The sequence below is a fragment of the Malus domestica genome, chromosome 11 (assembly GCF_042453785.1).
Source record: "Malus domestica chromosome 11, GDT2T_hap1".
In the NCBI taxonomy this organism is placed as follows: domain Eukaryota; kingdom Viridiplantae; phylum Streptophyta; class Magnoliopsida; order Rosales; family Rosaceae; genus Malus; species Malus domestica.
The window spans coordinates 28,457,846-28,598,500 of record NC_091671.1 but is presented as its reverse complement, the minus strand read 5'-3'; the positions used below and the strand labels follow the sequence as shown (position 1 = coordinate 28,598,500).

Here is a 140,655-nt window from a genome sequence, read left to right as displayed (position 1 = left end):
TTGGGACTCCAAATACAATTTCACCATATCGTTATGGTGGTAACATTTTGTACTGCTTTCTTTCAGTACGCAGCGTATCTTGCAGAGGAGCAGAGATTAAGTGTAACTGATGCAGTCATGAATACCTTGAGCAAAGCAGGTTTTGATAATAAGACAGCGCTAAATGTCAAGATTCAGTCCACTAATAGTTCTGTTCTGATGAAGTTCAAGGAGAAAACCAGTTACGAACTTGTTTACAAAATTGAAGAGAATATTGGTGATACCCTTAGTTCAACTATTGAGGACATCAAGAAGTTTGCGGACTCTGTGGTCATCAACAAGGCCTCTATCTTTCCCGAAAGCGAGGCATTTATCACTGGAGTAACAGATGTTGTATCAAAACTACAAGCCGCTAAGCTTCCGGTTTATGTTGAACTTTTCAGCAATGAGTTTGTAACTCAAGCATGGGACTTCTTCTCAGATCCAACAGTGGAGATCAATTTATTTGTCTCAGGGGCCAATGTTGATGGCGTTATCACAGACTTTCCCAAAACGGCCGCGAGATACAAAAGTAAGTGTGTACGTCTATACATCTTTTTCAGGTCTGAATGATGTTAGATGCATCAGCGCTTTGTAGATTATAATCAGAATGCAAGTCCGTTTTTCTTTTAGCTACTAAGATTACCGGACATACTTTAGCGACTAATATTTGGTGCTTGATTGTTGCAGAGAACCCGTGTTTACGTCAAAAGGAAATACCCAGCTACATGAGTCCTATTCCGCCAGCCAGTCTGGTACAAGTCATTACCCCTTCATATTTGCCACCTGCTGAGGCTCCAAATCCAGTCCTGACGGAGAGTGATGTGATTGAGCCACCCTTGCCTTCCGTTACAGCGGTGGCTCCCGCGCCAACCGGTGGATCTACAGTGGGAGTTTCACCTCGACCTTCCGGTCAGCCTAAGATTGCCGCATGCTTCTTCCTCTCGTATCTGGCTATGGCGATTGCCGCTCTATTCCTGTTCTGAAACCGTGAGGCATGAGTTGATCATATATTGTAATTTACACATCTTATTGCTCTTGCTTTAGAGCATTTTGCTGAATGAATATACCGGGGCTAATCATTATTTTATTTTTAACTTGATTACGGAATAGCTGTGCATTCAGGCTTTTGATGTTGTAGGAAATTAAAATTCTCATTCTTCTCCTCGTAAGTTTATGCCGTATTTTTTCCGTATTTCGTGGATGTATTTGTACTCGTGAATCTTGATTCTATTCCAAATATCAATAAACTGGACATCCTTTGTTTCTTAAACCGGATTGAAATTATCGGCAGATTTTTATTGAGACCTGTTGTATGCACCCTATCCTCATTGATTGTACATATTTCAATCGTTGAGAGAAATAGGTAAAATACTCTAAACTGAAAGCATATATATAATTTTGGTCCAGATACACCATTGATTGAATCAGCATTTTATATTATGTAATTAGATAAAATTACATTTGTTAAAGTAATTAGTAGTCACACAAAAGGGAGAATTGCAATATTTGATAGGCTAAAAGAACAAATTGGATGCCAGCAGAATTACTCACGTAAAAAAAGAAAGAAACAAAATCAAATAAGGAATATGTTTATAATTAAAATCAGTATTGTATCTCAGCAAATCAATCTCAAAAAAGAAAAATAAAATTACAAAACCAATCTCCATGGGAAAAGAAGAAAAAAATCATAAAGCTATATCATATTCAATAAAACTTGGCAAATAAGAAAGAATGGTAATTAAAACAAAATCAATCCATAAGATTATGGTGGCACCATTCCATTTCTAGCTACACAACCAGCCTATAAAAACACATAAACCCTAACAACATTGTAAGCATAAAATCGAAATTGAAGAAGATCCACGACCAACAAACATAAATAACAAAATAAAAATGGGCTCCAGCTTGGTTGCCCAATTTGTTTTTTTAGTGGTTTTACTAGGATCCATTACCAAAGTTCATGCTGATGATGGCGCTACATCAATGAGTCACGTACACTTCTTCAGAGTTCAACTTAACCGTCAGAAAATGATTTTTAACGTGAAGAAATACGGAGGCGTTGCTGATGGCAAAACGGATAACAGCAAGGTGATCTTAAGTTGATTCAAAATTAAGATTATGTTGAAGTTGTAAACAATGTTTAGTTAAATTAAGTTTACCTGTTGGATTTGTTTTTTAATCTGTTTTATTTATTTCTAGGCTTTCATTGATGCATGGACTCAAGCCTGTCAAAACAATGGAGGTGGTGTGGTTTTATTCCCAGCAGGGAAATACTTGGTGAAGCCAGTGGTTTTCACAGGTGGATGCAAGGGGCCAATGGTGGTGCAGATAAAGGGAACCCTACTGGCTCCCGTGGAGGTGAAATCTTCGATTGATATTAACCATTGGATTACCTTCCAATACGTTGACAACTTGGTAATCAATGGTGGTGGTTCGTTGGATGGACAAGGTCCCTCTGCTTGGCCTTATAACAACTGCATGAACGATCCACATTGCAAGCGACTTCCTACCGTAAGTTCCATTGCTTGGTTTGTTAAATATATAATATTATGAACTAGCATGACAACAGGTCAAGTCTTGCCTCATGCTGCTTGGCCATTTTTTCTCGATCTAATCCAAAAATGCTAGAAATATTATGTTTTTTTTTTTTAAAGAAAACTATAGCAATGATCGTTCAATTTTAACTCAGTTAGAGCAATGATCCGTAAACTAAAAATTCATGATCATTGGTCCCTTAACTCATCAAAATATGCAATTATGGTTCTTTTCGTCAACACCGTCAAAATTCTGTTAAAATGACTCATGTTGGAATGACCATTGCTACAATTGGATTAAAGTTGAGGGATCATTGCTACAATTAGGTTAAAGTTGAGGGACCATTGCTACAATTTTTTTCACTTGGTTTTTCACATTTGCCCCTTAATTCAACCTCATATGCATGACACATGACTTATTTTGATGGGGATTCTAACGGAGTTTACGAAAAGGCCATGAATTTTTAGTTAAAAGATCATTACTCCAATTGGGTTAAAGGTAAGAGACCATTGCTACATTTTTATTTTTTTTAATATGATCCGCCTGGCATTATTCTTAGAAGGATTTGGATCCTCTCCTGAGCTTAAGGAGAGGATCCTCCTGACCAACATATATGGGTCGTTGGATGAAAATCCAACGGTTATAATTATTATAACTTTAAAGGGACCTCATGTTTGTAGCCGTTGAATTTTCATCCAACGGTCCATATATGTTGGTCAGGAGGATCCTCTCCATTAGCTCAGGAGAGGATCCAAATCCTTCTTAGAAGAGTCGCGCTTTTATTAAAGATATGGTTGACAAAAGTGATTCTTAAAAAAATCAATCATTACTAAGATATTGTAAATAAAAGTAGTCAAAAGCAAGATGCTTTGCCCCTTGCTTGAATAATAGATGATTGTTTTCTTAATTATTACCCACCATTTACAGTTTGACATATGCGTAATGTTTTTTAATTAGTAATTTGTGCGACTAATTTGTAGGTAATGAGATAACTCCTTAAACAAGAAATGAGCAAAGCAATATTCGTTAGAAAAAAGAGGTTTTTATTTTATTTTTAATACAACGATAATAATGAAAAATGATTAATGTCAGCTTCATAATAGATCGACAATAAATTAGTATCGAACTTGTTATTTGTGAGAAATTCAAATCTAATGTTTCTTACTTGCATGTGTGATTGATATGCTGATCTTCTTATTATACATCAGTCTTTTTGAATGGATGAGTTCTGTATAATATTGTTTGAATGGTACTATGTTGGATGTGCGGATATTGCTGATTTTTAATGTTTATGTTTCCTTTTCATTTTTTTATGTCAGACCTTGAGATTGGATTTCGTCACAAATTCAAAGATCCATGACATAACATCGATCAATAGCAAGAATGTCCACATCAACCTTTTTGCGAGCCATGACATAACGATTCAAAACATCACCATATCAGCTCCCGGTGACAGCCCTAACACCGACGGAATCCACATTGGCACATCACACCACATCGAAATCTTGGATTCAGTGATCGCCACCGGGGACGATTGCATATCCTTCAGTTCCGGATCAAACAACATAAAAATCAGCGGCGTTCACTGCGGTCCGGGCCACGGAATTAGCATCGGAAGCCTTGGCAAGGGTGCTGGTGACGATGTGTCATTCGTGGACATAAGAAACTGCACCTTCGTTGGTACTACAAATGGAGTGAGAGTCAAGACATGGGCTCCCTCCCAACCAGGCACTGTTTCACATCTTACCGTTGAGTACGTTCGAGTCGATAAGGTCGATAACCCCATCATCATCGATCAACAATATTGTCCTTCACGTAGTTGCAGTACAACGGTACGTAATAATAACAACATTTTTTTTTACGGGAAATAATAAATACAAAGGGTTTAGGGGCATTTGCATTTTTATTCTTTCATAAGATGATTTTCTTGACTAAGCCCAAGTGTTCGATCATATTTTGATTTTGGCCATTTGATTAGTTACGTTTATTATGATTATACATGTTGATACTTACATGAAAATGTCCCTATAACGAAATATCAAAATCAAAATCTACTATGGCACGAGGTTAATAATTAAGTGATGTTGTTTGGGCACATAAAGTTGATACTCTTGCTAGCCACTTTCTAATACAAGTGTGATTCACATCCAATGAAAATCTAATTATTTTAATTAATCGGAGTACCACCATCTAAAGATGTATATTAATTGATAACAAAATTAAAGATGTGCATCGTATATATGATATTATCCTTGTTAATATGTATTATATATATATATATATATTATTACTAAGGGAAAAGAGAATGATTCGAAACTATTACAATAGTTTAAAGGAAGGAGGAGTTTCGAACCGAGACGCATGGGTGGAAACCCAACACTCTATCCACTTAGATATTAGACCAACATGCTTATTAATACGTATGATTATCTAGGTCTTATGTAGAACTTTGATTATAATTGGGTCAGTCGATTTTATTGTGTGCAGGAATCCTCGAGGGTACAGATTCAAGATGTTAAGTTCAGTAATATATGGGGTAGTTCAACCACACAGAGTGCTATTACATTGAAATGTAGCCAAACTAACCCCTGCCAGAAGATTGAGATGAGGGACATCAACCTACGTTACAACGGTCCTGAAGGATCAGCTCACTCGGCATGCACAAACGCAGATGTTGTAACTTATGGCCAACAACAACCACTTCCTTGCACAGAAAAGATAGAGCTATTATACCCCTCAATATTTGATTAATTAATTGAAAATAGTGTCCACCGTATAACTGCTCTTTATTCAACTCTTTGAATCATATATATCATAGTGTTTTTTTTCTTTCTACCCCCAATCATTCCCTAATAAAACTGTTGTAGTTCAGTGTTAACGATATCAATTTATATCATTATCGTTGGATGAGTTAAATAAACTTCATAGAGGTTCAACCGATTTTTTTTTTTGGAAAAGAATCAATTTAAATTATTATGAGTCAATTTAAATCATGATGGTGATGGTGAACGTCGAGAAGGAAAGAGAGAAAGGGAAATTTTTCTTTCTTTCCTCACTTTCTTTGACTCAGTTTTATTCCATCTTTATCCCCATTTTTCATAGGTTGCCCCTCGCGTAATGCTTTTGTATGAATGATGTCAGTAAACAAAGTTTTTCTAGTTATATTACTCATTAATGACTTGAAATGTGATCTTAATCAAGATTTCTGTTCACATGATAAATGCAGTCCAACCATATATGATTAGGTAATTGAACAGTAGTTAGAAAGATATCATGATTATATATATTTTTATTGATATTGGTCACGTTATTTAAGCTTGAGTACGATTTTCACACATTTTTATGAATCTGTATTTCGTGAGTAAAATATAGAATATAAAATATTTTCACGATAGTTATCACATTTCACCAATTATTTTTCCATAAAATAATTTTCACATTTTGAACTATTTTCGCACTTTTGACAATCAATTTACTTTTCGGATGTTTCCATTAGCTAAAGAACTTACCTTTGTTTACCAAAAAAAGAACTTACCTTTTGGATGAAATTGGTTGGAAAGAAGCATATGTAGCCTTCCTTTCGGCAAGATATATAACATTGTTTTCAACGTCATGTTCTTGTCTAACATGACAAATTAAATTAGAAAAGTTAAGAAAAAAATGGGTGATTAACTCAATCGTCCTGGACGCAACTCATAAGCTCCGGCAGTCCCTCTCAATCCAAAATTATAAAGAGTGTATCATAAGTATACGAATTATTACATCTACCTATTCGGATTGAAGTTTTTGGCTATCCATTTATGTTTCATTTTGAGTGTTCGTGAGCTTAGTGTCTAAGGCACGTGGCTTGCTGTAAGAAAGTAATGAATTTGAGTTATTATAGCTTGATCCCATCAATTAGATTTCGGTCATTTTTCACTGACGATTACTTTAATTTATGGTTGGTGACCTTCAACTGTGTCTTGTGGCGACTCACCCAATTTCTATAGTGACATTAGCATGTTGAATGAAGCATTCATTAGCATTTAAAGAGGTGAGATATTCTTGAGTCTGATTGTCTGCGTGGCATACGCGCTTCGAAGAGGGACGAGTTCGAGCTCTTGGATGGTTGTGGATTGGGCTTTGAAGTTAGTGAGTTAGTGTTGTGGGACTTTATGTAAATAAAAATAGATTAATCTCGTAACATACTTTATTTTTATTTACAGCCAAAACAATACGATCATCCTTGCAACTATACGATCTCTTAAAGCTAACAATGTATCCTCAAATTCAATGAAAGAACAGAATCATCTCGTAGGAAGGTTCTTTAATGGAAAGACAAAATATATGGCCATGGTTTTCTTGGAAACCAACATCAAAGATTTGTTCCCAGAAATTGCGTATCCCCCACAACATATTCAACTATACAAGGCATGCATAAGCATGACCCAGGGATCCCATAAGCCATTAGTCTTTTCTTTCTTTTTCCCCCAAAACCTAAAATAGTGGCATTGACATTTGACCATATGATGAGGCGTGGCACTCATGTAAAACAGCGAAGGTTCCCCAAACCTCAATACTTAGCCCCCCAACATCACCACAACGTCAGACTGAGGTCATACAGATATAGAGGCGTATCATAAAGTGCCTGGAGCTCAAGCAAACTTGTGCCATGTTGGTCTTATTGGCCGCCAATAACAATTCACTTTGACCTTCCAAAAATACACCACCCTCTCTCTCTCTCTCTCTCTCTCTCTCTCTCATTACTACTATATATAGAGCTGCAAATATCTTTCATTTGTCCTCACATTATTTTGCAGCAGTTTTCAAATTCCAAGCCAAATATGCCTGAGAAGGAAGTTTCAAGTGTCCTGAAAAAACCGCGTGCTGTGGTGAGGAAGTTCTTGGCTAGGCCTCAGCATGAAGGAGTTGGAGCCATTGTTAGAAGGAGCATAGGGAGGTAAGTGATCACTGTGTTCTAAAGCCAGATTGTAGATTTTCTGCCTGTTTTTCATAGATTATTGAATGAAAGATATATTGAAGGATTTCAGATGTCTGAATTAATGGGGTGTTGTGTTCTTTGCAGGTTTGAGCTGAAATACTTTGATCCTTTCCTTGTTTTGGATGAGTTCTCAGGTGGGTATCTCTGTTAATTTTTCCATGTTTATTTATTGATTGTAGGTCTATACATCTTCCCTTGTAAGTCAGAAGTCTTATGTTCGATTTTCATGAAAGAAAATTTCTCATCCCCAATATCGTTTTGTAAAAGAAACTGTTAATTATTTTCTAATATTGCTGTTGCAATTGCAGTTACTGCTCCTGCTGGTTTTCCGGATCATCCACACAGAGGTTTTGAGACAGTGACCTACATGTTGCAGGTATAGAAACCATTATTTATATCATTTTATTCGCTGGAAAGGTGTATCATTTACATTCCAGCTAACCCATTTCTTATTTATTCCAAAACCTTTTTCTTTTTTGTAATTAAAATCTGAATTACCTTAATCGGTGAAATAGCTAGCTGTTATTTTGACTAATGGGATTCATGAGTGAACTTAATTAATTACCTTAGTTGAACGCAATTGCTGTTTTTGGGGTGATTAGGGGGCTGTGACGCATGAAGATTTTGAAGGGCACAAGGGGACAATAGGAGCCGGTGACTTACAGTGGATGACCGCCGGAAGAGGCATCCTTCACTCGGAAATGCCTGCCGCCCAGGGAACCCAAAAGGGTTTACAGTTGTGGATAAACCTATCCTCCAAGCATAAAATGTACGTATACATTACCTATACCTACCTAATTATTAATTCATTCAGACACATCCACCATATGCTAACACACTAGTAGCTGCATGACATTTGCATGATGTCATCTGGGGATCATACATTATAAGCCTTATAATCATTATATGTGGAAAGTGACCCTTTTTATTTCCAGACAGTCTAACAATATAATGATGATTGTGTAACAATTGAATCTATAAATACTTTTTAAGTTCATTTGTGTAAAATAAGATTAGTTACAAATTGACAACGTAAATATAATTTGACAATATAAGTCTCGTCAAAGAACACTACATACGCATGGATATAGGATTGATGGTGACAAGGTTCCAACTATTTAAATAAGCAAGAGATATTTTATTATGCTCGAAACACGGACACATAAGACATAAGTCATTATACAAGTGGAGTGATACTTAAAAAATAAATAAATAATTCCTCCACATGTATAATAATCTAGGTGTAATGCTAGGGAGATCAAATTTCTAAACCAAATAATGTAGATGGTTAATGACTAGATTATTAATTAAATATTGATTAACATGTTTATTTCATATTAGTGACACATTATTTGATTTGTAAATTTAATTTTCTTAGCATTATCCATAAATTAATAACATATAGTATACTTCTCTGTTTTGAATACATTGAAAATTTTCTCTTCATAAGCATGTGCAATCATCATATGTTGGTCATCATAGGATATTATCCTTTTCTAAAAGTGCTTTTGATTGCTGCGCACATTTTGTGTATTTTTGTGCATACCAACCTAAAATATCTTAGATGCTGTGAAACTATGGGCCTTTTTACTCATATTCCATGGTGCTTTCGGAAATTTGGATAAGATTTGACATATAGAGAAAGACTTTTATAGTGGTTGGCTAGCTTTTTTTGTCCCCAGAATTTTTAGTTTTTACTCAAACCAAACGTGGCAGAAAGTCCTTTTCAAATTACAATCAATTAGCATATATCCTTTGCAATTAGTTAGCTTTAAGGGAGTTGCTACGTGCATTCTATTATTTTTTATTACGTTGTAGATTAGTAAGTAGATTAGTAAGTTAGTCGGTAAATGAAGTCCAAATAACATTATCATTGTTTGATCGTGACGTAATTTGTGCAAATTAACACAGGATTGATCCAAAGTATCAAGAACTGCTGAGCAAGGACATTGCAGAGGCTTCAAAAGATGGGATCAAAGTTAGAGTAATAGCAGGAGAAGCCTTGGGAACAAAGTCACCAATTTACACAAGGACCCCAACCATGTACTTAGACTTCACACTGAAACAAGGAGCTCACTTGCAACAACCAATACCAACATCATGGAATGCGTTTGTCTATGTGTTGGAGGGGGAGGGAATTTTTGGCAGTTCAAAATCTTTGCCTGTGACAGCCCACCACCTTCTTCTTCTTGGGATATCTGGGGATGGCTTGGAGACATGGAACAAGTCTTCCAAAACCCTAAGATTTATCTTGGTTGGAGGTGAGCCTTTGGGGGAGCCTATAACGCAATTTGGCCCCTTTGTGATGAACACTCAGGAAGAGATTGACCAGACTATTGATGATTTTGAAAATTGTGTCAACGGATTTGAGAAGGCTAGACATTGGAGATCTGGAGATTTACTTGATTAGCCTTGATTAGCCTTGATTTTTAGTTACTGTATTATTTAAGAATTTATATGTTGTTGTTTTTTCCTTTAAATGGAAGTAATAAGTAGTTGATAAATTAGATCAAATTCTGGGCCACAAAAGACTTCTAAGACACACGAAATATGAATTTAAGTCCTCCTCGTCAAATTTTAAGAAGAGAGATTTCAAGAAATGACAAATCTATTCACTCTGTCAATAACCAAGCCGGATATAGTGTATCATAAGATTCTACAGGATCAAACCTATGAGACTTAAGGAATGATGGAGGGGAATAAAAAAAGAAAGGGAAAAGGAAAGGGAAAAATAATTAAAAAAATGAAGTAAATAAAAATGAAGCAGAAGAGCCCATATTGATTATATTAAAAAACAAAATTTGGATTTTTCAGTCACAAAAGGAAAACAAACTGGAAACAATATTATTTCTGGTGCCATTATTCCTACTTCTGCAGCTATAGGTTTGCAGTTTCTTTAGATAAGTTATGCTATAGAAAAAAAAGATGATTCTTGAGTTTTTTATCTCTTGCAAAGTATTCATTCTTCAATTCCTTTTTTCAAAATACTTCAATTGGTACAAGCAAGAAATAGGCCAATTCAATAGCTTTTTGCTCAATCTCTCATGGAGTAAAATTCACATCAGTACGAGTCTTGTCAACAGTACAATTAAGCCCTCTTGGTCAAATTTTAAACATCTAAAAAGTCCACGTAAAATCTACTAGAAAGGGTGCGATCCAAGTAACCAAGCAAGTACTTATGTTCACAAGTGATGATATTACATGGTCAAATTTTCTACCAATCCTCTTAGAGATTCTTCGCAAAAAATTAAAAAAAAAACTAATGAAAATGACTTCAAATTTTTACATTTTAATAAATAAAAAAATCACTTACTAACTTTATTTAATAATAAAGACAGAAAAATAAAAATAAAACTCTAAAAAACCCAACTTGCACTGGGCGTCCCCCAAACCCCCCCCCCCCAAAAAAAAGCGTCCCCCAGACCCCCCCCCCAAACAAAAAAAAACTGTGAACACGGAAAATTCCTGAAACGAAAGAGACAAGAACGAACGTGCACAAACAAATATTATGTATTTGATGATTTTGGGTTACAATCTCTTTATCTTTTGATCCTCTGATTCGATCTCCGTAAGGTGTGTATTTGTGGATGTGCGATTGATCCAAAGGGCCGTTGGGCTTGATCTAAGGATGAACGTTCTTCAAGGGCCGTGGACTTGATCTTGAAGGTGGATTTGAGCGGATCTTCAAAGGGGCTTTTGGGCTTGATCTTTGAAGAACAGTGATGAACGGATCTCGAAGGGCTTTTGGGCTTGATCTTGAAGAACAGTGATGAACGGATCTTCAAGGGCTTTTGGGCTTGATCTTGAAGAACGGTTGGATGTGTGGATTTGTCGACGTTGTTGATCCAAAGGGCCGTTGGGGCTTGATCTTAGATGAAGGGATGATGAACGATGGTGCTTTCTTCAAGGGCCGTCGGGGCTTGATCTTGAATTGGTGGATGATTGTTGATCCAAAGGGCCGTTGGGGCTTGATCTTGGAAGAACGATGAACGAAGAACGAAGAACGCTTTCTTCAAGGGCCGTCGGGGCTTGATCTTGAAGGTGGATGATTGTTGGTCCAAGGGCCGTCGAGGCTTGATCTTGGAAGAACGATGAACGAAGAACGAATAACACTTGCTTGATTCTTCGGGAACCTGGATGCTTGAGAGCTTCGGAGTTTCAGAGCTTCAGAGCTTCAAGGTGTAATATGAATTTCTTCCTAAATGAATGAAATGGGCTTGTATTTATAGAATTTTCCAATGCCTAATTTTGAATATAATATCCCAGATGAAATAAGTCGTTTCTGCCAGGTGTTGACACGTGTCCTATTTGATGACTTTTCCAACTCATTTCAATTTTCGTTGAGTCACACGCTACGTGTAAAATTTATGTAATACATGAGCGTTGACACTTTGATTTATCGGTCAACATTTATTTACGAAATTTCGATGTTTACAAATGCCCCCACTTCAAGGCACGTCGTATACATGTGCTTGTCACGTGTAGGAGATGCGTTTTGAAGTCCCTTATTGTAGATGTCGATCCAAGGGCCATTCAAGGCTTGATCTTGAATTGGGCTGGAGATTTCTTCAAGGGCCGTTGAGGCTTGTTCTTGAACTTTTGTTTGAAATTTCTTCAAGGGCTGTCGAGGCTTGATCTTGAAGGTTGAAATTGGACCACAAGGAGCTTCATGTGGTAGATGATCTTTGGCTTTGGTAGTGGGTGAATCGACACGTATTTTGTTGCGCTTTGTTGACTTTCCACAGCTTTGATCTTGAACTGGGTTGAAGGATTTTCTAGATTCCTCCAATTGTTGATTTTCCACAGCTTATTCTTGAACTAGGTTTTGATTCAAGGGTGGTAGACACTTAATCTTGAATCGGACTTGTGATTTCTTCCAGGGCCGTCGAGGCTTGATTTTGAATTTGGCTGGAAGCTTCTTCAAGGGCCGTTGAGGCTTGATTCTTGAAGGCTGACTCGAACACACGGCAAGCAGGCACGAGGTGAAGGTGACGTCTTGTTGCTTTGTTCAATCTTTCTAATTCACACCTGAGTGGTTTGGTCAACGGTATGATCTTCGAGATTGATGGGCTCCTCTTCCAATTGGTGACTTGGTCTTTAAGGATTTGATTCAAGGGTGGTGAATCGGCACGTGCAGCCCACAACGCCTAGTAAGTCGACCCAAGAATTTGAGGGTCAAAACGAGTTCACCGTCCTCGGGCAGATGCGGCATCTTCTCGAGTTCTTCATCTCAGACTCTTTCTGCTGAGTTGACTGTGCATGCTGCATTCTTCTCTGCTTGTTTCTTTAGGCAGATGTGGCAGCTTCTCGAGTTCCTCAGTTCGGACTCCTTCTGTTGAGTTGATCGTGCAGACCGCATTCTTCTCTGCTTGTTCCTTTTGCACCTTGTCTCCACATGCTGCAAGGTATCATTTTCACTTGCCTTATCTGTCCTCCAAGCAGATGTGGCAGCTTCTTTGAAAGTACAGCAGCAGTGGAAGGCGAGTACTCGAGAGCAGTGCTAAGTAGGCGATCAGGGAAGGGTTCCAAGCAGTCGGTTCCTTACCCGAGTTTGAGTGGAAGTTCCGGCATATTGTTTTCTTTATCCTTGTCTTTGTAGGTAGGAACAAGGACAAAGGAAAGGACAGGGAGAGTGCATGATATGAGATACTCTTGCTTTCTACCCTGGTGATATGAGATACTTTTGCTTTGGAGTCATTAGCTTGCAGAGGTACTCCAAGGAATAAGGAACACTGAATGACTCGAGAGGTTTCGTTGGGAAAACATTTTTTGAGATGAAGAAAGGCTCTGTATGTCTGCCTTGCTATGGAGGGTGAAGATGGACAGTTATAGGAAGTTCTTTAACACCTGTAGATGTACTATTCTTTCACTCGTGTCGGCAACCGTTGGATGATTGAACAGTATACTTCACGTGCTTTCTCCTTCACCAAAAATCTTCGACAAATTGCCCGTGATTTTTGCCAAGCTGAGTGTGCATGTGACAGGTGTTGACGCGGCTGAAAAAGGCTGGCGCCTCTTCGATAACTGGGATCGGCGCTTCGACAAATTACCCGTGATTTCCGCAAAGCTGAGTTTGCGTGTGATGGGTGCTGACGTGGCTGAAAAAGACTGGCGCCTCTTCGATATCTGGGATCGGCGCTTCGACAAATTGCCCGTGATTTTCGCAAAGCTGAGTTTGCGTGTGACGGGTGCCGACGCGTCTGGAAAAGCAAGATGCTTCTCCGATTTCTGAGCTTGCCTCTTCGATTTTTTGAATGGCCTCTTCGAATTCTGAGCTCACCTCTTCGATCTCTGAAATCCCGTCGAGTGCTGATTTTTTATAGAGGCATGCAGTTCGTTTCAAAGCACACTTGAATTTTCGCTTGTGAAAACTCCCCTCTTGTACTTCTAAGATCTTGATTTGTCCGATCTCTTCTTCCTTCAACACTTTGAAAATGTCTGGACCCTCCGACCGTCGTTTTGACTTGAATCTTGGTGAAGAGGCAGTCCCGCCTTCTCCAGACAACATATGGCGCCCAACCTTCATATCCCCCACTGGTCCTCTTACCGTTGGGGATTCGGTGATGAAGAATGATATGACCGCTGCGGTGGTGGCTCGGAACCTTGTCACTCCCAAAGATAACAGACTACTTTCCAGGCGGTCTGATGAGTTGGCTGTTAAGGAGTCTCTGGCCCTTAGTGTGCAGTGTACGGGTTCTGTGTCCAACATGGCCCAACGCCTATTTGCTCGAACCCGTCAAGTTGAATCGTTGGCGGCTGAAGTGATGAGTCTCAAACAGGAGATTAGGGGGCTCAAGCATGAGAATAAACAGCTGCACAAGCTTGCACACAACTATGCCACCAACATGAAAAGGAAAATTGACCAGATGCAGGAATCTGATGGTCAGATTTTACTTGATCATCGGAGGTTTGTGGGTTTGTTCCAGCAGCATTTGCCTTCGTCTTCTGGGGCTCTGCCGACTGCTGAGGCTTCAAACAGTCAACCTCCGGCGCCTCCTCTTCCTGGAGCTCCGCCGAGTTGTGAGGCGCCACCTGATCATCCTTGAAGATCCCCTCTTGTAAATTTGATTTGATTTGATTTGATTTTTTTTTTTAAGGTATGTATAATGCAAATTTATGCAAAATTTCCAGAAAAATAAATAAAATGGACTTTATTTCTCTCAATGCAATTTTTTTTTATTTTTATTTTTCCTATATATATATTATGTACACATATATATATATATATCTATATATATTATTTCTTTTTCTTTTGGCGCTGTACAACCATCCCTTTTTTTTTTTTTTTTTTCTCTCTTTTTCTTTTGTCACATGGTGCCAGACGCACCAAAGATCTCCTTTTTATTTTTTTTTATTATTTTTTATTTTTTATTTTTTTTTTATTATTATTTTTATTATTATTATATATATATATATATTGCCTTTAATTATGGTGCCAGATGCACCATTCGCCTTTTTTCACGTGGTGCCAGATGCACCACCACCCTTTTTTTTTTTTTTTTTTTTGCTGTATAAATTTGGGTGATGGGTAGAGGAACTTCTGCAGGGAGCGGAGCTCGAAGACGGACGGAGAGCTGGAGTTTAAGGAAGCGCTTCTCGGCCGGCTAGTCGTTTGACAGCGGTCTTTGAAGTTGTTGGCAGCTACGAGGCAAGAGACGGAGGAAGTCTTTGGGTGTGGGTTGTCAAACTTTGGTTTTGTCAATCTCATTCAAAGAAGGCAGCCATGGCGGAGGTGCAGATGCAGTGGATGATCTTCAACAACCATGTAGCGTTTGGCCTTGATGATGAAGATGGAGAAGGATCAGGGTGACCTTGATGTCAGATCCAGCTAGGACCCGGAGCACAGTCGGGTTGGGGTCGAGCTTGAAACCGGGCACGGAGCACGATGGCGGAGATGAGAGACCAAGGTTCGGCCGCTTTCACTGCAAATCACCGGGTGCTTCACGGACCTCCAGCTTCGCCGTTTTGATCAGCATTATCTAGCCTTGAAACAAGAGAATTCACAATATCATTAGCAACATCAGCAGGGATATTGTTGTCAGCGGCAACTGTGGAAATTGCCTGAGACTGGTTGTTGGTAGCATTCGTGGGGTCTGTTGCATTTCCTGCGAGCAACTGATGCAATGCTTGCTCCAGTGTTGCCCCATCACCAGCAGTCTGAAAAGCTTCAATCACTCTTGATCTTTCAAACCCCATGCCTGTATGGAAGAATTAACTTCTGGATTTGTCAAATCATCCAATGCCTTCTCAGCATCATTCTCGTTTCTTCTAAGTGATTCAGCAGCAAGCTCCTTGTCGAAACCAATGGAGACCGATTGGTTCAATTTCTTGATATCCACAGCTTTCTTCAATGGTGTTGTCCCATACTTCTTTTGCTCCGTAATTTCATTTCCTTGCTGAATATCTTCTTCCCGTTTTTTGGGCTCTCTTTGCCTTCTGCTCAACAAGAAAATCAACAGCACTAGATACATCTTGATTGCTCATCCGCAATGCCCTTTTAGAATCTCTTTCTTTCCCAATATTCTTCAAAGCTGTATCCACACGACGGAGAAACTTTGGGACACCCTTCCAAATTGTTTCATGGAAATAGCTCATCCCTGCTCTAATCTCATCTTGTGGAGTGGGAGCTGTTCTTCGGATCTCATCCGTACGAAATGCAGCTCGGATCTCTCTCTGAAGTGCCTCATCAATCTCCTGCTGTTGGTGGTTGCCCTTCCCGCTCTGCAACAGCTGCTTGAGTCCACATGACATGTCGTCCACATCCCCGGCTATCCACCTCAGCAGAGACTGGTCGTGGGCCGGAGACGCTGCCGTTTCGGAGAGCATAGTCTCCCAATCCTCCAACTTGACCTTCTCATCATCTGAACTGCAAATCGCATGGGAAGAAACAGTAACAGAATTACATGAATTTCCCGAATGCGAGTCCACTGCCTCGGAAATCCCAGAGCCCTGAGACGACGCAGGCCCACCAGAATTCTCCGAACACTCATTCGATGACGCCGGACAATTCAGAAACCTGGAGACGTCCAGACCCCCCCTTATCATCGCCGGAAACCATAATCGCGGAGCTACCCGATTCCGGAGATCCCGAATTCGACTCGGCCGCGCCGGGATCTAAGTCGTCGGGAAGGAGGAAGTCCTTGGTCACCGACGGCATGTAGAGCTTGTCCAAGTCGTCGAAAGTGAGCTCGAAGTCGCAATTGTCATCGGGACCAAACCCGAAGCCAAGATCGGACATGAATTCATCGGAGGTGACGGCGGCGGAGGCCATGCAGTTGTCCGATGAGAAGAATTCAGGGTCGAGAGGAGGGATTGGGAGAGACTCCATCTCGGATTTGAATTTGAAATCGATGTGATCCGGATGGTTAGCCGAATCGGGGCCGGAGTGCGGTTCCGCCGGAAGCACCATGTTAGGGTTTCAGAGAGGTTTGTCTGAGAATTTAGAGAGAGATGGAGAGATCGGTCCTGGGTATGATACTGAATTTGGACAATAGGCTTGGGCCTGGTCACTGCCACTTGGGTTTGGATGTCCTCCTTTTGGTGGGCTGGCTGCTGATGCCTTGTTGCTGCTGGAGCTTGGTGTTGGGCCGAGACATATATATATATATGTTTCCTCTTTTTTTTTTTTTTTTTCTTCTAAATACATAATAACATATTTTTTTTTTGTTTTTTTTTTTGTTTTCTCTTTTTTTTTCTTTCTTTTTTTTTTCTAAATACATAATAACATATGTACTCAATTTGTTTTTCGAAGAAACTGTAATTTAATTTTGTACAAAGAAAATTGCAAATTTTCTTAACAAAATAAATTTGTAATGAAATTGACCTTCTTTAATAAAACATTTATTCTTTTGATTTTGATGTGACTGAACTCGAAAAATTGAACATTCGAGCTGCCTACGTACCCCTCCAAAGAAGAGATCAAGTCGTAACGTAGTTCAAATACATTTTTTTTTCTTGGCATTTTCTTTTGGTGCCGTTTGCAGTTTCAACTCGTGCAGACAAGGAGTGTTGGTGTCATTTGCAGTTTCAACTCGTGCAGACAAGGAGCATTTGGTGCCGTGTTGCAGTTTCAGCTCGCGCAGGCAATGAGCCTTGTGTCTTGCAGTTTAGGCTCTTGCAGACAAGGAGCCTTGTGTCTTGCAGTTTAGGCTCTTGCAGACAAGGAGCTTTGGTTGGTTCGTCAAGCGATCTGAGAGAGTCGTTCCTCGCAATCTTCATAGCAAGGAGCCTTGACTGAGTAGTTGAAGAAGTCTTCTGGGAAGATGTCACGCATTGTGATCGGGATGGATGATCTTCGTGTCAAAGTTTCATTATCTCCAATACTTTCACATTGTTCTAGAGGTGAACATGAGCTGTTTTGCCCCCTTTCCCATTGGTGAGCTGTTTTGCCCCCTTTCCCATTGGTGAGCTTGTGGAGAAGACATATGCTTCTTGTGCAATTTCTTCGGAGTGACATAAGTCCATCCTTCAACTTCACTCGGCTTGACTGGCATGTTTTTGGAGCATGCCCCCAGCGATTGAGGTGAAAATTTTGAGTTGACAGAGCTGGAAGTGACGTCTTTTTCCAGGGTTTCGTCTTCTTTGTCTTCTTGGGCCTTCTCTTCAGTGCGATCCTCTTGGGTTTGTTGCCGTGAAGATTGGCCGGTGTAGATGATGGTGCGCCTCCTTACCTTTAGTGGTCCTTTTGTGTCGACTTCTAAAGTTGCTTGGCGCTTCATCCTTGAAGGAATCAAGCTTTGAACATCGTCTTTTCCTGCTAGACTGTCGAGCTTCTCTCCCTTTGGCGTTGTCTTCCTGTTTCTAGAAGGCTTCTTAGTTTCTTCACGTCTGTCCAAAGCCGACCGTTGCGGAGGAGATCTAGCTGTGCCGCTTTGTTTCTTGGGTTTTGATAACCTTTCAAAGACTGATCTTTACGGTGTTGGCGTCTCAAGCCTTTTGAAGACGGAATTTTGGTCTCGACCACTGATGCGATCAAGTGCTGCAATTCTAGGTTTTGAATAATTCAACCTTTCGAAGACTGAAGTTCGAGGGGCGGGTTTAGGCTCATCTTTTGGCCTTGTGGCTTGTGGTATTGGCTTCCTCGTTTTTTTGTAGGTCACCGATGTCCACCCTTTCTTATCACCAGTATATGCATCTTGGTTGCTTGCCCCCGGTGATGGTTGTGTAGGAGGTGCCATGTGACTTGAACATTGACGGGAATTGTCATGCATGCTTCGGAGATGCACAGGATCGAGTGATTCAAACACGATAGTAGTAGTGTGTGCCACAGCTGTGTCTTCGAGGTCAAGCTCGATTTCCCCTTGTTGTGCTAGCTTCAGGATGAGATCTTTCAGTACGAAGCATTTTTTCGTTGGATGACTGATGAAGCGGTGGAACTTACAGTATCTTGGGTTGTCGGTACGATTCATCTCTTCCGGCCGTCTGCACTCAGGCAAACTGATCACCTTCTTGTTCAACAGGTCTTCTAACATGGCAACCAAATCAGAGTCGGGGAATGGATAAGTTTTCTCCTCAAGCTCCTTCAAAGTGCGTCTACGCATCTCTTGATCACGAAAAGCTTCGGTTTGAATCGCCTTGCCTCGTGTGGAGATTTTGACGGGAGCTGTGTTGACCGTCATCGCTTCCTTGGTGGGTTTCCATGCGGCCTTTTCCACCTTTGTCCCAAGAACTTTGTCATTCTTGTAGTCGGCGATCAGTTCTTTCTTCCCATGATGGGCGATGCTCAACTCCATGTCATGGGCGCGAGTAGCCAATTCCTCGAAGGTCCGCGGTTTAATGCCTTGAAGGATGTATTGCAAACCCCATTGCATGCCTTGGATGCACATCTCGATTGAAGAGGTTTCCGAGAGCCTATCTTTACAGTCGAGGCTCAGAGTGCGCCATCTGTTGATGTAGTCAATGACTGGCTCGTCTTTCCACTGCTTTGTGCTCGTTAGCTCTAGCATGCTCACAGTGCGGCGGGTGCTGTAGAAGCGGTTGAGGAATTCCCGCTCTAATTGCTCCCAGCTGTTGATGGACTCGGGCTCTAGGTCCGTGTACCACTCAAAGGCATTTCCTTTCAGCGAGCGCACAAACTGCTTGGCGAGGTAGTCTCCATCTGTCCCCGCGTTGTTGCAAGTTTCGACGAAATGTGCAACGTGCTGCTTTGGGTTTCCTTTTCCATCAAACTGCATGAACTTTGGTGGTTGATAACCCCTTGGCATCCTTAGGGCATCAATCTTCTTGGAATAGGGCTTCGAGTAGAACAAGGAGGTATGTGAGCTCCCTTCGTACTGTGCCTTGATGGTGTTGGTGATCATCTCCTGCAGCTGCTGGATAGAAAGAGATCCCATGAGTGCTGCCGCTTGGTCTGGCTCCGGCTTCCCATCGATTTTCTTCACCGGGGGTTCTTCGTCTCCGCCAGCTCCTCCCTTTAGTGGATCATCATCTGGGTCGGGTTTATCGCCGTCCTGCGCCTCCAGTCGGTTGACTAGTGCTGCAATTTGCAAGTCTTTTTCTTCCACAGTTCGGGTTAGCCTTGCGATTGCTTCATTCATTTGAGCCAACTGCTCATCGATTGAAGTTGCTCCAATGGTCATGACTTGCATGGCTGAACTGTCGCTTGAATCGGCATCGGAGAGCATGGATTCGGAGTATTTCCTTCGGCTTTCCCCCCTTGGTGCCCTTAGTGAGGCTAAGGTGATCAAAGGCTCGTGCCTTGGGTGCTTTTGTTCCCTTGGCAGAGTTGATGCAGAGGTGAAAGAGGCAGCAGAAGTAGCTCTTGCCATGCTTCGAGTCGTGATGCCCAAAGTGACACCAGTTGCGATAAGGACGCTCTTGTTCTTTGTGCCAGTTGCGGGAACAGTTTGAGCCTTCCTTGAAGCCATTAATTTTGGAAGTGTGCTCGAATTTCTTGAATGGAGAAAGAGATGAGAGGTAGAGATTATCCCACCGGGCGTGCCAATTTGTGAACACGGAAATTTCCTGAAACGAAAGAGACAAGAACGAACGTGCACAAACAAATATTATGTATTTGATGATTTTGGGTTACAATCTCTTTATCTTTTGATCCTCTGATTCGATCTCCGTAAGGTGTGTATTTGTGGATGTGCGATTGATCCAAAGGGCCGTTGGGCTTGATCTAAGGATGAACGTTCTTCAAGGGCCGTGGACTTGATCTTGAAGGTGGATTTGAGCGGATCTTCAAAGGGGCTTTTGGGCTTGATCTTTGAAGAACAGTGATGAACGGATCTCGAAGGGCTTTTGGGCTTGATCTTGAAGAACAGTGATGAACGGATCTTCAAGGGCTTTTGGGCTTGATCTTGAAGAACGGTTGGATGTGTGGATTTGTCGACGTTGTTGATCCAAAGGGCCGTTGGGGCTTGATCTTAGATGAACGGATGATGAACGATGGTGCTTTCTTCAAGGGCCGTCGGGGCTTGATCTTGAATTGGTGGATGATTGTTGATCCAAAGGGCCGTTGGGGCTTGATCTTGGAAGAACGATGAACGAAGAACGAAGAACGCTTTCTTCAAGGGCCGTCGGGGCTTGATCTTGAAGGTGGATGATTGTTGGTCCAAGGGCCATCGAGGCTTGATCTTGGAAGAACGATAAACGAAGAACGAATAACACTTTCTTGATTCTTCGGGAACCTGGATGCTTGAGAGCTTCGGAGTTTCAGAGCTTCAGAGCTTCAAGGTGTAATATGAATTTCTTCCTAAATGAATGAAATGGGCTTGTATTTATAGAATTTTCCAATGCCTAATTTTGAATATAATATCCCAGATGAAATAAGTCGTTTCTGCCAGGTGTTGACACGTGTCCTATTTGATGACTTTTCCAACTCATTTCAATTTTCGTTGAGTCACACGCTACGTGTAAAATTTATGTAATACATGAGCGTTGACACTTTGATTTATCGGTCAACATTTATTTACGAAATTTCGATGTCTACAAAAACCCCTTTCCACACTCCACTTTTTTCTCTCATTATCAGCTACATTAATGGATTTTTTTTTTTTTTTGCTTAGGATAAGAAAAAGATTTTAAATTGAATTACATTCCCCAGTTTTAATTTTGTGTTGTTGTTCCAATAGTAGTCATGATGACAATAGATTTTTTAATGTGTTCGGAACACAGGGTGGTACAACGTATATTTCTATACAAGTTGTGAGATTCTTGTGTTAAAAAATTAATAACATAAAAAATAAAATTTTCCACCACTTACATAATAACATGTGGTATGCCATTTGTGTTACGGGCATAAAGAAAAATTTCTCCAGGATGACACCCAAGCTCAAGAAATTGGATGAAGAGCTACATTTATTATTGTAGGTATGTAAAAAAATGTGGGGAAATTTTAACATTTATTACCCTCATGTTTACTACTCTCATGTTTCGTGATTTTCAATACGATGAAAACATGATTGGGAAACCACGTTCTGCCTCTCTTTGCTTTTTGTGTACTTTAATGCATGATATTCTTTCTTAGTTGCCTAGTAAACTTGAATTTAAAATTAAAAGCTTTTATAAAAAGAACTTGGACGAAGTTTATTGGGTAAATCTCAGTTTACTACCCTCATATTTTGTGGTTTTCAACATTTATTACATCAAGTTTTTTTCATCCCAAAGTCATACCTAAAGTGTTAATTTTGGGACAGTCTCATACATCCGTTAGTCAAACTGTTAAGTCTGCCGTTTACTGATGATGTGGCACCTATGTGAACAATGACTGGGTACCATGTGTCATTAAAAATATTAAAATATTAAAGTAATTAATTAAATAAAGTATTTATAAAAAAACAAACAAACAAGAAGGAAAAAACCCATAACCCCTGCAAATCAAAACAACAAAATATTCCGATCAAATCATCCCCAAACCTAATCTTTCAATTCAATCCCCCATTCTCAAACCCTAAAGTTCAGTTCTTTCAGATCAAAAGGAAAATTGCAATTCAATTAGTTTCAAAGTTTCCATAAAATTCAAACGGAAAGACGATGTTAAACTCAAACCACTACCAACCCCCGTCTCCCTCCGACACATGATGTTGCGTGAGCCGTTGGTCCGGGTATAGGAGGCAGCTGCAGAGCAGCTGTAGGAGCACCAGAGCGACTGGGTTTATTGAATCGCGGTCGTCCCTTTCAATCACGGCTGTTCCCTTTTTCCCTTCTCTCGAGGTCTCCTCCTTTCAAATTCAGAACTTTTTCACTCCATTTCAAAAACTGCTTCCCAAAATATCAACTTCATTTCTTCTCACTTTCCCATTAGATCCACATTTTCTCGGGAAACAAACACCTCGAGTCGACGCCGCCTCATTCTCATTCAACAATGTCAAGGTTCATCGAACTCTTCTCGCCTCTGTTGCTCGCTTTCCTTTTAGTCCAATTCACCACCACCGTCTCTTCTTCCTCTCTGCCAGAGCCCTCGCCAAGTCCGTCACTGCAACCCAGGCTGATTCACCTTTACCACCATCTCCATCCTCGATTTCCTTCCCTCCATCTCCATCTCCGTCGACGAGGGTTCGGCCGTCCTCGAGTTGCTTGTCGGAGAAGATGAGTAGCTGCTGGTCCGGGGGGATGCCCTCCTTGGCTTTGATCTTGTCCTTGACATTGTCGAAGATGTCGGAGGACTCTCTCTCTTTCTTCTCTCTAACTCTCTTTCTCTCTTTCTCTCTAACTCTCTTTCTCTCTTTCTCTCTTAATTTCTTGAAATATTTGATGATTGAATGTGTATGTGGTTTTAGTAAGCTCTTACCTCAGTGGAAGATCCAAGCTTTTGCATTGATTCCTTCATCTCAGCCAGAGAAAAATCTTGGGTATTTCATCCAAGCCCAGTAAAAAGGAGAGTGGAGAGAGAGGTAAAGAGAGAGAAAGAGAGTGCGGGGGTAGGTTTTTTTTTTAAATACTTTTATTTAATTAATTATTTTAATATTTTTAATGACACGTGGCGCCCAATCATTGTCTACATAGGTGCCACATAATCAGTTAACGACAGACTTAATAGTTTGACTGACAGATGTATGAGACTGTCCCAAAATTAACACTTTAGGTATGACTTTGGTACAAAAAAACTTCATGTACAAATGTTGAAAACCATGAAACATGAGGGTAGTAAATTGAGATTTACCCAATAAACTTAGTCCAAGTTCTTTTTATAAAAGCTTTTAATTTTAAATTCAAGTTTACTAGGCAACTTAGAAAGAATATCATGCATTAAAGTACACAAAAAGCAAAGAGACGCAGAACGTGGTTTCCCAATCATGTTTTCATGGTGTTTCCATGAAATATCCATGGCAAATTGTACAAGACAAATATAGGTACGAAAGGCAAGTAATTCACATCTTTTCTTTGCATTTACAAAGTTATAGGTGTCTCGATGGTCATCCGGTTGGCTATGAAAGTTAACACTTGATTTTCGCCTCCACAAATCCAAAGGGTCTAGGTGATAACTCTAAAAGGTGATAAAACTATTTGAAAGAGTAACTTGGAGGGGGGAGGGGGTGGTATGTGCTGAAGCACTTTGTTTCTCCACACAAGGATGAGATTTTTGGCTTTGAGGTGGTCCTTCCCACTTCTCTCCCTTGTCATTACAATCAGTGTACAGTTGGAGTTGATTTTATATACTTGTGAGATTAAGGTTCCAAGGGAGGTAGCCACTTAGCACTATAGTTTAGTGATAAGTTTATTTTTAGCTACACCTCTTGGAACTTCATTTGGATTTCACTTTACCTACTGGAACTCAAAAGTCACTACTTTACTTCCTGAAACTCAAAATTCATTCCATTTGACTTGTGGACTCTCTCCTCCCTGAGACTATAACAAATGTGCAATAAATTTGATTATAAATATCCATTATGTGTTAACATCCCACAATAAGAGAATATTAAGCTTAAAAGAAACTGAAGACATGAAAAAAAATAAAAAAGAAATTGATTAGTCTGGCGCACCGAAATCAAACCTACATAAGAAATTAACAGATTTAAGGCAACGTGGAGTGAATTTTATGTTTTATATAGCCGACTTTCAAGTTTTAGGGGGCAAAATGGGATCAAAATTGAGTTCCAATGTGCAAAGTTGAGCGAATTTGAGTTTCGAAGAGTAAAGTGGCGACTTTTGAGTCACAAGGAACAAAGTGAGATTAAAATCAAGTTCTAGAAGGTGTAGCTAAAAAATAAGCCTTTAGTGAAATGTCTTCACTTATAAATGAGAAATCTTAAGTTCAAATATATCGTTCTCTTATAAGAAAAAAAGTTAGAAAGGAGGCAAAATGTTTGGTTTATCATAATTGATAAGTTCACTAATAATTTATTCTCCTACGCTTTTAGTATAAGTATATCATTCTCTTAGAAGAAGAAAAAGTTAGAAAGGAGGCAAAATGTTTGGTTTATCATAATTGATAAATCATGGATGTGGATGCAAATTTATTCCTCCTTGTTCTTGGACAAAATTGCACCTACAAAACAAACAACACCTTAGGTCAAGTCCAAGAGCCTCACGCGCCCATGATGAATGAGGGGGGCTTTGGCCGAAGAACCTTCGATGCCAAAGTTAGAATTTTGAGGGAAAAGTGTTTGGAGAATTTAGAGAATTTAGCAAGAGTGTAGAACTTAGGTTTTGGACAAAATGAGGGTGTTTACATAGGAGTGTGGCAAACCTCTTTGGGAGGAAGAGGACCAGCCACTTAGATGGTTTTTCAGGTGAGATTCATGATTTGTTAGCTAATTAATATAATTAGAAATGAATGATTTGGGGGTTACCTTGTGGAGAATATTTGATAAGGATGGATGAAATAAGTTTTGAATAAATACCTATTTTGGGCACTTTTGACTTGATTAAGGGATGATTGCACACTGCTTGCACGTAGAAATCCTCGTGTGCCTCGAGGGTGATCTTTTCTTTTTTACCTAAAAATCCACATGTCGCCTCCATATTTTTCTTGATTATTTTTTGCTCCACAAATGCCCTCACACTTGCTAGGTTGTTTACAAGAAAGGGCAGCATGTGTAGAGATTTCCAGCTTTGATGCAGATTCTCACTTGGACTTGGAATTATTTTCTTCGAGGAAAGGGATATAAATCACCTCCAAAGCCTATTTAAGCCTACCTTAAGTAGGGGATTAAATCAACTTCGGAGGGCAATTATTTGTCCCTAAAAGAAAAGGAGAAAACTAAAGGATATTTGTTCCCCCTCCCCTAGCACTCTTCTTTGCTTGCCCGTGCAAAGAACTGTCTTCCGTTGATTTCTTTGTTTTCTCCACGCTGCACCGATGTAAGAAAAACTTAATTCTCTTTGTCTTCTTCTTGGGTAGTGCTGCCAAGTGGCAGCCGTCGTGGTGGTGCAGCACGTCGGCTGGCAAAGGCCAAGAGTCGGCTTGGCATGGGCTAGGAGTCAGCTTGGCATGGGCCAAGGAGGTGGTGTGGCAAGGGCCATTGCTTGTGCTGCTTGGCTTAACTGAAGCCAATGATTGGCTCAGCATGGGCAGAGAAAGTGGCATGGCATGGGCCATGGTTTGGGCTGCTTGCCAAAAATGAGGTAACTGCTTAAGTTTGATTTCTCAATTGCCATGGATGAAGCAGTCAATGATGGAACTGCCAAGATCTGAGTTGTTGAAGATGAAGTGTCGGATGAGTGAAATGTTGAATGCAAAATGTCTGCTACCCCCTGACCATTCCCTGCCTCGTTAGTTTTCAAGCATTCGATCTTTTGAGCTATGTGGCCTTCTCGCACTATAAAGCTTACCGAGATGGGTATCAAGGAATTAGTTTACCCTCTCGCACTGAAAAGTAATTAGTTTACCCTCTTTCACTAGAGAGCATGGAAGTCGTTGTCGTGAATGCAGCTGAGGAAAGCTGAACTGCTGGACAACTGAAATAATCCTCAGCCTGCGAGGTCTTGTTTGGCGAACTACTTAAGACTTCGAACTGCTTGTGGAACCCGTGTAAGGGTGTAAGCACAGTGAGTTGCTCCCAGAATTATTGTGCCATTATTAGGTGTTTCATCATGTGCCATTTTAAGGCTTAGTTGGCACGAGCCATAGGGCAAGATCGGCACGGCTGGGAGTCATGGTGCAAGATTGGCACATTTATGAGCCATGGTGCAAGATTGGCACATTTATGAGCCATGGTGATAGATCAATGGCTGTCGGGAACCGTGACGCAGGTAGGTACGGCTGTGAAAGCAGAGCTAGGGCTGGCTTAGGCCAGGTTGTGCGCAGCATGAGGAATTGGACCACTAGGTTGATGATGCTCGACTATTGGTGATATGCTGCTTCAGTATTGAATCGTCTGAAGCGTTGAGAGCAAGGTCTACCCCCGGTTCTTGGTAGTTGGGCTGGTGTGTCATTCTGGTACTCGTTTGCCCTTGACACGCCATTAAACTGAGCTGCTACCTTTGTCGGAACAGAAGTAATCTTTGTATTGGACAATCTATGTAGGATAGTCTTGTCAGCTCGATATTGTCATTGAAAGATGACCCGGTTCTGTTAGCCATGTCTTATTGGAGCGTCTCGTCAGTAGTTTCGTTACGTTGGAAATCGTGCAATCGTTCGGTCAGGAGCCTCTGAACTTCTTCCTGAATTTGTCTTTGTTGGGTAGCGAAGCTCTTGGTTGCCCCCGATCGTGATCTGCTAGTCTAGGCTGCACTTCCGTGTGTTTTGCTCGTCTATGTCGCGGTTGCGGTGCGTGTGGTATGTTTCTAACAAGCGAGCGGATAACTCGCAAGCTGCTGGTTGAACTTGAGCCCGATTGAGTGACTACTTCTCTCCGTCCGTTGTGCTGCCTACTCTGATGTGAGGTGAAAGATGCTCTTTACAGGCATTGCCGCAAATGAACATTTCACCTGGAAGGTCGCTCATGTTGATTATTGAATGGGTGGCCCAAACTGTGAGTGTATACTCATCTGCGGGTCTAATCGAGAGTGCACGCTCCTTTGCGCGCTAAGACCAGAGTATACGTTATCTTAGAGGCCCAATCGGGAATGTACACTGCCTGAATGCTAAGTTCGTGGCTGGTCGAGTGGCTGCTTGCTAGAACGCTGCTGGAAAGGTTCGTCGTCTGCCCTTGTCCTTCTTCGGGACACCTCGTTTGAGGCACACTGCATCTCGGTACGCTACAAGAATTGATTCACCAAGGTCGTCTGCTACTCAAGGGCGTTTGTCAACTCTATGACTTGTCGAGATAAGTATTGTTCGCCATGTGAAATGGAAGGGCTTGAATGGTAAGTTTCTCCATATGTGGTATACTCCGAGCTCGAGATTTGAGTTGGGAAATGTCAAATATGCGAAGAAATATGGTGAAAATGACCCTGGTTCAATCGTAAGCCCTGAAATTTGAAGTCGGGACGATTAAATTAATCTTGGACCGGTTTAGGCTACTTGGAAGGCCATGGGAGTAGGTTAGGCCGCAAAAGTAGGCTAGGCCATGGAAGTGGGCTGGACCGATAGAGTAGGTTGGGTCGATGGAGTAGGCTAGGCCACGGAAGTGGGCTGCTCAGCGTGTGGCGCAGGTGGATGCGAGGTTAGGGCTCGGCTTGCCAACACATTGGGTTCGCGTCGAGCTTGAATGGCTCGGATCGTGTCGCCTTGGGCTTGGGCCTGCGTAGGCTTGAATGGCATGGCTTGGGCCGTGGTTGTGGTGTCGTAAGCCTTGCCTATGGTGGCTGCCGTAGTGGTTGCCACAGTGGTGCCCCTGTAGGGATGGTGTTACTCCACTCGTCGTTGTCTTGAACCTTGTAAATCGCCACAGTCTTAATCCTCGAATGTTGGAATTTTCGTTCGTTGAGGTTTCCGAATCTCTTGCCATTGTACTTTTCTTTTACTTTTTATCAAAGAATTTTTAGAAAAAATTCCAAGAATAAGAACTTACGAAAAATTTACAAATGAACAAGAAAACGAAAAACCTTGAATGCGAGAGTCTTATACGAGCATTTGATCAAGGCTCTCAAAGAAAGCACCAATTTGTGGATGCAAATTTCTTCGTCCTTGTTCTTGGACAAAATTGCACCTACAAAACAAACAACACCTTAGGTCAAGGCCAAGAGCCTCACGCGCCCACGATGAATAGGGGGTTTTGGCCGAAGAACCTCCGATGCTAAAGTTAGAATTTTAAGGGAAAAGTGTTTGAAGAATTTAGAGAATTTAGCAAGAGTGTAGAACTTAGGTTTTGGAGAAAATAAGGGTGTTTATATAAGGGGTGGCCGGCCCCTTTGGGAGGAGGAGGACCGGCCACTTGGATGGTTTTTCGGGTGAGATTCATGATTTGTTAGCTAATTAATAAATTAATTAGGTAATAAATAAATTAATTAGCTAATTAATATAATTAGAAAGGAATGATTTGGGGGTTATTTTGTGGAAAAGATTTGATAATGATGGATGAAACAGGTTTTGAATAAATACTTATTTTGAGCACTTTTACTTGATTGAGGGATGATTGCCCACTGTTTGTGCGTAGAAATCCTAGTGTGCCTTGAAGGAAATCTTGTTTTTTTACCCAAAAATCCACATGTCGCCTTCATATTTTTCTTGATTATTTTTTGCTCCACAATGAAGGTTTGTTTTTTATTTTTCAAACGATAGATTTTGTTAGATTAGATGTTAGATTAACCATTGACGAAGTTTAAACCTACATCGTTATGTAAGAACTCATCACTCTTTCACTATTGTGATAAAGGCCCGCTTGGAAATCTTGGAATTTAATATGGGATCTTTCACCCTAAATACGGGTGGATCACCACCATAATCAATTATTTAATTTATTGAATTTATTTTTTACCTAGTAAACCTTGTTTTTTTCTAATACATTTTAGATGACCAAATAATTAGAGATTTAGATTACTTTTTTCCAAGAATAATTGTTAAATCGACCAAAAATAAAGATTATAAATGTTTAGTGAAAATAGAAATCTATCTTTTAACATAGAAATTCAATTATTATTTTTTTTGGTTGGAATAATTTTGTTTTTTCCAAAATTTTGTATAGAAATCCAATGATAGGCAGCCATTTAGTACTGTAATTATTATAGAAATCCAATGATAGGAATGCTAAATTTTTAAATTAAATTTTGTAAATTAAATGATGTGATTGTTGATGATTAGATTATTATTTAAGTATTGATTAACGTGCTTATTTCTTATTAGGAACACATCATTTAGTTTACAAATCTAGTCTGCCTATCACTTAGTACTATGGTTTGTGGTATTCCTCTTCACTTATAAGTGAGAAGTTTTACATTCAAGTCTCATCAAAGGTGAATTTGAACCACATTATTGATAGCACAAGACTAAGTCTACTCCTAGTATAAATAATATCATTTCTTAAAAAAAAAAATTTAGTTTCTTTAATATTAGTATTACCTTTGAAATTTACATAACTGCTTTTTCCGAAACAACCTAATGCTAGAAAGACTAAAGGGAATTTTTATTTAAACCCATGCAACCTTTTTTTACACCCAACTTAAATTTTAATGTTAATTGTCTTTTTTATCCTATTGCATAATTACTATTAAGTACAAAATAAAATTAATAATAAAAGTCAAATTTATTAATAAACCCACACACTATAATTAAACTCTACCATCACTCCATGTTTATCCTACAATTATTCCGGCTAAAACCTAATAGCTCTTATAGAGAAAAATAAGTTTTTTTTTATTGATAGATGGTGATTTAAACTTTTGAATCCTCCATGACTCAATTTATGAATTATTTGTTCATTTAATTTCAATTTTTTTTAGAGTTTAGAAGATGAGTATTTGGGTTTCAATTTTTTTCATCAATCCCGGTCTGCTACGATGCACGAACATACCAAATAAGTGTCATAGTTGTTGCTCGATTCATGGATTTTTTGTAAATTGATCAACCCACTGCACTCTAGTTGCTACTCACTGTTGCACCGATGATGTTAAAAATATGTAACCTCTCTGTAGTCTGGATTTTCCATCTTCGTTTTGGTCGAAGAGCTTTGGGCTCTCCGTCTAAAACTTAACAATCATCCACCATCCAAACCCTAAGCTTTTAATCATGATGGATCTTACCCCTCAAAATAGGTTCTCTAGTAGGAATGATTACTTGACAAAATCATGCAATATATTAATGAGTAATGAAATTTTATAAATACTTGCTTAGGAGTTCCATTTACGAGTTTCAAAATAGGCTCCATGCTTGTGTTCAGAGTTGGCTGTGAGAGAGGATCAATCACCAATCCTGGATTTATTGTAACGATGTCGATTCCATTTTATTTTGCAAACTTCCAATAGCAGCTTCCTCCTCCAAGGTCTTTGAAATCGTATACCAAAGTTGATGAAGGAAAAGTCTTAGTGAACACAACGAACATGCATTTAAAGCATAAAATATTTAACTTTTACACAACAAAAAATTAGTCATTTACGTGAAGTATGCTAACAACCATCCAAAGCCAACAAAAAAAATATGAGCATCAATCGTGTCAAGCCAAATAATTATTCCCTTCAATTAATTTACATCCAAACATGACATAACAGGCTAAAGAACCCTAAAAGGGGCTCATATTCTAGCACATTAGAAGGTGAAATATCAACTAAGGCATCTTAGGCAAAGAATAATAAGCTGAAAGTGATTTATGCGGGTGTGAACATAAGAATAGGGGAGAAATCAAATAAAGATGAACACGTAAAAATATATCAAGTTAGTAGAGATATTTATGAACAAGACTGGGAAAAAGAAGAAAATTAAGTTGTGGGACTTAGGAAAATAAAATGCTTCGATTTTGGATTTTTAATTTTTCAAAAGGATGTAAAAATAAATTTACATATTAAATTGGGTTTGTGAGGGTATTTAATGTAGTAAATTTGGGTTTAAAAAGATATTAATTGTTTAGTTAAAAATCAAATGAGTGCAAAGAATAAGTTAGGTGTAGAAAGAAGTTACATGAATTTAAATAAAATTTAAGACTAAATTTTCAAAAAGAATATAAAACTTGCAAGCAGTAGCACTTGCGTAACTTTAACTGTTCCGGCACTCCACAACCCCAAGTACTTAACTGGTGCACTTCTTCCCCAGCAACACCTGAGGAGGACCCAGAAACTCAATAGCCATAGACTGTTCAGTTTTCAGAAACAGAGAGAGAGAGCGCCATGAACAGAAGGAACTTGCTTCTGCTCAAGATCCTTCTGTTTCTATTTGCCTTAAACTCCCTCTCTCTCTTCCTATACTTCACTTCCAACTCCAGAACACTAACTCCAACCCAAACCCAATCCCACCACTCTCTCTCCCTCAACCGCCTCCCCTTAACCGATCAGAACCGCCGCCACCCGCACCGCTACTCGAAGCCATGGCCCATTTTACCCTCTTACCTCCCCTGGTCCCAGACAACCCAGGTCCCCTTTCGCTCCTGCGAGGCTTATTTCGGCAATGGCTTCACCACCAGGGTCGATCTCTTGAAACCCATGATTGATTTGAGCTCCAATCGCATGGGTTGGTTCAGGTGCTGGTTCAGAGAGACCTTGAGGAGCTCAGTGTGCGAAGGAGGGGGCCTCCGGATGGACCCAGAGAAGATTAAGATGTCGAGGGGTGGTGAGGTTTTGGAGGAGGTGATTGGGAGAGGAGAGGAGGAGGAGCTGCCTGAGTATCAATACGGTGCATTTGAGATTAATGGAGGAGATGGGGTTGGTGGAGGAGGGGATCAAAGGCTTGTGACCCAAGAATCTCTTGATGGGTATGTGCCAAAAGGTCAGACTGATCAGCACACTATGAGAGAACTGATTGGGTCGATTCGGATAGTGCCCACCGCAGAGTTTCAGTGCAATGAGGTTTGTTGGGTTTTCTGTTAGTTTCTGTTTTTAGATTTTGCGGTTGATTGTGATTTCGAGGATTTAATTGGTTTTAGTGATTCATTGTTAGTGTGATTTTGGTAAATGGGGTTTTAAATTTCGAGCTTTGTGTTGAGGAACTGCTGATTTGTTAAGTTCTATGTGTGAGTTTAGTGGTCGATTATAGTTTCCTGGGTTTGACTTTGCATTTTGTTGATGATTAGTGTGATTTTCGTTTTTTGGAGTTTCTAATTTAGGAGATTTTCTATATGGGTCTGTAAAAGGTTTGAGTTTCTTTGATGGTTTACGTCATTGTGATGATCTGATGTTTAAAATCTGCGGAATTGAACACATTTTGTTAATTGCCAAATAGTGAAGAGGTTCCTTATGAAAAATGGATGCAGATCAATTATCTGCCAATGTTTGGTGTTGGAATAATTCAAACGATGAACGAAGAAAGTTGCAATTTTGAGAGAATGATTACAACTCCGCTCTTCTTACAGTTGTTAGTTAATGTTCGTTGCTGACTATAGTATTATTTGCTTCTTTTCTAAATCTGCTATGAAAGTCTGTATTTGCAGTGGATTGAAGAGCCAACACTTCTGGTGACACGCTTTGAGTATGCAAATCTCTTCCACACATTCACGGATTGGTACAGCGCTTATGTAGCTTCAAGAGTCACTGGCTTGCCAAATCGACCCCATTTGGTCTTTTTAGAGGGCCACTGTATGGTACGTGGGTTTGATTTTCTTGTTTGAGTAATCCTTTTGTAACATTGTTTATGTGCACGCAATTCTAGGGGCGTAAATTAACTTTTTACAGTGATTTCATCAGTTGAGGCATCAAGGATGAGGATGGAAAGGTTCTTGCTACAGAGAACGTGGTCAAAGACAGACGGAAAAGTTATTTTCATAATCTTTTCAATGAAGGACATGAAAGGAGTACTTCTTTAGGGGAGTTGAGTAACTCAGAAGAGTGTAGAAACTACTCATTTTATCGTCGAATCAGAAAGGAAGAAGTGGTTGTAGCTTTGAAGAAGATGAAGCATAGAAAAGCAGTGGGCCCAGACGATATACCGATCGAAGTGTGGAAAGTCTTGGGAGAGACGGTATAGCATGGCTCACTGACCTTTTCAATAGGATTTTGAAAACGAAGAAGATGCCAAATGAGTGGCGAAAGAGCACTTTGGTGCCTATCTACAAGAATAAGGGCGACGTACAAAATTGCATGAACTATAGGGGTATTAAGCTAATGAGTCATACAATGAAGCTCTGGGAGAGAGTCATTGAGCATAGATTGAGGCAAGAGACACGGGTTTCGGACAACCAATTCGGGTTCATGCCAGGGCGCTCAACCATGGAGGCAATCTATCTCTTACGAAGATTGATGGAAAGATATAAAGATGGGAAAAAGGATTTACACAGTCTTTATAGATTTGGAAAAAACGTATGATAGGGTCCCAAGAGACATTCTTTGGAGGATTTTAGAGAAGAAAAGAGTACGAGTAACATATATCCAAGCTATAAAGGATATGTATGAAAGAGCAAAGACTACCGTAAGAACTCATGAAGGACAAACCGAAAACTTCCCCATAACTGTAGGATTACATCAAGGCTCATCCTTAAGTCCTTACCTTTTTGCGTTGGTAATGGATGAGTTAACAGGACATATTCAAGATGATATTCCTTGGTGTATGCTTTTCGCAGACGATATAGTGTTGATAGATGAAACTCAGGAAGGGGTAAATGCGAAGCTTAACCTTTGGAGAGAAGTGTTGGAATCTAAAGGTCTTCACCTAAGCCGATCAAAGACAGAATATATGGAGTGCAAGTTCAGTGCAAATGGAAGCCAAAATGAGTTAGGGGTGAGGATCGGAGATCAGGAAATACCAAAGAGCGATCGTTTTCGCTACTTAGGATCTATCTTGCAAAAGAACGCAGAATTAGATGGAGATCTTAACCATAGAATACAAGCTAGATGGATGAAGTGGAAGAGCGCATCTGACGTGTTGTGTGATCGTCGTATGCCACTGAAGCTCAAGAGAAAATTTTATAGGACGGCAATAAGGCCGGCGATGCTGTATGGCACAGAATGTTGGGCGGTGAAGCATCAATACGTACACAAAATGGGTGTAGCGGAGATGAGGATGCTTCGTTGGATGTGTGGGCACACGAGAAAGGATAAGATTAGGAATGAGGATATCCAAGGTAAAGTAGGAGTAGTCGAAATTGTAGGAAAGCTAAGAGAAAATCGGTTACGGTGGTTTGGACATGTGCAAAGAAGGCCTACTGACGCTCCGATTAGAAGATGCGACTACGGGACAGAGGTTCAGGGCCTAAGGGGTAGAGGAAGACCTAGGAAAACTTTGGAAGAGACTCTAAGAAAAGACTTAGAGTACTTGGATCTAACGAAGGACATGACACAAGATCGAGCACAATGGCGTTCTAAGATTCATATAGCCGAGCCCACTCAGTGACTTGGATTTTTGAAGTCTCCAACCGAGAAGTCTTCCTCACTTGGGAAATTAAGGGAACACTACCTCAACCTACATGCTCCACTCACAAAGCTTCAACATACAAGCTTCAACAAAAGAAAAAATCAAAGAACTTAGTGAAGAAGGTTTTGATGTATTTAACACAATACGTTGGAATGAAGCAAAACTTATTTATTGATATCTCCGATAAGTTACAAATATGTACATATACATAAGTCAAAATAAACAAACAAGAGGGAGTTTTCACAAAGGTTGCTTAGGAGAAGTCTCAGCAGTCGGTAGAGCCCTAGAAAGAGAAGGCATTGAAGGGGGATCATTCAGAGCCTCAGTATTGGACAGAACCCTAGAAGGAGGAGGCATCGAAGGTTGATTATTTGGAGCTTCATTACGCGGTACAGCCCCAGAAGACGAAGACAATAAATGTCTTTGGAACAAACCCACAAACCGCTGATGATCAAGTAAAACCTGACCATCAGATTCCTTCATCTAGTCAAGCTTCCTCTTCATGTTTGTAGCATAGTCATGTGCGAGCTGGTGCAACTGTTTATTCTCATGCTTGAGCCCTCTAATCTCCTGTTTGAGACTCATCACTTCAGCTGCCAATGACTCAACTTGGCGGGTTCGAGCAAATAGGCGTTGGGCCATATTAGACACAGAACCTGCACACTGAACACTTAGAGCCAGAGAATCCTTAACCGTCAACTCATCAGACCGTTTGGAAAGTAGTCTGTTATCTTTGGGAATGAGAAGGTTCCTGGCCACCACCGCAGTGGTCATATCATTCTTCATCACGGAATCCCCAACGGTAAGAGGACCAGTAGGGGATAAGAATGATGGGCGCCATATGTTGTCTGGAAAAGGCGTGGTTGCCTCTTCAACAAGGTTCAAGTCAAAACGACGGTTGGAGGGGCCAGACATTTTCAAAGGTATTGAAGAGAGAAGAGGTCGGACAAATCAAGATCTTAGAAGTGCAAGAAGGGAGCTTCTACTGGTGGAGATCAAAGTGTGCTTTGGAACTTAATGTCAGTCTCTATAAAAATCTGCACTCAACGGAGCTTCAGAAATCGAAGAGGCGCCTGCCCAGAAATTGAAGAGGCGTTTGCTTTCTCAAAAGCTGGGCTGCTCAGAGACCACGAGGGCTGATCTCAAAAATCGAAGAGGCGCTTGCTTTCTCAAAAGTTGGGCTGCTCAAAGACCACTGTTGAGCAAAAATTGTACATAATATGTAAACAAATAATTCACTCGACACAATTTCACCCTCGTTCAATTTTCCGAAAAGGGTTTTACTAATTCAAGTTCGACCCATTCTAGGCTACGCGCCTATTAATTACAACCTTCCTTTTGGGAAAGAAATACCCTTTGATTCCAATTCGAAGAAAATGTAACTTGAGGATTTTGGTGCTTGTTTGATTTTGTGACTGCATCTAGGTCGAATCCTAGATTGCCTACGTACCCTCTTGAGGGATCAAGTCACTCGTAGTTCATGGATTTGATACTTATTTGGATTTGATGCCTTGTGCAGTTTTAGCTCATGCGGGCGAGAAGCATAGTGCCTTATGCAGTTTCAGCTCATGCGGGCGATGAGCATTTGAAAATTTGATATGGCTTCATGCCATTTGAGACTTTTCTTCGGCTTTGTGCCATTTGAGACTTTGATACTGCTTCGTGCCCTTTGAAAACTTTTCTTCGGCTTCGTGCCATTTTGGTATTTGATAGCAGGAGTGAATTTAGTTTATATAAACCAGGGATTCGTTTCGGTTTCACGGTTGCGTCTAAAACTTGATATTAGACTACCTACGTATCCTTAACGGAATCAAACCGGCGTAGTTCATTAATTTTGAGACGCATCGCAGCTTTGTGCCATTTGAGATTTTTCTTCAGCTTCATGCCTTTTGGGATTTGACGCGGCTTCATGCCATTTGTGTCTTGTAAATTTAATAGGAATATTTGATCCATTAATTTGTGTATAACAATCTAGAAGGGGCCCTTGAATTTGGCTCAAACGAATTTGGAATTTGATTGAATTGGTGGGTAACCCATTGAAGAATTTTCGTGGTTTTGTACCACTAGAATTTGGTTTATTCAATTAGCTTCACGATTTGGAGACAAGCAACATCTTAATTTAATATGGTTTAGCATCATACTAATGTTTAGCATGGTGCATTTTGATGGTTTTGGATATACTCCACTTTTGGCAAAAGAATTGGATATTTTAATTGCCACGTCACATTCACCAACTTGATAGTGCTTTGACTTCTTTTCTTCTATTTTTTGTTTGGTATCATGAGATGGGTTGCCCATCTTATTTTCCTTGTTTTATTTTCTTTGTCCCGTGACCTTGTCAGTTTGTGTCCATTCCTTAATTATAATTTATAAATACAACCCATAATTTCGGTGGAGGGTATTGACTCTCTTTTGCTCTCCGCGTGAGCCACGTAAGGTGCAGACTTCATTAGGATTCACACCCCCCGTGAGATGCTTCAGCGATCCCCTTTCTCTTAGCTCTAAAAACCCGGTGGTTTCCCCCCAGAAGCAAAAAGCTTATTTCGATATACTTGGGCTCCCGTGAATTTCGTTATGCTTTAAACTTCTACTTGGATTGGGTATATGTTGATTTCAGAGCGAGAATGGGTAAGGTTTGTTGGAGTTCAGATTCTTTATTCAAATTACTTCAATTTTCCACTATTCCCCCCAATTTGCAGAGCTCCCTCTTTGCGCAGGTCACGGAACTTTCATTTTTTTGCTGCATCATTCTTTTGTTTCTTGCCACTTGTGCTTTTCTTTTTCGTGGATCGCAGGCTCGAGACGAAAAGGGCAGGGGTGTTAAGCAGGTTACCCATTTTTGTTTTTTTTTATGTTCTGAATTTGTTTGTGTATTCAGAGTGAAATGAAGCTTTTAACTGCAATGAACTTGTCAATTCTTTCGTGCAGGTGTCCCGGGCAACGGTATCTCTTCGATTGGTTGTTGGACAAAACCATTTTGCAGCCTCGAGTTAGTCGAAGACAATTGTTGATTCATGGCTCCAAAGGTGAGAGTTTGTACTCTGAAATTTGTAGTAACATACTCATAATATCTGCCATATTTTGAATGAGTTCTGATGTACTTGTGTGTGATTATCACTCTGGTATTTCTGTTTCCACAAAGAGATTTTACTTGACTGGCCTTGACAGTGGCATTTGGACACCTTTTTTGTGTTCCCATTCTTGCCATATTTTCTCTTTAACATTTGTACAATATGATACCTTTTCCCAAAAATCTTTCTGTAGTTTTGATTTGTCTACCAAGTCTTTTTGGTGTTTAATACAAAGGTTACCATGTGAATGGGTTTCCCAAATAATTTGGGAAATTTGGCAGTAAGCTTTTCCCTCTCTGTAAATTTGGGATGGCAAGTGTTTAATATAAAGGCTTTGAACCTTTTTTTAATCTTCTCGTGGCAAAGAAGGCTTTGAACCCTCTTTTAAATGTTTATGGAAGAGAAGCAGGTGAAAATTTTGACAAATCTTTGTCCCATCTTCACATGACAAAGAAGGTTGCTTGTCCATTTAAAGATTGGGAAATTTTCCCTTTCTTTCCTTGTCTTGTAGCATTTCAATGTCTTTTTTTTTTGGTCAAAGCTTTGACACAATGTTTAATCAAAACTTTGACACAATTGTAGCATTTCAAGGCTTTGAACCTTCTTCACGTCTCCTTCCTTCTTTGTCTTTATCAAGGTTGTGTTGGGGATTTTTCTTTTGTCATTATCAAAATTTTTTATTTCTTTTCCTTTGTTTATTTGTCAACACATGCACTTACTCTCTTTAGCTTTTCCAAACATGATAACCACCTTCTTTAGCTTTTACAGAAAACTTTTCTTCGTTTAGTCACTCTCTTTAGAGCATATTTTCCTACTTTTCTTCTTGAATTGGGGAATTTCCAAGCATGAGTCGGTCAAGGGAAGTTTGCAAACCATCTTTTCCATTTTCTCCTTTTTCTTGGACTCTATCTCCAATAAGTTTTCATATAATTTTTAGCCAAAGGCATCCTCAATGCTTTGTACCCGTGGGTAGCAAAAACACCAAACAGAATAATTTCTCTTCTCTTTCTTGAGTTGCATCTTTGTATATGTTGCCTCCTTGCTGTCTTACTTCTCGGGGACTTAAGCATAGAACTTTGAAACTGCACTTGACAATTTGGCAAAGGGGTAGACCATTTAGACTTGGTTTAAACTTCACGGGGTGGTCTAGGCCACCCCGAAGAAATTCATGGGATTCTTGGAGATTATTTCTGCTGCAGTTTGTGGGGAGTCGGTGGATTGTTCAGAGTCTCCACCTCCATTTGATTGGTGAAGAATGCCAAACAAAGAGACAAAGGCCTTATATGCCTTTGCTTGTTTCCCTTTCCTCATTTTTTTGTTTCTCTGCTGCTTTTCAGTTTTGTGTGCTGCTGCAATGCTTTTTTATTTGCTGTGGTCTCTGCTCTCATTTTGTTCTTTCTGCAACATAACAAGAGAAAAATAATAATTTAAATAGAACTTGTTTCATACCTGGTGATGAATGTTCTTCTTTAATCTTGACTTGAAAGCACGAATGGTTGAACTCGTTCTCTTTCCTGGCAGCACTTCGTTGCTCTTGGTATTTTCTCTCAAAATTTCTCTTATTTTCTGCAGAGTTTCCCCTTTCTTTTTCTTTCTCGTTGCAGCTGATGCCTATTTATAGGCATCATAGGAGGGTTCTAGAGCTTGTTACGTGGGGGGAAGATGGAGGGCATGACTTCCTGCCACTCTCTTCTTAACCTCTCTTAACTGACCCCACGTTTTTTTTTTGTTGCAGGAAAGGGAGAACCTGTTTATTGCTTCCCCCTTTTGTAGGAAATTTTCCTTATTTTATATTTTATTTATTTGTTTATGGATATTTGGTTTGTATGTAAAGCCCATTCTTAACTTTTGGGCTGGTTTACATCTTTGTTTTGCCTTGTAGCCTGACCCAATTTGTATGGACTCTATTTTTTTATGTTGTATATTTTTGTTGTTCAACAACCACGAGGGCCGATTTCAGAAATCGAAGAGGCACCTGCTTTTTCAGCCTTGTCAGCACCTGTCACATGCACACTCAGTTTTGCTGAAATTACGGTCATTCTGTTGAAGATTTCTAGTGAAGTAGAAAGCACGTGAATCTTACTGTTCAATCATCCACTTTCCACACGCACCATCAGCTCATGGGTACCACAGATAACTTTGCCAAAGATCTCTGACAAAGTTTAGACACGTGAAGCTTGCAGCTCCCACTCCATCGCTATGACCAAGAAGGGTAAAAGAATAGCAAAAAAACAGCACTAACAAAGTTTAAACACATAAATTTTGAAGGTCTAGCTACCATATTATTACCCACAAGGGTAAAGGAACAGCACCACTGCTGGATAATTGGAAAGTCCCTGTGTGTGACACACTCTGTGCTCCGTGGCAAGGTAGACTAGCAAACATGCCCAACCTTTACTCACATTCGAGAAAACACTCCCAACAAGATTGCTTGCTCCAAAATCGAAGAGGCACCGCCCTCCGAATCTCGAGAGCCAGACTCCCAACATGATTACTTTCTCAAAAATCGAAGAGACACCGCTCTCCGAATCTCGAGAGCCAGACTCCTAGCAGGATTGCTTTCTCAAAAATCGAAGAGGCACCGTTCTTCGAATCTTGTGAGCCAGATCCCCGACAGGATTGCTTGTTCAAAAACCAAAGAGACACCGCTTTCTCAACTTCGAGAGCCAGATCTCCTTGGATAAAGCTTGTCTGTAATCTTCACACGCAACATCAGCTTTCCAGATACCACAGACAACTTTTTCAAAGTACTCTGACACACGTGAAGCTGGCAGCTCTCACTAATGTGCTATGACCAAGCAGGTTAAAGGAATAACATTACTATTTGTTGTTAGGGAGACTCCTATATATGTCGACCTCCATCCTCAACAGATAGGCAGACCTGCAAAAATGCTCAACCCTTCCTCATATCTGAGAGGGCACTCCCAACGAAGCCTCTTGAAATACTCAGTTTTCTTCCCCCCCCCGATAATACCTCTACAAACAAGTTACACCAGAGCAAGAATATCTCATATCATCGGGGTTAAAAGTAAGAGTATCCCATATCATGCTTTTTCCCTGTCTTTTCCTTTGGCCTTGTTCTTACCTGCAAGACAAAGAGAAAGAGAGCAATTAGTCAGCACTTGGAATCAAGCTTCCAATCAGGAACTGACTGCCTGGAACCTCTTACTTGATTACTTACCTGGCATTGCTCTCGAGTACTCATCTTCAACATCTTATGCTTCCAGAGAAGATACCACATCTGCCTGAGGAACAGATAGGGAAAATGAGAAAGATACAAGGAAGCATGTGGAGACAAGTGTAACAGAACACGTGCCGATACATCCACTACTTTGTCAACAGCAAAAGTATCCCATATCAGCAGGGTCGAACGTACTCTAGATTTGATGGACTTGTTTTGACCCTCAAATTCTTCAATCGGCCTTATACTCTGGAAGAAACTAGAAAACCCTCCAGCCCAGTTCAAGAATAAGCATGTGGAAAGTTACTTCTTCAAAAGCAAAAATATCTCATATCATCCATTCTCCTTTTTCTTCTCTTTATCCTTCATGTTGCCTGCAAGATAGGGAGAATGAGAACAATCAGCCGGAACTCGAAATCAAACTTCTGATCTGGGACTGATTACTTGGAGCTCTGATTGCTTACCTCGTCTGTCACCTCTTTCAGCATATCCCCTAGCTCGGCGACTTGGGGGACTCCTACTACAGGGTTTGTATCGCGCTTGACCAAGCTTGAAACTACAAGTAAGCTTCAAGTGAAATTGATACATTACCTTGTGCATCTCCACCAGTTAAAGATACCACCCCTGGATGGAGGAAGAGTACTTCCAGAGAAGATGCCACATCTACCTATGAGACAGATAAGGCAAGTGAAGACGATACCACACTTCGGTACTTAGAAGTTTCGTGATTACGAAATCATTCTCCGACAATATTTCTTAATTTCATTTGTACTAAATCATTCACTTGTACTCACTAAAGGAGAGCTTGAACCTATGTACTTGTGTAAACCCTTCACGATTAATAAGAACTCCTCTACTCCGTGGACATAGCCAATCTGGGTGAACCACGTACATCTTGTGTTTGTTTTCCTGTCTATATCAATTTACATACTTATCCACACTAATGACCGTAGCAATCTAGCGAAGATCACAAACGTAATACTTTCTGTTGTACCAAAGTCCTCACTGATTTTGTGCATCAACAATCCTTAAGTCCTTACCTTTTTCCGTTGGTAATGGATGAGTTAACAGAACATATTCAAGATGATATTCCTTGGTGTATGCTTTTCATAAACGATATAATGTTGATGGATGAAACTCAGGAAGGGTAAATGCGAAGCTTAACCTTTGGAGAGAAGTGTTGGAATCTAAAGGTCTTCGCCTAAGCCGATCAAAGACAGAATATATGGAGTGCAAGTTCAGTGCAAATGGATGCCAAAATGAGTTAGGGGTGAGGATCGGAGATCAGGAAATACCAAAGAGCGACCGTTTTCGCTACCTAGGACCTATCTTGCAAAAGAATGGAGAATTAGATGGAGATCTCAACCATAGAATACAAGCTGGATGGATGAAGTGGAAGAGTACATCCGGCGTGTTGTGTGACCGTCGTAGGCCACTAAAGCTCAAGGGAAAATTTTATAGGACGGCAATAAGGCCGGCGATGTTGTATGGCACAGAATGTTGGGCGGTGAAGCATCAACACGTACACAAAATGAGTTTAGACATGTGCAAAGAAGGCCTACTGACGCTCCGGTTCGAATATGTGACTACGGGATAGAGGTTCAGGGTTGAAGGGGTAGATGAAGACCTAGGAAAACTTTGGAATAGACCCTAAGAAAAGACTTAGAGTACTTGGATCTAACAGAGGACATGACACAAAACCGAGCGCAATGGCGTTCTAGGATTCATATAGCCGACCCCACTTAGTGGGAAAAGGCTTTGTTGTTGTTGTTGTTGTAGTGATAGGAAGAAGCATTCAATTTTTCTTTTAACAACTTAAAAGTCCCTCTATTTTTTTTTTTTTTTCGGGTGACAGCAGTTGATGTCTTAGTATACAAATTTTAAAAAGAAATGATGACCTTTCAGATAATGCTCTAAACTCCTGGTTTGTCTGACTAGTTTTCTGTTTAAAAATCAGCCAAACTTGTTTTGGAACCAAAAACAACCCTTAGAAAGGTCATGACTGAATAGGTCATCACGAGGAATGAGATCACTCAATATATGTAATTAGATGGGATGAACAAATGTGTTAGTGGCCATAGAAGAGGGGCTGTATTGGGAGCTGACTGTCGACTTCTGATGTTAATCAGTAATTCAGAATCAGGTAACAGGGTTGTAACGTCTTAAAAATGTTTTAATAATATTGTTCTTATTAAACATTTCTACAAGGAATGACTTCTCCCCACGATGAAAGCAGTTAGGATGCCATCTTTAGGATAGAGGATAATCCTTTGTCAGTTTTCCTGTCTTTTGTATAGAGGATAATACGGGGACACACGCTTTTGACACCCATTTTGTACAGCCCACTTCGTAGTGTATTTTAACAATTCAAACCGTCTATATTTTAGTACATCTTTCATAGATCTTCCTCGCAAAAGATTAGACAAATCAAAACCACTTACAGGGAATAAAATGGATGAATGCGGTTCTACAAAGAAACACTAATTTAATCCAATGGTCATATGGTTTCAAATTTGGGTGATTTTTGGTAGACACGGTCTTTGAGGTAAGACATAATGCAGCTGTAACTTTATCAATTTTCATCCTTTAAGTTGAAAAGTCATTGGTTGTTCTGCTTAAGTGCTAGTTCACAAGTTTCCTGTTTCTGATCTCTCTTTGGTGGTTATTTTCAGACATCTTTGGAAGAAACATGGAAAGAATTAGTTTCTAGCCTTAGAAATGCTAAAAACTTTAGTGGTCCTGTATGTTTTCGTCATGCTATTCTCTCACCTCTGGGATATGAGACTCCACTCTGTAAGGGGCTGAGTGAAGATATAAATTGTCATGGTGCATCAGCACCTGATCTGTGGCAACACCCTGATGACCAGAAAACAGCACGAATATTAGAGTTTGGAGAAATGATTAAAGCCTCTTTTGGATTTCCAGTACATGGACATCGTACTGAGAAGCCAAGCTCAGGTCATAATGTCCTTTTTGTTCGACGAGAAGATTACCTAGCCCATCCACGCCACCATGGTAAGGTTGAGTCAAGGCTAAGCAATGAACAAGAAGTGTTTGATGCCTTGAAGAACTGCGTATCTAATCATAAGGAATGCAAAATAAACCTTGTGAATGGATTGTTTGCACACATGTCGATGAAAGAGCAAGTCCGGGCCATTCAAGATGCTTCTGTCATTATCGGTGCTCATGGTGCAGGTCTCACACACGTAGTATCTGCAATGCCAAAAACCGCGATTCTCGAGATTATTAGCAGTGAGTATAAACGCCCACATTTTGAATTAATTGCTCAGTGGAAGGGGTTGGAATATCATGCCATTAATCTCGAAGGGTCATTTGCCAGTACACCAGTTGTTATTGACAGGCTTAACGGCATAATGAAAAGCCTCGGGTGCTGAAAATTATTTGGTTTGGGCAGAAACCGCTCAATATCATGCTGGAAGTGGAAGTGATAGAGAATCAATTCTTCCTTCAGTGCTGGTTTTTGTACCACCATTTCCGTTTCCTCGAGAATGCTAATCCACCGTGTTTGCACGGTGCTGATTGAATCTTATTTTAGTGAAGGTAGAGTAGATTACCAAACCTCTTGGACTCTGTGACTGGCTCTCCAATCCCAATAGTTGTGAAACATAGAATGAGGCTAACAAAGCAACGGTATGGGAAAGTTAAAGGTGTTGGCCTTGCTTTGCAAAAGGATATCGACATTGTGCAAGATTGGCCAACAATCATCAGAGGGACATAAACAAGTTCGTAGACTGCATTGTCTCTGCGTATGGTATGTTTTCTTGACACCCAAAACCATTGTATTTGTCAGTTCATTTCTTCCGGCGAATGGTCCAACAGCGTGAGGAATTTTGTTGCTTGTGTACTGATTCTTCGTTACATACACGGTATCTTCGTGTACAATAGAGGAATACTTGTATGATTGATTGATTGTATCGAATTTTAGTCACAATTTTTTGTTATACACCAACAAAATGGCTACTTTTTCATTGTTAGATTGAGCAATTTAATCTCGTTTTGTCTTCCAAGGTGATATGGACAGTGCAGGACATACCATTGACATTTTACATGACCTGCCCATGTGACCAAAATTCTATAGTCGGTCTGGTTCGGTTTTTACGATTTTTTTTTAACTTGGTTTTATTCGGTTCACCGGTTTACCGGTTTACCGGTAGAATAAAAAAGTTTCTGGCGTCAACCTAGCGCAAACAAGTTAATGCATGTAGCAAATGTAAAATAAAATCCCCTAAAAGTAAATCTATTAATAAATAAATAGTGGTAAAATGTAAAATAAAAAAACAAAGATAGTAAATTGGAAAAAATTACGGCAACAACTATATGTTTTAAAAATAACACTGTGCTGAAGTGGAGGGGAAAAAATTCTCATCTACCTATATTGTCTGATTTTTTTTCCTAAACTATTGCAAACGTGGGACTTTTTGGGTGTTCTAGAATATCCGTACTCTAGGTGTTTTAATCGTTAAATATTTTTTTGTTGCAAACGTAATGTGATAACTGCTTACATTTAAAAAGCCAACAAAAGAAAAATTCCAAACGATCATATGTCACATAAGATAAATTCATATTATTTGAGACTTAGCCCATAAGATAATATGGTTCTTTTGTTGGCTTTTGTGAGACTTAGCCCATAAGATGATTCAAATTCGTCTTTGCTAATCGAGACTTAGCAATAATATGGAATTTAAGAGAGGGGGGGGGGAGGTGAGGGAGTGGGTTAAGTCTCACAGTAGGCTACCAATAATATAGTTCAAATTTGCCTTTTGCGAGAATCAAACCTAAAATCTCTCATTTACTAGTGAAGATGACTGTCACTAGACTGTAGTACAATGTGACAATAATCCTTGGGTTTTTTTACTTTTCGAACAAATGATATTATCTACACTAAGCGGATGGGAGAGTGGACTAAGTTTCACAATGGGCCAACCATAATAATGTAATTTAAATTCGTCTTTGACGAGAATCGAACCTAAGAGCATCTCCAATGGAAGTCCCTATTTAGGGACTCCTACCACCAATTTTGAGTACTAATTTAAGGACTTATACGGAATCTTTGTGTTCCTAAAGGAATATTGCCTCCAATGGGAGTCCTTATAGTAGAATACTTAAATTTGAAGTATTTACGATTTTATGTGATAATTTGATTAGGTGCACAATTTTTTTTTATGTTAACCTTTTTTTAAGGCTTTTTATATTAGCACCCCACAAAATGTTGAATGCACCTCACATTAAAATTTAATATTAATGACTTACTTACTCTACTATGCAATGACAATTTTGACCTTATTAGGTTTAAAAAATAATAAAAAAAATTAACTTTTAACGCATTATTTATCTACTTCAACTCTTAAAACCCCTCACACCCTCCATTGTTGAATAAAACTTTAAGCAATGAAACTACAAACATGTTGATTAAGAAAAATTATTTTTGACTAATGGAACACGAAATCAATGTTTCGAAAGCTTTGAAATCATTATTATTGTTATTGAAAAACATTCAAATGAACCTAAACATTTTTTCAAATCATTCAATTTGAAATCATTCGGCAACCTAAAGTTTAGATGGTTTGAAATCATTCGGCAAAATTAAAAATGACTGTTCTAAATTTGAGAAATGTGGGGTGTATAAAAAATGTGGGGTGTGTATAGAAAATGTAAGGTGTATATTAAGAATGTGGGGTGTGAGGGTATTATGGGGAAGGAAGTGGGGTGTAGTAAGATAATTTTTAATTGAAAAAGTAAATGTGAGGTGTATTAAGCATGTGTGGTTTATTCAACAATTTGTGGGGTGCTAATATAATAAGCATTTTTTAATTAATTAGAAGCATTAAAATTAAAAACATTAAAAGCATTAAAATCTTCAATCAAGATTGTGCGTCCCGTTTTTACTCAAGGTGCAAATTTTTTTTGTTTATGTTAATCATTTTTTAATTAATTAGAAGCTTTAATCAATATTGTGGGCCCCTTTTTCTACTCAAGGTTATCCATGTCCCTATATGTGAGGACATACACTATGTATCTAGTGAGTCCCTATACTTTAGGGACTCACTTTCCGATCCATTGGTTAAGCAAATGATATTATCTATACTAAGGGTGGGGGGTGGGCTAAGCCTCACAATGGGCTAACAATAATGTGGTTCAAATTCGCGTTTGGTGAGAATCGAACCTAAGACCTCTCACTTACAAGTGAAAAGGAAGATCGTAATACTGAGTGGCCTCTTTCTGATCCATTGGTTAAGCAAATGATATTATCTACACTAAGGGTGGGGGAGTGGGCTAAGCCTCACAATGGGCTAACAATAATGTGGTTCAAATTCGCGTTTGGTAAGAACCGAACCTAAGACCTCTCACTTACAAGTGAAAAGGAAGACCGTAATACTGAGTGGCCTCCTTCTGATCCATTGGAGATTCATTTCACCTCTATATTTGTCTTATACCCATTTTATACAGTAATCGTTTTTATTTGTAAATTCCAATGGAGATGCTCTAATATATCTCAAGTAAAGAATAATATCATTATTGTGTACTACGTGTTCATTCCTCGTTCTTTTAGATACATTTTTTAACTGAAACAAATTAATTATCAAGCGAGACCCAAAATAGCGGCCCAATTACTTCCATGCTCTTCCCTCCGTCTCCAACTCGGTTCTTGTCGCTGTGTTTTAAAAGCTCAACCTTGTCAGGTATGGTTTCGCTTCGCCTATACGCAACAGCTAGCAGGCTCGTAATTAGCTACTCAGTCGTCTCTAATTACTTTGTTATATGCTTTTAGCTTAACCTAAAATCCACTTATCAAACCTAATCATGCATCTCTAAACCAACAATTTGTCGTACTTGAGAAATGCCTTCCAACTGTATGATGGAATGCCGCACTCAATTGTTTGGTCTGAAAACTCATTCTTTCATGTCGGTTTTCTGATAAATTCTATGCCTCTTCCTTATTCAGAAGCATACAGCAATTTGCGGAAGAAGATGGTAGTTTGCTTTCCCTCCACCCCCAAGAGGTTGGCAATGACGGTTGGGTGTTTCGTTTCTGCTGCTGCTCTTTTCGGGTTCGGTGCGCATCTCTCGTATGTCAACGTTGCCCCTCAACAAGCTCGAACCAAAGCTCGAAATGAATTTGTGAGAGAGCGGCTGAAACAGAAGTACGGCAGCAAATGATACAACACGCATGGTTTCCAGATATCAGTTCGGTTTTCGGATCGTATCCTGGTAGGGGTGGGACAAGTTTGAGGTGTGAATTTATGATCCATCCCTTGTGGGAACTCTTTCAGGGATGAACATCCAACTGTTTTTGTGGTTGTTTTGGTTTTTCGTTTGCTCAACATTTGTATGTATCAGTATTACAAGTTATAACAGGGATGAATACGCCAACTCTCATAACCGAAGAAAATGGAAGTGCAGAACTGGATTTAGCCAGTTGGCTGGAGTGTGCTCCATTCTGTGCATCCAAATTCAAATCATTCGTCCCCGTAGTTTAGATAAGGTTCGGAACAATATGGTCCATTGTTCTCTCGGAAAGAGGCTTCTAAGGTACAAACTCGAACCACATGGCAATCTGACCGCATACAAAACACCCTACAGGAGCGTCGAACGCAACTTTTATCGTCTTACGCAGACGTCTGGACATAAACTCCTAGTATAGGGATATACATCGGGTCGATTAGAACGCACGTATCACTAGAGCACCAGATACTCAGTAGGGCCTTGTGAGAGGCGGACTAGGGCCACACAGAAAAACTCTAAAATCACACAAACCTTTGCCCTTGATGCTTGAGGGTGGGTAGATAAAAATGTATATTTTGGTGCCGAGCATAATTAGCGGCAAAATGCAAGAAATATTCACGAGAAAATTAATCAAACTGCTGCTCCACATCCAAATAGTAAGCGTTTACGATTGCAAAAATAGAATTACTGATTGAGCATTCAACCACTAAAAACATTGTTTGGGGTAAAGCCAGTTGCAACTTCAAACTGAAATAAAGTGCAATCCCTTACAGAGTAGGAAACGACGAAACAAATGACATACTCTTGAGTCTACAATCACTGAGTTCTGGTAACCAAAATTTAAGCTGCAGCTCCCTTCCCCTTCTTCCTCTGGAGCTTCTTCATGTAGAACTCCAGCTCTCTGCCCTCCAAGATATATCTGTAAAACATCACATATGAACAAGTATGATTAAACTTAACTTTGCAACAAGAAACGAAAAACAACCGTCACATCCATGCTTCCAACTCTAGCATAACTGCAAATAAACTAGTAAAGCACCTACAATAGACCAAATTGAAAAAAACACAGGAAGATAAAGTCACTTACCCATCGCAACGGCCACACTGACCAGGTCGTGATGAAATACAAGCCAACAGACGACCACCGCCAAATTGTTCTTCAATATGCTGGTCCAAGGTGCGAGTCTGTTGACGCTTCTCCAGCTTTCTGGCTACATGGTTGCTCTTCTTTGCCTCCTCAGCAGCAGCAGCAGGTGCCTCACCATCCTATATGATCACAAAACACGGCATCAGAGACCGTAAATTCTACTGTTCTTGACAACATTCTGCTCCTCCATTTCAAAGAGTACAAACATGTACATAAACATCTTCCAATCAATTTGTTATCAGCGTGCATAGCATACACAAAATATAATTGTTTCCACCATGTGAACACATCAAACCAATGTATAAACCATTATATTTCCTCTAGATGCAGAAACAATAAAAATTCACCAAATATGTAAAAACACAAAAGACAAGTCCAGCGATAACACACATAAAAAAACTTAAATCATTGGAAAAATAAAAAACAAAGTTCTACCTCTGCTTCTTTCTTGGCAGCGGCAGCAGTTTTCTTCTTGCGGCCAATTTCAACTCCATAGTGCTGGAGGTACCACTGCTTGAATGGTGCTGCATCAACCTGAACAATGGCACTCTTCACCAATGTTTGAGTACGGACCAACTCATTGTTAGATGCATTGTACACAACATCAAGAAGACGGGTTTTGCGGGTCACGGCCTCGCTACCCCAGGAGAAATTTCCAGTGTCAAGCCTCAAAGCACGCCACTTGACATTTCCACCTCTAACCCTGATCCTCCTCACAGTCTTGTTGCTTGACAACTTGGTGTTAGCAGGTTGCCTTCCGAGCTCGTACCTGCAAACGAGAAGTGGAAATTAAATCAATTCCAAAATCATCAAGGCTTTAAAGTAACATCATTTTACACAAATGTGAGAATTCATTGAAATAACTAATATAAATCAATAAACAAATCTAAACCAACGAGCAGTACAGAACTTGTGTTCACAATAATCTGCGAAACCCTTGCACACACAAGTTCATAAATAAAGTTAAACAACACTGGTCACAATCTAAGAAATGGAGGGTTGGTGCCGTAATACATACAAATTACGGCAAACCCTTCGAGCAAGTGGAGACACACCACAGTGAATTATTTGTCAGAAACAAAAAGTTCACAAATTGCAAGGCAATCAAAATTCTTTCAACCTATGCAGTTATAAATCTCCTTAAATCACCCGATTAATTTCTTTAAAAGAATAAACAAATCATTGAATTCATTCATCAAATAAACAGGAGAAGCACATTATTCAAAAGGAAGGTGGCTCGGATAACAACTTGAACAAAAAAAAAAAAAAAGAGCAGCTCAAATCAAAACAAAAGAAAGAAATATTACTTTCGCTTCTTCCTCCAAGCCTTCTTCTTGCCTCCAGTGGCACGTCTCTTGTGCATGGAATCTCGAGAAATACCTACAAAAATCACACAAAAACTCAAGATTTAGCATCACAATTCACAAATGCGATATCAAAAAAAAAACAATCAAAACTTCAGATGAACAAATTCAGGGGTACCCATCACGGAAACAAAGTTGAAAAGACAGAAAATGGATACGAGATGGAGATAATAAGAGGATGAGAGAGGTACCCATTTTGGCGTTCTAGGGTTCTTCTGCTCCAGGAGTCTGCAGCAACGCGGCTAGGGTTTTGTGAGACAAGTGGAGTGGCAGGCGAGCTAGGTTTTTAGTACAAACGTAAGATGTTCAAATTACTATATTGTCCTCAGTGTTCTGGTGGTATTACCGGGCCCAAACTATTTCTTTACTTTGGGCGACTTTGGATCGGGCTTTTCCAAGAATCTGTACCTCCCGGTCCAGATTCAGTTTGGGTTGAAGTCATGTTTAGATCTTTGATGGACCCGAAGAGCTCAAACCCGCTTTACATTATTATTATTTTATTTTATTTTGAAACAACACTTTACATTAGGTTTAGTCTTTCATTGATTGATTGAAGGTTGGTTTGGGATTACGGTGCTTTTAAAAAAACATCTTATTAAAATCACTTTTACAAAAATACATTTTTTTTGACAACATTATAAGGCAATGGTCATATTTAGTCGTCTATTACTCTATGCATTCATATCTCCATTTACAACAAAGTTGAATTTACGATACAAAATTTTGAGCCCAAATAAAATTTCTCTTTTGTTTTGTTTTTGTTTTTTTTTTTAAATTCCTTTTACATTTTTCCCATCATCCCTACTCTAGTTTTTCATATTCTACATTTATATTAAACAAATCCCAACTTGCTTGCTTGTATATATCGAAGCGAGTTGGACTGTTGGAAGTAGAACCCTATTCCCCTTCCCTCTCGAAAGGTTCCACATACACATATGCAGATTGTGAAAGCATAAACATCTGCGTTTCCTTCTTCTGTTTTGTTTTTGCATTCTCTTTCTAGTTTCTACCAATTTTCTGTGTTGAAATACTGATAATTTGAGTAAACAATACATAACCCACATTGAATCCATCCAAATATCATCCATCAAATCATTCTTCAAAGCATTTGGAAGATTTGATAATGGGGTTTTCGGTGCTGGGATCAGTGGGCTCTCATATTTTAGTAAGAAATTCTTACGAAGGGACTTTGAAGATTCAATCTTTCAGGGAAAGAGAGAGACCCACCATTAGTTTCGAGCTCTCAAGGTCGAGGTCCTACCATGGAAGAATCAAGTCGAGCAAGTCTGAATTACTTGACTTTGATGAGAGAACAAGCCCAAATGAGGTATGTTGCTAATTTGTACTAATATTTGTTCGATTTTTTCCTTCCGGATTATGAATTAGACAACAGTAGTAAATTGTGTGTGTTTGTAGATTTTTTTTGGACTAATCTTGATAAGCATTTTATAAGGAAATTTGAAGGTTTTTTTTTTTTTTTACTTGTTCTTTTTAAACAAACGATATTATCTAACTAAGAGGAGGGGTGGACTAAACCTCACAATGAGTTATCAATAATGTCGTTCAAATTCGTTTTTGATGAGAATCAAATTTAAAACCTCTTATGTACAAGTGAAGATGAATACCATTAAACCGTAGTAGATAGGAGTAAAATAGTGGAATTGTAAATTGCAGTGAGTTTCCACGAATCCCATTAGTAAGGAATCCTTTTGGTCGAATGTTTTTTCTAGATATAGATTACACCAGGGAATTCGATACAGTTTGAACTGAGCTCTTGAGTGTATCCGACAACATTGGCAACGATTCTGTTGTTACTAAGTTATTTTGTCACTCAAATTCTCAACTAAGTCTGCTGAGAATTTGATCTTTTGTATAATTTGTTTTAATACTGCATATCCGAAAACGTTGCCCTGCTTTTACTACTAGTTTTGTGCAGGCAGGCATTATCTGTGTTCCAGGAGTATTGCTTACTATGAAATTATGAATACTTTGTTTCAACCGAATCATTACTGGGTTATTAGCTTTATCTTCTGACTGGGAATACATTGCAATGCTTTTTATTTACTGATACACTTGGGAGAGGAATGTGTCATTGCAAATTGATCTTTTATTTAACAAATTTTAGCATAGCGTGTGAAGCCGTTCTTTTGTTAACAGACGATATCTTATCCCAGTTGTCTTGCTCTTTACTGTTATTGCTTGTTTAAATAGAATAGTTGCTGGTTTAAGCTTAATTGACAGGCTGAATTGAAGCCTTTAAGAGCTTATTTCCTAATATTTGTTTATCGTTGAAAGGTCAGGAAAGAGATACAACGATGTTATGAACTGATACACAGACTTGGGAGAGGAGTCGTGTATTTGGGTTCTTCAAGGATGGGACCTGATCATTCACATTATTCGAAAACGCTAGAGTTAAGCACAGAGGTGAGTCACTTTTTCCTACCTCTATTTCCCTACAAATCACCCCTTCATGTAAAAAGTTTTTACGAGCATCAATTTAAAGGCAACGAGATTGCAGGACAGGAACCTGAGCTTTAAAACATCAAATGCATTATGGAATTTAATATGCTCGGTATTCTACTTCATTAAATTTGTATTTCCCCACATCTTCTGAGCAGATTGCAAATCTTTTGGGATGTACTTCATGGACTGGGGCTGGTCCAGGACTAATGGATGCTGCTACTAAAGGTGCTTTGCGAGCAGGAAAATCGGTTGGTGGATTTAAGATTGGTAAAGAAGCTGGTGAATGGACAGCATCAAATTATCATCCCTACCTACCATCAGAAGTGTATCTCACATGCAGGAAAGATATAATTATTTGTTAGAAAGTTCATAAGTGCATTTTAGAACTGCTACCAAATTGTATAACTGCTTCATACTTGCAGGTTTTTCTCTGCTAGGAAGCATGGTTTGGTAGATGCTGTAGTTAGAAGCAGTAGTTCCGAACGGACTGCTGTTGTTGCTCTCCCTGGTGGGATTGGTACTCTCGATGAAGTTTTTGAGATATTAGCACTGATTCAACTGGAACGAATTGGGTCAAAGCTTCCAGTTCCGTTGTTGTTGATGAACTACGACTCATTCTATTCAAAGCTACTGAACTTCCTTGATGATTGTGAGGACTGGGGCACCCTCTCCAAGGGAGAGCTTGCATCACTTTGGAAGGTTTGTGATAGCAACTCAGAGGCTTTGGTTTATTTGTCAGAGTTTTACAACTTACCTCTTAGCGAGAAAGGAAGGCATGACAACGAATTGGAAAGTGCAAGCGGAAAATTGTGTTAATGAGATTTGCAGTTGAAGTGGTTGTCTGTAGAATGCCCTTTCCATTCAAGCAATGGTCTCAAAATCTGTTGTAACTTAATCACACTTGCCTGCGGAAATATTGTTCACTGCCTGAATTTTAGATTTCTATTTTCCTCAGTCGTAGTTGAATGCGGATTTCGCAAGTAAGAGTCGACATTGGCAGTCGGTTCAGCGGCAAATACGAGTCAAGCTGCGCAATCACCATGTGACCCTTCATCTAGTGTGAAGTTTAAACCTGGTTCTTTTTCTTCGAGGGTGTAGAGAGATTTGGAAAATAAGATGACAATGTAATTATTCTACTCTAAACTAAACTAATTTACAGGAATGGGGATTTGAACTCGTGTGCAAGAGGGCGAGCACATTGCATTGATTAACTGACCTAACCCACGTCTACAAGAGAGCTGAAACATGAAATGATTTACCAACGTTTGCAAGAGGGCGGTAACATAAACCGATATGTAATCTCGGACTATAATCAAGAACTTGACTGCCTTGAGGACGGCAGCAAATCATCGGCACTTGTGTAGTCATAACTTGGTGAACTGGACGCTGATTGATCACCAGTGTTCAAACCAGCTAGCTGCATTATGTTCTCGATCTCTTTCACCACTTCCCCCATTCTAGGGCGTTTATCCTGCTGCTCTTCTACGCACAGCATCGCCAAATCAACAAAAATTTCCAAACCTTTCAGATCTGTTCCCGAACCCATAGCCGGGTCAAGAACTTGATGAAGGTTGTACAGAGATTTTGTCTTATCCATTGCCATCTGCACCACTCTCACTATATACTTCCCTTGCTCTATTGGCCTTCTAGCAGTTATCAGCTCCAACATTACCACGCCGAAGCTATAAACGTCACTTTTCTCTGTCAACTGTTGAGTCATGTAATACTCGGGATCCAAGTAGCCCTACACCAGCAGAGATAATCGACCTCAGTTAGGATGATACCGTGATATTTTGTACAAAGATGCAATACTTGTACTCGAGGAGTTGATAAGTTCTTTAACTTACCATTGTCCCCTTAACTTGAGTACTTATGTGATCTGTTTCACTGTCAGACATAGACTTGGAGAGACCGAAATCAGCAACTTTTGCTGTTAAATCTTTATCGAGCAATATGTTGCTTGATTTAATGTCGCGGTGTATAATGGGAGGGTTTGCGTGTTCATGAAGATAAGCCAGACCTCTTGCTGCACCAAGAATTACTTTAAGTCTCCTCATCCAGTTCAGCCTGATTCCAAACTTCCCTGCATTCACAATTCTCTAATCGATCATTCTCACACGAGAAAAAATTGAACGAAACAATTGGAGCTTCAAGGTCCTATTTAGATTTGAAGATGAAGAAATGAATTGAATACCTGAAAGAATTCCAAATAAATCGCCATTCGGAACATACTCATATACCAAGATTTGTTCACCTTGCTCCAAACAAAAACCAACAAGGCTGACAAGATTCTTATGATGTACTCTTGATAGAAGCTCAACCTCAGCTTTAAACTCAGGCCCTCCCTGCATAGATTCCCTTTTAGATCTTTTAATTGCAACCATTTGGCCCGTAGGAAGAACTCCTCGATACACCTATAAAATGTTACCGAATGATGTCATATTGTCACCATCTAGCAGTATTTTTGTAAGTCACATTTTGTAACTGTGTAGGGTTTAGGAGTTAACCTTTCCATAACCACCAGATCCAACATCATTAGCGTCTGAAAAACCGTTGCTGTATTTCCTAAGCTCTTCAAAAGAGAACAACCGTGCTCCTTTTAGGTCCGGAGAATTAGCACTGCTATAAGTCCTGGTCTGCAGAATTCGTAGACAGAAAAACAATAACTAAGCTTACTGCCTTATGATGAAGAATAATGTGTTGAGTCTGTTATAATTTTTTCTCTACCGCCTTTTGAGTTATCGATGAACAACATCTTACCAAAAGGATTGACCTTCTCCATGGATCATCTGCTTGTCTCTTTTGGTGGAGAGCATAAAACCCTAGAAGGGCTAACAATAACACAAGTGTGGAACCACCAACTGCTGCACCAATTATCAAGCCCTTGCTTGATCCTGCAGCACACCTCGAAATCATGAGAAATGAAAAGAGAGATATGTCGTCAGTTATCAGATCGAGTTAACATTGTCAACTTTTAAAGCAGAAGTGCAACTAGTATTTCTAAGTTCAGAGTCACTTTCAGACTTACCTCCTGAATTCGGGTTGTCATAAGGGAAAACACAAGAGAAGGGTCCATAAAAACTTGGACGCGCACCCGCCAGAGTCTGGTTGCTAATCATGGACGCAATGGCTGAAGATCCAGTTTTGTTGAAGTGGTCTTGGCCAGCCGGGAAGATTAGTATGTAGAGTTTAAGGTGAAAAGAGGAGTCCCAGGAAGGATTAATAAGAGCAACTGAATCCACTGGAAGGTTATAGGACTGAAGGGTTTTTAGGAGATGATCCTGAAGAGCTGTGAAATAAATGAAGTTTCCCAAGTTGGAGAAAGAAACAAATATGAAGTCTAGAGTTCCTGTGTAGGGATATGCACATTTACAGTTGGGGGAAGAAACCTGCCCTGGACTACAAGCAACTTGCGTACAGTTACTTGGTGGCGGCGAAATTGGGGAACTGGTTGGAGAAACAGTGCAGTAGTTATTTGCCATGTTTGTTCCCTCACAAATTGGATTATCAACGAGGCTGCAAAAGATAACGGACCATTAATCATGACAGTTTGACAAACAATTGGACATTGATATTCAATGTACGAGAACTATAGCTTACATCAATGTATAGTTGGATCCTCCATCACTTCGTGTAAGGTCGGTAATGAAGTTCTTCTCCAGATCAATTAGCTGCAAACGGTTGCTAGAAATGGTTTCAAGATCCAATAAACCATTGATCTTGTTGTTCCTCAGTAACCTGCAATAGCACACAGGTTAGATTGATAATCACTTTACAACCACTTTACACTTAAGCTAGGTGTTATTAGAGATCAGTATGATACTCACACCGTCTCCAAACTGGAAAGGCTGAATAAGGCCGGAGGAACTTCTCCCTGAAGTCCCGTGTTCTCCATCATTCTGCCATACAGGATTGACAGGTACATTAATTCGGAGCATTTACTGTGATATTTCAAATGGAATAACATATACTCGAACTCAAACTGCATCCAGATACACTCAAACACACACACACGTGGTATATTGAGGAGGAATGAGACATACAATGTTGTCAAATTCTGCAATGTCAAAAACCAAGTAGGAACATCTGTTGCATCAAAGGTATTATTGCTCATATCCCTGCAGATCAATGATATGGAATATATATGATTGTTACCATTTTTAGTCATGGGAAAAAGTGATGAAATTCATAAAGCGTAACATCTTTTAGATCGAACTTGAAAAAATCAGTAATGTTGCACTTACACATACTTCAGGCCATTCAAGCTAGTAAGGTTTGGCATGGTGCCAGTCAGCTGATTGTTGGACAAGTGCCTGAAAACATATTACCATTAGTCTCTCTTTAGTAAAGTGAAATCCAAACAACATGTTCAAAAGTGCAAATTCTTTGTCTGGTAAGCCGTTTTCTTACAGTTCGGTCAATTTTGTTAGATTGTTGAGGCTTGAGGGAACGGACCCATGTAAGGAATTCCTATCAAGGATTCTGTACCAGAACAAGATATTCAGTACAACTAGTACAAGCCACAACTTAGAAATATCTTGGTATAAATCTCTTGTGAATATGAAATAGACACTTACACTGCCTGCAGTGTCTGCACTTGTCCGAGTGTGGAAGGTATGACTCCAGTTAGATTATTTCGGTCAAAAACCCTGCACAGAAAAAAGTACTCGAAGCAGCTAAGGTAATGTGTTTCTCTTACCAACTGAGATTTTCAGGTGAAGGAAACTTACACATGTAACAGAGCCATCTGTGAACTGAAAAGTCGAGGAGGAATTGTACCAGAGAGCTGATTATTTTGAAAATGACTGTATTTGAAGTGTATAAAAGAATCAGAGGGGCATAAACCAAAGGGAGGCAAAAGATTAGTCAGCCCAGGGTTAACTAGAATTGACATACAAGTGCCTTGCCCTATGTAACATATCAAGACCGGGTGCAGTCCTGTTAGATACTGGGATTGGTCCCTGAAGTTGGTTGTCAGAAAGGTCCAGAAAGGAAAGATTGGTCATATTACCAATGGAAGGTGGAATCCGGCCACTGAAGCTATTGTTTTTCAAAGATCTGCAGCAGGATATTAATGAAGAGTTGCCATGTTATAGCATATTGGCCTGTTTAAACGCCTTGTTTGGAATGATCAAGGGCGAGAGGGAGAGGAAGGCTTACAGATAAGAAAGCTGCTTTAGAGATCCCATAGTGTCTGGAATTGGACCGAAGAAACTGCAACCAACCAGGTTTCTGACATGTAAAGAAGAAAGCAACAAGGTAGTTAGGTGGATGAATAATCACATACCGAAAATTACGAAAGTGAGGAAACCGGTAATTCTTTTTTACAAGTATACTAGTTTGGTCAACTTTCCAATTGATGCCGGAAGCAGTCCTTTCAGGCCCCTGTTAAAAGACAGATTCCTATATGAAAAAAGGGTGAGAAAAGAGTTACAAAAGACTAATGAGAAATCTATTAACCAAGAAATGAATCAAATAATGAAGTGAAAGCTGAAGTAATTTCAATAACGATTAAAATGCTTTGAAAGAAAAATCCTGGATTTTTTGGTTCACATATTAGTTGCAAGTGAAGTATCATAATTATGTAAAACGCAATGCGGAGAATCAGATTGAAGACGTACAGAACCTCAAGCTCAGATAACAGCTCGATATCGCTGGGAACCGAACCTGTCAAAGCCATATCTGCCAATGCTCTGAAATTAAAGAAGCCATTGGTATCCGAAAATGGAAGAAAATTAAGCAACATCCAGGAGCAATGAAAATGGTGGAAAGAGGCAAAAACTTACATGGAGGTTACATGCGAATTTGTGCACGTAACACCTTCCCAGCTGCCATTACCACAAGGATCTGAACCCACCCAACTGGTTGGTCTTATGTTCCACTCATCCATGAGAATCTTCATAGGGACATCTGCATAGAATTTAACACAGTTCAATGCTTGAACCGCCATCCATGGATCTATCAATCTATTATACCGTACTACTTCACTGTCATATTGATAAGTCCATAATCATCACAGAGGGAATGGTTATGAACTACTTTACAAGTCTAACTATGATCCAAACTTTTGAATGCCGCTAACGAGTTATGCCCATTTAATGGAGAAGAAGCAGTTACATAAAGGACGTAGCAGTTGGATAAAACTTACATTCCTGAATGCTTGCCTCTACTGCAATAACAAAGAAAGGGATCAACACATGCAGGGGAAACACATGATCAGTGGCTCGAGTTCGATCCATCCCTTTGCTAATTCAGGCCTTATTGGGCTTTCAATTCTTGATATTATTCTTCTCACAAGGAAGGCAGATATATATGGTACAGACTTGAATTACAAGGTATGAGTATACAATAATATTCACCCTACGGCTTCAAACGGGAAATAAATCCCCCTAAATACACACAAAAGTCAACGCACTCCACAGTCCCCCTCAAGTTGGTGCGTAAATGTCATTCATGCCCAACTTGTCAAGTGAGTAGTAGAAGACTTGACTTGCAATGGCTTTTGTCAGGATGTCTACCAACTAATCTTCAAATTTTACAAAAGGAAATTGAATAATATTTGCATCTAACTTCTCCTTAAGAAAATGTCTATCCACTTCCACATGTTTAGCCCAATCATGTTGAACTGGATTATTCAAAATATCAATGGCCGCTTTATTGTCACATAATAGATTTGATGCAGGGTGGGTACCCAAGTTCTATAAATAACCGCCAAAGCCATAATAATAATTCACATACTCCTTTCGCCGTACCTCTATATTCTGCTTCTGCACTTGACAAAGCAACCACTTTCTGCTTCCTACTCTGTCAAGTCACTAAATTGCCTCTGATAATGTAAAGTACTCCAAAGTAGACCATAATATTTCCCGCCCAATCCCCATCAGTATAACCGTCCACTTGAAAATGTCAATTCTTCGAAAACATGATGCCTCCACCTGGTGTGGACTTCAGTTAGCAAAGGATTCGTTCAACCGCACCCATGTGGGCTTCCCTCAGAGAGTGCATAAACTGGCTTACAACACTCACTGCATACACAATGTCGTGTCTAGTGTGAGATAGGTAGAATGATCACCCAACCAACCTCTAATAGTGGTCTTTGTTAGTTGAAATTTGGTCAGGGTACACGACAAGATGATGGTTTGGAATGATAGGAGTGTCAACCAGTTTACAATCAAGCATTTCAACTTCTGTTAACAAATCCAAAACATATTTCCTTTGAGATAGAAATATGTTCTGTTTCGGCCGAGCCACTTCCATACCCAAAAAATACTTAAACCCACCAAGATCCTTCATCTCCATCTCGGTTGCCAAGTAATCTTTTAACTTCAAGATTTCTTTCTTTTCACTGCCTGTAACAAACATATTATCCACATAAATAATGAGTGTTGTTAACTACTCATTCGACGTTTGATAGTGCATGGTCGGAATTGCTTTGCCTGAACCCATACTTTGTCATGGCCGTTCGAAACCTCCCAAACCACGCCCGAGATGATTGTTTCAGTCCATACAATGCCTTGTTCAATTTGCATACTACTCCTCATTTTTATACTGAACTCAACCATACCTTTAGATCACGCGTTGGTTGAATTTTGAGTGGTCAACGCTGAGCAACTCGGAAGCTCCGACTCGGTGAGTTCTACATCAACGTGATCTTGACCGCATCCCAAGGTTTTGAAGGTCGGGGAAGCTTCCACACAACTCCAGGGAGACCCTAGATTAAGTTTGGAGTGAAGTTAAGGTGAGAACCCACAGTTTCAAGGAGTTGAAATAAGGTCTAAGAGCTTCAAGCTAATTTCAGACAATTTTCGTCCACTTTTTGGACTTTCTGAATGTACAAACTTGTTCTCCTATTCATTCCCTTCATTTCCATATAAAATGCGTCGAAAATGGTTGAGAAATGAAGAATGTATGAAGTTTTGAAAATTTTCGGAAACTAGCAATTTTCCCAGTTTTCGGTGAAACCAAACGGCGGCGGACAGCGAGGCTCACCGAAGAAGACAAGGAATATTCATTCAAAGTTGACGGAATATTCTAATGGCGTCAAGTAACGTCGTTAACTTTTAACGGAATATTCCGTCACTTTAACAGAATATTCCTAACTGCTGTTAGGTTTCTGTCAGACGTGTGCAAGCGCGTGGCCGTGCGTATGGCAGTGGGTTGGACGGCGCGTGAGGGCGCGTCCGGCCTCCGATCGACGAGTGGGTTTTACATGCAGGTCAGTGACTTCGAGTAGAACATTTTGGTATATTCAAACCTTCTGTTTGAGCAAATTATGGGAAATTTTTCCTAGTTTTTCCGTATATGTCCAATTAATTACTTATCAGTAGTTGTTTCACATATAGGGGAAACTTACCCTAAGGACGTAAGTGGACAAGCGAGGCTAGGGGGCTACGACCCTACGACATACCAGGGAGTGGGCATTTTGTTTTCGTATATATACACACTTTATAGTTTCCACAAATGCTTTTAAACTATGTTATGCATATTATGCCATGAGTTATATAATTTTAAAAATGTTGTTATGTGATTGAGATTTATATATTTGATAATGGCATATTCATATGCATTTTACTTGCTCATAAATACTACATTATTGCGAAATGCTAAATCATTCTACGAGACGTGCAGGTAAGTCCAGGTGAGTTTATTGTATTGTTGGAATGATTGAATTGTTTGGCATACTCATATTCATATAGTCAGCTCATCATTGCTACACTCAGGTGTTAGTGCTCAGCCCAAAGCCAGGCTAGTCCGTCACGTGTATGTTCACCTCCCTCATAGCACACTCACATTGGATCCAAGTAGGTGCTAGCTTGTCGTATAGGTCGCATTAGGTGACTCCGATTCCTTGCTAGTATAGCTTGTTGAGCACCTGATTATATTCATATTGTCGTTGATATATTATGTTGTGGCATCTGTATGAATTTATTGCTGGCATGCATTTGGCTTCATATTTATACGTAGTATGATTTTCTAGAAACTATACTTGTTTTACAACGAGGGGTTAGTATATTTGTAAAATAAAAGGATTTTATAAACCTTTATTTTTGTGCCCACTCACCCTTCTATTTTTCGCCCCTCCACGTCCTAGTTAGTTGATTTATCTCTTGGCGTACGAGGAATAGCTGGTGGATTCTGACATATCTCCATCTTAATGTAGGAACTTATCTCTAGTTGTGTAATAAGTACTTCTCTCGTTCGACTGCTTTACCCTTTGTTATCTATGCTATGAATATTAGTAGTTTATGGATTGTAACCACTACTGCGCACTCATTTTATTAGTTAATTAATTTCTAGTTTCGGTTTTAATTTATTCACAATTTTATTTTGTCACTTGCACTTTTGGTTACATCACCTTCACGTGAAGGCCAACACGCCTTCATTCCAGTCAGGGTGTGTCATAGGCTTCCCTCAGAGAGTGCACAAACTGGCTTACAACACTCACTGCATACACAATGTCGTGTCTAGTGTGAGATAGGCAAAATGATCACCCAACCAACCTCTTATTAGTCTTTGTTAGTAGAAATTTGGTCAGGGAACACGGCAAGATGATGGTTTTGAATGATAGGAGTGTCAACCAGTTTACAATCAAGCATTTCGATTTCTGTCAACAAATCCAAAATATATTTCATTTGAGATAGAAATATGCTCTGTTTTGGCCGAGCCACTTCCAAACCCAAAAAATACTTAAGCCCACCAAGATCCTTCATCTCGGTTGCAAAGTAATCTTTTAACTTCAAGATTTCTTCCTTATCATTGCCTGTAACAAACATATTATGCACATAAATAATGAGTGTTGTTAACTACTCATTTGACGTTTGATAGTGCATGGTCGGAATTGCTCTGCCTAAACCCATATTTTATCATGGCCATTCTAAACCTCCCAAACCACACACTAGGTGATTGTTTCAGTCCATACAATGCCTTATTCAATTTGCATACTACTCCTCGTTTTGATACTGATGTATACCCTGGCGGGATATTCATGTACACCTCTTCTGTAAGATTCCCGTGTAAAAAAGCATTTTTCACATCAAATTGTTGTATTGGCCAATCTAAATTAGCTGCCAAAGAAAGCAACACTCTAACTGTATTGATCTTTGCTACCGGAGCAAATGTTTCTGTATAATCAACGTCATATGTATGAGTATAACAATTGGCCACAAGTCGTCCCTTGTACCTTTCAAGCTAATGCCGTTGGAATGAACAATATAAAACCATTGAGCTACCTGCTTATACAAAGTCCACGGATGAACTTCACAATGAAAAATGTAAACGGTATTCCCCATAATTTTAACCAACTGGGAAACAATTGGTCGATCCGTAGGCCATATTTTAAGTAAAAAGACAAGAAGTGTATTTTTGGAACCAGGAAAAGGACCATCTTGAACAGTTCCTTTTTTTTTTTTTAACAGTTGAACAGTTCTTCATACAACCTCAGAATTGTCGTAAAGAAAGAAACATTCAAATGAAAAAAAATAAAAAAATAAAAAAATAAAATAAAATAACTCAAATATATATTAAAATTCAAATATTTTAGTGATAAAATTTAACAACGATAAGGACCAGAGTTTAGCAGCCACTAAAAACAAACTGATCCAGCTGTGAAGATCTGCCGGCCTGACGTTGTAACGTTTTGTGTAAGGTAATACTAGAGGCTAAATCTATAGATTAAATATTAAATATTGTAAATTAAATGACATAAAAATTAATGATTGAATTATTACTTAAGTATTGATTAACGTGCTTATTTCTTATTGGTGACACATCATTTAATTTGCAAATTTAATCTACCTAGCATTACCCTTTTGTTTATATTCCTTGTCAGTGTGGCGAGGCCCATCCAATCAAACACGAGAGATTTTTCAATGTGATCGGAACACATAATGGTACATCGCTTGTCGCTGTAGAAATGATGAAATATGTATGTTAAAAAGTTAATAATTTAAATATTAAAAATTTTCATCATTTATATAAAAATACGTGATATATTACTCTTATTCTGATCACAATGAAAATTCTCCTCCCGTTTCACATTCTATCTTTTTGCCCAGCCAGGTAAGGATCTCCCACTTTGAGTATTAACCTTCAAGTTGTAATTTGTTTATTTATTTATTGATCTCACTTAATCCCACTATTGAGTATTGGCCCTCAAGTTGTAATTTATTTATTTATTGATGACACGATTATATTTGAGCGGGACCATAATAACAGAGATGGGTTGTTAGATGACAACAACTTATATAAAACATAAATATTAGTTTTTCTTAAATATTATGATCAAATAATGCAATGTCGTGTGAAAAAAGCATTCAAACATAAATGTTATGAGCAGATGCATAGCAAACATTCTGATTCCTTTTTTCTTTTCAGTACATCGATATTTTTACACTAAGGAGATGAGGAGTTTGGCTAAGTCACATAATAGGAAACCTAATTTGATTTTGAATTCTCCATCCACAAGATTTGAACTTAAGATCTCTCACTTCTAAGCAAAGAAGAATATCATCAAATCGTAATATTGAGCGGTAACATCTTGATTCTTGAAAGTGAAGGCGTTAACACAATCCCCCAATGTTGTCATCAGTTTTACAAATACACCACCCAATGTTGTCATCAGTTTTACAAATACACCAATAATCGCAGTTAATATCAATTATGACAAAAAACAGAAAATTTGACTTATTTTTGAAATTCAAGAAAGTTAAAATAGTATGAGTGAGGATCCTCGTCGGATCCTCTTTGTGTGGATCTTGAGGATCCAAGGGATCCTCAAATCATATTCGCTCATCATGCGGTCAGAAATTATTGTAAATTTTTTTATTTAAAATTGAATATAAAAAGTACCTGACGAAAACTGACCGCACGATGTATGATGAACGAGTGTGATTGAAGAATCATCGGGATCCTCTCTCAAATAGTGTATCAAAATTCCACGCAACGAATACTTTATTCCTCTCTCTCTCATTTATAGAGAATAAAATACAAACATATTTGACAAGGTAAACCAAATCAAATAAGTAAGAGTGATGCTAGAGAGCCATTTAGTTTAACCATATTTCATAAACTACATGATGTGACAGTTGATGGGTAGACTTCTTTTTTCTTTTTTTCTTTTTTGGTATTATCTACACTAAGGGGTATGAGAGTGTGTTAAGCCTCACAATGTACTAGCAATAATGTAATCAAAATTCACTTTTGACTAGAATTGAACCTAAACCCTCTCATTTACAAGTTAAGAGGAATATCACTAGACCGTAGTACCAAATGATAATTAGACTCCTTCTTTAAATCATTAAGAAAAAAATCCAATCATCAACCGCTACATTATATGCTCTACATGATTTAGTCTCCCTAGCATTTTTTTAATAAGTAACCCTAATTCCTTGAGGACAGGAAAACCTACATAATAAAATAAAATAGCTAAGAAACCGTTTGATAACCATTTGGCAAATTAAACCTCTCCCTTTTTATTCTACAACAGTTTTTTCACTTCTTTGTTTTTATTTTCAGATTTTTATTCTGCAACAGTTTCTACTCTTTTGTTTCATTTTCAGATTTTGATTTCTAATTCATTTTTTTAACTGAAAACGAAATAATTATCAAACGGCCTTTAAATTGTTCGTTTCTAATAATTGAGTAAAAGTAAACTTTCAACATACGTGTCGGCATAGCAGGGGGAATGGGAATCTTGGAGTCAATAAGCTAAGATGGATCCGAATGTGAGAACAGTGGAAATCCTCGAAAGGATACCCGATGAGCCATTTGACAGAGATACTAAACCATTACTTGAACCGTGTACCTAAAAACGTTTCTTAATCTCTAAGGAATGCCGAATCTCGAAACACTCAAATGTTTCATCAGATCAAATGGAGTGGCAAAATATGCAGCTTCCAGTAGGCTGTAGTGCGGTGGAGAGCGATTAGAGAAGTATGGCTCGCAACCGGGGAGACCTGCGTTGGATGGAACTGGTTATCTGGTGGTGCAGTGGTTGGGTCGTAGGGGCAAGGTGGCCTGAAGTTGCAGATCATCGGTGCGGGTTGGGGGAGGACCAGGTTGGGCTGGAGCCTGGAGCCACCATTATCCAAAACAGTATAAGGTTGAGCTAATGCAGCTCTCTTCTTTCTATTTATCACTTGTCACTGAGATACCGTGTGGCATACGACGGTCGATGCTGGCCAACACACAGCAATTCAGGCATAGGCGGTCATGAAAATTGTAACTTCCGACATGTTTCTCAATCGGGTAAAATCAGAAATATACGTGCACCATGATCCAACAGATTTCGCGATCAAGAACCCAATTCATAACTTGCAACTAGAATTTCAACTAAAAAGATTTACATTAGCACATAATATACGGTTATACGGAGGAAAAAGTACTGAAAGAGGTTCACTTGAATTCAAGACCAAAAAGCATAAATAGCATTGATGAGACAAAATTTCTTAGGCTGGGTGAGAAGGGCCCTTCTCGCGATTCTTCAAGGAATTGCAAAAGAAGGTGAAGCCCGCTTTTAGTTCTCCCGGGAGTGAAAATTGTAGGGGGAGCACCAAGGGACGAACTTGCTCACTTTTCTTCCTCACAGAAAATGGTTGTGCTAAAGCCGGCTGCTGCTTGTTTAGGCCTTCAATAACAAATGAGAATGCCCCAAAAGTGAGACAGCTTTGTAGAAGAGCCTGGGGTGCACCTGCAAATTAAATAAGGTATTCTAAATTAAAGATACAATAGACTGTTCAGAAACTGCTTTATTGATTAGCGAGGAAATGACTTGCTCGTTATAACAATCCAAAAATGAAAGAGAACAAAAATCGGGAGTTCTATAGATATTAAGAATTTAAATTTTAACAGCACAGTCAATGAGTTTATTGCTAATTTATAAATTATCGAACTTTGTAATACGATGGATACCTGGAAAACTAAGAGCAAGACCAGTGCAACATCCAGCTACTCCAGCATTAATGACTGCAGAGGAAGAAAGAGTGAACACGATATAATGAATGAATAACGTAAAAGTACTATTTCTGCATTCAAGTTCCCATACCATCATCCTTTCCTCGCAGCCTCTTCAACATGCAGACAACCAAACTGTGCACTCCGGACAAAACTGCAAATGTCTGAAAAGGGGAAAATATAAAAAGAACCTTAACAACTGAATTCAAAGAAACATTCGACATTGTATACAGCATTTTACAAAAAAACTAAACTAATTACACTCATATTGCAATGCTATAATTTAATAATAGGAATTCCCATACCTTTGCAGAAGATCCTGCATCTGCAAAGGATCCTTTAAAACCTTTTTTCTTGAACAACCCCGCACCTGAAACACATCCAGGCAAGGTAAAACAAAAAAATCTCAGTTCGATTGACATGTGTATGTAAAAAAATGATAAACTGGGGCTGAGTTTGCTGAAGATGGGTTTGCTCATCTAATAATTCATTGCTAAATTGATATCAAGACAATCTTCAATCCCTAGCTGTTTTTACATGTATAAAAATCAGGCGACAGCCGCCACACTGGGTAACGCAATATCGAGCCAAACTCAACTCAACCAAAGTTTGAGTGGCAAGTTTTGTTCTACATCCCCTCATTATGTGAATACGGCATAGAGAAATGACTAGCATTATCCAAATGGACTAATTACTCCATAAATCTAACAATCACAAACAATCGGAATTCTCTCATAACAACGGCTTGTTAGATGCAATGAGCATAGAAAGGAACCAAGCATACAGCAGTATAAAGTTCAGAATGCCGCATGTACAAGTCTATCCACAACCTTAAACTACACAGTGCAATTCCGGAGCCTTAAAATATCAACTTAACCTCAATTTATTGCTTCACTGTATATTATCAGTTCCAGCAGGAAATCATCAAAACTAGAGTCCTATCACAACAAATTAACTAACTTTACCCCAAATTTACCCTATAAACCACAATTTCACATATCAAAACACAGGAGGAATTATAAACAAAACCCACCAAAAAATGGGAAGGAGAAAATTCACTCCTTTTCCTAAACCCTAAATAATCATCTAATAAAAGCATAAGCACCACTCAAATTCCCATATAGAAACACCACAATTATGCAATTAAAAGATTCACAAATACAAACATACACGCACGCACGCACGCACGCACACACACACATATATATATAGAGAGAGAGAGAGAGGGAGGACCGTATCCAAAAATGGAGCCCATGAACGCGCCGCCAGCGGAGTCTCCGGCGAACCTGAGAAGGCAGACAGCAGGGCCACTGGGGGAGGCAGGGACTAAGGAGTTTGAAGAATTAGGGTTAGGATTAGTATCGAGCTCAGTGTTGGGATCCATCTCAGTGTTCGAAGAATCAACCGACGTCGTCGCCATGGCCGGCTGCTACTCGCTCTGCCTATTCAATCTCCAAAAGCAGAAATAACTCAAATCCTAAACTGACACTACAATCAATACGCCTCCTTGTTATTTCCGCATTTTATTTGTTTAGTAATTCTTAAAAGATTGGTTTTAAACAAAATGAACCGACGTCGGACCGGCACTGTTTTGATTTTTTTTTTTTAACAACTGATATTATCTCACTAAAGTGAGGGATGAGTTTAACCTCACGATAGCTAGCAATAATATGATTCAAATTTATCTTTTATTTTGATTCATTTTAGTTACTAGAGTTTTGCCCTAAATTCAATTTGTTGACACTACCTTCTAGATGTATTGCCGATGAAAATTTATAAATTATGTTTAGGTATGTGCGGAGGACTAAGATTCTTTTTCCTCCTCTTTCCATCCCTTTTTATCATCTCTTCTCACATTCTCTATTTTTTCTTTCTCTTTCTATAAAAGAAATTAATATAAGATATTGACGTAGCTTAACCGTAATTGTTCAAATAGGAGGAAGAGAAAAAAAAAAAGAATCCTACTCCGTTTGCAGAGTCGTTATGGAGGATAGTAAACGGGTATGAGGGGGATTTGGGGTTCAAGTCATGGATCGATGAAGGTATTGCCATTCCGGATATGTACGCGACCCCGATTATATGTATATATTAAAAATAACTCCTTTTGACAAGGAATGAAACATACAACTCATTGTAGGTTGCTATAACAATTGTGCTGAATTTTTTTTGAAGTTATTTACTTTTTATTAGGATTTCTTGTTTACGTAATTACGTTGCATGGTCAAAGTTTAGAGATACAATTTTTTATGATATGGGAATGGCGGCTTGAGGTTTTGAAGGTAACTTCCTTCGTAGGGCGGGGATGGGGAAACCCGAATTATGAAGGTTGGGTTGGCCATCAAACCCGTCCAATATGCCTGAGTTGAACTATAATATTGAGTTACTAACTAATTACAGCTTGAGCGCTCTGATCAAATAGATCGTTAGTAGCTTTAGCGTTGATTATGTGAATTTTAGTTAATTCACTCTTAGGCCCAATGGAAGCCCAGCAGTGAAGTGTGAACCAAGACTAACGGTTCTCCGCTGCCACTTGTCGTCCCCGAAATTCAGTTCATATTTTCAGAGTTCATATTTTCCAATCACTCCGAAAAGGTAATTTCTTATCTTTAATTCGTATCTGGGTTTTTTTCCTTTTTACAGTCTCATTCCTCGTTTCTTGTAATTGCCCGGATTTGCTTTTGCGCTTAAACACCGAAATTTCATTGTCAATTATTTGGTTTGACAAATGGAGCTAACCAGAAATGTGATTGTGATTTAGGGTTTAGAGTTTAGGGTTTAGGGATTGGTTGTCAACTAATTAGGGTTAGGGTTTAGTATATACCAGCTGAAGACATTCTATGTTACGTTGTATAGAGCTTGATTTGATCTTTGACACCTCTGTGAATTCATGAATGCTTGCCTTTCTGGAATCAGCATGCTAAAATAATGCACGTTTTGATTATCTAGTGTCAATGCGTCATTGTTTGATTAAGTGTGTGTTTGTTGTGGTGATACCTGCCCCTAAAATTTTAGAGAAAACATGACTGCCATTTGCATTGTAATTAAGCTGCACATAATACATCAATTTTTTGGGTATGTTTGGGTGAACCTTCAAATTCGAAGGGATTTAGGGATGGTGATGAAGAGATGGATCACAAAAAAAAAAATATGATAGGAGGAATTAGAAAAACACCACATGAGCATTACAAACGGCATGATGGAGAGATTTACAAATGACTACTTGGGATGAGTCATTTACAAATCCCATAGCTTTGTAATGATCATGAGGTGCATTTTCTAATTCCTTATATCTAACCTTCTTTGATACATTTCTTCTTTGTTTTGCCTAAATACCTTGGAATTTGGGAGTCCTTCGCCCAAACATACCTTTAAGCTGGTATGGCATAATGTTATTTGTTCTGGTTATTACTCAAGTACATGTTAAGGCGGACAAGAAGATGCTGCAGTATATTGTTTTTTACTACTTTATATCAAGGGACAGGAGAGGATACCTTGAATGTTGGCATTGTTCTTTCTTTGGACAATCTGTAAATTAGATAAAAAGAACTTTTTTAACCATTGAAATAATAGTTAAAGCGATTATAAGAAAATTGGGAAGCTTTAGTATGCTTGTATTAAATTTGAGTTGTTGGTTTTATTTCTCCAAGTTACGAGAATTCTTTCCTGATCCTGAACTCAAACAAATATTATACAGGTGAAGGGCCATTACCCTCCATGGATTCCCTTATGTAGGATTTATGTGCAGAAATGTGACCTAGTTTTCTAGTTCTCTAGATATACTTTTCAAGATTTCAAATCTTCATATGTCTTACTTCACAGCTAATCACTCCAACTACACAGCTATAAGAGATTTTAAAAACATCACCACAATACCATTTTGTTTCTGACAGAGCCTTCATTTAGGTGTGTCACATTTGAGGGTTGGATTTTGCACAGAGAAGGATGGGGAGAATGATATTGAATAATGCATTGAGATCGATAGTGAATGCGGAGAGAAGGGGGAAAGATACTGTGGAGTTGAAACCCATATCCACAGCAATGTCATCATTCCTCAAAATCATGAAAGATCGAGGTAAAACCCTATAGTCTCCTATTTTTTATATATATTTTGATAATTGAGACTAACTATTTACTATGTACTTTCGGATATGGTTTTTTGTAAGGTTAATTTGTTGAGAGGGTTTTGAAGACGGTAAACTTGTAGTGAATAAGGATCTATAGAACTGGGTTCAGTTAGTTGGGGTGGGCTCTAGGAATTTGGCTTTAATCAACATAGGTTTATTTAATTTTTATTTTATTATTTCACATAAACAAGAAAATGGTACTGGAACAGGCTGACCAGTTTTAGGGCTTTATTGTCTTTCATCCGAGCTTACCTACGATGTCAAATGCTGTCACTTATTTGTTTTGTTGGTCTCATGGATTTAATGTCAATTTATGAATTTCATAACACTGCCTTCATTCTGATGCATGCCATAATCAGGCATGCTTGAATAAGAATAAATACTAAGACTGTTTGAGGATATGTTGCTTTGAATAAATTGGTGATGGTTTTAAAACTCGCTATTAGAGGACTAGCATTATAGGCAACTTGTAATTAATTATGGGATGCTTTGGTTAAATTTGTAGTTTTAATTGGAGACATGGTATTACTTTTTTGCATGTACCATATGCATCACACTTCTTGTTTGTTTCTTTGGAAGGGGAGTAGAAGGGGGTGTATCAAAAAGTACATATAAGCTCCAAATGTTATTTATCAATTTGTTGCATGTAGTAGTTTTCCTGACTGTGGTATGCTTTCCTTAGGTTATATCAAGGATTTTCAAGTTTTTGATCCGCATAGAGTGGGGAGGATAACAGTTCAACTACAAGGTAGGGTTAATGATTGTAAAGCTCTTACTTACAGGCAGGATGTGAAGGCAAGAGATATTGAAGAGTACAAAATGCAAAAACTTCCAACACGACAGGTTGGTTAACCTCTTGGTGTCGAAAGATGTGTTGAAAGTTCTTTTGTTGTCCGTTATTATTTAAAGGTGCCTGCTGGGTGTGTGGATTTTTCTGTTAATGGGTTTTGCTCTCTTCATGCAGTGGGGTTATGTTGTGATTACTACTCCCGAAGGTGTGTTGGATCACGAAGAGGCTGTTAAGCGTAATGTTGGGGGTCAGGTTCTTGGCTATTTTCATTAGATGGGGAAGGGAGAAATGTTCTCCAGTATGATGATATTCCGACTTCACCAACGTGAGTTTGTTGTTTTGTTTACCTCAATATCAAGTTATGTGAATCTGGTGTCAACTTATGATTTAGATAAATGGTAAAGCAGGATCATTCCTCTTGAAACAGCGCTCTTGTTTATTACAAAAATGGTAGCAGCATTTAGTAAACCAGTCAATTACTCTTTTAAACCTATTTTGAAGCATATTTTCCTGGGCATGCTAGTGAATTTTGATATGCACAATTGTTCACTTTTTCTTTTGGGTCAGGGTTTGCTGGTTTTGATTTCTGTGTCGGTACTGAGAAAGACGTGATCACTTATCTAGTGTATCTGTGGTCAGAATTCAACTCCGGGCATATGGGATGCGTGATCACATCTTTCTCTGCTGTCTTTGCAATTGCTATACGATCAGAGACATGACCTTTAGAGGTCAACAAAGATTTGTGTGTTGATGGAAATATGTTTTGATTGCAAATGCTGATGGGCAAGTGGAACACGCTTACAGAAAATACCATATACTACCACTGCATCAATTCGACAGTAATTTGCATCAACAATTCACTCTACTTCTACGATCTAGGGAAAAAAACGTAGATCCATCCATTTTGCCACCAAAATTGTGTTTTTGTATCTCATTTTGCCTCCTACTGTTAAATCCTTTAAATATTCTGTAACTATGTCGACGTCTCCTATGAGTTACTCATTGTTTTTTTATCGTGGAAATATTTTTGCTCACTACCTCATGATTTTCGTGGAACAAGTCATTCTCAAAGGAAACTATTAACCATCCTCTCCAACTCCCCACCACCTCAGAAATTTGGCCCTCTCTGTTTTTGATCAATTTCAACCTGATACTCATATCCCACTAGTTCCCTTCTATCGTCGTTGTTGCGATGAAGTCAATATCGATCTCCATGCATTCTCTGTTTGCTGAAAAACTCAAGCTTCTAAAGAAATCATTATCGGAAGCCCTCACTCGCTTATATCCCCTTGAGGGAAAAGTCGACTACAATGCTTCGATCAGCTGCAATGATCATGGAGCTGCATTTCTTGAGGACCAAGTTAACCGTTCCATATCAGACATTTTGGACAAACCTGAATGTTCTACTTGTTCAGGCCAACTTGTTTGAATGTGGTGGATCGGCGGTCGGAGGCAGCAATTTACATAAGGTCGCCGATGCTTCAACATTCAGCACATTAATAAAGCACTGGGCTGAACTTGCCCTCAGCTCAGCCAGTAATAGTGATCATGCCGTGCTTTCCCATAAGATTTCTTGAACTCACCAAAACCTACCTTCCTAAAGACAAGTGTCTCACACAGAGACCCATTTGATGCCTTAAACATTTCTGCTCTCAAGACCAAAGCCGCCAGCGCAGCAGTACCAAATCCAACGCGTGTTGAAGCAGTACCAGCGCTCATTTGGAAATGCGCAATGGAAACACCGAGATCAATTTTGGGTTTTACAAGCGCAGGCTTTGTTCAAGCAGTTTTGTTCGAGCTGTGAACTTGAGGAAAGGATTGTCAGCTCAGGTTTTGGCGCCGGTAAGCATATTGGGGCATCTCGAGTGGTGCTTCAGGGCGATGTACTTAGAGAGTGAATTAGACGCGAAAATTTGGTTGTGAAACTCCGAAAAGGCATTGAAGTATATAAAGAAGAGTACCCTAATGGTGATGTGGTAATGCGCGCAAACCATCAAAGAGTCCGGCAACCTGGGAAGACATGATGTAGAAACCTATGCTTGTACCAGTTGGCGCCGGCTTCCCTTGTACAAAGCCAGTTTCGGGTGGGGAAGGCCAGCATGGTGGTGAGCATTCGCAGACGATTTCAACTTTCGACCATTCAGCCAGCCATTGCAGTGACTAGTGCAGGACTGTGACTTTCCAAAATGTCTTATACACTTCCTAGTCGATTTCAACTTTCGACCATTCAGTAATGCTCTTGATCTCCGAGTTTTGCTCTTCATGCTTGATCACCATCTATGAGCCTAAAATATAAACTCATCATCGCTCGTAATTATATCATATGGATTAGTAACACCATATGTCGAATTTACAACCCGACAAATTTTGGTACTGCTGATGGTGGGCGGATTGGGAAAATTGGTTTTTCCTTTGGTTAGGTTTTTTATTTTTCTGAAGAAAAAAAAAGAAAAAAATGTTGAATATTCAATTTGGATGTTATATAACATATTTTGGGTTCCAAATGAAATTAACATGATCGATGCTATTTCATATTTTTCATGTGATACCAGCACTCATATGTAAATCACTTCTTATTTTCAATATTGTAGAAAGTATTAGAAGAGATAAAAACTCACTTTTTATTTTCAATATTGTAGAAAGTATTAGAAGAGATAAAAACAAAATATTTTGCTTTGCATACAGCAATGGACTGTAAGATATTGGAAGAAATTAATTATCTATATCTATTGCGACTGGAGAGTACAATATATATCGCAAATGATTAATATGCAGTTTCATTTTCTATCAAATTCTGCAAGTCGTCTTGAAACACCAGACAATTTGCCTGCAAGCTTCTGAACTTTCAAATTTTTGCATCTTAACATGCAGCCAGGATCATTGCAATAGGCAAGATCTACTTTATCGTTGGTGTTTTATTTTTCTTTGAAATATACAGATAATCGGCGTCAACAAATGTCATAGCCCGTCCCGAGATTCTATTTATCGAGGTTGTGAAATGACGAAAGTACCCTTGACGGTTACTAAGGTATCTGTGTGGCATGTTATTGAATATGCATATTTCCTAAGTTTTGGAAAATTTAAATTGGATAAGGTTGTATTTTTTTGGTTAGGGAGTTAAGGAAATGGATGGTGATTATTTTGGGATGGACCACACACACATACACACGGGTCAAACCCTTCCTCTCTCTTCCCCGTGCTCTCTCTCTCCTCTCCGTTTCAGTCTCACTCTCTCCCTCTCGAAATCGTACGGACCAAAGCATAAAACCCTCCAATCATCACGGATCGACGCCAAAAGGGTAAGGTTCTTCATCCTTTCGACCTCCTGAGTTGAATGGTACCATTTTTAGAACTTAGAACCCTCGATATCACGTTGAAAACTCGAGGTCCGATTTGAGTACTGTTCATGCATTCGTGATGTGTTGATTTTCAGGGAATTCTAATCTTATAGTGAGCTTAGTGAGGTCCTAAGGAAGCTCGGAGTGCTTAGTTTGAAGGTTTTGGACGTCGGGATCGTTGAGTTCGAAGTTGGCCAGTTTTCTTGAAATTTCTCCGGTGAGATTTCGTAGTTTTTAGAGCCTTAAAGTAGTGTAACGTGATTCTACATGATTAGGGCTTCATTTTGATATAAAATGCGTGAAAAATGGTTGAGAAATGACGGAGAACAAGGAGATTGAAAAATCTCCAATTTTCCGGTGACCGGAAAAACCAGTCCGGCGATTGGAGGAAGAAGATGACGCGCGTGGGGGTGCGTGCGGCCTCGAAATTTTTTTCTAAAAATACCTCGACGTCCGTGACGTCGAGTAGGTCACCGTGGTATATTCATATACCCAAATTGAGCACCGTATGAGAAGTTATTGCGAATTGTCGGTTATGTGCTTTAAATAACGTTGTTTTAGTTGTTTCGCATATAGGTGATACCTATCCCGAGGACGAGCGGATTCAAGGGCGTCACGGGGGTTACGACCATTCGACTTATCAGTGAGTGGGCAGTTATTTTATGTTATTACCTATATACTATTGATTTTCCCAGAAATTGAATTTAAATGAAAGTATGTTTTCAAATACCATGCATGCATATTATGAATTATATGAATTAGTAATTGATGCATATATATATGAATTAGTGTTATGGATGCACAGGTGAGTATCAGGTGAGTTTTATGTTATTTATGTGAATCGTTGATGATGTAAATTGTGTTGAGAGCTCAAAACCTGCACCCTGGTGTTAGTGCTTATAGTATTCACCGCACCGCACGCTCACCTTGGATCCAAGTAGGTGCATGTCGTACAGACCATGAGAGGGTCCGACATGCTAGTCGTACATATCACTAGAGGTGGTTCCGACTGGTAGGTGACCTTAGATTATGTGCACAGATGATTGTTGAGAGAAGCACTAGAGCGTATTATTACACCATTCTTGTTGTACAGACTACTTCAGGTAGTTCCGACTTATGTGCAGAGTAGTGCCGTACAGGTCACCGTGGTGACTCCGGTTGGTTTGGATATTGAGCTATGGAATTAACCATACAGGATCAACTGCAGGGTCTCCGGTTGATTCATTATGTCACCTGTTATATTGATGCATTCATAATCTGTTATTGACATTTATGGCATGGCATATTTTCTGGAATTGATAAAGATTGATGATTTAAGATATATGAGGAATTATTTACTATTATGTTATTTTCTGGGAAAGTATACAGGTTTTACAGCGAGGGGTTAGAATTGTTTTGATGAAATGTTTTCGAAAAGCTTTGGTTTTACTGACCTACTCAATTTTGTTTTGCGCCCCTCCAGGTTCTAGTTAGTAGCGTTGGTGGCCCACGAGGATTCCCACGGTGTACTAACAGACTACATAAATGTAGGACTCACCTGCGGGTGTTGTATTTTAGTTATGGTTCTACTTGATTGCACCTAGTTCTTATGCTCTGAATTTGTGTGTTTCACACTTAAACTTACTTTAGCACGTTACTTGGTTATTATTGCTAGTATTTGGTTTTTGTTTATTCGTATTTCTCTTATCTTTTGCTTCCGCATAACACTTTTGGTTACGTCACACTCACGTGATGGCCAGCACGCCTTGATTCTAGGATCGGGGTGTGTCAGTTTGGTATCAGAGCCTAGGTTGCAGTCCTGTATAAATTGTTAATGCTTTAATGATCTTTTGGTGTCTTCTGTCAGAACTATGCCGCCTCGTAGGGAATCACGCCGTGCTTCTGAGTCTAATTTCCCTGATATAACCCAATTAGAGGAAGCGATGGCCCATGCCTTTCAGAATGCAATTCGTCGTCCTCCTCCTCCTCAGAGAACACCTCTGAAGACTATGTATAATCTGAAATTGGACCGTTTCATGGGCAATGAGGGTCATGAAGGGGTCGAAAAGTGGTTAGACCATATTGAGAAGACTTTTCAGGTGATGCAGAGTCAAGGGAATCTTCCTGCTAATAGATGGGTGGAGACCACTACTTGGTTTTTAGGACGAGAGCCAGCAGCTTGGTGGGTAAATCAGACTAAGTTTATGTCGCCTGAGATGGCAGCTGACTGGGAAGTATTCAAAGAGAATTTCATGAAAAGATTTGTTCCTCCGGAATACATTAACCGTAAGAAGCAGGAGTTCACCCAATTGAAGCAAAAGAATATGTCGGCGCATGAGTATTACAGGAAATTTACAGACTTATCTCGTTATGATCCTGATACAGCTGGTAATCAGGCAGAGATGCTTCGCCGTTTTAAGCTGAGAACTAAGAGGAAATGGCGGACTTTTGCTAGTGCGCTTCCTTGCACCGATTATCATGAGTTTTCTGAGATTTTGGTTCGGATTGAGGATTCCGACAACCTTCTTAGTAACAGTGAGGATGATGAAGATAAGAATGATAATCAGAAGAAAGAGGATAGGGGTAAAGGTATCTCCACTCAGGGACCCCGTAAGACACAGAATTTCAAGAAAAGTGGAGCGAGCTCGAGTTCTTCCCGTTGAGGATTTAGTGTCACAGGCTCGAGGAGAGGCGAAAGATTTACTGGTGGACCCAGGTTTCAGAGACAGAAAGATTTTGGTGGTGCTGGTGGTTCTGGTGCTCCGTTGTGTCGTCGTTGTAATTTTAGACATCATGGAGAGTGTAAGAGAAGTGGTAGTGGTGGTGCTTGCTACACTTGTGGACAGATGGGACATAGGGCTGTTCAGTGTTCCCAGAGGCAGCAGAGATCTCAGCAGTCTGCTATGCCACATCCAGCGCCGATTCAGCAGAGCTTTGGATCAGGCAGTTATGGTCAGACGGGTCGTGGTGGTGCTTATCACTACCAGGGTGATACTGCTCCCTATGCTTCCAGACAGTATCAATATTCCCAAGATCCTTATTCTCAGACTGGGTATTCCCAAGACCCTGGAGGTTATACTTCTTATTCTTCCATGCCAGCTAGTGGATCTCAGTGGCATCAGGGAGGTCAGCCCCGACAGGGAAAGGTTACTGCTAGTGGTGCAGGACCGCCTAGGCAGTCTAGCCAGCCAGGACATGAACGTACTTCTCAGGGGCGAGGTAACCAAGGCAACAGAGGTCGTGGTGGACGACAGCAAGCTCAAGGACGTGTTAATCACATATCACTGCAAGATGCTCATAATCATCCGGACTTGATTATGGGTACGTTAAATATTCTTGGTCACTTTGCTAGAGTTTTGATTGATTGTGGTGCTACACATTCTGTGATTTCTCATACTTTTGCTCAAATGACTCAACCTCACCCTACACCTCTAGGATTTGATTTAGAATTTTCTATGCCTAGAGGGGACAAATGTTATGTTGATAGTGTTTATCCTAGGTGTCCAGTGATGGTAGATGGTGTGGTTATACTAGCTAATCTTATCCCATTAGATATTATGGATTTTGATGTGATTTTAGGGGCAGATTGGTTGCATTGTAATCGTGCCCATATGGATTGTTACGGGAAGTCAGTTACTTTTCATCGTCCTGGATTACCAGAGGTTGCTTTCGTGGGTGAAAGCAGTGGGGTGAGACATGGTATTATTTCTGCCATGAGAGCAAAGAAGTTGTTATCGAAAGGTTGTCAAGGATACTTAGCACATGTGGTGTTAAATGATGTTGTTCCTAGTAGTGTGGAGGAAGTTGGAATAGTCAAGCACTATCCTGATGTATTCCCAGACGATTTGCCTGGATTGCCGCCAAACAGAGATGTGAAGTTTTCGATTGATTTGCTTCCAGGTACGGATCCTATATCTTTGACTCCATATAGAATGGCTCTAGCTGAATTGAGAGAGTTGAAAATTCAGTTACAGGAATTAACTGATAAAGGTTTCATTCAACCTAGTACTTCACCTTGGCCGGTGTTGTTTGTAAGAAAGAAAGATGGAACTTTGAGATTATGTATTGATTACAGGCAATTGAATCGGGTAACGATTAAAAACCGTTATCCCTTACCTTGTATCGATGATTTGTTTGATCAGCTTAAAGGTGTGTGTGTGTTCTATAAGATTGATTTGAGATCTGGCTATTATCAGTTGAAGATTAAAGAGGAACATGTACCTAAGACGGCTTTCAGGACCCGTTATAGGCATTATAAATTTTTGGTGATGCCATTTGGATTGACTAATGCACCTGCAGCTTTCATGAGGCTAATGAATGAGGTATTCCAGCAATATCTTGATAGATTTGTCATTGTTTTCATTGATGATATTCTGGTGTACTCTAAGTCTAAAGCAGATCATATTCGACATCTTAACTTGGTATTAAAGAAATTGAGGGAGCATCAGTTGTATGCCAAGTTTAGCAAATGTCAGTTTTGGTTGAATGAAGTGGCATTTTTGGGGCATGTAGTATCGACACAAGGAATTCAAGTAGATCCTCAAAAGATAGCAGCAGTGAAGAATTTGGAACAATCACGAACCGTCACTGAGGTACGGAGTTTTCTGGGTCTAGCAGGTTATTATCGACGGTTTGTTCAAGATTTTTCTATGATTGCATTGCCACTAACGAAGTTAACCAGGAAGGATGTTAAGTTCGAGTGGGACGAGAATTGTGAGCAAAGTTTCCAGCAATTGAAATATTGCCTCACTCATGCTCCGGTATTGGTACTTCCTGATGGTAGCGGTAACTTTGAGATTTACAGTGATGCTTCTTTGAATGATTTAGGATGTGTTTTGATACAGCATAATAGAGTGATTGCCTATGCTTCTCGACAGTTGAAGATTCATGAAAGGAATTATCCTACTCACGATCTTGAATTGGCAGCCATTGTTTTTGCTTTGAAAATTTGGAGGTATTATCTCTATGGTGAGAAGTGTAAGATCTTCATAGATCATAAGAGTCTTCAATATCTTTTCACTCAGCATGATCTTAATCTTCGTCAACGAAGGTGGATGGAGTTACTAAGTGATTATGACTGCACTATTGAGTATCATCTGGGTCGTGCAAATATGGTAGCTGATGCACTGAGTAGGAAACCTCAAGGTCGACTCAATGCTTTGTATGCTTGTCGTGTTCCTCTTCTTGCAGATTTGAGAGCGACTGGAGTAAAGTTGGAGTTAGTAGAACAAAGAGAAGTTTTTCTTGCTAGTTTCCAAGTCAGGCCAGTTTTGGTTGATCGTGTACTTGAAGCTCAGATGGTAGGTGAAGAAATTCAAGAAATGATCCAATTGAGAAGTGAAGGGAAAAAGAAAGACCTCAGGATTTGAGAATCAGATGGCATGCTTATGCAGGAGAACAGAATGTATGTGCCGAATAATAAGGAATTAAAGAAGGAAATTTTGGATGAAGCACATTGTTCAGCTTATGCGATGCATCCAGGAGGGACTAAGATGTACCATACCATTCGACCATTTTATTATTGGCCGGGTATGAAGAGGGAGATTGCAGAATATGTAAGTAGGTGTATTGTTTGTCAGCAAGTTAAAGCTGAAAGAAAGAAGCCTTTTGGTCGGATGCAGCCACTTCCTGTTCCTCAGTGGAAATGGGAAAATATAACTATGGATTTCGTGTATAAGTTTCCTCGTACACGAAATGGATTTGATGGTGTTTGGGTGATTGTAGATCGGCATACTAAGTCAGCACACTTCATTCCAGTGAGGGAAAAGTATCCTCTGAATAAATTGGGTAAGTTGTTCATCACGAAGATTGTGAAGTATCATGGAGTTCTAGTGAATATTATTTCTGATCGAGATCTAAGATTTACTTCTAAGTTTTTGGTAGCTTTTCAGGAAGCTCTTGGTACGAAATTGCTTTACAGTACTGCTTATCATCCTCAAACCGATGGGCAATCAGAGAGGACTATTCAGACGTTAGAGGATATGTTGAGATCTTCAGTGTTACAGTTTGGTGATTCTTGGCATGATTGCCTAGACTTGATGGAATTTGCCTACAATAATAGTTTTCATTCGAGCATCGGTATGTCACCATTTGAGGCACTTTATGGTAGACCTTGTCGTACGCCATTGTGTTGGTCAGAGGTTGGCGAAAGAGTGCTAGAGGGCCCAGAGATTGTGGATGAGACTACTCAAAATGTTCAGGTGATTAAGTCTAACCTGAAAGCGGCCCAGGATCAACAAAAGAGTTTAGCAGATAGACATGCTACTGATCGAGTTTATGATGTGGGTAATTTGGTATTCTTGAAATTGTCACCTTGGAAAGGTGTAGTGCGGTTTGGAAAGAAAGGCAAACTAAGTCCTAGGTACATAGGACCTTATGAGATCATTGAGATGATTGGTGAAGTTGCTTACAGGTTGGAGTTGCCTCCGGAGTTATCTAAGGTACATAATGTGTTTCATGTCTCGATGTTTCGACATTATGTTTCAGATCCTTCACATGTGATTCCTCCTCAACCTTTGGAGATTAATCCGGATTTGACGTATGATGAAGAACCAGTGACTATCTTGGATTGGAAAGACAAGGTTCTAAGGAATAAGACTGTGAGCTTGGTAAAAGTATTGTGGAGGAACCACTCAGTAGAAGAAGCTACTTGGGAGACAGAAGATCGAATGAGGGAGATGTATCCAAAGTTGTTTTATGAGTAGTAGTGTGGTGACTGGTTCTATGAATTTCGAGGATGAAATTCTATAAGGAGGGTAGATTGTCACAGCCCGTCCCGAGATTCTATTTATCGAGGTTGTGAAATGACGAAAGTACCTTTGACGGTTACTAAGGTATGTGTGTGGCATGTTATTGAATATGCATATTTCCTAAGTTTTGGAAAATTTAAATTGGATAAGGTTGTATTTTTGTGGTTAGGGAGTTAAGGAAATGGATGGTGATTATTTTGCGATGGACCACACACACATACACACGGGTCAAACATTTCCTCTCTCTTCCCCGTGCTCTCTCTCTCCTCTCCGTTTCAGTCTCACTCTCTCCCTCTCGAAAACGTACGGACCAAAGCATAAAACCCTCCAATCATCACGGATCGACGCCAAAAGGGTAAGGTTCTTCATCATTTCGACCTCCTGAGTTGAATGGTACCATTTTTAGAACTTAGAACCCTCGATATCACGTTGAAAACTCGAGGTCCAATTTAAGTACTGTTCATGCATTCGTGATGTGTTGATTTTCAGGGAATTCTAAGCTTATAGTGAGCTTAGTGAGGTCCTAAGGAAGCTCGGAGTGCTTAGTTTGAAGGTTTTGGACGTCGAGATCGTTGAGTTCGAAGTTGGCCGGTTTTCTTGAAATTTCTCCGGTGAGATTTCGTAGTTTTTAGAGCCTTAAAGTAGTGTAACGTGATTCTACATGATTAGGGCTTCATTTTGATATAAAATGCGTGAAAAATGGTTGAGAAATGACGGAGAACAAGGAGATTGAAAAATCTCCAGTTTTCCGGTGATTGGAAAACCAGTCCGGCGACTGGAGGAAGAAGATGACGCCCGTGGAGTGCGTACGTCCGTGCCCCTCCCGGCGCGTGGGGGCGCGTGCGGCCTCGAAATTTTTTTTCTAAAAATACCTCGACGTCCGTGACGTCGAGTAGGTCACCGTGGTATATTCATATACCCAAATTGAGCACCGTATGAGAAGTTATTGCGAATTGTCGGTTATGTGCTTTAAAAAACGTTGTTTTAGTTGTTTTGCATATAGGTGATACCTATCCCGAGGACGAGCGGATTCAAGGGCGTCACGGGGGTTACGACCATTCGACTTATCAGTGAGTGGGCAGTTATTTTCTGTTATTACCTATATACTATTGATTTTCCCAGAAATTGAATTAAAATGAAAGTATGTTTTCAAATGCCATGCATGCATATTATGAATTATATGAATTAGTAATTGATGCATATATATATATATGAATTGGTGCTGTGGACGCACATGTGAGTATCAGGTGAGTTTTATGTTATTTATGTGAATCATTGATGATGTGAATTGTGTTGAGAGCTCAAAACTTGCACCCTGGTGTTAGTGCTTATAGTATTCACCGCACCGCACGCTCACCTTAGATCCAAGTAGGTGCATGTCGTACAGGCCATGAGAGGGTTCCGACATGCTAGTCGTACAGATCACTAGAGGTGGTTCCGACTGGTAGGTGACCTTAGATTATGTGCACAGATGATTGTTGAGAGAAGCACTAGAGCGTATTATTACACCATTCTTGTTGTACAGACTACTTCAGGAGTTCCGACTTATGTGCAGAGTAGTGCTGTACAGGTCACCGTGGTGACTCCGGTTGGTTTGGATATTGAGCTATGGAATTAACCGTACAGGATCAACTGTAGGGTCTCCGGTTGATTCATTATGTCACCTGTTATATTGATGCATTCATAATCTGTTATTGACATTTATGGCATGGCATATTTTCTAGAATTGATAAAGATTGATGATTTGAGATATATGAGGAATTATTTACTATTATGTTATTTTCTGGGAAAGTATATAGGTTTTACAGCGAGGGGTTAGAATTGTTTTGATGAAATGTTTTCGAAAAGCTTTGGTTTTACTGACCCACTCAATTTTGTTTTGCGCCCCTCTAGGTTCTAGTTAGCAGTGTTGGTGGCCCACGAGGATTCCCACGGCGTACTGACAGACTACATAAATGTAGGACTCACCTGCGGGTGTTGTATTTTAGTTATGGTCCTACTCTTATGCTCTGAATTTGTGTGTTTCACACTTAAACTTACTCTAGCACGTTACTTGGTTATTATTGCTAGTATTTGGTTTTTGTTTATTCGTATTTCTCTTATCTTTTGCTTCCGTGTCGCACTTTTGGTTACGTCACACTCACGTGACGGCCAGCACGCCTTGATTCTAGGATCGGGATGTGTCTGTTGTGCGGAAGCGTCAAATATGAAACCAATAAGCAACAACGGCAAAATATGATAAGACAAATAATCCAAATGACACAAGGATTTATACTGGTTCGGCGTAAGCCTACGTCCAGTTCCGAGACGGCGAGGAAATTCCACTAATATCAAAATGGAGATTACAAATAGAGTTTTAACTCTCAAACCCAAATCTCACATACACCCAATAGCTCTCACTCTCACAAAGAACAAATGGAGAAGATGGAAACATATACCAAATTCCTTTTCTCCCAAAAGCCACAAAATGTAGCACAAATATCTTTGATTGAGTGATTACTAACAAAAGGGGATTATTACAAATGGTGGGAAGGAGCAGCTCATATTCAAATGGGAGAGCCGAATGCTCTCCCTGGTTTCTCTCATCTGATGCCGCTCCCCCCTCTCTCTTTCTCACTTCCGTATGCTAACATTCATCCATCCTAAAACAACTAATAAACAAAACCAAAGTAAAGACGTAATGATTACTTTACAAACATCATCATGACTTTCCTTTTTTCTTTTCAACAAACATAATCATGATGCCTTTCACTTTTTTTTTTCTTTTGGTTTGTTTATTAGGAAAGGTGATGGCCACTTGGCCACAATTTGGCCACTATCCAACAATCTCCACCTTGGCCAAATTCCGAAAACATCACAGAGAATCGAATCAACAACCACCATAAGCACCCAAAGTACAAACTAAAGACAACGGGAACTAAATCAAATTCCCCAAACTCTCGGTACTCATAATGATCACCACCTCGACTCAAATTGTACCAAAGCCAACAAAAGTAGACCATTTCTCTACCGTCTTCTCCAAATTTGCAAAACATAAGTGCCTTGACCAAAAAACAAAAGTGATTCAAACGAAGAACTAAATTCTTCAATATCACCAACAAAAGATCAAGCGCACCATACCAAAGTTGGACACACAACGAACTCCACCTGCTCACAAACACCATGGTCTTAAACTGCACCAATAGACTCATTCAAATAGCATGGCACATTCTCCAAGTCAAAACTGATTACAAATTTGGCAACAAAGTCTCACATACCACATACAAAAATATGCCCTTCACTCAAGTTTACCATCATCACATGAGCACCAACAGGACAACCAAAATTTCAAATTCAAATAATCAGCAGGAGATCCAAAACCATACCTCAACTGGAGTCTTCAAGAAAACTAATTGCAGATGATGGAGACCAACAGACCAAATAGCAGTGGCAAACAAATCCAACCAAATATCCATAGACCAAACAAAGAAAGCATATAACTTGCCTTCTACAAGAGGGTTCCACACAAATGTTCCGCATTAGGTGTCTCCAAAATAGTGTGGTGTCTCACTATCCAAACTTGCAGAATTCAACAAATTGGCCCTCACAAACTCCTCCAATGTTTCCATCAACTTGCTCCAAAGGCAACTAGTGGGAGTGAAGAAAAACTTCTCTATCGTTGAAAAAATGCCAAAGAGAAGAAAACTTAGCCTTAGCCCTTTTCCCTTTTCTTTAGCCAACAACATCATTTGTCATCATGATGTCCTTCTGCCAAAACAAATGCCGAAAGAAAAAGAACCAACATTTTCTTTTCAATTTTCAACTGCTTCTACCTTTTCTCCTTCCCACTCAACTCGTCGACAACAACCCACAAACACCTCCGGTGCAACGATGACCAACGGAAAACCCACCAAAAGCAGTACACTACACCTGCAGCCGTCGAACACCAACACTTCAACAACATCGACAACAACATTGCAGCAGACACGCTGTTTCCGAAACCATTCTCCAATTGACCAAATGCCAAAGTCATTCCTCCTGTCGAATTTTTTCAAAAAAAACATATTTCACCGTCATTCGAAGATTTCATAGACATACTAGTACAAAGCCTCCAAGTCGAAACCCGGAGCTCTGATACCACTTGTTGTGCGGAAGCGTCAAATATGAAACCAATAAGCAACAACGGCAAAATATGATAAGACAAATAATCCAAATGACACAAGGATTTATACTGGTTCGGCGTAAGCCTACGTCCAGTTCCGAGACGGCGAGGAAATTCCACTAATATCAAAATGGAGATTACAAATAGAGTTTTAACTCTCAAACCCAAATCTCACATACACCCAATAGCTCTCACTCTCACAAAGAACAAATGGAGAAGATGGAAACATATACCAAATTCCTTTTCTCCCAAAAGCCACAAAATGTAGCACAAATATCTTTGATTGAGTGATTACTAATAAAAGGGGATTATTACAAATGGTGGGAAGGAGCAGCTCATATTCAAATGGGAGAGCCGAATGCTCTCCCTGGTTTCTCTCATCTGATGCCGCTCCCCCCCTCTCTCTTTCTCACTTCCGTATGCTAACATTCATCCATCCTAAAACAACTAATAAACAAAACCAAAGTAAAGACATAATGATTACTTTACAAACATCATCATGACTTTCCTTTTTTCTTTTCAACAAACATAATCATGATGCCTTTCACTTTTTTTTTTCTTTTGGTTTGTTTATTAGGAAAGGTGATGGCCACTTGGCCACAATTTGGCCACTATCCAACAGTGTCAACAAACATCTAAGATTTGTCAGAAATTCCTCATTTTCTGTCAAATTCTGTAAATCATCATGAAAAAGCACACAATTTACTTGTAAGCTTATGAAGCTAGAAATTTGGATGATTGTTTTAGCAAATATAAAGTAATAAGTTACTAAGACATGAAAACACAATAGAATAAGATATTTTCTATTTAATACCGTGTATTGTGAATCCTTGGCAATAGATTATGGAGTCTAATCCCGAAAAATAAATTTACAAGACATAGCTTCAAGACAAACACTGAATCATATGGATTGAGGCACTCGGTAAAAGAATAGAAAAGGAACAAATTCATAGTACTGTTGTCTATTGCATGAACCCCAAGTTGGGTCTCATTCAGATAAATCGGTAGTTAAATGCTTGCACTGCCTGTGAGCAAACCAGATAAATCGGTAGTTGAATGCTTGCACTGCCAGTGAGCAGACCAAAACTTTCCAAATTGCATTTTGGTTTCAAATTTTGACCAGTCAGTAATGTTCTTGATATATGGCTCCGAATTCTGCTCTCCATGCCTGATCATCATCTATGATTGTGTTCTGCGGAATGTCAGAGTCCTCCCGGTTTAGTGGTTGCAAAGCAGACTCTGGCAGTTTACTCTCTGCCATGTATTGCTTCATGGTGATCAGCTCCATCTTGTGTTTTCTTTTAAGCTTCTCCATTTGCTTCTTCAACTTTTCGTTTTCTTGATGCACATTCCTAAAATTCTCCTGTGTTTATGGGAAAACAGAAGATAAAAACAATTAATGAGAGACACAAACAAACTTCAAGCCTTTCTATCCAAAAAACCTGGAACAACCATTAACTTGAGTGGTCTCTAAGCCTGTAAAGTACTGTAACTGTAAAATACTCAAACCGAATGGTCAATACTTGATCGCAAAAATGCTGAATGTTAGGCTTTTCCAAAGTAAGCTATATCCAGAGCACCAAGATATATGTTTAGGGGTGTGTGTGTGAAGTAAAAAGGGGTGTGTGGATGGCACACCCCTATGTTTGAGGGTGAAATATGAGTTACCTCTGCAACTGATGCTGAATGTTCAGCTTCCCTAAGCCTAACAAGGAGTTCTCCGGCAGCATGAACAGCTTCTGCAGTATCTCTCAGTTGAATCTTGAGACTCTTGTTCTCCTTCTTTAAAAGTTCCCTCTCCCTCTCCCTTTCCACCCTCAATACTGAGAGCTCTGTTGCCAGGGATTTGGAAAAGCGAGATCCACGACCTTTTGCTCCTGCCTTTGCTGCTGCCCTCTTCACTTCTGCTATTCCTGCCATGATTGCACGGTGCTTTGCAACCAAGTCATTGTATTTATCTTGTAGTTCAGCATAGTGTTCAACCATGCGAGCATGCCCAAGGACAGATCTATGAAGCGCGTCATCCAACTCTTCAGTGCTTTGCTTCTCCAATTTCAATTCCATCTCCACTTTATCTGCTCGTCGACGGATGGATTCAAGATCTATCCGCAAGTCATCAGTTAAGGAAATCCAATCACTCTCCATTTCTGTCCATCTCTGTCTTTCCTTCTCTAGTTCTTCCTTGCTGTTATCTTGAAATGCACCACTTTTTCGCAGTTGCATGGATCGTGACAATAAAGAGGATCTCAGACTCTCAGTGGACTTGTTGGGTAATGCATCAGTGCGTGACTGCAATTTGGCCCTTAACATCTGAACTTCCTTAAGTAGTACTTCCTTCTCATCCATATCAAAATCTGCATTCCCATACCCAAGATCGAACTGAGTCTGAACTTCCCGTATTTCATATTTCTCCTTTATAATCTCTGGTTGGTGAATATCAACAGAACTGCCCCTCACAAGCTACAAAATCACCACTAACATGTAAGAGAACTTTAAACATCCAAAATTAAGGAAGTTAATATCAGAACAGGAAAAGGTTAAAAACATAAAGCACTCCGACCTACCTTCTTTCCGTCTTTGAACTCCTCATATGGTATCATTTCTTTACCATTTTCTGCACAACTTTTGAATTGCTCTACCTAAAAACAGAATAAAAGTCCTGAAATGTAAGAGACAAATATATGGAGAAGAAATAGTTTATTGAGGTCAAAACCGAAATAGAAAATGCTACCAGTTGGTTTAACTGCTCAATTTTAGCTGCTTGCTCCTTGCAACGATTCTCAAGCTCCTCCTTTTTAGCTTCTTCCAATCCATCCTGAATAGACGAAAAAAGGAAATTAATAAGGCATATTCCCAAATCAGAATTCATTCCTGAGTTTTACAGCAAGGTAAACTTAACGTACCTCAGTCATTTGGTTAGGATTTCCTGCTTCATCAACTACTACAGTCCATGTTTTCAAGCTATCCTGGACCTCATTGGCATCATCTTTATACACTCTTTTTTTACATGATGCACAAAGGAACGAAGAAGATGGCCCATCTATGGATGGCCTTGTTTCTGGTAATGTTTGAGATGAAGAATTAGCTTTAACAGGTTTCAATGCCAAATGCTCAAAGGAGAACGAGACTGCAGATTTGCTTGATTTGGAGTTCTGCTGGTGGGAGTCAATTATCTGCAAGCCCCTCTGGAGGCTGGCAGCCAATGACTCAGTGGGGCCTGGAAATATCTTGCTTGAGCGCAAAGAGGATTGGATGTTTTCACTTTGGTTAAGTGAGTGTCTCAATACATCTGACTTGAACTTGGAATTGTCTGGTACATTGTTCTGACTAACTGAACAACTTGGTGCAAAAGTGACACTCTTTCTTTGTGCATTTCCAATTTTTGGAGACTCAGACAGTGTTGGGTCTTGGAGGACTGGGGACTGACAGCATAAACTGATTGAAACACCACTTCTGTTTTCTAGACTGGCGGTGGTAGGAGAAAGGTTTTCTGCCAATTTGTTGTTGTCCTTAGGAGGAAGCTCATTCTGAGAAAATTCCAGATCAATTTCTTCAAATACCTCGATTTCTTTTTCGTCTGAACTATGAAAGTCAGCTTCCCTTATCGAGTCCGTATCACAACTTCCACCCAACTGATCAGAATCTTTACTGACAGAATTGTCCCTAATATCCTTCTCATAAGAATTATGCAGCTCATCTAGCTGCTCACGTAGTTCCCTTATATCATGTTCATCCATATTTACCTCTTCATCAGAATCATTATCTATGCTGGGTAAAATCAAAGATCGATTCAGGCTCACCCGCAATTGATTCAAGCTTTCACGTACATTTCTCCCTTGGAAATATCCGTTCTTAATCACAAGCGATCCACTAGACTTTGCTCTTATAAGTTCTTCCTGCAAAACACACATTTCATAAATCTCAAATTTCTATCACGTTCAGCCTTTATGACAGAATTCCAGATAGAACTACAAAGAACTTAGTACCTTTAACTGGCGAATTTGATCACTCAGATCATTAACATCATCCTCTGTTATTTCATTTATTACTGGTTCATTCCTAACAGATTTCACTCGTTCTCCAAACCTTAGTGTTTGCAGTATCTCACCATTATTTCTGCATTTGACAAGCACAATCAATTTTCCGAGGACTTACAATACATTGACTACATGTTTCATCAGTAAATGTATGTATGCTATGCAAGTATCCAAGCATATTAATAATAAATCAAACTTCATAGGAAAAAAGCAATTAGCAGAGTGCAGTCAAATACTTGTTATCTGGGGAAATTGCACATATGACAGTTAGTTTTGAGTTGCCACCAATTGATTCTCGCAGTAAATTTGTTAAGCAGGAAGACTTAAATGGAACATCTTCAGATTTTCCAGACTGAGGCGCTTTTGCAAGAGTATTTACCAAAAGCCTGCACCAAAATAACAACATTAATCCTTGAAAAGTTACAGTACTGGCCATAGACAAATGATCGTCAAAGTCTAGAAATACTCAAAAGCTTTGTTATCTTTCCATAAAAGAGATCCTTGTGTACGAATAATAATTTAATGCAGAAGAAAGTAATAGTGAGCAACTATTTTTCTTATGTTGTCATCGGGGATGTATTCGTCATATTGTAACAAGAAGTTGTCTACAATTAGGTGCCTGATGGAAAAATTATGAAATTTGAAAGTGAAGGAATCAGATAAGAAGAAGGTTGCGGAATCATACCCAAGCCTTGACAATGACTTCTTTACATATTTGTCTTCCCTCGCACATTTTCTACCTGTATCATCATCACCTTTATTTCTATCCAGGCCAGCAAGATCAACAAAACTCATCCTGCTTGTTTTTGAGCTACCAAAGCACTTGGATGAGGTCTCCTGTAGAATGAAGTAATTAAGCACTACGCTCAAGTGACAGACACGAAACTAATAATTAAACCACCTTCTATTCTAGAAAAATAATATCCCATTAGTAGATCTAAAATTTCAATGTGCATTTACCTTACACCAGGATTCGATGATGAATGTACAAACAATATGGGACCTTGAGCTCTTGGAGTTCATGCTAGTTGCTCCAACTTTTCTACTTGAAAGCCCCTGCTCCAGGTACAGAAAACTTGATGAGTATGTGAAGCAGAAAACGAGAAAAAATAGACATTTGGACCTCGATGGTAAATGGAAAATTGTACGTACATAGCTCACCTTAATCAAAATTTGTGTCACATCCTCATAGCTAGTCACATACTCCTCAGTCAGATTCTCAACATAAAATCCATTTTTTGGGTCATCCTTAATCTAAAACAGATTAAAGTAATACCCATTAGTATCTTAAGCATTTACTAATGTACCCAAAAAATTGAAAAACAAGCATCAGTGAAAGAACTTAATATTAAAGAAAACCTCCACCTCAAGGTTCCGCAAGGTTGGATCAAGTAAATCTCCTATTTGTTCGTTATATATCTGTGGTAGAGAAAAATTTACAAACCACATTACTAAATAAGGATACTAGGCTATATATTATAGAAAGAATTTAGAAACGTAAGAACAAGTATACCTCGAGAAAAGAGCAACGGAACTGGTAATTCAACTGTTTCCCTTCAGAGTTCTCTTGCTCCTGCATGTACAAATCCCAAACAAACATTAATGAATACATGTCAATACACGCCTACTTAGTGCTTTCGCAATTTTCCAGCTATAAAACTAAACAAGAAACCAAAAAGCGTACCCTTTGAATCTCAGAAAACAACATTTGGAAGATGCGTGGAACAATGCCTTGGCAACTTCCAGGAGAGGCATCCTCAACCATAGCACTCGGCGGACCCCATAGTGTGTATGTCTTGCCACTTCCGCTCTAAAGAGAAATCAATAAAAGGTATTCACACAACAAATACAAAATTGTCCTAGTTCAAATGACTTTCATCTACGGATATGAATTCGTACCTGTCCATATGACAAGATGGAAGTATTGTAACCGGCTAATGCATTTTCAACCACAGGCACACCAACCATCTGAAAAACATCTTCCTGGTACGAACCAAAAAAGTAACCATGAATCAAAATCCACTTGACTTTTGTTGTCGAAGCTAAGAAGAGTAACAAAATCCAATTCCTCACTCTTCATATTGTTCAGGTTTCACCTACTCAGAGCTTAAAAATGTAACTCCATACTAATCAAAGAATCTTACCTGTCCGGATTTCGAATCAAAAACCGAATCAAATGAAAATGTACGGTCCCCAACGGACAAACTGCGCGAAGAAACCTTCTTAACTGTCCGATCTCCCCAATTTGCACCATCTTTAGTAGGTCTAATTCTCACCACAACCTGTACAAATTTAAAAAACCCAAAGAAAATAAGAAAAACAAGAGGTAATGATACAAAAAATATGTAAATGAATGAAAAAAATTTCAATTACCTTCACTGATGGGTCCAGAGGTGGTAGGAGTTCACCCTGACCGTTGGATCGATCAATCACACTCTGAAAATTAAGCAGTTTCAAAAATTAAGCTTCTAATATTCAATTTTCAAATTGCTTAGGTTCTTAATTCTCAGATTCCGAATTTAGACAATAAACGTAAACAATAGTTCATAAATCCCTTCACCGTTGGTGAGTTAAGAGCAGCCGACGCTTGTTCCTGGCCGTCCGATTCTGTGATCTGAGATTTGGACAGATCGGAGAGTACAGGCTTGATTGGCGAAGCAGACGGATCGTCGCCAGCGTGGCGATTGGTCTGGATGTTAGGACTGAGTGGAGGAGTGTTTTCGGAGTTAGGGTTTCGAAGGTTGAAGATGGATTTGCTGTTCTTGGTGGAAGTGGATCTGGGAAGGAGGTTTCGAAGCGAAGAAGCCGAAATGGTTCCTAAAAACCGAGACTCGCCGGCGCTGTCGGTGTTTTTGTTCTTCGTCCTCATTGTTCTAAGATCGCGAGCAATCTAGAGAGAGTTTGAATTCGAAAACGTTGGAGAGAGAGGAAGGAGAGCGTTGTTTTTTTAAACGTGGAGGAGGAGAGGGATTATGACCGTTGAGAAAGATGATTTTGATATGTTTTTATTTTTAATATTTTTCAAACTAATGATTAATTCAAAAAATAGGAAAATGACTGAAGTGTGAAAATGTATAAATTTATGTCAATATTTAAACCATGCTTTTTTTTTTCTTTTTTCTTTTTTATGGATGATTCTTCTCACTAGATATTAGTAAGAAGTCAGTATATATCATAGACCGCATACAACATAAAACGGTCATATTTATAACATCATCAAATTTGTTTTGTCCCACAAATTACCAAATCCACTTCAAATATAGTAAACCATAAAATAGAATAAAAATTTCTTGTGAATATATTACACTTGTAATCCAAAATTTTATTTTACTTTATGGTTTTGTTCTCTTATCTTCAATTGTGGATAAAAAAAAACACTCGTTATTTTTATATTTTAAAACTAAAATCTCTTCTAATTTTGTTTTCTCAATGAAAATATAATATTTATTTATTTTAAATATAATTTTTTGAAATAAGGCTCAGCTTAAAAGGACAAATTAGTCAATTTGCCAGATAGTTCAAATTAGTAGCCGTTACTACAGCTCAGGCGCGCCCACATGAAGGAAAAGGCTTGGATCGGGTTAACAGGCCTGCCTAGTCTACAAATGAAGGAAACGGATTGGGCTTCTGTACCCGAAACAAAGTGAAAAAGTGTGAAGTTCGTGATGAGAGCCCACCTGAGTTTAAACCTATTCATTTACCTTGGCCCAAATATAAAACATTGGATTATCAAACGATTAGGTTTTAAAGAAAAACTAGAATCTTAACCATGTCGTAGCCTTGGTACATAGAAATCTCTCACCCAAACATAGCCTAATTTTCAAAGTCCAAGTATACAAAGGTGAACGGTACTTGCATCCACCACCCATGGATACACCACCTTATTCTCTCATTGTGATTAACGTACTTTCACTATATAAATTCATAACTGATAACGTTTTATTCATATTAGACATCGTTTAGGCATGACAAATAAAAATTGTTTTCACTTCTAAACAAATGAAAGTACACACCAAAAATTTTAAAGCGAAATTATGAAATGGCACCTTAGAGTTTTAGTAGTGTTTTCTTAACAGTCTAGGCATTTGTATTTCATGTGAAGGTGATTGTTGAGAATAAATTCCATATAGATGGAGAAGAGATTTTGCATGGGCTTAAAAGTAAGTTGGGTTATACTCCATATATTGCCGATTGATTTTATGATGTAACCTCAAATTTTCTTCATATTATCATAGCAGATTGGCCCCATGGAAAATTCAGCTGCCACACATGCTTCATATCACCCCGTTTGTATTGTTCACATGTTTAACTTGAATATTCGCCACACATAAGAGAGCGTTTTGAAATGACCTTAAATAAGTTGGATTGCTCTCCATAATGCCAATCAGATGGTGAAAACCTCAACTTTCTATTATGATACACATGTGTGCCGGGATGCAATAGCATAAAAATTATGACATGAACTCCTAGCTAACACCTAAATGTACACACAAACAAACAACTTAAAGCATTGTAACCAGAACGATTTAAGATGATGGAGAGCAGGTTTCTTCTTTCTTGTCTTCCTCGTAAATTTCATCATCCTTTTTAATAAGTTTCATGTCTTCCCAGTTCCCCACTCACCAACTTCCAACAAGATCAACTCCCAACAGAAGAAGTAATTAAATTTCAGCACTCCTTTATACATATTACACTTCGAAATAATGATTTTCATTTATCGTAAATGAATTGTTATTAGCACTCCAAAAATCTCATTCTACCCTTCAAACTTTTTATAATAGGAAAGAAAAATACACTTTTAAGGAGTGTAGAATAGATTTTTTGAGTGTCAGAAACACTTCCCTATCGTAAATTGATTTATAATAATATGATCTTCCTGCAGATTATGTTATAGGAACTTTCGACGCTGGAAAATACCAAAAGTATAGCCGTTAGTGCAGCACTTAGTCTAAAAAACAATGATAAGTATGGGAATATTGCTTGCATGCGTATTAGGGGTAGTGCAAGAGAGATAAAACGGGAATGTTCTGCAACTTGTTTAATCAGTGATGGCATCCGTTTATACTAATTAGGAAATTGGGAATGTGGGATTAGGTGAGTATAATCTGCACCACGTGAACTCTAAAGTCAAAGAGCAGCCTTTAAATATGAAGAAGAACGTCCCCAACTGGGATAAAAGGACCATCAGTATTCCACAATTTCATCTAGAATGATTTATACGTCAACTAGTATGTTAGAAGTAATGATTTTTTTTTTATTAGTAAGTAAAAAGTCTTAAGTTGGACTTAAATGAATGACGATGACATATTATATTTCTGTTGAGTTCTATATTTAGTTACTGACTCATTTATTTTCTAGCCTAACCCAATTCCATATCCCTCTCCCCCTACAATAGATTATCGTCGTATAAAAAATAAAAGGACTCATATGAAACGGTTCATGGAATTCTTTATATGACAACGAATTATTGAGTTAAGACAGTTTAAGATAATGAATTCATTACATATAAATCTTCATTATTTTCTAAATGCACGTTGGATTTAAGTAAGTTATCTAGAAACCCTAGCAAGATAATATATATTATTGTTTTTAAGTTGAAGAAGAGTCAAGATTTGCTGACATTAATTTGTTTGAAGACAACGAACAGATAAGAGAGGAACCGAATAGAAGCACCTACTTGTCACTCTCTTGTTCTTCACTGTGACGAACGGACAAAGCACATAGGAAACTCCGTCTGTGAGCCACTACCAGAGCACTGTCATTTGTCAAGAATTTATTCGAGTCACGATGCAACTGATCAATTTGTACGTTGCCCAATTGGACTTTGTAACATTCGAAGATTTGCTTTTGGTTCGTTTAATATGTGAACACTAGGACTTATTGGATGAGAAGAAATTCTTACATATTATTATATATATTTTCATATTTTTATTGGATGAAGTGTCGATTTAGTCTCTGAATTATCACCTCAGTAAAAATTAGGTTACTGAATTATTATTTTTGGTAAAATAAGTTCCTAAATTCATTAAATATTGCTAATTTCATCCTTACTAATATGTTCAAAGCTATTTTATCCAATTTTTCGTCAACTTAAGTTACTTGACACACTTTAGAGTGTAATACCGTTATTTTCTCATCTATAAGTTCTTAACATTTCATAAAGGTTGCTAATTTAATATCTAATATACTCTCCAAAGTTAATTTCATACATATTTTTCTAGGAATAATTACTAATCTACCATTCAATATGCATCACATACAAGTAACGTGACTTAAATTGACGGAAAATTAAATATAATAGTTTTGAATCTAATATTAGGGATGTAATTGGCAGATTTTTATAATTCAATGAATGATTTTTCTTAAAAAATAATTTACGGATCTAATTTTTACTCATATGAAAATTCAATGACTAAATAAGCAGTTTCCCTTACGTTTATAATACTTTTTGCCACGTGATCTAGCTGGGATTATCTTTTCATATATATTTTTATTGTCATGTAATAAGTACTGTAAGAGATATATATTTCGGCCATACATCCTCTAAAACCACAAATGGGTTAGGATTAAGGCCTCTAATATTGCGGTTAATTGGTAATCACTCCATATTATTCCCAAGTTGGCAAGGCGTATCTTGGACAATGCCAATGGTAATTGATTTAAAATAAACCCTAACGAACACAAATCAAACATAAAGTCACTAATCCGTTTTGCTTCGGAATGAATAGTTAAATGGTACGGATTAGTTGGAACACAATTTATTAGTGTATAACATATGCTTTAGCATCTTATGAAGCACTGTATGAACACTCTTCAAAAGCCGCATCATACGCCAATTACGGCATGCAATACTCCCAAAAGCTAAAAACACTATTTGATTAAAGGTATAATGACAAACGAATAACACTTTTACTCATCAAATATATCCAAATAGCTAGCTTAGGTCTCTGTCCAATCCATCCACACTGCCCTAGAAACCGTAATGCTACATTTATCACATTTTTAATATCATATTTGTATTATCTCTCTAATAAAAAAAAGAATCTACTAACACATATGAAGATTGTCTCTATTAGATAGGTGATACAAACATGATATTGTCTCTATTAGATAGGTGATACAAACATGATATAAAAATTGTGATAAAAATAGCATGTTTACCCAAGAAATTAGAAAAGACAAGGACATAGACAAATGTTCAAATGAGGGGGCAAACTCTCACATTGCATTCAATGTATTACAGGGGCACACTACTAACGACACAGATAATTGTTATGTATTTAAATAATATATTATACATCTGTTAAATAGTTGTTCGTAACGTCACCATTTGCAAGAATGAGTGTCTTGTCAATGTAAATTTTTCAACACATTATTATTTTAATAGATTACAATATTATTATGGCGGTGAACAATATTTATGTAAATTGCTCTCGTCATCGAGAGAGAAAAATAAAAGGGGAAAATGTTGTTGTCCGTATATCTTTATCATGGGGAGACTCTTAATTTAGTGGCCAAGCGTCACATTGAGAAAAGGGTAAAGTGGACGCTTCGTGGCGAGAGGTCTAGGAGGCAATTTTTCTACAAATGTCTACTGTGGATGGATTGTATTTATTTATGGTTGGATGGATTGTACAAATATTTGTCAAAGAAGTAGTTAAGGATCATTGAATACAAGTGCACAGCGATGACTTGGTGACCCTTCAATTCGTATTTGAATTAAAAATCGAATTACCCTACCATATTAATTAGTCACTGATCTTTTCCCCCTAAAGCTCTGGAATAATGCAAGTAAGTTAATTAATACGGTAAAGTGCTACTTAGTACTACGGTCTAATAGTATTTATTTTCACTTGTAAGTAAAATGTCTTAGGTTCAATTCTTACCAAAGGCGAATTTAAATCATATTATTGCTAGCTCATTGTGAGGCTTAGCCGACCCCCACCTCATTTCCCTTAGTATAGATAATACTGTTTGTTAAAAAAAAAAAATTAATACGATCAAGTAATATTTATTTTATTGGTAAAGAAGAGATTTTAAGTTCGGTTTATAGGTTATGACAATTTCGATATGTTAAATTATAACACCGCCAAACCACAATAAGTGGTCCAGTGGTAAGTGCATGGACTGTGGCTACCCAAATAAACAAAAAAATGTGGGAGGTCCCAAGTTCAATGCTCCGAGTTGGTGAGTCTGTTTTATTGTGGCCACAGGCATGGTGAAATTCTCCATGATCTCTCCGAATCCGAAAATAGTGGATAACCGTAACTTGTCACCAGTTTTCTCCCTTTTTGATAAGAAGTAAATTATAACACCCCTTGACACATCCCGACCTAGATCGAAGCATGCTGGCCGTCACGTGAGGGTGACGTAGTCATATGCACAGTGCGGAAGCAATATTAATATAGGAAATGCGAATAAACAAAAACCAAACCAACTGGAGTACTAGATGAGGTAAAGTACCAATGCGATAAAAAGTGTGAATTAACAATCAGAGCATAAGTAACCTAAGTGTAGTCCAGCATGACAAATACTAATTATACAACACCCAAAGGGAATCCTACATTAGTGATAATCTGTGACAGCCCATCCCGAAATATTTATTTTCGACGGCATGAAATTACTTATATACCTTTGGATGTTGAGTTTTGTTATGGAGTGTGAGTTAGACTTAAGCTTGAGGACCAATTAGTTCTATTCCTAATTAATTGGACCCAATTAGAAGTAAGATTTTGTTGGTTTGGTTGGTGACCCACATGGACACTCTCCCTCTCTCTCTCTCTCTCTCTCTCTCTCTCTCTCTCTCTCTCCCGTTGACATTTTCTCTCTCCTTCCTCTCGGGTTTCTTTCCATTTTCCGTACAACGTATGGACCAGTTTCAAAACCCCTTGATCACTCATGGATCGAGGCTAAAGTTAGTGTCTTTGAGTTCTTGGCAAGCTAAGGATCACAACCATACCTTTCTTTAGCTGTGAAACCCTTGTTTTCTCGAGAACCCAAGAACCCAGATTAGAGGTACTGTTCATGCACGTGTAAATGTGAAGTTTGTAGACGATTTTAAGCCTCTAGGAAGCTTTAGAACGTCTTCATGAAGCTCGGAGAAGAAAAACGAGGTGTTTTGGACGTCGGGAAGTCGAGTTTGGCAAGTTTGAAATTTGGTCGGAATTATCATGCTTTCTTCGATGAGATCCCGTGATTTTTGGAGCTTGAAATTGATAAGATTGTGTTCTTCTAGTCCTAAGCTTCATTTTGGTTAAGATTTCATGAAATTTGGTTGAGAAATGGAAGAGAAATGAAGGTTTAAACATTTTCCAGTTTTCCGGCGACGACAGCGACCAACGAGGTTCACCGGAGAAGAAAGAAGAATATTTCGTCAGAGTTAACGGAATATTCCTAACGGCAGCTAACGGCGTCAAGTTAGTTTTAACGAAATATTCTAATTTTTAGCAGAATATTCCCTAATGGCGGTTAAGGATTCTGTCAGGGTTGGCCTTGCCTGGGGGCGCGTCTGGCCGTGCCTTGGCCTGCACGTGGGACGTCGAAACTTTTTTCTAAAAATATGAGGATGTTCGTGAGGTTGTGTAGATCGCGTTGGTATATTTAAACACCCTATTTGAGCAATGTATGAGAAGTTATTAGCTATTTTTGGTTATGTGCTTTAGATTAACGTTTTTATAGTTGTTTCGCATATATGGGAGACTTATATCGAGGATGAGCGCAGTCAAGGGTGACTCGGGGGCTACGAACCTTTGACATACCAGTGAGTGGGCTTTTGGTTTTCAGTATATATCTATATAATTGATATTTTCCCAGAAAATGTGTTTAAATGAAAGTATGCTTTGAAATGCCATGCATAAAAATTTATATTTAGCATATGAATTAGTATATGATGCATAATATGAATTGGTGCTATGGATGCTCAGGGAAGTACCAGGTGAGTTATGTTTTGTTATATGAGATATTGATAATGTGAGACGTGATTGAGAGCTCATAAAACTGCACCCCGGATGATTGTGATTTAGCCAGAGATATGGTACATGCCTGTTTATGATGTCACCTCATGTACCATATGCTCACATTGGATCCAATTTAGGTGCACAGTCTTGTTGTACAGACCATCATAGGTGGTTCCGACTCATAGGTGACTAGCGATTTATCGCACAGCTATCATGAAAGCGTAGCATTGAGCATAATTATATTACATCCAGTCTTGTTGTACAGACCTTTACAATGGTTCCGACTCGTGTGCAGTGTAGTGCCGTATAGGTCACTTGCAGTGACTTCGGCTAGATTGACTAATGGGCTATGAATTCAGCCGTACAAACTTCTGCAGGGGTTTCGGCTAATATGTTATTTATCCATGAATTTATTCTCACCTGAGTTACTTATTCTGTTTTATATTTTGGCATGACATACTTATGAATGTGGATATGTGAAGCATGATTTGAATGTGTGTGTATATATATATTTTTTTATATTTTATTTATGGGAAAATTATACATGTTTTACGGCGAGGGGTTAGAGCATTTGATAATGAAATGGTTTTGAAAAGCCTTATTTTTGCCCACTCACACTTTATGTTTTGCACCCCTCTAGGTTTTAGATAAGCTTGTTCGTTGGTGGCTCACGAGGACTAGTGGAGGTTCTGACAGACTATCACAAGTGTAGGGCATCTTTGGGTGTCGTTTAATTAGTACTTGTTTTCTGGACTGAACTTAGGCTAATTACGCTCTGATTGTGTATTCACACATATTCCAGCACTTGTCTTAACTAGTACTCTTATGAGTTGCTTTTCATATATTCTTATTCTTTATTATCATTATTGCTTCTGCACTGTGCACATGGCTACGTCACCCTCACGTGATGGCCATCATATCTTGATTCGGGTCGGGGTGTGTCATAATCTATCAGAGCTGCCGTGAGTTCCTCATAAGCCACCAACCAGCACTCTTACTTAAAACCTGGAGGGGCGTAAAACAGAAAGTGTGAGTGGGCAAAAATAAAGATTTTCAAAACTGTTTCATTTATCAAAAGTTCTAACTCCTTGCCATAAAACCTGTATAATTTCCCAGAAATAGAATGTATACATATCTCAAAACCATGATCAGAAAACAATATTCATAAGTATGCCATGCCAAATATCTCAAAATAACAGAATAAGTAACTCATGAGAAACAACATATCAGCCGAATCCACCTAAGGTGGCTTGTACGGCTGAGTCTATATCTCAACAAGTATGCCTGCACATGAGTCGGAACCACTTAAGGTGGTTTATACTACAGGACTGGGTGTAAATAAATACTCTCTAGTGCTACGATCACGTGAAGACCGTGCGAATAATTGTGGGTCAACTACGAGTCGGAACCACCTATAGTGGTTTGTACGACAAGACTGTGCACCTAACTTGGATCCAAGGTGAGCGTATGGTGAGAGAGGTGAACACCATGTGAAAGACTGTGCCATTAACCACGGACGGGAGCGCTAACACCGAGGTGCATATAAATTCTCAACACATCTCACATAATCATCAAATCACATATAAACAGTCTACAACTTACCTGGTACTCACCTGAGTGTCCACAATGTCAAATCATATTTATGCATACTATACTAATTCATACTCTATATATAAATCAATATGCATGGCATTTCAAAACATAATTTCATTTAAACGCATTTTATGGGAAAAATACCAAGTATATAAGTATATACTGAAAACCAAAAGCCCACTCACTGATATGTGGAAGGGTCGTAGCCCCCGAGTCTCGCTTGATTGCGCTCGTCCTCAGGATAGGTCTCACCTATATGCAAAACAACTATATAAACGTTATTTTAAAGCACATACACAAATCTAGGTAATAACTTCTCATACATAGCTCAATTGGGGTATTTGAATATACCACCATGACCTACTCAACTTCAGGAACATCCCCATATTTTTAGAAAAAAATTTCGAGCACCCACGCATCGACCAAGGCACGGCCAGACGCGTGACCCACGCGCAAGCACGTGCTTGGCACACCCAACGGATTTCCTAACGGCGTTAGGAAATATTCCGTTAAAAATCAGCATATACCATTATAATTACCTGACGAAATATTCTCCTCATTCGTTGGTTCACCGGAGTCCGGCGTCGGTGTCGCTGCAATCGCCGGTTTCTGGAAAATCTTAGAACTTCAATATCTTATTCATTTCTCAACCAAAATTCACGAAATTTATACTAAATTGAAGCTTAGGACTAGAGGAACAAAACCTTACCACTTTTAGGTCATAAAACTCAAGGAATCTCGCTGGAAAAATCACGATAATCCGGCCACCCTTACAACTCACTAAACCCAAGAGTTCTAATGTTAAAACCACTCCAAAATTGATCCCACGTGCTAGAAAAGCAAGAATAGAACCTTCTTAAGTCTCAAAACTACCTAAAACCTTCGTGATCACGTCGAGTCACTGTGCACCTTTTCGGGGGTTTCCTGGTTCTCGGGTTTTCAAGGGCCTCACATCCAACCAACAGTACTGCTCGACTCCTGAGCTTGAAAGGAGTACGAAAGTCACCTTCACAGCCTCGATCCGTGCTTGGTGAAGCTCATTAAGAGGTCGACTGTACAATTGTACGGAAATGGAAGAAAATTTCGAGAGAGAGAGAAGGTCAACGAGATTGGTTGGTGTGTGTGTGTGAGGTCCAGGTTTGGCCAACCAAACCAAAAATAACTAAAACTTAAGTTCCACAAGCTTAGGAATAAATTAAATCATTCCAAAACCTAAGCTTAAACCACACCACCACACAATATAACTCAATGCCCAAAGGTATAAAAGAAATTTCCACGCTATCGAGGATAAAATAATATACACATTCGGGACGGGCTGTCACACCCCCACTCTGTAATTTAGTCTAAATTCTTATCCCCACTACGTTGTATTAAAAAATAATAATAATGTTGAGTAAGGCTGGGTGTTTCGCAAGTATAAAAGCACTTTTTAATTGAAAGTGCTCCTAATAATATTTGACCAAAAAATAATAAGGAAAACTAATGAAAATGCTTTGAAAACTTTGAGTTTTAACGAAAATTACAAAATAAAGGATAAAATGAATAGTACCAGGATTGACTTTTTAGTGTAAAAATATGGTTTTTCGTTAAGTGAGCATTACCGGGAGTTTTTTGTTAAAGTTCTCATCATATAAGTTTTATTGATTACACATATGCATTAAGTACAAGACGAACTGCAAATACATATTTTTTTTATACAAGCGATATTGCGGGAGGAGGATTGTATCGAAGACCTTAAGTACATGAATATACACTTTTAACCATTTGAGCTACAAACCAATTTGTATATAAATTGAATGTTATGAGACAAAAATAATTGAATACAGTTTATATATAGTTTGGAGGTTATTGCTTGTATGACTTTCTCATATTGGTTTTTTATTCATTGAGGGGGACACATCAAAGACTAACCAATTTAATGTTTATAGCACAAGAGAAAATCACAAGGTTTAAAAAGGAGGAGGAAGAGCCCCTTAGTTCTGCGGTCTAATGATATCTCTCTTTATTTGTAAGTGAGAGGTCTTATATTCGATTATCTCCAAAGGTGAATTCAAACCACATTATTGTTAGCTCATTGTGAGACTTGACTCACTCCTCCGCCTCCTTATTGTAGATCATATTACTTGTTAAAAAATAAAAAAAATAAAAAAAGGAGGAGGAAGAACAAGTCTTCTCCTACCCTTTAATATTTTCTTATTTTTGTCTTAGCATATATTCAAAAAGTTAAATTTCATTTTAAGTTAATTCAAAATAGATGGAGTAGCCCAAGTTTTTATATAGGCTCATGTAGATTTCTTAATTATTCGATGTGAAACTCTAACTTAATACCTCGCAATACAACAAGTCCTTATGACTTAATCTAATTGTTTGTGTAAATTTGATATGCTTTAGTTTTAGTTCAAATCTTCTGCACTCATACGTGTATGTGACATCTTTAAGGCCTGTTTAAAATCATGACACTTATCCACTAACAGAACCAAAACTTAATAGGTGTCAAAAAGTTAGAGAGGTCACAAAAACCACATATAAAATGAGTGCAGAAGATAATTGAACTGTGGTTTTGCAGTCTTAAAATTTGTGTTTATACGATTGGAGCTTTTTTTCATGATTTTCGTAGTTTTGTTTGAAAATAAAAAGAGCACAGAATTTCTTTTCTATTTTTTTTTTCAATGAGTACAACCAAGATGTAATTATAAGGTGGGGACTGTCCCTTTGTCATTTAGTACATCCATTATGTAATTAGAAGCATTATCCATATCTGCCTATGAATTCAATTAATCTTAATCAAGTTCCTTGCTTACAAAACAAGTGTATTTGTTTACGAACAACAATTGCCTTAAGTTGGGCAAAGAAATCCTCTCCAAATCATTTTTACCTAATTTTTCTCATCAAACAATTCAAATCCTTAAAATTTGATACAACGGTTAAAAACACGGGCACACTTTAAAAATTATAATAACTTTAGCCGTTGGATCAAATTTCAAATGCTCATATTGTTTGATGAGAAGGATTAGGTGGAAGGATATGAAGAGGATCCCTTTCCTTCAGTTCAAGGTGTTCGTTAGGTGGGCAGAAAAGAATACTATTGTTCCTTGTCATGATCCTTTCCCTTATTTTGGATCTGTTTAATTATTATGCCCTTTCTGCGACTAAGTTGAGTAGTTTTTGAGCTACTTAATGATTGATCTAGTACTTAAGTTATGTATCTTGGATTCTTGATTATTCAAATATTCAAACCTCACAGATTTCTAGAAGACATACTAAAAATTGAAATTAGTATTTGTTGATGCACAAAATCAGTGGGGACTTTGGTACAACAGAAAGTGTTAAGTTTGTGACCTTCACTAGATTGCTCCAGTCACTAGTATGGATAAGTATGTAAATGGATAGAGATAGGGAAGCAAACACAAGATGTACGTGGTTCACCCAGATTGGCTACGTCCACTTAGTAGAGTAGTTCTCATTAATTGTGAAGGGTTTACACAAGTACATAGGTTCAAGCTCTTCTTTAGTGAGTACAAGTGAATGATTTAGTACAAATGACATCTGCAAATATTGTAAGAGAATGATCTCTATTTATAGAAGAGAGTTTCTAGTTTCATTCTGACATTGACAAGTGTTGTGTTGTGATTGGCTTCTGATGTTGACACGTGTCGCGTTATGATTGGCTTCTGATGTCGACACACATCGCACTGTGATTGGCCTCCTGGTTGGAAGGAAACTCTTCTGGGTCCTTGACGGTATAACATTGACCGGTGCTCAGTAGTTTCGGGATTGGTCAAGTATGGTACAAACAGTGTTCCCTTAAGTTCCCGAGTGAGGGAAGTTCCTCAGTTGGAGACTTGCAAGATCCAAGCTATTGAGTAATCACGAAACTTCTAAGTACCGAAGTGTGGTATCATTTTCACTTGCCTTATTTGTCTCATATGTAGATGTGACATCTTCTCTGGAAGTACTTTTCCTTCATCCAGGGGTGGTATCTTTAATCGATGAAAATGCACAAGGTAATGTATCAATTTCACTTGAAGCTTACTTGTAGTTTCGGGCTTGGTCAAGTGCGATACAAGCCCTATAGTAGGAGTCCCCCAAGTCGCTAAGCTAGGAGATTTGTCGAAAGAGGTAACAGACAAGGTAAGCAATCAGACTTCCAAGCAAGCAACCTGGATCGGAGGTTCGACTTCGGCTTTCGGTTGATTGTCCTTATTCTCCTTGTGTCGTAAACAGCAACAAGGATAAGGAGAAGCAAATGGAGAAGAGATGATATGAGATATTTTTGCTTTTGAAGAAGTAACTTTTCACATGCTTATTCTTGAACTGGGCTGAAGGGTTTTATGGTTTCCTCTAGAGTATAAGGCCAACTCAAGAATTTGAGGGTTAAAACAAGTCCATCAAATCTAGAATACGTTCGACCCTGATGATATGGGATACTTTTGTTGTTGACAAAGTATTGGATGTATCGGCACGTGTTCTATTATGCTTGTATCTACATGCTTCCTTGTATCCTTCTCACTTACCCTATATGTTCCTCAGGCAGATGTGGTATATTCTCTAGAAGCATAAGATGTTGAAGATGGGTACTCGAGAGCAATGCCAGGTAAGTAATTAGGCAAGGGGTTCCAGGCAGTCAGTTTTTAACTGGAAGCTTGATTCCAAGTGCTGACTGATTGCTCTCTTTCTCCTTATCTTGCAAGTAAGAACAAGGTCAAAGGAAAAGACAGGGAACAAGCATGATATAAGATACTCTTGCTTTTAACCCTGATGATATGAGATACTCTTGCTCTGGTGTGGCTTGTTTGCAGAGGTATTATTGGAAGGAAAAGAAACTGAGTATTTCGAGAGACTTTGCTGAGAGTGCCCTCTCGGATGTGAAGAAAAGTTGGGCATTTTTTTTTATTTGCAGGTATGCCTGACTGTGGAGGATGAAGGTCGACATATATAGGAGTCTCCCTAACAACAAGTAGTAGTGCTATTCCTTTACCCTTCTTGGTCATAGCAATGTAGTGGGAGCTGCAAACTTCATGTGTTTTAACTTTGTCAGAGCATTTTGAAAAAGTGATCTGTGGTATCTGGAAAGCTGATGTTGCATGTGAAGATTGCAGACAAGCTTCATCCAAGGAAATCTGGCTCTCAAAGTTCGGAGAGCGGTGCATCTTCGGTTTTCAAACAAGCAATCCTGTCGAGGATCTGGCTCTCGAGATTCAGAGAACGGTGCCTCTTCGATTTTTTAGAAAGCAATCTTGTTGGGAGTCTGACTCTTGAGATTCGGAGAGTAGTGTCTATTCGATTTTTGAGAAAGTAATCCTGTTGGGAGTCTGGCCTTCGAGATTCGGAGGCGGTGCCTCTTCGATTTTTGAGCACGTAATCCTGTTAGGAGTCTCGCTCTCGAGATTTGGAGAGCGGTGCCTCTTCGATTTTTGAGAAAGCAATCTTGTTAGGAGTCCGACTCTTGAGATTCAGATAGCAGTGTCTCTTCGATTTTTGAGAAAGTAATCCTGTTGGGAGTTTGGCTCTCGAGATTCGAAAGGCTGTGCCTCTTCGATTTTTAAGAAGCAATCTTGTTGGGAGTGTTTTCTCTAATGTGAGTAAAGGTTGGGCATTTTTGCCAATCTGCCTTGCCACGGAGCACGGAGCACGGAGGTTGACACACATTAGGACTTTCTAGTTATCAAGCAGTGATGCTGTTCCTTTACCCTTGTGGGTAATAGTAGTAGCTGGACCTTCAAAATTTATGTGTCTAAACTTTGTCAGAAATCTTTGGCAAAGTTATATGTGGTACCCAAGGAGCTGATGTTGCGTGTGGAAAGTGGTGCGTCTTCGGAATCCGGAAAGTGGTGCCTCTTTGATTTTTGAACTAACGGCCCTGTTGCCCTTTCTTTTATAAGTGCACCAATTGTGTTCAAGAAGTACATTCAGAGAGTTATTGCTTGTAGGAATTTTCCCCTTACTTCAGAGATTTATTGCACCTCATTTCTCCTTCATCATTTTTGAGAATGTCTGGCCCATTCGATCGTCATTTTGACTTGAACTTTGGTAAAGAGGCAGCCATGCCTTCTCAAGATAATATATGGCGCCCATCCTTCTTATCCCATACTGGTCATCTTACTGTTGGGGAATATGTGATGAAGAACGATATGACCGTTGCAGTGGTGGCCAGGAACATTCTCACTCCCAAAGATAACAGACTACTTTCCAAACGGTCTGATGAGTTGGCTGTTAAGGATTCTCTGGCTTTCAGTGTTCAGTGTGCAGGTTCGGTGTCTAATATGGCCTAACGCCTATTTGCTCGAACCCGCCAAGTTGAATCATTAGCGGGTAAAGTGATAAGTCTTAAACAGGAGATCAGAGGGCTCAAGCATAAGAATAAACAGTTGCACATGCTCGCATATGACTATGCTACAAACATGAAGAGGAAGCTCGACCAGCTGCAGGAATCTGATGGTCAGATTTTACTTGATCATCAGAGGATTGTGTGGGTTAATGCCTTCTTTTTCTAGGGCTGTACTGCGTAATGAAGCTCCAAATGATCAACCTTTGGTGCCTCTTCCTTCTGGGGTTTTGCCTAGTACTGAGGCTCCGAGTAATCACCCTCTGGTGCCTCCTCTTTTTGGGGCTCTGCCGACTGCTGAGACTTCTCCTGAGCAACCTTTATGAAGGCTCCCTCTTGTTTGTTTATTTTGATTCATGTATATGTAAATATTTGTAACTTATCAGAGATATCAATAAACAAGCTTTGCTTCATTTCAACGTATTGTGTTAAATACACCAAGACCTTCTTCACTAAGTTCTTTGAATTTTTCCTTTTGTTGAATCTTATATGTTGAAGCTTTGTGAGTGAATCATGTAGGTTGAGGTAGTGCTCCCTTAATTTCCCGAGTGAGGAAAACTTTTCAGTTGGAGACTTGAAAAAATCCATGTCACTGAGTGGTCATGAGACTTCCGAGTATCAAGGTGCAGTAGCATAGGGTAGGAGTCTCCCAAGTCTCCGGTCGAGGGAGTTGACGAAGAAGGTGTCTTACTAGTAGCCAAGTTTCCAAAGTAACAAAACTTTACCATTTTCCTTTCTAACAAAACTCTTCCTTCATATATATTTGTTATGAAAGTTGTTAGGCCCAAAGAAGATGAGGCCTAGGCTTTTTTTTTTTTTTTTTTTTTGAATTTTCGAATTTTTGAAATTTTGAAATTTTGAAATTTTGAATTTTTGAATTTTCGAATTTCCCAATTTTTGAATTTTCGAAAATATATATATATATATATATATATATATATATATTTAAGCTTTATATGTGAAGCTTTGTAGGTGAAGCTTTGAGGTTGAAGCTTTGTTGGGTACCATGAATTGATTTTGCTTCACACTATCTTGATCAAGATAGTGTGAAGCTTTTGTAGGTGAAGCTTTTGTGTTTAAGCTTTGTAGGTGAAGATTTTGTGAGGGAAGTTTTTGTGGGTGAAGCTTTTGTGGTGGGGGAAGCTTTTGTTGGTGAAACTTTTATGGGTGAAGCTTTTGTGGTGGATGAAGCTTTTGTTTGTGAAGCTTTTGTCTGTGAAGCTTTTATGGGTGAAGCTTTTGTAGGTGAAGCTATTGTGCGTGAAGCTTTTGTAGGTGAAGCTTTGGAGTTGAAGCTTTGTAGGTGAAGCTATGGAGTTGAAGCTTTTGTTGGGTACCATGAATTGATTTTGCTTCACACTATCATGATCAAGATAGTGTGAAGTTTTTTAGAATTTGTAGTTGTCCTCCATTGATGAAACTTTTGTTGGTGAAGCTTTGTTGGGTACCACGAATTGATTTTGCTTCACACTATCTTGATCAAGATAGTGTGAAGCTTTTGAGAATTTGTAGTTGTCCTCCATTGATGAGCTTTTGTTGAATTTCCCTTTTTTTTTTTTTGGAAACTAAAAATTTGAAAATGTGGGAGAGACAACATATAAAAATTTTGCTTCCACACTGTTGAGTAAGAGATTATGATGCAAGCCACACCTTGTAGTAGTCGAAGGTTTGGATGAACCATATAAATTGAATTTGCTTCGAACAGTCTTGAATTTGCCTCGAATGTTTGAGAATTGTAGTTGCCCTCCATTGATGAAGCTTTTGTTGGCACCATAAATTGGTTTTGCTTCACACTATCTTGATCAAGAGTGTGTGAAGCTTTTGAGAATTGTGGTTGCCCTCCATTGATGAAGCTCTTGTTGGCACCATAAATTGGTTTTGCTTCACACTGTCTTGATCAAAAGTGTGTGAAGCTTTTGAGAATTATGATTGAATTCCTTTGATGAAGTTTTTGTTGGCATCATAAATTGGTTTTGCTTCACACTGTCTTGATCAAGAGCGTGTGAAGCTTTTGAGAATTGTGGTTACCCTCCATTGATGAACCTCTTGTTGGCACCATAAATTGGTTTTGCTTCACATTATTATGATCAAGAGTGTGTGAAGCTTTTGAGAATTGTGGTTGAACTCATTTAATGAAGCTTTTGTTGGCACCATAAATTGATTTTGCTTCACACTGTCTTGATCAAGAGCGTGTGAAGCTTTTGAGAATTATGGTTGCCTTCCATTGATGAAGCTCTTGTTAGCACCATAAATTGGTTTTTCTTCACATTATCTTGATCAAGAGTGTGTGAAGCTTTTGAGAATTGTGGTTGAACTCATTTGATGAAGCTCTTGTTGGCACCATAAATTGGTTTTGCTTCACACTGTCTTGATCAAGAGTGTGAAACTTTCTACGAGTTGTAGTGTTTGCATTGTTACAGAGGGGAAATGTCTGAAGCAGATGCAAGAGGGCTGAATAGCTTGATCTTCGTATGCCATGCACTAAAGTTGTTGTTGACTTGCAATAAAACTTTGTTGGTGACTATAACTCTCGTTAGGCATAAGTGCTCCCCTAGTTAAGTTGTCAAGCTTGAGGGTTTTTGATTATTTGTGAATGCTAGGAGTTCACATGTACAAGTTGTACCACTTGTCTTTTGGTAGGTGGAATGAATAGTGAGTTGCTTTCATCACTTGGTTGGTGGTACGAAGGTGAGTTCCTTCATCACCTTTCATTACATTTCATCACCTGGTTAGTGGCACGATGATGAGTTCTTTTTTCACCTGGTTGGTGGTATGAATGGCAAGTTGCCAAATGATATTAGAGTACGGGTTGTACATTTCATCACCTGGTTGGTGGCATGAAGGAGAGTACGGGTTGTACATTTCATTACCTGGTTGGTGGCATGAAGATGGGTTCCTTCTTCACCTAGTTAGTGGCATGAGTGGCAAAGGAGAGTACGGGTTGTACATTTCATCACCTGGTTTGTGGCATGAAGATGAGTTCTTTCTTCACCTGGTTGGTGGCATGAGTGGCAAGTTGCCAAATGATATTATAGTACGGGTTGTACATTTCATCACCTGGTTGGTGGCATGAAGGAGAGTACGGGTTGTACATTTCATCACCTGGTTGGTGGCACGAAGATGAGTTCCTTCTTCACTTAGTTGGTGGCATGAGTGGCAAGTTTCCAAATGATATTAGAGTACGGGTTGTACACTTCATCACCTGGTTGGTGGCATGAAGGAGAGTACAGGTTGTACATTTCATCACCTGGTTGGTGGCATGAAGATGAGTGTTCTTTCTTCACCTGGTTGGTGGCATGAGTGACAAGTTGCCAAATGATATTAGAGTACGGGTTGTACATTTCATCACCTGGTTTGTGGCATGAAGGAGAGTACTAGTTGTACATTTCATCACCTGGTTGGTAGCATGAAGATGAGTTCCTTCTTCACATTTCATCACCTGGTTGGTGAGAATAAGGGCAAGGTGTCGAGGCACATTGTAGCAAGTGTCGAAGACACAAAGTATGTTGAACCTTTTCGAAGCACAGTTGGCTTATGTATGGATGTGTTGGAATGTATGATGTTTATGTATGAATATGTTGGAATGTATGATGTTTATGTATGAATGTGTTGGAATGTATGATGTTTATGTTGATTGATATGAGTGATGCTTATGAATGTTTTGCTATGCATGAAAGGATCCATGCTTTTGATATGTGAACAATGTTGGTTGTAACACTTAGTATCACATACTTTGTGTCAAAGTACGCATGTTGAAGCTCTAAGTTGGAGTATAAGGGTAGGTCAGCGTAGACCAAGTGTTCCAATGCTAGAAACGCAAAAGACTCAGAAGAAGTTATCAGAATTCCCTCTTCTTTAAATATTTGCCAAATGGCTTGTGTGACAAAAGATCTCAAGCGGTTGAGAGTCAAAACATTTGTAATGTGTATGCCTTCGTATAATAACATTTCCTTCAGTACCTAGTCCTCCACTTTGAAAGAGTGAGGCTTGGCCCCATAGTCATAATAGTCGATGGTATGTTCACCCCTGGTTGTCTTGATACGAACTTTTATCCTTCTTGTTGTAATGGGCTTGCTAAGAGTAAAAATCCTTCCTCTTACCAAGAAACAGATACATTTGGTGACTTAGCGAGTAGCTAAATGAGTCAGAAGATGATGCAATAGGTGTCTAAATGGCCAATATCTCCTTACTTGGTAGAACTTGACTTCCACTTCCCATTTGTTGATAGGGGTTAACCATATGGGGGTTCCCTTGTATGTCATTGCTTCGACGGATGCGTGGTTGTAAGCATGTGCCATCACCTTAGAGTAAGTCTTCCAAGTGTTGGCATTGATCATGTACTTGAAGAAATAATCACATAGGCCTGCCATGAAGGCCTTGAGGGCGGTCTTGTCATCTACCTCAGCGCAGCGAGAATACTCATGGCTGAAGCGACCGGCATACTCTCGTAGTGACTCGTCTGGCTTCTAGCGAATAGTGTACAAGTCATCTGCAGAATGCAAGTGATCGGTCTGGAAGATGTGTTAAGAGACAAACAGTTTCCTCAATTCCTCAAATGAGTCTATTGTCTCAGGTGGAAGACAGCAATACCAGTTTAGAGCTTCGCCAGAGAGGGTGGAGGGGAATAGAAGACATCGCTCTTCGTCGGTGTGCATCCGATATGCCATGGTGGACTCAAAGAGGTTAAGGTGTTCAATTGGGTCATCCCTTCCAGTATAGAGTTGTAAACCAAACTTTTGTTTTATCTTTGCTTGAAAGGGGTGTCGAGGATCCTTCTTGTGAGAGGGCCAATGCCTGGGTTGGTTCCAGTTAGGTATTTCGGCCTGACGTTCGGCCTTCAACTTGTTTACTTCCTCAATGAGCTGTAGGACAATGGGGTCCTAAGTGGAGTCATGTACCACTGAAATTTTATTTCGTAAGTCTCCATCGCCTCTTGGAAGTAGGAAAGTTTGAGCGAGGGCGTGTGGTTTTTTCTTGGACTCGCCGTACTAACTTCTAGGGCGAGTCTGTCGGAATACCTCAAAGTCCCCCGTACCTTCATGTTCCTCTGGGACCTGTCGTTCCTTCCTTAGATTGGCAGTTGGCCTGGGTCGTGGGAGGGGACCGAGTCTTTCAGAAACCCTTGGGTCATTGATCTTCGAGCACATGTGGAAGGGATTCTCTCGACGTTGCTTTAGGAAGTCTCGGCAGTCACGATAAACGGCTTTCGATCCTTCTAACCCTTATGCAAGGATGTGTCTTCCTCAATTTCTTCTACTTCAGGTCGAAGCATCTGGGTTGAGAGAAGTCTCATGTTGATCAATGTTTTGATGATTAACTCGCTCCTCATCATGGATACCCATGTCGAAGGGAGGTGACCCTCGATGTTGGGGGGCACCCAGATGATGGTTGATATCCACAGGGGTAACGAGCTGGCGTGTTTAAGTACGCCTAGTTTTGTGGAGTGTCTCAAAGAGCTTCTCATACTGCTCCTGGAGGACCTCATTCTTCATTGCTATCTTGTTGTTCTGAGCTTCTAGCTTATCGACTTTAGCTTGAAGAGCAACCTTCTTTCCTTCATTTTTTCATTGCTTCGCACTAGGTGCAAGATGGGTGTCATTTTGTATGTTGTGGCTTTCTTCGCTCCCCATGTTGGAAAAGGATGCCTGGTCAAAAGAGAGTGTACGAATGGTGGAAACCAGCTTGGCAAAGCTGACTAGAGTGAGAATAAGTGTCGTTCCCACAGACGGCGCCAAATGTTGATGCATAAAATCAGTGGGGACTTTGGTACAACATAAAGTGTTAAGTTTGTGACCTTTACTAGATTGCTTTAGTCACTAGTATGGATAAGTATGTAAATGGATAGTGATAGGGAAGCAAACACAAGGTGTTCGTGGTTCACCCAGATTGGCTACGTCCACTGAGTAGAGAAGTTCTCATTAATTGTGAAGGGTTTACACAAGTACATAGGTTCAAGCTCTCCTTTAGTGAGTATAAGTGAATGATTTAGTACAAATGACATCTGGAAATATTGTGAGAGAATGATCTCTATTTATAAAAGAGAGTTTCTAGTTTCATTCTGACATTGACAAGTGTCGTGTTGTGATTGGCTTCTGATGTCGACACGCGTCGCGTTGTGATTGGCCTCCTGGTTGGAGGGAAACTCTTCTGGGTCCTTGACGGTATAACGTTGACCGGTGCTCAGTAGTTTCGGGATTGGTCAAGTATGGTACAAACAGTATTATTTTTCCAATCGTACTTTTGTAATTGAGCAATAATGTCAAACAGAACTATGCAGGGCTCTCTTGTGAACCGCCTTTAACAAGAGAGCCTAGGTGGGTTGATAGAATTTGAATCTATGCAGGGCTCTCCGAGTAGGCAGGCTAGGCGAGCCTAGGTGGGTTGGGTGGCTTATATGTTACATAAGAACATCTCTAAAGAAGTTAGCAAATTTTTTCTTTAAAAATGTCCTTTGCTAACTTATTTAGAATTTTAAAAATTTTTTTTTGCTAGGTAATAAACTTTATTAAGATAAGGAGAATCCTTAAGAACAGCCGGAACCCATGCAGTCAAATACAAATGCTTGGTGTGCCTCACTAGGAAGTACCCTATTCCTAATACAAATGTAGTCAACATTGTGACTAATGAAACTAATAGCATATGCGAGGAAGTTGGCTTGTCTATAAATATGTTACCACTGAATAGAAACAAAAGAGGCCACCAGCCGTTTGATGTGCCTTCATTAGATCTTGCAATGTCGAGAATCCCATCTATTTTAAAAATATTTTTGAATAAAATATGGATCCAACAAGTACACTTGAAAAATTATTTGGTCTTTAAATGTCGTTTGCGAGGTCCAAATTTTATTTTCAAATTTTTTACTAAATAATACTTTTGAATAAAATATATTGCAGGACCCAATTTGCTAACGTGAAGAATTAACAACTGATATTGTAAATATACAAGGTTAGTTGCCACTTCTTTAATTTGTTGAATGAGTTGCTACTTTTGTCAGAGATGCATTTTTTTTACGTAGCACATCTAATCTATCTTTGCTACCCAATTGCTACATACCTCAAGGATCCTCTAACAAATTTAATTAAAATAAGAAAACTGCCTATACCCGCCTAATTCCCTAGACTCTAAACTCCAACCCGCCGGCGCCTAGTGCTTTTTAAAACATTGAGTACTATACTTAGATGATTATACCAAACTAAGTTAGCTACACAAATTAAGGAAAGAAATCATAGTTAGAATTTGGTATAGCTCATGTCACACTTCATCTCAAGTTCATGCATCGCTACTACCACAAAAGCCCAACTTGATAAAGAAGTTGTTGAATACTTTACCAAACACTATCTTTGTAATACATCTGTCATTTGATAATCTGACTTCACAAATGGCCAGATATAATAATCTTTGCTTCCAGCTTATCAACCTCAAACATGGTGAATTAAATTATGCACAATATCAATGGTAGTTTTGTTGTAGCCATTTAGTTCAAAAAAATCAAAACAAATCAAGAGACAATAAAAAAGAAGTGTAGAGATCATTTCTCGTTAGTAAAATATAAACATCAAATAGTCAGAGTATTTTAACCAATAAATTTCATATTAGAAGCATAAATATCAAAATTTAAACAATTAGAAAACCCGCATCCTCAAATTTTAGCACTATAAAATTCATAGATTGAAAGTTAACTATCATTTTTGACTTGGCAGGTAGACACACTTCTTGTTAATTTTGTTTTTTAATCTTTATCAATTCAATCGTTCCGATAATAAAAAATTAAAAAAATATGTGAAAAGTAAAAATGAGTGTTCACGTACCAAAAAGAAAACACCTCTAATCGGAAAGCGTTGGCAGTGAAGCTGGAACACCGTAAAAAGAAAAAGAAGAGCAGAAATGTAGAGACAAGCCATATGTTTCATGTCCCCACCAACAAATGCGCACTCATTTCTTCTCTGATTGGTCTGCCTTTCACACCGTGTGGGGCAGTGTTTCTGCAAACCCCACCCCTTTGGATCATAAAACAAAAATAAATTAAAAAAGTAAGTGCCCAAAGGTAAAAATATCCCAAAAAGGAAATAAGACCCCAAAAGGATATTTATTATATAGATAATGTTTGAAAGTTTAAATTTGCAAGCTAAATAATGTGTTACAAATAGGAATAAACACGTTTATCAATGTTTAAATAATAAACTAATCATCAACTTCTATGTCCTTTAGTTTTCAAAATATTATCTATAAATTTAGTCTCTTTAGCATAATACAACTGACCTTTAAAGGGTTTGAGAGATTTTTCGGTGTATTTAGAAGGCGAATTAGTACATTACTTATATAAATTTAGGGAAACAAAAACGGACATTATTTATCTACTTACGTTACATACATGAACAAATATATTTTTGCAATTGAATTTTCTCATTCTCGCTTATTGGTTTATTTCTCATACTACAACATGGCATAGTTTGTAAAATTTGATTTTCATAGCATTACTTAAAGAAAAATGAGAGTCGAAAATATAAAACAAGAAGTTTGAAATGAGAAGATAGTAGTTCTGTTAGGGTAGTGGTAATGTTATCCACATTTAATTTTACTTCACACATATTCTTTTAATTCTTTTAATTCTAAGCATCGAATTCAATAAATTGAAGAAGAACAAATATAAAAAATTAATAGATGTATGATAGGTAAAATTGAGTGTTTGAATAAAACTATCGTACGTTATTATATATTATCATCCAATACACAACCGCATAGGCTTTCCGACAAGCTTCAACCCACACCCGCATTTCTCCATTAGATTATCTTTATCATTATTCCTTCTCTGTCCTTCAGAAGCTTTGTTTCTTTAGCAGTAGCAGCAGCAGCAACAGTATAATCTCGACTGATGAACTGAGTGTCTTTGGGTCTTGGTGGGATCTTCAATTGGAGACACAAATTTCAAATTTCAAGCAAATCGCTTTGACTTTCTAGCTAAAGAGCCAAAGGTAATGGAAAAAGGAGCAAACCCATCTCAGCTTTTGCTTTATTTTATTGTTACTTGCTCTTTTGGGAGCTATTTGTTCATTTTTTTGGTTCGTTTTATGTGACTTTTCGAAGGATTCAAGGGTCAAATTTTGTTTTTGGAATTCTGTGGCACGATCTTGGTCGCTGTGCTTTCGTTTCCCTGTTTTGCTCCCTTGGATTCCGGTGGTAGAATATAATCTCTGTTTGTAGAAAAGTAGGTGGCTTTATTGGACTGTGCAAATATCTTTGCATTATTATTGAAGGGTTTGCTTGTTTTTAAGTTTGGGGTTGTGTGTTTTGGAGGAGCTTACTGGCAAAGTGCTTTTTTGGGGTTTTTGGCTTCTGGGTTTTGCTTGTTTTTGGTTGATGTGAAAGATTTCAAGGTAAGGATTTCTGGGTTCTGAGATTGTTCAAATGGGTTTTGATCTTTGAATTACAAGAAATATTTGTGTAGTTTTATATCTTGCATTATTGCTTAAGGGTTTGCTTCTTTTTAAGTTTGGGGTTGTGGTGGGTTTTGGAGGAGCCTACTGGAAAAGTGCTTTTTGGGGTTTTTGGCTTCTGGGTTTTGCCTTTTTTTGGTTTGTGTGAAGGATTTCAAGGTAAGGGTGTCTGGGTTTTGAGCTTGTTCAAGTGGGTTTTGATCTTTCAATTACAAGAAATTTTTGTTTAATTTTTTATCTTGCTGAAGTTAATAGGTTTGTGTACTCTCAGTTTCTTGTGGTGCTTATGCTATGGTTTGGGGTTTGAGTGATTCTTATGAAAGTTCCTTCTATGAATGTTTGGCTTCTAAATTCTATATGTTTGAGAATTGGTGTTTATTTCTGGACATGCTAGGATTTTGTTATATTTTATTTTGGGGTCTCGTTTTAAGCATCATAGAAGGTTACAATTTGTGTTCGACTGACGCCTTGGATTTAAACTAAAACAGTTCGAGTTTCTAATTTATGCGGTAACCACGCCTTGGATTTTACTAGAATCGTACGAATTTCTAATTTATGCCTTAAGGTGTTCTATATTCGAATTGGCTTTATATGTTTTTAGTCTAAATTGTATCCAGTCCAGCTAAATATCTGAGCTGGGTCTTTGGAATTAACTAGGTGGTACTTTCCAATTTTAGACTTATAATTTTGGAGCGACTCGAGTTTTCTCAGAACGATCTTTGTTGTGCTTTGTCAGGTTAACTTCCTAGGTGTTTATGATCATGGATTCTCCTCAATCTGTTGTGTCTCCATTCAAAAGCTCTGTTGCCGAGCCTGAGAAGCAGTTCATTCGTACCAATGGCCCCGCATCCAATGCAACTGATGCCAATATAGCTTGTAACTCAGAGAACTTCATTGGTGTTCTCGAGGTTTACGTTCATCAGGCTAGGGACATCCAGAACATCTGCATATACCACAAGCAAGATGTCTACGCTAAGCTATGCCTGACGAGTGATCCTGAAAACACAGTCTCCACCAAGACCATTAACGGTGGTGGTCAAAATCCAGTCTTCAATGACAATGTCCAGCTCAATGTTCGGAGTGTTGATTCCTCCCTCAAATGCGAGATTTGGATGCTGAGCAGGGTCAAGAATTATCTTCAAGATCAGTTGCTGGGGTTTTCTTTGGTGCCTTTGTCGGAGGTCCTCGTTAAGAATGGGAAGTTAGAGAAAGAGTTCTCTCTTTCTTCAACTGATCTGTTTCATTCCCCAGCAGGGTTTGTCCAGTTGTCCCTCTCGTACACTGGAGATATGCCAGAAGTAATGTCCTTGGCCTCAAATCCTATTGTGCAGGACTCGGAGACAGCTGAGTCATGTGAATTAGATAGGTTAGAGTTCCCAGATCCGAACATTGACAATGAAGACCAGAGAATGGTTTCAGAGTACATTAAGATCCCATGTTCTGAATTTGAGTCTCAAAGCTCTGATAGCTTTGTCACTGCTGACACTGAAACTCAGGTTATTTCCGAAGTGGGTGTTCATGCTGTTGAAGGTTTCTCGACTGCTACTGTTGAATCTACTCCTGTTCGGAAGCTTGATTCTCCCCCAAGCAGTGTGTCAACTAATGGTGTTTCATCTCCATCGGGTCATACAAGCTCAGAGTCGTATGATGCTCCATCAGCTGTGAAATCTCCAAACCACGAACAAGTTTTGGCGGCGGAAGAGAAAAAGGTGGATAAAGATGATGAGATTAATTCGTCTGGTGGGGTGCCAAGTGAGACATTTGAGAATCCTACTGTCACAGTCACCGTTCCAGAGCATACAGCGGTGCAGCAGGATTTTGTAGACATGTACATGAAAAGCATGCAGCAATTCACCGAGTCCTTGGCAAAAATGAAGCTTCCGTTGGACCTTGAATCACCAACCAGTTCAGGAAACTCGAGCACTGATCAGAAAATACAGACACCAAAGAGCAGTGGTTCCCGGGTGTTTTATGGCAGTAGGGCTTTCTTCTGAGCTTTCGTTTCACTTCATCGGAGGAAGAAAAACAGGTGACTCTAGATTTTAGATTACTCGTACTGATGTGTAATAATGTTTTATGTATTGTGGTGTTTCCCTTTGTATGTTGAGGTGCTTTAGATGTCACGAAAATCTTGACTTGTACTTGTTACAAGCTCTGTTCTATCACCTTGTATTAGTATTAGCGTATAAGAACTTCTGTTACATCTTTCCTCCTTGTATCTACTTTTAATTTTAACCTTAATTTTTCGATATCAAACTCCGTCCAACTATGTGCTAATCATGAGTTATGTTATAATCCCACAATCACATGGTGTGATTAACCTCAAAAGTTTGAAAGGCCAGATCAGCTGCAGCTGTGCTTTCGGCCATTTAACGTGATTGGTTTCATAATCCAACGGATCTAATCATGAAAAGGCAAAAAGAATCCACCAGAGATCTTATCCATCCCCATCCATGTGACTTGGACAAGTTTGGTTAATCTTCCATTATTTCATACATCTCCTTCAAAAGTCGATGTTTTTGTGCCTCTTGAAAAGTAGGTGTATAATTTGATTACGTAATTAGTGTAATCTCCGTGACAATTGTTAATGTTAGTGATAAATACTTTCAAGAATCAAATATATAAAACTCCTCACATGCTAACGGCTGATGATATCAAGTACAATAATAGTCGGGTGCAATAACAGTTTGGTTCAGGATTTTTTTCCTTTCAAGACGGTGTTTCAAGTGTTTAGTTACGAGCTTATACTGAAATTTCGGGATCTTTGTAGCAGAAGACAAATAAAGAAAATATTGATTACAACATCAAAGGGGAAATCTAGGATTCGGGTTATCCAATTCCAAACCATTTCCGATGCATAACTTCAAAGGGGCACTTCAATTATTTCATGTGCTCTGAGGTTAATATGCCTCCTGCAGATCCATGCAATCTGACTATCGTCTCTGTATCTCACTCTCCATAACCTGAACTTCTCAGCGATATCCTTTCTGGTTGAGCATCTCCGTTCCCTTAGAAAATCCAGAACCCATTGTTGCGCGGTTCTCTGATCTTGCTGGATGTCTCTTGAGCTTTCTGCAGCCTTGCTTCTGCTCCTTCCCTGTCCAATCGCTGCAGCCCCCACTGCACCGGAAGCAACTGCCCCTGCACCTGCGGCTCCATAAAGGAGGGATGAATCGGCCAGGTGGGCAAGTTCCCTGCTCAAATCCGGTATCATTTCTTCCATGCCAGCGGCTAGATTGGCTCCTATCTTGAGATTAAATGTTAGCAGTTTCATGAACTTTGTGGTGTAGGGTGCCAAAGACTTCACGGTCCTGTTGTCAACCTGCATCAGTTCACACCCCATTTGATCTTCAACGACATGCATTTCTCGTTGACATTCCATAACATGTGCAGTCGAATAGCATTCATGCCGGGAACCATGTTGGTGATCAATCTCCTCGAGTAATTTTCTGTTCTAACAAAGTAGAACATATTCGGCACTTCCTTCGATTTGAACGTTGTATGTCACGAGGTAATTCACTTTGCGATGAAGCTCAGCAAGTAGTCTATGCTCGTAATATCTCAGTCCTTGGATCTCCTGTTTCAAGTCTCTGATTTCTTGCTTAATGATCTTCAGCCTCTGCAAAACCGCTTCAACCCCCTTGGCGATTCCACCAAAAGTTGGATCAACTTTGTCAGGCTCGTCACTTGTGGATATTGTGTTCTCCGGGTTGCTCTCAGGTGGGATTTGCAGTTCTTGAGCAAGGTTGTATAGGTCATGATATCTCCGATGCAGCACTTCACGGAAGTCATCATCTGATAGGAGGTCCCAGGCCAAATCAAAACCAGGTCTTAGGATTTGTCTTCCAGAATCTGAGATTGGATCCCAGGTGTGCTGGTAATCATACATGCTGTCTGCAGGAACAGAAAGTAATGCCTGATTTAATTGTTGCAACGAAACAAACTGCATTTTACGGTACCTGGGAGGTGTGAGATTTTGAACGCATTCTGGCCATATATTACTAGAAACCAGAATACCTTGACATTTTATTCCAATGCAGTTATTGGAAAGATTGTATTTAAGTTGAGATATTCAAAGCAGATAGCTACGTATTTTATCAATTTGTGCTGAGATTTGTTTTGGAAAATGAGACTCAATAAAATCCAAAATAATTCGAAGAAAAAAGTAAACGAAAATTGAAGAGCAAGTTAAAAGGAAGGATTAGGGAAATTCTTGCCTGTAATCGGGGAAAGAAGCCAGGTGTGAGGAACATATGGCTGGAATCATCACATTCAAGATGCCTCCCGGCATAGAGGCCCTCCAGTCTGCTTAACTGCCATCTTTGTGGCTTTTCTCTTCCTTCTTCAAGAATGGAGGGGATCAACAGCAAGGAATTACGATATGATGGGTTTTGTTTGTAACATAGTTCCAGTTTAAGCATCATTCGCACAAGATCACTTGCATCCAAGTTCTCAAATACCTTCGAATCCATTCCAGGAATCGGACTCTGCAAGCTTCCTCTTAGAATCTTCTCCAAATCTTTCTTGCTGATGAATCCATTATTCTCATTGGAGTTTTGGTTTCTTACATCAAGTCTTATTAGTTGGCCAAGCACCTCGCCGCAGAACCACTCACAATCTAAGATCAGAAACCCGAGCTCATAAATAAATTACCTCTCCTATGTGATGAAGACAAGTAGCAACAACCCATCTCCTCATTTCCACCTCCTCTTTATTATCGTGTCTTGATCGAATTCTTGGTGATGGAACCTTTACTTGGCATAGCTCGTTGAACTCCTTCCACTGCATCGCAGGCTTGTTGTAGTTCTCGGATCTCCAATCTGATAGTATTTGTGTCAGATCATTGCACAGCTGATAGATTCTTGGGACTCTTTGGAGAACTGTCTTGCTTGTCTTTAGAAGGTGGTGAGTGAGCTTACTCACTGATGCCAAAGATCTTGCATCAACTGTGAACACTGTCGGGTAGAAGTCAACAAATCCTTGGAACTTGTCTCGCAATTTCTGAATCGAGTTCACAGCAGCCTGTAAGTTTTGTGAAGGTTGATTGATTTTGTCATGTGTGAGTACGACTGTGACATTTGGGAGCATGCATTGCTGCACTGCTCTTCTACAGTTTAAGACTATGAACCTGAGCCAGTACTGGAGGTCCTCTTCTATCTCCATTGAGTTTTTCGGTTCTCTGTTGTTCGTTTTCCTGAATAAACTGGATACGATGACAAGAATGACGCACTGCCATGCCCCGGGAACATGAGATCATGGAGACAATAGAATTCATGCTGACCAGCAAGATTCCATATCGAAATCTTTGTGTTGTCATCATCTTTGAAAGTCTTTATCTTCATTCCAACTATTCTAACAGCTTGCTAAACTGGGTTCACTAGAGATCGTACTTAGTCCACGTACGGAAGCTTTGAAGAAGAGAAACTCTGTGATATTGAATTACACAATGTAGTCTTACCTGAAAGTCGAAACCCGAAAAGTTTTTAGGAGATGTCATGTGCTTAAGCCAATTCAATTTTTAAACAAAAGTTTCAGTTACCTGCATATTTTTGCCCACAGAAGAACACTCTACAACTTTTCAGTACTGGAAGTGGCATGTCTTTAAGCAAATCCATTTCTGGTTCAGCCTTCCCATTCTGCCCTAATCTTTAATGGACCGCATCGGTCTTTCCTGAATTTTGCAGCGGTGTTCTTGCGAGATCAATACTTTCGAGCCAAGGATTTACCTCTAATGTCTCCATGATTGCCTGCAGTACCAGCTCTCCTTGAACACCCATGCAGCCCTGTTACAATAAGTGTCTCAAGCTGGCATTCTTCTCCAAGGTTTTGAAGAGTTTAACAAAATCATCGGGCCTTAAATTTTCATCATCGTATATCCCTAATCGCGTTAAACTTTCGTTGGTTGTCAGCATCTGTAAAATGGCTACAAGTCCCTCCCTCCCAATCTTGGTTCTTCCAACCCCAAGTGTTACCGCTTTTAAAGTAATGTTTGCTTGATATTGCAAGGCAGAGAACCTGCTCAAAGGGCAGAGTAAATGCTCAACTCCGATGCCTCCAAACACGTTTCCATCTAAATACAAGCTCTCCAAGCTCTGGTTTTTGAAGAGTCCAGCTGCTACATACACAACTTCCTTATCTTTCAGCCAAGTTTTCGACAAAATTACCTCTTTGAGGCTCTGGTTCTGTTCCAAAACCCATCGAAACTTCTTTGCCCATCGTGACTTCAACCCCACTCCAGTAAGGTAGAGTGACTTGACAGTTGAGTTCCACCCGAGAGCGCAGGCAACCCTGCAAGCACCCAAAAGATCAAGCCTGTAAATTCTAAGTGTGCTGTTTTCGGGTAGAAATTCAACCACCTTCGAACTTCTTTCTCCGTTTTCTCCACTCCAAACATGGACTTGCACAGTCCTATTTCTTGCTAAAACTGCAGAAACAAGTGGAGTTGCAGTGATTGAATTCGAGTAAAAAATCGTCAACACCTTCAGGGTTGAGTTCACTTCAATCATCTTCGAGAGCTCCTCTGCGCCTTTCGACCCAATTGAGTCTTCCCATATCTGCAACTCCTCCAACCTCTCATTCACCTTAAGAGCAGAAGCAAGAAATGCTGCTCCAGCAGACCCCATGCCTGATTCCGAAAACATAATCTTTGATTACTCTATTCCTATTCACAATCTCACACAACTCTGCCAAGCATTGTTTGCCTCCTCAACACCACTTGCTTGATGCTCAAACTACTCTCAAGCAACGCCGAAAGCTCGCAAAGCTGCTGCACTTCCCGCTCGACCCGGTGAAACTCCAAGTTCCTCATAAATTCTGTTCAAGTTGAAGTTAGAAGGTGACTTTTTATTTTTTTATTTTTTTAACAAGTTAGAAGGTGACTTAGTCACGAAGGAAATTAGGCACCACATTCTGTCCCTTCCAGTCCTAGTATTTTGTGGGAATTGGAAGGGATATAATCTCATCCTAGACAGTAAACGTAACACGAGTCTTGTGGACCACATAATATGTGGTAGTATACACCGCATAATCGATCCGCTATGCTCCACAGTTATGTGGAGCAAATCAATTTATGTAATTATCTTTTGTTACATTGGATAATTTCGAAGTCTGAATCTAGTCCAGTCCAACACATTATCCAACCCAACTTTACCACTAGGCTAACCCCGGTTGCTTAATCAATCTATATAATTTAGTGTGGAAGAATCTAGGCAAATCACTAGCAAGGGCCAAGCATACAACATAGGAAAAGACAGGTTTTGAGGGCAAGGACAACTTTGTTGACATTTTAAGCTGCGAGCAATGCTCCTTTTTCTCTTCTTTTCCTTTCCAACTGAAAAGAACAAAGGAATCCTATACAGCACAAGAAAAAGGTGAGCGAGTGTTGGGGGGAACAAATAGAAATCTTATGTGATTTCCAATCATTGGGACTCTACCGTTTAGCTTCAATTAAGTTCATCACAAGCAATCATAAAATTACAGAAAATAAAAACCGCACACTGTTTCTCTCCTGCACGCCCTAAAATTATTTACATTTTCCACAGAATTGAGAAGAAACAGAAAATAGTATGAGAAAAAAGAGGAGAAAACAATTGAGCTTAAAAACAATGAATCAAAATGTTAAGTAACTTATTTGATTGGGGTTACCCCAGTTGGGAGTCCCTCTATTGTTTCACACTAGTAAATCAGAAAATCTCACATACAATCTGAGAGAAAAACCAAATCCCAGAAGAAATATAACAACCAACAACTTTGCCAGGCTAACAGAAACAAAACGAAATGAAAGAAAACCCGAAATTTAGAAAAATCAATTGCTCTATCTCTTTCGACAGACTAATGCTGGCTCGTCCCACCGGAGATGCAAGGTACATTAATTGAAACCGTCTTCCTGAGTATGTATCCCGCAATCTGATGCTACACCTCAATCGAATTTGAAGAAAGGAACCTAAGATTTCGAGGAACAAAAGCAAATCCCAAACCTTGACAGAAATTTCCATGTGTACACTTCCAAATCAAGGAACCTCGTTAGAACTATATCAGTTTCCTTATAAGCTGAAAATCTTAATAAGGGAGACGTATAATATTCACAACCTTCAACGTTTGACTGGTTTCAGTTCACCTACCATCACCTCTTCATACCCAAACAAATCACCTAAGCAGCAACTCCTGAAGTACATATTATCAAGGAAGAAAGAACAGAAAACGAAGTGAATTCGATGAAAATAACGTCTAACTATTAGCATACAACTAATTTGACAAGTTAAAAGAGAAGCATTAAAAAATCTTTATATCTGTTACATATAATTTGGACAACTTCAAGATGCATGACCGGTAATGGAAACTAAATTAACGTCATCCATATCAACTTTCAAAAATTTAGGTTTGGCTGCTGGAATGTTATCTCTTGCATACATGAATGTAAACATGAAGAATGTTGTGGAATCAATGTTATTAGTATGATATAGAAAAGGAGCTGTAGTTTTCTATCTTGTGTTTAAAGTTTAAACATATGTAACTTTCATATGAACCATCCGCAATCGAGAAAGATAAATCTTTTATATTCAAGAAAAGAGTTGTTCATTTGGAATTACAGTGTTCTCTATAAATTTCAGTTATAAGGAGATAGTTACCTCTATTTGGTTGTGTACTGGTAACGTTGTAACCTCCAATATAGCCACCAGAACTTTTGGCTGTGATGTCTGCAGGTAAATCGCTCAGCCCATAACCGAATGTGCTAGAACCATCTAGATCAGGACTGCTTGAGCGCCAAGTTGAGTCGCCATAAACTGAACCGTTCTGGTACAAGTCCCCATAAAAGCCCTCATAACCAACAGTTGATCCGGGAAATGATGAAGTTGGGGCTATACCAGTGCCACCGTTTCTTCCATATCCTCCTCCTCCCAACCCAAAGCTGCTACCTCCACTTCCATAACCATTGGCACTATTATAGCCAGAATCACTGCCTCTACCTTCAGTTGAAAAAGAATTAGCGCCCCAATTTGAACCATTGTTTCCAATCGTAACTTCAAAACCTCCATTTGCAGAGCTCAAGCAGGCCCCGGTACTGGCAGGGTTTGAGTTATTGTTGATGCCACTATTTCGCCAGACATTCCGAGTAGTTGAGTTTACTACAGGACTTCTCCTTCCATTACCGGCATTATATCCAATAGGGGTACTATACCTGTTTGAATTGCCACTATAAAAGGGGCTCAACATCCGTGCATATCCTAGACTACTGACAAAGTTGGAATTTCCGCCATAGGTTGGGCTCAACCCTGGCTCCATATTCATACCTATTCCATATCCAGAAGTGCCAAATGGAGACAACCCGCTACGACCACTAGAGATTGGATTGAACCTGGTGTCCACATTAATGCCAAAACCTCCGATTGGGCTCGTATTATAACCCTGAGCATAGCTGTTAAGCAAACTATTGGTCCTACCCGGACTATAGTTGTATCCTATCATAGGGCTCCGGCTGGGTCCTGGGGATAGCTCCTTAGGGACTGCCCTCTTGACCTCAACCATCTTACCATTGAGTTCATGAAATGTTTTATGCAGAACTCTGTCAACAGCCTCCTCCGAGTCATAAGTGATAAATCCGAAGCCTCTTGGCCTTTGAGTGTTGTGATCATACATTACTACAACATCAGTGACTGTACCAAATTGATCAAAGTACTTCTTAAAGTCACTCTCGGTCACTGTGGATGCTAAACCTCCAACAAAAATCTTTTTTGTGCGTCCAGGACCCGGGGAACCATTGACAACCCCGGTTCTGTTTAAAATGTGCTGATCCTCCTTTGGAACAGCCTTCTTTGCTTCCACCTAAAATTGAAAACAACAAACTTAACAAAATTATTAGTGCCATCCTAAGTTCGCGTGTTGCAGATTCCAAGTAACTAAATGCAATTTCAATTGATTGACTCAAATCTAGTGAGAATACACCTAAACGGTTTTGTTTCGTTAACCATAAATGCAAACTAAACGTCATGTCTATGAGAATATGATCCTTACTAAAAATACAAGTCTACAGGACAAATTGCAGCACTGCAACTAAAATCCTACAACAGAATTGACATAAAGATAGATCAGAAGCGATACTCACTGTGCGGCAATCGATCATGTGCTTATCCATGACAACTCTTTCTGCAACCGCAGGATCCGCAAAGACAACAAACCCGAATCCACGAGCACGACCGGTTGCACGATCCCTCATGATCACAGCCTCCACCACCTCTCCATACTTCCTGAAATATTCCTTGAGCCGTTCCTCATCTGTGTCCCAGGAAATCCCACCAATGAAGAGCTTCCCATGATCTGGTTCCATCTTTTTCTGCAACAAAACATCACAAATCCGACCACCTAATTCAATTCTACTAAGAAAAACACACACTTAGAAACATATGCAATTCAATCTGAATTGAAAATCCACCATAGAACTTCATAATTCAACAGGAAAAGGCAAACTTTTCATCGTTAATAAATCTGAAAAGACTCCGATAATCGAAAAATTCGAAACAAAGAGATCAAAATGTGCATGAGAACAAGACATTACCTTGTCCAAAATTCAGACAGAACCCGGATAGTGCTCTGATTGAAACAAGAATTAGGAAACGTCAAATCCAATCTTGGAGCATCAGATCCTTCATGAACCAATCAGAACAACAAAGCGGATTTCCTAAACAAAACAAAAAAAAGCAAAAAATAAAAAATTGAGCAGAGCTGTTGTGGATCAGAAAAGCAGACAGACCGAACAATTCAGAAAACAAGATCAACAAAAAAAGATCAAAGAAGTTGAAAACTTTTACCATTTGAGGAGGACCCAGATGAGAAAAAAGATGAAAACTAAGATCCAAGGAGTGGGATTGGAATATATGTAATGAAAAAAACAGAGGAGGATGTGGTGGTCATCCTCTCTATTTCTCTCTTTTGCTATTCTCTGTCTCGTGGCTATTCCACTCCCTGCCTTATAAGTATATTTAAAAAATTTAAATAATAAAAAAGAAATGGGGAATTTGGAAGAGCTTCAGATAGGTAACGGGTAAGGGACAATTCTTATAAATAGACTGACAATCCACTGGTCTAAGAATATTTGGAGGAGCCAAAGAAGGGAAGATGATGACAGAGAGGAGGTTTCTTTTGCTCGAAGAAATTTAAAAACCAAAAAAAATTAAAGGAACGTGTTGCATTGTTGTACTATACTCACCACATGCTCTTAAGACAAATTATAGAGCATTCAAGTACAGTTGCTTGACTTCTTCTAAGGTCTTTTTTAAGAAGCATACGATATTTATTGAGGAGAATACTGAATAAGGACGTAGTTGAGAATTCAGTGCATTATAGAGGTTTCGATAAATTTTTTTTTGGAGATTTTGACCTGATCACAGGAAAAAAGAGTGTACTGCACCTAAGTTACCTAAGTTTATAAATTATGGTAATCTTGAAATAACATATCATCAATTAAATCAGGAATTCCTAAAACCAAATCAAATCATTTCCCATTGATAGTTCGAAGAGTGCAAGTCCGCAACTTCTAAGAGTGTTTTTTTCTTTTTTTCTTTTCGTCCATCTTAATCCTTGGCTTGGACTGCATGTAAGCACCAAACTAACATTAGACATTTGTATTTTGGTGCCTTTAAAATATGCCACTTAGTACTACATTATTCTTGTTCACTTATAAGTGAGAGATTTTAAGTTAGATTAAAAAAACATCATGCTCTTGTCGAAGAAATTATAATATTTGACAAGAAAATAAAACCAAAAGACAAAACAACCAAACTACAATTCCGTTAAGTTTTTTATGGGATCTCAAACGATTAAATTAAATTATGTGGACACCTTATGAGATTTATGTGTAAGAAATGTACTCTAAATGTGAGTGAGACCTAAATATGGTATATACGTGTTCTGACATGTAAGTAATCAGACAAATATTAGTATTGGACTAAATATGCTTAATTCTAATAAAATATTATGAGGAAAATTAAATGAACTCGTTTTGAATTAAGAAGTGATTAAGACCTCATAGGAAACTGGTTGTAACCGACACAGATGTGCACATCTTTGGCTTTTTTTTCCATGTTAACGTGTTCAATATACACTCGTCTTATTGAGAGCAAGAACTTTAAAGAAAGAAGAGATCGAAGCATGTATTCATGATTTCTGCAGGGACGAGCTGATATTGATTAGAGTTTACTTGAGATTAGACGTACTGACTAGTAGAGCGTGGTTTAATGACTTTATTGATTTCGAAGTTGCTCAGTAATGGTGTATATTTAATGTTCTCATTATGTGTTCTTAAAGTAATCCACATTTCCAGAAATTACCATGCAACAACAAGAAGTTTGATTATCGCCGCATAAATTTATTTATTTTTCAGACGAGTAATACTACACTTATCATATATTTGTATAATTATTTGTAACATCTCTCTAATAAAAATAGGACCCACTAATACATGTCGGTCTCATTTCTATTAGATGGATGATACAAAATACGTGGTAAGAATAATAGTTTTGCTTTCCGAATAAGTCTACTCATTTTCCAAAACTAATTTAGTAATCGACACTCTAATTAGAATCAAGAATGTGAGATCTACAGACTACCAACTCTCCATGCGACACTTAATTCATTGGAAAATTAACCTTTGAGGTATAACATCACCATTCAAACTCAATGAACTTTTGCTGGCATTCGTCTCTCAGAATTTTTCTTGATATTATTATTATTATTATTATGTGCTCTCCGAATCCTGATTTTCTTTTGGTAGAGCAATATCCTACTCTAAGCAATGGGAAATTAGATTTAAGTCACCATATGAGTCATCCATAATAATTAGGTTTTCAACTTGTCGTTTAAGTACGTTGAATCCGAGACATTCACTTACAAATGAAGCGATGACGTAAATACTGATTAGTCGCTTTGCATAGTGATGAGTGTGGATACAAATTTCTTCCTCCTTGATCTTGGACAAAATTGCACCTACAAAACAAATAACACCTTCGGTTAAGGCCAAGAGCCTCATGCGCCCACGATGAATGGGGGGGGCTTTGGCCGAAGAACCTCCGATGCCAAAGTTAGAATTTAGAGAGAAAAGTGTTTAGAGAGTTTTTGGAGTTTTGCAAGAGTGTGGACTTAGGTTTTTAGAGAATATGTGGTTCAATATATAGAGTATGGCCGGTCCCATTTGGAGAAAAGGTGGCCGGCCTTTGGGATGTTTTTTGGGTGTATTTTGTGGTTCATTGTGTGATTTATTTGGCAATTAATGGATTAATCCATTGATTAGCCAATTAACACATTTTTAGAAAGAAAGTTTTGGAGGTTATGGAATGAATAAAATAAATAGCTAATTGATTAGCTAAAAAAGGGAAAATGAGGTAAAAGATATATGAAATGAAATAGGTTTTGGGAGTTACCTTGTAAAAGGGATTTGATGAGATAGGTTTTGAATTGTTACCTATTTTGGGCACTTTTGATTTAGTTGAAGGATGATTGCCTACTGCTTTCGCGTAGGAATTCCGTTGTACCTCAAAGGTATTTTTGTCCTCTTTTGTTCAAAAATCCACGTGTTGCCTTGTGATTATTTTTGGCTCCACAAATGCCCCCACACCTGTTGGGCTTTTTGCAAGAAAGGGCAGCAGGTGTAGAGATCTTCTTGCTTGAGGAAACATAAGATTGTTTCCTATTTTGATGTTGATTCCCTCTTTAATTGGAAATTAGATCCTTCTAGGAAAGGGAAATAAATTTCTCTCAAAGCCTATTTAAGTCCACCTTAAATGGGTTATTAAATCAACTTTGGAGAGCAATTTATTATACCCTACAAGAGAGAGAGAGAGAGAGAGCTTAGAGGATATTTGCTTTCCCTCCTGTAGCAATCTTCTACATCTTGCCCATGCAAAGGACCGTTTTTCGTTGCTTTCTTCATCTTCTCCGCGCCATACCGAAGTAAGAAAAATTTAATTTTCTCTCTTTTTCTTGGATAGCGCTGCTGCGGGTCAGCCGTCGGGATGGTGAAACACGTCAGCTGGTAGGGGCCAGGAGTCAGCTTGACATGGGTTGAGGAAGTGTTGTGGCAGAGACCACTGCTTGAGCTGCTTGGTTTAGCTAAAGCTAAGGACAGCTGTGCGGTTGGGGCCGCAGATTGAGGCGTTGGGGTGCAATGCTAGGCGAGCTGCATAACTCATGTCCTTTGAGATAAACAAGGAAGTCGCGAACCTTATGGGCTACTGAAATGTTAGGCATGTAAGCCTCATGCCTACTGGTCCGAGAGAAAAATGAGGGAAAAATCGGTATGGGTTGAGCTCCCATGCTGAGTACTATGAATGATGTTGGCTGCTTAATCTTCTTCGCTGGGAGAAAGGTAGGCTGCTTCCGAGATAAGAGGTAAAGAAGATCAAGGCAGATGCATTGGCTCATCTGAATGCTCATGGGGCCTACTATGAATAAAGGTGGAAAGAATGAGATCTTCCCCACCTGCTCAAGAGATGCTGGTTGAGAAAAACTAAAGACTTCCTCCGCTGCTTGTGAAGGTTCGCATACTGCCGAAAGGCATGTGATTGACATAACTTCTTCCAATGGGAAAAAAAAATGAGGCTGCTAGATCTGAGCATGTGGCGTCTGCCATGTCGAGAATGGCTTGTTCCAATGGGAAGAAAAATGAGGCTGCTAGATCTGAGTATGTGGCGCCTGCCATGTCGAGAATGGCTTATACGATTGCTTATAGTATTGCTCAGTGTAGAGGTCTTGTCATGCCCCTAGTGCCAAAGTCTGTGCCAAGACGTACATTGGGCGCTAAGTCCGGTTCTCTTTCGGAAATGCTTGCTATTATGAAGAGCGATAAGGTGGACTCTGCTGCTAAAATGGCACTAAGGCCCATTCCCTCTGCTGCTGAGACTGATTCGCTTGTTGGGAAGGAGGAGACTGCTCAAGTGGGCAGCTATGAGAAATCCACTGAGCCTGCTTCTAGGGAGGTTGCTGAGATCCGTGTGCTCTTGAAACCAGATCTTCTTAAAGACATGGACGTTTGTGCCAAGTTTGTTGATGGCGTTTAGAAAGGTTTGTTTGCCCAAGTTCCTTTGCGAAACATACGACCCAATATAGAATGACTGCTTTGCTTACTATGATGCAATATAGCAAGGTTGCCAAGGAGGTGGTGAAGATTATGGCAGTTGAAGCTTATTCCTCGTCCGAGGAGATCAAAAGGTTAGATTCTGAGCTCGTTGCTTTGAAGGGGTCTAATATTTCTGCCCCCACTTCTTTGCAGCTTGAAACCGCTCGCTAAGATATTGTTGAGTTGAAGACTAAGCTTGACACGATCTAAGTTAAGTATGAAAGTGTAGAGAAGGAGATTGGATGTTACATATCTCAGATTCAAGATCTTGAGTTTGCAGTTTCAGAGCTTCGTCTCGCTGCTTATGTAAAAGATGAAGAGTAGATTGCTGCTTATAATTAAGTGATACACTTCAAGAAGGTAGTTGATAGGCTTGAACCCCAAGTGTTGGAACTTCAAGGTGTACTGAAGATCAACGAAAGTCTAAAAAAGGAAATGGATAAGTTGCAACGCATCCGTGTTGGTCTGCTCGAGGAGGATGAACAGCTGAAGGGTGAGAAGGATGGGCTCAAGGTTTCAAGACCTTCTCTATTTCTCCAAAATACTTGCTTGGTTTTACTTTTGAGGCTTCAATTGGTGAAGTAGTTGGAGAAGTTGGTGCCCAGGATGGGGCAGCCAAGGGTGAAGTGCTGGATAATGCCACTGCTAAGAGTGTTGTGGTTGCTGAAGGTGTGGCGACTGAGTAGTCGTGAGATGTCTAAGCTGTTGAAGTGTAGTCTTCTAGGTAGCCTTTAGGATTTTCTTTGTTTTTCCTTGTAGCTCTTGTTTTGCTTGAACTCATTCGGCCTTTGGTAATTGTTTATAAACATGTTTCCTTCGCTTTTCTTCAACTTCATCTTCACTTCTTTTGTTCATGCCTTAACCTTTAGACTTTATAGACCAGTGGCAGGCGTGCTACTTTTCTATAAGTAGACAGGCCTATGTAGCCTATGCAGCTGTAGGTGTTGGCGTAGAACTTTACAAAGTTGTTAGCCATAGGGTTGGCAGCCAAATGCCTTACTTACGGAAGTAGACAAGTCCGCGTAACCATTAGGCTGTTAACCTTGGCTATCTCCAATTCCGTAGGTTGCGTAGCAAGTATCACAACACTTTAGAACTTGGTGTAGGTTGTTTTGTGCTTGGCAGAGGTGAAGCTTATCGACTACGTAGCATGTCGATAGTGGATAAAGCTTCGTGTATACACGCTAACTTGTTTAACCTTTCACAAGAATGTGTAGTTGTATAAGTCTAGCGTGGTTTTATTGCTCGAAGGGCAAGCCGTAGGTAGTTTTCCGAAAACTGTAGGTTACTTTAGTGCACCCGGTAGCAGCTTTAGGGTTCCAGGGCAGCCGTCTACAGGGCGTACTGCTTTATGTGCCCCATCCGTCTCTAGGGCCCCGTTCCCCACGGATTAAGCCAAGAGACCCAAAATCCTTCAGTTAGCTAAGCCTTGAAAAAGACCATTGTGGCTACTTTTAGGAATCCCGACGCAAGCCATCGTGCATTTAGTTATACTAGGGCAGCCAGGCTCATCCACGTCTGGATATTCGGAATGTAGAGTTTATCCTTCCGTCTTGGAGAGTTAACCCATGTTGGTGTCTGGGAATTGGTTTACCCTTTCGCACTGGAGAGCAATTAGTTTATCCTCTCACACTGGCGAGCATGGTTGGTCCCTCAAGGGGCGCAATTCCTGCGATGAGTCCCTAAGAAAGGCGCGGTCTTGACATGCCTATCCATGTTGCTCTTCGACATGTCCTGCTCGTTTATGTCGTGGTTTTGGTGCACGTGGTTCACCCTATGTTACTCTCCATTGCTCTTGGCAAGGGCTGCCAGTGGAACTTGTGCTGGACTGTTCTCGTGCTTTCCTTGGGGCATCACGTTTGCCTACTCTGTTGCCTCATAAGAGAATCTCATTGTGGGCCTAGCCTCGTATGGACGCTTCTTCTGAAATGTCCTGAGTGCTTATAAAAGTGTGGACCCAACCTCGAATGCATATTGACTTATAAGCCAAGTTGGGAATGAACGCTTCTTTGCGCATCTAAGTGGGAGAAGACGTTTCCCCGATGGCCTAAATGAGAGTGCACACCACTCGAACGCTAGGTTCGTGGCGGGCTGAGCGATTTTTTGCCGGGAAGTCGCTGAAATGAGTCACATTCTTCCGCTCTTGTCCTGTTTCAGGACACCTTATCTGGGGCACGCTGCATCTTGATGCGCTCTAGGAATTGGATCACCAAGGTGGTTTGATGCGCGAGGGCGCTTGTCAAGTTGTTGACCTGCTGGGGCAGGTGGTGCTCACCATTTGGATTGGAAGAGTCTGGATGATGGGTGTCTCCATGTGTGGTGGAAGTATAATGAACTACAGGTACAAAGTTTGAGCCCAAAGCGGGCATTCTTGCAGAAAAGTATGGCGAAAGTAACCCTGAATCGATCATGGGTCTGATGGTTGGAATATGGACCGTTAGAGATAGGCTTGGAATGGATTTGGTCGTGGGCCAGGTCATCGGAGCGAGTTACGGGGTGTGTTGGACCGGCGCCTACTCAGGGTCTGCATGACTGTGGGCCCTCCTGGCCGTTGGGCTGCCACATCATAGCCTGCTTGGTTGGGTGGCTTGGGCTTGGCCCCGTTGAGCTGCCTAGTTGGCAGCAACTACCACGTTCTAAGATCGGGTTTGGGCCTGCTGTCACAGTGGGCTGGGTCTCTTGCCTTGGGCCTGCTATGCCAACTGCCAAGTTTTGGGCCTCCTGCCCATAGGCTTGGAAATGGACTTGGGCTTCATGCCTAGGGTTTGGTTGGGTGCGGCGCTGCAAGGGCATCGGCGGTGGAAGTTGTGTCGTGGCTGTTGGTGGTAGTGGCGCGGCTTCGCGGCAGTGGGGTTCCTCCTACCATCGCGTTAAGCCTTGAGGATCTCCGTCGTGGGGCTATGTCCTTGTCTTCACTCTCTAGTCCAAATCTTTACACGTGCGGTGTTCTGTTCGTCGTAGTTTTTGAATTTCCTACCATTGTATCCTTTCTCCAGGGATTGATCAAGAAACTTTTCTAGGAAAAATTAATTGATACGACATGTGAGAAATTCAACGTAATAGAAAATTCAAGAAACAAATGCAAAAGGCTTCTTCGAGTATTTTGATTCAACTCTCAATGAAAGCACCAATTTGTCGATGCAAATTTCTGCCGTCTTTAGTCTTGACGAAAATGCAACTGCAAAACAATCAACACTTTTAATCAAAGACCTAAGCCTCATGCGCCCACAAGGTGGGCGTGGGGGTTAGGTCAACGGATCTCCGATGCCTAAGTTAGTTTCTCTGAGAGAGTAAAGTGTTTAAGGCTTTTTTAGGGTTGCAAAATCTTTGAAAATTTGGTAGAATATGGGGTATTTATAGGGATAGGGCTGTCCATAGTGTTTAATGGAGATAAATTCTCTACATATTCCCAAGATATTAAATAGGAAATAATATCTTGAGATAATGGAGTAATTATCCCTAATTGATTTAAATTAAAATTACTTACTTGATTGGAGTCTATCTTCAAATGGGAATGTATTAAAGATAGGATTTGGGTAATTAATCATTATCTTTAATTCCTTACCAAGGGCATGTGAGCTGTGGGTAGTCGTATTCAGCTGTTGGGACGTCCAGGGCCGGTCTTGAAATTTAGGAGGCCCTGTGTGGAACTTAAACAGGGGCCCTTACATAGTTCAAAATTTTGATTGCTACATTTTCTTTTATAGTTTATATTTTTTTTATTATGGATTAAATTGATATAAAGCAAAAACAACATGAAGCATAATATGGTGGTATGCACCTATCTGAAATCCTATGTTTTTTTGTTCGAAATCCTTAATTTTTAAATACAAAAAGCATGGACTGATGACTATGTAGTTATCGTATCATCGTACAAATATCATAATCATAACCATTAATGCTCTTTATTAGCATCTAGAGTTCATCTCATGAAAAAGTTGTGTTAAACGAATCAATAGTTATGATATTGATAGCATCTTACAATGAAATATTATTTTTATTGCATTTTTGCTCACACCCTAAAGCAAGGATTATTCTCACCACCCCCCTCCCTTCTCAGTTGGTTGCTGTTAGATTATTTGAAAATTCGAGATTCGAGATTCGTATCTCTAACGGTAAGTATGAGCAAAGTTGTATTATAATTTTCTTTTGATATATAGATGACTAAAGTCTTCAAGTGGATGAAACTTATAATTTGATAACTTTTAAACGGTGATCAAAAGAATAAACGATTCTTATTATTACAAATATTCTATTAAATGGTGTCATATAAGGAAGAGGCTTTTAAAGATTATATTTTTAAACTTTTAAGAATTTTAATTTATTATGATATTACTAATTGTAGATTTATTCGCAAAAGTTATGTTATACAATGAAAGAATTTTTTTTTTTTTTAACAAACAATGAAAGAAATTAAACTACAAATATTCAAAAAAGAAACAAATAGTCTAGCTTAAAAAAAAGGCCCAAAATGGTTACCTGGACAATGCCCAATAGGATAGAAAAACTAGCATAGCTGGAAAAAAATCAAAACTAGAGCAAGTGTGCAGTCAAACCCGTGCAAAAGTAAATGACAGTACCGCCGATCGACAACTCTACCAAGAAGGCATTGTAATCATGTTCACGCATTTATATATGTGTGTGTGTGTATGAAGGTTTTTAGAATTTGGGGCCCCAAAAAATTGAGGGCCCTATGCTGTCGCACACTTTGCACCCCCTCAGGGCCGGCCCTGGGGATGTCCAGGGATTTGAGCTGCGCGTAGGAGCATCTGAGAAGCCTGCCCATTTATTGAGGGTAATCTTATCTTTCTTAAATAAAAGTTCACGTGTCGCCTCTAGAATTTTTTAGATTATTTTAGGCTCCACAATGAGCTGTTGTTGTACTTTCAATTCCTCAAACAACCGACCCTAGTAAAGAAAACATTTCCAAACATGAATACTGAGGAGGTTGAACATATCGATATAGATCAAGGAACCATGAAAGTCCTCTATTTGTGGCCTTTTTTGTTCCTTTTTTTATTCTTTGGGCAATACCGAGTAGGAGGCCTTTGTTAATTTGTTCGTGAGTGGTTATAGACAGTATGTAGTGGAGAGAGGACCACATGCATTCCATGTGTCATGTGATTCTAAAGAAAGATATGAGCCAAAAATCAAGCATATCCTGATTATCCATTTATTTATTTATGCATGGAATAATGGACAAAAGGATAAGAGTCGACGTGACCACATAGAAGATCAACCTCATGATCGATCGATATCAAAACTGAAATTCCATGAGATTGCATTACAAACATAAAGGTGGCATTTACATGTATAGAGACATGAAAGTTGACCTTGCTAGTGTTCTCAACTCTAAAACCTTCATTTGAAGGGTAAATAAAAACGTACTTACGAAAAGAACTGAAACCATATGGTAACAAAGCTATATTATCACCCATAAAATCATGGGACATTTAGGATGCGGTCCCTAGCTATTAATATTCTTTGATTGAAACCTTATTAGTTTTTAGTTTTTGATTGAGGTCCCTGACATTAATGTAATAATGTAAGTTACTATATTCTTTAAATTAAAAATTAAAAATTGAAATTTGTAATTGTTTATATTAATGAGATTTTAAATAAAACCCATAATTTATGGGATTAAAAATAATAAAATATAAATTATACTCTCTATTATATTGTGTGTGTGTGTGTGTGTGTATATATGTATGGGTACATTAACCAAAATTAACAAAAAAAGTTATTGTACCAAAACATGGATACATTCTCAAATCAACGAAAAAGAATGTACCCATATAAGTTTAAATATGGATTAAAAAATTTGAAAGGATTTTATATTAAAAAAAGGGTACATTTTACATATAACAAATTGATATATTTGAGAATGGGTACATTTAAGATTAAAAAAATTGAAAAATTATATGAATGGGTACATTTAAGATTAAAAAATTGAGAATCTTTTTATATCTATAAAAAAAACTAATAGGTACAAACTTAATTTAATTTAATTTTTTATTATTTTGGAAATGTTTGAATTGAAAATTAATTAGAAGTTTAATAGAGGTGTGAGTATTAAACCCTAAATTAATTACTAATTTTTATATTAAAAAAATTATATAATAAACATGCAAATTTATTATCACATTAATGCTAGGGACTTGAATCAAAATTTGAGAACTAATAAGGTCTTAGTCAATGAACAGTAAGAACTAGGGACCGGATACTAATTTTTCCTAAAATCATTTATCTCAACTTACGTGTGGTGGTCACGACCAGTAGCGGATCTACATGAGGTCTATGCTGTGCAGGTTGCAGCGGCGTCTTCTCCTCTTCTTTTTGGAGAAGACGATCGCGCGTGGAGAAGAAAGAAAAGGATAATACTTGGGTCAGTACCCAATTTCACTTACCATCTATGTGGCCCAATAAATTTAAGACATATGTCAATCTCAACTTTTGTTATCTTCGTAACCAAACGCAAACCAACCCCATTAAACCCAATACCAAGCAGAACTCTTCTTCTCCGATGTCTGCTAATCTCCATGCCATGGCTATGCTTTCTTCTTCGACCTATCCTCTTTCCTCCATCTTCTCTCCCCCTGCCCCAATCCCTCTTCCAACCGTTGATTCCACCACTGCAATGAGATTGACGACGACGCAACTATGTGGGTTTGATGTGGATGCCGCCAACTTGTGACGACAAGGATTACGAATGGCTGATGATGGAGCTCAGCATGGCTGTGGAGGACAAGATTGGTGAAGTCTTGAAATAGCGGAGTTGAGGAGTTCATGGTGGCCGACTGTGAAGATCTTGGCAGACTTGTTGGAGAAGAGGAAGACTATTGTTTGGTCACGGGTTTAAATCATGGATTTGTGTTTGATTACAGAGATGACAAGGTCCTTGGATTGACAGATGGTTCAAACTTATTAGGCCACATAGATAGTCAGTGAAAATAGGTACTGACTGTTCAGTACCCAAGCATTGTCCGAAAGAAAATAGGATCCTTTCTAACAATTGGCCCAATAGCACCATCTATTTGTTGATGGTTGAGTGACAACTTAGTTGTTTATATTGAGAAATAGGTTTTTTATGTATTGGTAATGATGCTATTATAGAACATTTTTACATTATGAAACCTCGTCGTGGACGCTTGAATTATGATTTTATAGCTTGTAATGTTGTTTTGCTTATGATTTTTGAATGAAATGTATTATATTTAACTTTTCAATGTTAATTTTGTCTATAAATTTTTTGACCTTTATTAATGGGACCCTCCGAGTTTAAAATCCTGGATCCAAACTAGTCACGACTCGTATTTTATCTCCCTTCTTATATGTGACCTAAAACATCAGAAGAAAGATAAAATAAAAGGAGTCCATGAGCACGGTTCCAATTCTTTTGTCAAATCTAAGAAATGCAAGTAGTATTCATTTTGTCAAACTCTAGCGTCGTTTCAATTTTGAGGAAATGTTTAAGCTAAAAAGCATGTAGACATGAAAAGATACTTTTGAAATAATCTGATAAACTAAGTATCAATATGCATGCTAGCATGTTTAAATGTTTGTTGACCCAAAAAAGATAAAAAGCATGCTAATACAAGACCTAAACCAAATATATGAATAAGCCCACCCCAACCAAATATATGAAAAAGCATGCTGATAAACTAAGTATATTTGTATAACAGCAGGAGCTCACCCCAACCAAATATATGAATAAGCTATGAAATCATGCTAATACAAGACCTAAACCCTCAAACATAAAATATTGGACTTACCCAAATAATAAATATTTCAAAAGATTTAGTGTAAAATAAAAATTCAATTTCGACTTTTCCAACATAGAGCAAGTAGAAAGCAATACGTTTTGGAAAT

The 140,655-nt window shown here is 39.1% G+C and overlaps 12 protein-coding genes, 1 long non-coding RNA gene and 1 pseudogene across 20 annotated transcripts in view; 8 read left to right on the top strand and 6 right to left on the bottom strand.

Moving 5' to 3' along the window:
- Nucleotides 1–1,108, top strand: part of LOC103430075 (glycerophosphodiester phosphodiesterase GDPDL3-like) — a 4,914-nt gene extending 3,806 nt beyond the window's left edge. The window contains exons 8-9 of the mRNA XM_008368206.4: nt 67–550; nt 709–1,108. Of these exons, the coding sequence (XP_008366428.2) occupies nt 67–550; nt 709–1,004 (780 nt within the window). The 3' untranslated portion in view covers nt 1,005–1,108. The remainder of the gene's footprint in view (nt 1–66; nt 551–708) is intronic.
- Nucleotides 1,109–2,049: 941 nt separating this feature from the next.
- LOC103430099 (exopolygalacturonase-like) lies at nt 2,050–5,307 on the top strand. The gene is made up of 4 exons (XM_008368230.3): nt 2,050–2,109; nt 2,221–2,532; nt 3,876–4,388; nt 5,044–5,307. Exons 1-4 carry the CDS (start codon nt 2,050–2,052, stop codon nt 5,305–5,307), a joined length of 1,149 nt encoding a protein of 382 aa, XP_008366452.2.
- Nucleotides 5,308–7,219: 1,912 nt separating this feature from the next.
- On the top strand, nt 7,220–10,051 carry LOC103430074 (pirin-like protein). The gene is made up of 5 exons (XM_008368205.4): nt 7,220–7,495; nt 7,622–7,671; nt 7,846–7,913; nt 8,140–8,306; nt 9,449–10,051. The coding sequence occupies exons 1-5, from the start codon at nt 7,380–7,382 to the stop codon at nt 9,945–9,947; spliced, it is 900 nt and encodes a 299-aa protein (XP_008366427.1). The 5' UTR covers nt 7,220–7,379; the 3' UTR covers nt 9,948–10,051.
- Nucleotides 10,052–31,501: 21,450 nt separating this feature from the next.
- LOC103448450 (beta-1,2-xylosyltransferase) lies at nt 31,502–45,069 on the top strand. Its single transcript, XM_029088865.2, has 3 exons — nt 31,502–32,296; nt 32,878–33,027; nt 43,718–45,069. The coding sequence occupies exons 1-3, from the start codon at nt 31,622–31,624 to the stop codon at nt 44,438–44,440; spliced, it is 1,548 nt and encodes a 515-aa protein (XP_028944698.1). The 5' UTR covers nt 31,502–31,621; the 3' UTR covers nt 44,441–45,069.
- A 2,378-nt stretch (nt 45,070–47,447) lies between these two features.
- Nucleotides 47,448–48,437, top strand: LOC103430072 (uncharacterized). The gene is made up of 2 exons (XR_003766899.2): nt 47,448–47,746; nt 48,010–48,437. It is a non-coding gene; the product is annotated as an uncharacterized lncRNA (long non-coding RNA).
- Nucleotides 48,438–48,960: 523 nt separating this feature from the next.
- Nucleotides 48,961–51,113, bottom strand: LOC103430071 (small ribosomal subunit protein eS8). The gene is made up of 5 exons (XM_008368202.4): nt 50,993–51,113; nt 50,745–50,817; nt 49,873–50,206; nt 49,378–49,556; nt 48,961–49,209 (listed from the first exon to the last, which is right to left on the bottom strand). Exons 1-5 carry the CDS (start codon nt 50,994–50,996, stop codon nt 49,131–49,133), a joined length of 669 nt encoding a protein of 222 aa, XP_008366424.1. The 5' UTR covers nt 50,997–51,113; the 3' UTR covers nt 48,961–49,130.
- Nucleotides 51,114–51,630: 517 nt separating this feature from the next.
- Nucleotides 51,631–54,218, top strand: LOC103430070 (probable cytokinin riboside 5'-monophosphate phosphoribohydrolase LOGL10). Its single transcript, XM_070808726.1, has 4 exons — nt 51,631–52,128; nt 53,097–53,225; nt 53,420–53,605; nt 53,688–54,218. Exons 1-4 carry the CDS (start codon nt 51,925–51,927, stop codon nt 54,078–54,080), a joined length of 912 nt encoding a protein of 303 aa, XP_070664827.1. The 5' UTR covers nt 51,631–51,924; the 3' UTR covers nt 54,081–54,218.
- A 149-nt stretch (nt 54,219–54,367) lies between these two features.
- LOC103430098 (leucine-rich repeat receptor protein kinase HPCA1-like) lies at nt 54,368–59,629 on the bottom strand. 3 transcript variants are annotated; one of them, XM_029088862.2, is made up of 19 exons: nt 59,413–59,629; nt 59,051–59,174; nt 58,886–58,957; nt 58,593–58,667; nt 58,425–58,496; nt 58,161–58,322; nt 57,995–58,069; nt 57,842–57,913; nt 57,675–57,746; nt 57,515–57,577; nt 57,308–57,382; nt 57,092–57,163; nt 56,865–57,002; nt 56,293–56,780; nt 56,025–56,158; nt 55,772–55,900; nt 55,459–55,678; nt 55,112–55,347; nt 54,368–55,008 (listed from the first exon to the last, which is right to left on the bottom strand). In XM_029088862.2, exons 1-19 carry the CDS (start codon nt 59,501–59,503, stop codon nt 54,577–54,579), a joined length of 2,802 nt encoding a protein of 933 aa, XP_028944695.1. In that variant the 5' UTR covers nt 59,504–59,629; the 3' UTR covers nt 54,368–54,576. The 3 variants fall into 3 exon arrangements, with proteins under 3 accessions (XP_028944695.1, XP_008366451.2, XP_028944696.1); XM_008368229.4 differs by having other exon boundaries at nt 57,509–57,577; nt 59,413–59,628; XM_029088863.2 differs by lacking the exon at nt 59,413–59,629 and having other exon boundaries at nt 57,509–57,577; nt 58,891–58,957; nt 59,051–59,123.
- Nucleotides 59,630–66,547: 6,918 nt separating this feature from the next.
- Nucleotides 66,548–68,791, bottom strand: LOC103448343 (chloroplastic import inner membrane translocase subunit TIM22-2). The gene is made up of 5 exons (XM_008387587.4): nt 68,448–68,791; nt 67,520–67,584; nt 67,306–67,378; nt 67,173–67,226; nt 66,548–66,951 (listed from the first exon to the last, which is right to left on the bottom strand). Exons 1-5 carry the CDS (start codon nt 68,632–68,634, stop codon nt 66,710–66,712), a joined length of 621 nt encoding a protein of 206 aa, XP_008385809.1. The 5' UTR covers nt 68,635–68,791; the 3' UTR covers nt 66,548–66,709.
- A 446-nt stretch (nt 68,792–69,237) lies between these two features.
- LOC103448341 (small ribosomal subunit protein uS8my-like) lies at nt 69,238–72,552 on the top strand. 2 transcript variants are annotated; one of them, XM_008387585.4, is made up of 4 exons: nt 69,238–69,806; nt 71,118–71,286; nt 72,021–72,181; nt 72,303–72,552. In XM_008387585.4, the coding sequence occupies exons 2-4, from the start codon at nt 71,157–71,159 to the stop codon at nt 72,399–72,401; spliced, it is 390 nt and encodes a 129-aa protein (XP_008385807.1). In that variant the 5' UTR covers nt 69,238–69,806; nt 71,118–71,156; the 3' UTR covers nt 72,402–72,552. The 2 variants fall into 2 exon arrangements, with proteins under 2 accessions (XP_008385807.1, XP_008385808.1); XM_008387586.4 differs by having other exon boundaries at nt 69,597–69,806; nt 71,105–71,286.
- A 14,570-nt stretch (nt 72,553–87,122) lies between these two features.
- LOC103448340 (kinesin-like protein KIN-12F) lies at nt 87,123–93,350 on the bottom strand. Of its 2 annotated transcripts, none has more exons than XM_008387584.4 (17): nt 92,933–93,350; nt 92,746–92,808; nt 92,517–92,654; nt 92,272–92,355; nt 92,057–92,182; nt 91,886–91,945; nt 91,738–91,791; nt 91,534–91,626; nt 91,333–91,428; nt 91,058–91,209; nt 90,609–90,758; nt 90,322–90,451; nt 89,239–90,231; nt 89,067–89,150; nt 88,900–88,974; nt 88,004–88,795; nt 87,123–87,698 (listed from the first exon to the last, which is right to left on the bottom strand). In XM_008387584.4, the coding sequence occupies exons 1-17, from the start codon at nt 93,239–93,241 to the stop codon at nt 87,459–87,461; spliced, it is 3,639 nt and encodes a 1,212-aa protein (XP_008385806.2). In that variant the 5' UTR covers nt 93,242–93,350; the 3' UTR covers nt 87,123–87,458. The 2 variants fall into 2 exon arrangements, with proteins under 2 accessions (XP_008385806.2, XP_070664275.1); XM_070808174.1 differs by having other exon boundaries at nt 92,746–92,810; nt 92,929–93,338.
- A 23,415-nt stretch (nt 93,351–116,765) lies between these two features.
- On the top strand, nt 116,766–119,936 carry LOC103422960 (uncharacterized). 3 transcript variants are annotated; one of them, XM_008361024.4, is made up of 2 exons: nt 116,766–117,218; nt 118,417–119,936. In XM_008361024.4, the coding sequence occupies exon 2, from the start codon at nt 118,436–118,438 to the stop codon at nt 119,672–119,674; it is 1,239 nt and encodes a 412-aa protein (XP_008359246.1). In that variant the 5' UTR covers nt 116,766–117,218; nt 118,417–118,435; the 3' UTR covers nt 119,675–119,936. The 3 variants fall into 3 exon arrangements, with proteins under 3 accessions (XP_008359246.1, XP_008359247.1, XP_028944692.1); XM_008361025.4 differs by lacking the exon at nt 116,766–117,218 and adding an exon at nt 117,264–117,620; XM_029088859.2 differs by lacking the exon at nt 116,766–117,218 and adding an exon at nt 117,299–117,451.
- A 464-nt stretch (nt 119,937–120,400) lies between these two features.
- On the bottom strand, nt 120,401–124,609 carry LOC103422986 (protein TORNADO 1-like; annotated as a pseudogene).
- A 660-nt stretch (nt 124,610–125,269) lies between these two features.
- LOC103425987 (heterogeneous nuclear ribonucleoprotein 1-like) lies at nt 125,270–128,878 on the bottom strand. Of its 2 annotated transcripts, none has more exons than XM_029088857.2 (5): nt 128,486–128,878; nt 128,233–128,355; nt 127,783–128,010; nt 126,308–127,502; nt 125,270–125,843 (listed from the first exon to the last, which is right to left on the bottom strand). In XM_029088857.2, exons 3-5 carry the CDS (start codon nt 128,002–128,004, stop codon nt 125,830–125,832), a joined length of 1,431 nt encoding a protein of 476 aa, XP_028944690.1. In that variant the 5' UTR covers nt 128,005–128,010; nt 128,233–128,355; nt 128,486–128,878; the 3' UTR covers nt 125,270–125,829. The 2 variants fall into 2 exon arrangements, with proteins under 2 accessions (XP_028944690.1, XP_028944691.1); XM_029088858.2 differs by having other exon boundaries at nt 127,783–128,050; nt 128,486–128,822.
- Between the last annotated feature and the right edge of the window lie 11,777 nt (nt 128,879–140,655).

Bases quoted from the DNA above. Each gene is read 5' to 3' on its own strand.
- LOC103425987 (XM_029088857.2), bottom strand. From the start codon at position 128,004: ATGGAACCAGATCATGGGAAGCTCTTCATTGGTGGGATTTCCTGGGAC. The intron at 127,503-127,782 runs GTGAGTATCGCT...TTTCAATTTTAG, and splicing joins ACATGATCGATTGCCGCACA to GTGGAAGCAAAGAAGGCTGT.
- LOC103448450 (XM_029088865.2), top strand. From the start codon at position 31,622: ATGAACAGAAGGAACTTGCTTCTGCTCAAGATCCTTCTGTTTCTATTT. The intron at 32,297-32,877 runs GTTTGTTGGGTT...CTGTATTTGCAG, and splicing joins CAGAGTTTCAGTGCAATGAG to TGGATTGAAGAGCCAACACT. The intron at 33,028-43,717 runs GTACGTGGGTTT...GGTTATTTTCAG, and splicing joins TTTTAGAGGGCCACTGTATG to ACATCTTTGGAAGAAACATG.
- LOC103448341 (XM_008387585.4), top strand. From the start codon at position 71,157: ATGGGGAGAATGATATTGAATAATGCATTGAGATCGATAGTGAATGCG. The intron at 71,287-72,020 runs GTAAAACCCTAT...TGCTTTCCTTAG, and splicing joins CAAAATCATGAAAGATCGAG to GTTATATCAAGGATTTTCAA. The intron at 72,182-72,302 runs GTTGGTTAACCT...CTCTTCATGCAG, and splicing joins AAAAACTTCCAACACGACAG to TGGGGTTATGTTGTGATTAC.
- LOC103430070 (XM_070808726.1), top strand. From the start codon at position 51,925: ATGGGGTTTTCGGTGCTGGGATCAGTGGGCTCTCATATTTTAGTAAGA. The intron at 52,129-53,096 runs GTATGTTGCTAA...TATCGTTGAAAG, and splicing joins AGAGAACAAGCCCAAATGAG to GTCAGGAAAGAGATACAACG. The intron at 53,226-53,419 runs GTGAGTCACTTT...TCTTCTGAGCAG, and splicing joins CGCTAGAGTTAAGCACAGAG to ATTGCAAATCTTTTGGGATG.
- LOC103430098 (XM_008368229.4), bottom strand. From the start codon at position 59,503: ATGGATCGAACTCGAGCCACTGATCATGTGTTTCCCCTGCATGTGTTG. The intron at 58,958-59,050 runs GTAAGTTTTTGC...CTTTAATTTCAG, and splicing joins AATTCGCATGTAACCTCCAT to AGCATTGGCAGATATGGCTT. The intron at 58,668-58,885 runs GTACGTCTTCAA...TTTTTCATATAG, and splicing joins TTATCTGAGCTTGAGGTTCT to GAATCTGTCTTTTAACAGGG.
- LOC103422960 (XM_008361024.4), top strand. From the start codon at position 118,436: ATGATCATGGATTCTCCTCAATCTGTTGTGTCTCCATTCAAAAGCTCT.
- LOC103448343 (XM_008387587.4), bottom strand. From the start codon at position 68,634: ATGGCGACGACGTCGGTTGATTCTTCGAACACTGAGATGGATCCCAAC. The intron at 67,379-67,519 runs GTATGGGAATTC...TCCCCTTTTCAG, and splicing joins ATGCAGGATCTTCTGCAAAG to ACATTTGCAGTTTTGTCCGG. The intron at 66,952-67,172 runs GTATCCATCGTA...TTTAATTTGCAG, and splicing joins TCTTGCTCTTAGTTTTCCAG to GTGCACCCCAGGCTCTTCTA.
- LOC103430074 (XM_008368205.4), top strand. From the start codon at position 7,380: ATGCCTGAGAAGGAAGTTTCAAGTGTCCTGAAAAAACCGCGTGCTGTG. The intron at 7,496-7,621 runs GTAAGTGATCAC...TGTTCTTTGCAG, and splicing joins GTTAGAAGGAGCATAGGGAG to GTTTGAGCTGAAATACTTTG. The intron at 7,672-7,845 runs GTGGGTATCTCT...TTGCAATTGCAG, and splicing joins TGTTTTGGATGAGTTCTCAG to TTACTGCTCCTGCTGGTTTT.
- LOC103430099 (XM_008368230.3), top strand. From the start codon at position 2,050: ATGATTTTTAACGTGAAGAAATACGGAGGCGTTGCTGATGGCAAAACG. The intron at 2,533-3,875 runs GTAAGTTCCATT...TTTTTATGTCAG, and splicing joins ATTGCAAGCGACTTCCTACC to ACCTTGAGATTGGATTTCGT. The intron at 4,389-5,043 runs GTACGTAATAAT...TATTGTGTGCAG, and splicing joins CACGTAGTTGCAGTACAACG to GAATCCTCGAGGGTACAGAT.
- LOC103430071 (XM_008368202.4), bottom strand. The intron at 50,207-50,744 runs GTAATATTTCTT...TCTCGTTTGCAG, and splicing joins GCTTGGAGGAAGAAGCGAAA to GTACGAGCTCGGAAGGCAAC. The intron at 49,557-49,872 runs GTAGAACTTTGT...GTGATCATATAG, and splicing joins CTGCCAAGAAAGAAGCAGAG to GATGGTGAGGCACCTGCTGC.
- LOC103448340 (XM_070808174.1), bottom strand. From the start codon at position 93,241: ATGAGGACGAAGAACAAAAACACCGACAGCGCCGGCGAGTCTCGGTTT. The intron at 92,811-92,928 runs AGGGATTTATGA...TGCTTAATTTTC, and splicing joins TCTTAACTCACCAACGGTGA to AGAGTGTGATTGATCGATCC. The intron at 91,210-91,332 runs GTAAATGCACAT...TTCATTCTACAG, and splicing joins TCATCGAATCCTGGTGTAAG to GAGACCTCATCCAAGTGCTT.